This window comes from Mustela putorius, unplaced genomic scaffold (genome assembly GCF_011764305.1).
Source record: "Mustela putorius furo isolate JIRA1106 unplaced genomic scaffold, ASM1176430v1.1 tig00000450_pilon_pilon_pilon, whole genome shotgun sequence".
Lineage (NCBI taxonomy): Eukaryota > Metazoa > Chordata > Mammalia > Carnivora > Mustelidae > Mustela > Mustela putorius.
Window position 1 is genome coordinate 23,794,983 of NW_025421385.1, and position 124,606 is coordinate 23,919,588.

The window sequence follows — 124,606 nt, forward strand, 5'->3', positions numbered from 1 at the left end:
CCCACTGTGCTACCCAGGTGTCGGAGGCAGGCCCCTGGCCAGTTGCCATTAAAAGATGGTGCCTGGCTAGTTGCCAGGTTAGGATTGCCTCGTGAGACTAAGCGGAACGCACAAAGAGGAAGTAAACAGCATTGGTTGCTAGCGAAGTTGTTCGTTTAGGTGCACAGCCTGATTTGCTCCCTCCTGTACCCTGCTCACTGATTGGTCATGTAAGCTTATATAAGTGTGTAGACTTGCGGAAATAAAGAGAGAGAAGAGAGAGAAGATGCATCCGAACCAGGGCGTCTTGTCGTCCTTGCGGGGCGAGGGCAATACCCAGGCACCCCAGTAGATAAACACTTCTTAAAGGCCCGTTCCACTCTTAGTTGAGTTTATCCTATATTATTCACAAATTTTCTATTAAAAGGAAGCAAGAGAGGTGGGAAAACATTTGGCGTGAAATGAAGAATAAATACATAGGTAATCTATTGTCTTTTGACGTTTAAGAAGGAAAAATTCTACAATTTTTAGTTTTCTTTCAGAGCATATTTTCTAGTCATTGGCTAAGGAAAAAATTGGTATTGCAAAGAGAAGGAAAAGGTAAATTCTGATCACAAAAGCCTCCAGGAAGCACAGGTGATTGATTCAGTGACACTACCCACCTGGGGTACAATCTAGTTTTCTTGAGAAAATGTCTGGAAAAAAGTCAGCAGCCTGCACTTTCTGGTCAAGGCTTTTATAAGCACTTATTACCACCTTTGGGGCCACTAGGACATAAAATCAAATCATCAGGCAAATTATAAAATGGTACTCTTAGGGATTATGAAGATAATGAGTAATTCTACTTTCAGATGTATGATGAAACCACATTATAGCTCAGCTTTTTGTGATTGTCTTATTTTAAAAGCACTTTTAAAGTTATATTTTTGTAAATTGTGTTTCTAACTTGGTGCTCTTTCCCCAAACAGTTTTGTCACATTTTTCTGTTTATGATGGTCCCTAAAGGGCTAGTTTATTCATAAAAAAGGAGTAACACCAATCCTGGCTCTAATAGGCAGAACACCAAAACTTAGGAGGAAAACTCTTTCTTTCTTACTGAAAAATATGTATTTCAGGTCTTTAAGCTTTCATTCGGGCTTTTGCCATGCTGCACAAAAAGTAAATGAAGATCTCCAAAGAGAAAAGTGTTGACATTGATGGGGAATTTCTTCTAGCAGAAGAGTGTTTAACAGGAAGGTGGGATTACTCACCAAATCAGTATTTTCCAAGAGCACCCTGCAGAATTCTAATCTTAAGAGATTAGTTTTAAGATTAGTCTCTCTTTTGGAGACTTCTAATGTATATTAACACATTAAAGGCTCTGAGAGTTGCGACAAAAAAGATATCTGCTTAACATTTGTTTTACTCGCCCTTTTTTCCCCTTCCACAAAACCTTATTAGCACCCCCATGTAAGTTTTTAAGAAAAATTTAAAACGATATTTTGGGGAATGCAGTCTTGAGCTAAGGTGTCTCTAACTACCTGTAAAGATTTTTGTTATCAAATTATTTTGAAAATTTTAAGCCAGCCCAGGTTTATGCTCATCCCAGGAAAAGTCTTGTTTCAAGAAAATTTCTTTGGGGACAAGGCTAATCTTTAAGCTGGGGGACCTGCCCATATAGCTTAGCACATGACTGGCCAGCACCACCAAGAAGGACTGCTTTTTTCTTTGCCCTGTTCACAACCCGAGTTTCTGAGAAATTCCTGATCTCCCTGGCTTGAACTTTCCTTTTATCTCTTGTTTTTGGCCTCATAAAAATCCGTCCAGGGAAAACCAAAACAAAGTACATTCGATACTCCTCTGATGTTAGCTTCCTTCCCTCTGCTTTGATTCACATTTACTCCTTAAATTCTATCTCCTTCCAGCACTTCAGAAATAATCCAGCCAGATCCAGTTTATCCTAAAGGCCTGGTGCTGGATTTTGTCCATGCATTTATTCACTGAAGAGATATTTCTGGTTCCATAAGAGAGACAGGCAATGCGCCAGGAACTGGGGCTCCACCAGTGATGCAGAGGGATATGGGCCTGACCTCACAGACTTTCTGATCTAATGACAATGTCAGTGAGGTGGTCTAGTGCCCAGGCCAGGAACTAGGCGGTCCCAGGTGAGAAAACCAGGAATTACTAACTTAAAGATAGTGGAGACTTGACCTTAACTGAAAATAGGCAATTGCAATTTTTTAAGATTTAAAATTGTATAACCTGGGGCGCCTGGGTGGCTCAGTGGGTTAAAGCCTCTGCCTTGGGCTCAGGTCATGATCCCAGGGTCCTGGGATCGAGCCCCGCATTGGACTCTCTGCTCAGTGGGGCGCCTGCTTCCTCCTCTCTCTCTGCCTGCCTCTCTGCCTACTTGTGATCTGTCAAATAAATAAATAAAAATCTTTTAAAAAATTGTATAACCTTTTTAATAGGTTGGTTATTGTTTCTTTGGCTGGCTTAATTTTATATGAAAAGCAAAATTCACTATAAGAGCATGATGATTTCCCTCTGGACTAACTGATCTTGTAGATAATATAGCCATAACCAAGTTTGCTTGGTAGCTGCATATTCTAACTTCAGTAAAAGAAAGTGGAGACCAATAAAAGTCTTCTTCAGAACTGGTGGTGTAACTCAAACCATTCTTTTTTTTTTTTTTTTAAGTTTTGAGTCATTTTATTTGTTTGTGTAAGTAATCTCTATGCCCGAATTGGGGCTCAAACTCACAGCCCCAAGGTCAAGAGTCGCATGGTCTGCCAACCCAGACAGCCAGGAGCCCCACTCAAAAGTTTTAAATGCTAAGGGGATGAACCCCGAAAGACTGTGGACTCTGAGAAATCAACTGAAGGTTTTGGAGGGGAGGAGCGTGAGGGGTTGAGAGGGCCTGATGGTGGGGACTGAGCAGGGCATGTATTGCATGGAGCACTGGGTGTGGTGCATAAACAGTGAATCTTGAAACACTGAAAAAATAATTAAATTTTAAAAATGCTAAGTGAATGGAGGGTATTCATTTGTGCAGAAAAAAATTATGAGAAACTTTTTAATGTCCAAATTCTTTTGAACTGAAGATGGTGAGTTTCTTGCAAGGTGCTCCTCAGGATGGGTTTGGAACCACTGGGCTTGGATAACTGGAGGAGAGCGAGGTTTTGAGACTCGGATCAGAAAACGGTGGCTTCAAACACAGTACAGGCTCTTTCTCTTCCTTGTTCTCCTTTGTGAATATGAAATGCTACCAATCCCTGCTTCTCTTTCTTCTCCCTGGTTTTGAGATGAATTGATTTCCTTTTCCAGCTCCTTTTCCAGAGCTGCTTTTTGGAAGCTTGAGCTGTTCCCGGCCTCCAGGTGGATGGGTTCAGAGCTGAGGCGGCCCTTTGGGAAGGGAGTGGTGGTCGCTTTCTCATCAGCCATTGTGGGTGACAAGGACTTTTGGATCAAGATGTACTCAGGAGTAACTCAGGGGAAATTCTCTACCAAATCTCATGTTCCTGGCACCAGAACCAAAAGAAAAATATTTTTAAGAACCCTTTCTCCTGGATCCTGTGCTTCTTCTCCAAAAATGTGGTTATTATGCCCCAACTAGCCTTATCCATAGGCAGAGCAGGTAATTCTTCATTAAAAAATGACAACCCATACATAAGTCCTGGGGATGGAATGTACAGCATGATGATTATAGTTAATAATATGGCATTGTATGTTAAGAAGGTGCTAAGAGTAGATCTTCAAAGTTGTCATCACAAGAAAAATAATTTTGTAACTGTTTGTGGGGACAGATGTTAACTAGATTTATTGTGGTAAGTTTCGCAATAATACAAATGTTGAATCATGTTGCACACCTGAAAAACTGGAATGTTATGTATGTGCCGGTTATATTTCAATTAAAAACTAATGCACAACAACAACTGCCATGTGAGGGGGGAAAAGCTACCTTCACATCTGGGTGGGCTGTGGGCTAATTATGCTAATGATCATTCCTGTTCGTCCAGCTCCTGCCCTTCTCCAATGTACTGTAGTACTTATTTGTAGTTATATCAGCAGATGCGCTAGAGAAAAGAAAAAAAAAACCAGAAAATTAATTCAGTCTTGCTGATGTTTAACGAGGATGACTACAGAACTTCATGACTACAGAACATGTCTAGATTCTTGTTTTTTTGAACCTTAGTTTTCCCTACAGTCTGTCTCTTCTTGCTTTTCTCATCTTTTAAATATTTCCTTCATCTTTTCTCAAAAACATTTCCTTGCTTTCTAAAATCACAGACTCATAGAGCTAGAAGGTCAGGAGACTCCCCAGTATCTGGCTTAATAACCCCTGGAGGGAAAACTGAGGCTCAGAGAGTTGAAATGGTTTGCCCACAGCAGCTGGAAAGTAGGTCTTTGACCCAGGGCCCTAAATTCTTCCTCCTGCGTAATGCTGCCTTGCCTCTCTCAGAGAATAACAAGGAGAAAGAAGACTCCAGTGCTTGCAGAAGAAAAATAAAAGTCTCTTATTTGGAAAAAACCAATAACAATATCACATATGTATTTGTGGTTTCAAAAATATTAATTTTCTGAGTTAAAGAGCTACACCCATGTAAAAGAATAAAAGAGAAATCTCAATTAAACTAGAAAATAAAAATACTTCAGATATAAATTTATCATTAGATTTCTGACTTGTTTACGGGCACCTGGGTGGCTCAGTGGGTTAAAGCCTCTGCCTTCGGCTTAGGTCATGATCCCAGGGTCCTGGGATAGAGCCCCACATTGGGCTCTCTGCTTGGCAGGGAGCCTGCTTTCCTTCCTCTCTCTCTGCCTGCCTCTCTGCCTACTTGTGATCTCTGTCTGTCAAATAAATAATTTAAAAAATCTTAAAAAAAAAAAAAGATTTCTGACTTGTTTCTCCAGTTAACTAATTAGCTGCCCCATATTTCTTAAGGACAAGACTCTAATAATGTCCTTCTAATCACACTCTATTGAGCAGTAGGCACCCTCAGCCCTGGATGAATTAATTCAAGAGGCTTAGAACTCTCTTTCATGCCTACTTGTTTCTTCACTTTCTTTCCATGGATTTGGTTCACTCTTTTTCTTCGTCTACATTCTCAGGTCTTTGAAAGGTACCCATTCCAGTGTCTCTTTGTTTAGGTATGCTATAAAAATTAAAGTTGACACAAAAATGAAAGATCAAATAGATTATACTCAATAGAAATATTCCTAGGGAGGGCTACTTCCAATTCGGTCTTATTTAAGTATAACTGGAGAACATAGGACCTTTGGCTCAAAGAGGTTGACAGAGACTGGCTGGAGAGTCATTGCTCACAGTTATAATGGGGTTTGTAGAGACCCATAGCGCCCTCTTAGTACCCTGCAGAAGAGTCAGCATGTATACAAATGGGAAGTATCCCCCAAACATTCTACGAGAGAATCCTGAGAACCACGTGGTCAGCCTAAACCCCTCCCTTTGTTTAGCCTGCATGGCCCTCATGCCTTGACCTCCTCTGCTTCTCCTAGGCTCCTGGCGGAGCACCGTCCTCTCGTTCACCATGCTCTGGCCCAGCTGTTTTTCCATTCTACTCCTTGAATTCCACCTGCTCTTCTCTGCTTGGAGGCCCTGGTGCTGCCCTCCCCCCCGTGCCCTTGACCTGGGATGCTCTCCCTTCCCAGGACTGGCTCCTCATCCCCAGAGGAAGCCTTTCTGAAGCCCTTGACCTGCAGGCGGCACCGTCTCTATCCAGTCCATTTCCAGCCCCTTGTCCTATCTGTTTCCCTCATCGCACCTACCTGAAATTGATTTCATGATCTGAAATTATTGACTTAATTTTAAACTGTTTGTTGTCTGTGCCATTCCCCTCTCCCAAGAAGGTAAGCTCCATAAGAATCTGCTTGTCTCGTTCACCCCGAGTGTCCCCAGCATCTCGGACAGCACCTGGCATGTTGTAGACACTTGACGAGTATTTGCTGAATATCTGAATTAATGAATCCAACGAGCTGGAGGATTGTGGAGTATTGTTCAGATAACAATGGGCGGCGCAATTACAATGTCAGCCAGACTCAGAATTGCCTGCCAGCATCCAAACCTCCAAGGACATTCATATGGGAAGTAAGACACGTAGACTCCTCAGCCTAAGCCTGCTTCTAATTAGAACTTTGTCTAAACCTGGGCTGTACCCTGATGGCTCTTTGTACTGTTTCCTATCACATATCAGTTTAAATTCCTCAATTAGAAAAAGCCCAAGCTGTATTGGGAGGTGTGATGCACCTATTCATGATAGGTTCTGAGGACACAGAGATGAGGAAGGCTCCATCCCTTTCCTGAAAGATCTTGTAGTCTAACAGGGGGAAGACATGAGGGGCTTTATTGTTTGTAAATGGCCTAGACCACGGGAGTTTCATTAGCACATGAAGCAGTCTTAGCAGGGCTGTACTATGATACAAGATGTTGACAAGTTTCCTGAATCCGTCACCTTTTCAAGACTAGGACACTTTAGAGTCCACTAATGTGTCCCGTGTTTCAAAACCAATTATGATTTTTTTTTTAAACCTACCCATTACTGAGCTCCTATTATATGCTAGACCTTGCCCTGGGCATTTTTTTTTTTTTACACCTTTTCTCCCAAGTAATTCCAATGTTATTATACTCATTTTTACCTATGATGACAATGGAACTCAGGAAAATTCAGTATCTTGTTCAAGGTCATGAATCACATCCAGGTGTTTCTAATGCCAGAGCCCAGGTTCCCTGTGCTTCGCTAGAGGCTCTGGTTTCAAATATTGCAGGATGCAGTTCCCCGACTTTTCACTGACCCTGGACCTCTTTCCAATTTCTCTCCTCTGCTCATGTCAAAGAACATCTTAATACATACCAGGTCACAATCTCATAGACCCAGTCCGTCTTTTCACAAAAAGGGTGCAGTCCAGTGGTGCATTGTACTGATAGAACCATTAGAGAAGGCTGTAGGAGTCCTAAGGCTACCTAGAAGACATGGGGTAAAATGACACTAAACAATCTATTGCAGATGTGACTGACACAAGACCCGTGATGGGCTCAGCTTCTGCCTCCCCTTTTGTAACCACAGAGCCTTTCAGAATGTCACCGTATATCCCCTAGGTCTGTCCGGAGTCTTCTCATCTCTTGCCTTAGCATAGGTATTTTTGGTTCTTAACAGCTACCCAGAAAGTATTCACTGATGAAAAGTAGCCATATCTTCCAAGGGGTGTGACTTCCCCCAATGACTGGGCAAGTACCGAGTGCTTCTTTCTCGGTGAAGCCAAACTCTTCTCCACTTCAGGGATGTGATTCCACTCCTCCCAGCCCCCGTGGATACGATTTTCATAATTTACTTGGAAAAATTGTGTTTTTACTCCTGCTCATTAAGTCTTATAAATATTATGATTTGCATGTCACATCCCCCAGCGAGTTTCCCCTTTGTAAACTCTGAGCTGTTTGGACAGGTGCAGAAATACGCAGGGAGGTTGGAGTTGGTGGGAATGAAGACAGACACTCCCCACGCCAGTACCATCGGGCCACGGGCAGGGCACTGCTGAGAACGTATAAGCACAGGGAGGAAAACGTGTAAGAGTAATTACTATTCTGCGGAGGAAATAAAATTGAATTTCCTTAAAACCCCCATTGGAGCATCTGGCAAACACTAAATTGTCTTTCAGCCTCTTGAGTCTGAACTAGTTTTGCAGGTATATATGTGACAACAGACTTCAAAACAAGGGCTTTTAGAGGAAACAGGTCTCTCACAAGCCGCTCTCCTCTCTAAACATGCTTCTAAAGAGGCATATGCCAACAGAAGAAGTGGGTAGGGGTGCGGATGAGGAACTGGGAAACAGTGGAAGAGAAAAGGAGAGGAGATAGGGAGAGTCAGAAACAAAGGGCACATTGGGCTTAAGGGTTCGGCTTCCTTCTCTCTTTCATTAGCACAAGTAATGGGGCGACCCATGGGTTTCAAATCCACTTGAGCTCTTCTTGGGAGCTGGTGGTGGCCCGAGGCACAGGCTGACTCTCAGAGGAGAGCCTGGCAGGGATGGAGGCAGAAGTCAGACAGAGAGGTGGTGACACGTGAGCTGTCGGGTGATGTCAACAACAGCGGATCTGTCATAAGACCTTAGGAAGAAAACCAACGAGAACCTTGTTTCAGAGCAGCTAGGGCCCCGCCAGCTCCCTGCTCGGTGCTTAGAAACAGATTGACTGGCATAATGGAGTGGTTTTGTAATCTGTCATAATACCATAAGCCACAGACCCACAGACTTTGACCCCTCACAGGTATAATAAGCTCCTTTATTCAGCCGCACATGTTCTTCCTATGGGGAGGGAGGAAGGGGGCCCTTCTTCTAATTACATATCCACAGCAGATGTTTTGGTAGAAAACAAAGCATTGTATTCATTAGCAACAATCTTATAAACCAGGTTCTTTTTACTGGCCCATCAACTAATTGACAGCTAAGAATTCGTATTAATAACATGCTGCGGCCAGGCATAGCTTAAGCTGACAGTTTTATTAAAGATGCAGGCAAGGTGTACAAGCCGCCATGACCGTCAGTCCTCATGGAGGAATCCCGTTTTCAAAGGGTTTTAACGTGCCTGTGAAACCATGTCACCCCGGCTAAAAATTGTTCTTCTTGGGTCCAAGCCTCGGAGTCAGCAGGGTTCCTCGCTTGGGTGACTTTTTTTGTTGTTCTTCCCTTTGCAACACTTCTGAACAGGGAAGTGATTTTGTCTATGTTTTTTAAAAATCTTGTTGGTATGGTTCACTTGTTCTGGACCAAGGTACCTGGGTGGTGAATTATTCTCAGTCTTCCTTCCTTCTTTTCTGTGTCCTCTTGTTGAAAATGTTACCTTGGGTTTAAAAAGAACTATTTTTCAAGTCATTAGCAACTCCATCCAGTTAGCTACATGGTGGTAGAAACAGAGAAATCCCACACTTACCCTATCACTGCCTTTGAGCCTCCACCAATTTTCCAAGACCCAATTTAAATACTCCCTCCTCTGTGACATCTCCAATATCCTTCACTGACGGAAACCAAATATTTTCCTCTTCTGCGTTCCCAGCACGTGCACCCAACTTATCTCATGCCCTTGACTCACTGACCGTCACCCCCTTGGCACACAGTCCGTCCCATGTATGCCCTTATCCTTACCCTTATCCTCCCTCCGGTGATCTCTTGCCTAAAGCAAATACTTACTATTTGCTGGGTCTGTTTGAATTGATTCTTTACTGCTTGCTCTCATCTCAGTCTGTCCGTCTGTACACGCTCTTTTGGTCTCTGTTGTTTTTATAACTGCCTCTAGAATCTAGTCCTTTTCCGTGGCAAGACTCACATACCTCTTCTCGTCTCCCTGCTTCGGTCTCAGCCTCCTTGAGATGAAGCTTTCTTTCTTTTTTTAAAGATTTATTTACTTATTTGACAGAAAGAGAAAGATCACGAGTAAGCAGAAAGAGAGGGGGAAGCAGGCTCCCCGTAGAGCAGAGAGCCCGATGCGGGGCTTGATCCCAGGACTCTGAGATCATGACCTGAGCCGAAGGCAGAGGCTTTAACCCACTGAACCACCCAGACGCCCCAAGATGGAGCTTTCTAAGACATGCATACCGTCACTCCTCTGATCTCAGTGCTTCCACTGGTCTTCCTTCAGTCTTTCATCCCCCCTGACACTTACAGAGCGTGCACCATGTGCCATGCACTGCGCTGGGAGCTGGGAGTTCAGCAGTGAGCAAACCCTCCAAAAGCCTGCACTTGGGGAGCTCACACTCTGGGGGGAAGAATCACAATACCGAACAAGAATACCGTATGTCAGATGTGCTATATGTATGTATGTATGTATGTCAGATGTACCATAGGACAAGTGCTACGGGAGAAGGAGAAAGAGGGACAGACAGGAATGAGAGATGGGAAGGTGCTATCCTGCGTCAGTCAGGAAAGGCTTCTGCAGGAAGGTGACTCGGAGAGGGGTACTGGCGAAGGGAGGGAGCAAGCCAAGTGGGAACCTCAGGGGAGAGCTGTCTGGGCCTGGGGAGCACAGGGAAGGAGATCATCTGGTGGGAAGGGGCACACCAGTGCGGTTGAACCGAACAGGCTCAAGTAGGAGGGCAGGTAGATAACGTTGGACCTTGGGGGCATTTGGGGGACTTTGGGTTTTACTCTGAGTGAGAAGGAGAGCTTTGAAAGGTTTTCAGCAGAGGGCTTTGATTTAACTTGTGTTGTGGGGTTTTTTTTTTTTTTTTTTTTTTAAGATTTTATTTATTTGAGAGAGAGAGATAACCAAAGAGAGAGCATGAGCAGGAGGGGGGGGGAGAAGTGGGCTCCCCGTGGAGCAGGGAGTCGGATTTGGGGCTTGAGCCCAGGAGCCTGAGACATCATGTCCTGAGCAGAAGCCAGGTGCTTAACCAACTGAGCCATCCACACACCCACTGATTTAACTTCAGTTTGTACAAGCTCCTCCAGGCTGCTCTGTTGTGTGGAATACTGGGGAGTGGTGGGTAGAGACAGAGGTAGGGACAGCTGGTCAGAGGCTTACGCCACCATCTTACCGAGAGATGGCGGCTACTTGGACCAAGGTGGATCCGGCAGGTGGTGGGAAGAGGCTGCACTGGATGTTTCTAAAGGTAGAGCCAAAAGGAGGATTTGCTGGTGGTGTGCATGGATGGAGAGAGAGAGGGACAGGGGGAGAGGAATCAAAGGGGACTGCAAGTTTTAAAAGGTTATTATTTATTTTTAGTTACTGGAAGCATGGCTTAAGATGAAGACAATGGGCTTTCCATTCTAGGACTCTCTTTGGCCCACCTCTACGTGGTGTCCCCTGCCTCCCTCTTTCTGTGTTCTGTGCTCTATTCCCACTCGGCCCTCACATTCTTTCAGATGCCTGGGTCTTTTTTCATGCTAATCCCTCCTACTAGGCAGCCAAAGTGTGGACATCTGTCCACCAGACAAACTCCTACTCCTTCTTTAAGACTTCTAAAATGAAGCATCTTTTGTGAGGTCTGCTTGCACACAGGTACACGCACGCACACACTCACATAACCCTGAGCAGGTGCATCCACGCCCAGCTGTCTTTCCCATGGCTCTTTATTATTACTTCTGTGGCACTTGGCTTGCTTATTCAGATTTCCTGCATCTGCGGCCTCCTGGAGAAAGCATGCTCCCGGAGGAGGGACCCTACCATGTTTATCCCTCCAACGTACTGCATGCAGTAAGTGAAAAGAGGTGGGGCTTCATTAATTGTTTACTAACCCAGTGAATGAACAAGAATCATGGAGGGATGTGCCTCTCCCTTAAATCTCTCCATCTCCACCCCTGCCCTTGCACAAAATGTTTGGGTTCCTCCCCCCAGCCTATAACCGCATGATCATTCGTGCTACCTGGCAGGGCTGGGATGAAGGGACTTGATGAATAAGCACTGATTTGGTTGGGAAAGGCAGGAATAAAATTTCGTTTGCACTTAAGTATGCACTTAGGACTGCTTTAACTGTCCCCCAAATTAGGCTGCATTGCAAGGAATGACAGCTTTCAAGTTCACTCCCAGGGAACTCTCACAGGTCTTGGAACAGAAAGACTCATGGACCCAATTAAATAAAAAGATGTATTAAATCTATTTAAAACACAAGATGGGAAGCAGGTGGACAGAGATGGGGTGAGTTAACACCCTTTTGGTAGGGGACAAGCAGCATGGAAGGAAGATTATCTTTCTCTCTCTGTTTACGTTGTCCTTAGGAGGACCAGGGTTGGGGTTGCACAAGGTGGGGTGGGGCAGCAGAAAGAAGGTGCCTGGAACTGCCACATGCTTGCCTTATGGGAAAGACCCATGGCAAGCAGATCTGCACAGACTCTTAGTTTGCCAATTAGCGTGCTGAATAGCTATGTTTTGTTTGTTTGTTTGTTTTTTCTTTTCAGCATAACAGAATTCATTGTTTATGCACCACACCCAGGGCTCCAGGCAATACATGCCCTCCATCATACCCAACACCTGGCTCCCCCAACCTCCCACCCCCTGCCCCTTCAAAACCTTCAGATTGTTTTTCAGAGTCCATAGTCTCTCATGGTTCATCTCCCCTTCCAATTTCCCTCAACTCCCTTTTCCTCTCCATCTCCCCATGTCCTCCATGCTATTTGTTATGCTCCACAAATAAGTGAAACCATATGATAATTGACTCTCTCTGCTTAACTTATTTCACTCAGCATAATCTCTTCCAGTCTCGTCCATATTGATACAAAAGTTGGGTATTCATCCTTTCTGATGGAGGCATAATACTCCATAGTGTATATGGATCACATCTTCCTTATCCATTCGTCCATTGAAGGGCATCTTGGTTCTTTCCACAGTTTGGCGACCATGGCCATTGCTGCTATAAACATTGGGGTATAGATGACCCTTCTTTTCACTGTATCTGTATCTTTGGGGTAAATACCCAGTAGTGCAATTGCGGGGTCATAGGGAAGCTCTATTTTTAATTCCTTAAGGAAACTCCACACTATTCTCCAAAGTAGCTGCACCAACTTGCATTCCCACCAATGGTGTAAGAGGGTTCCCCTTTATCCACAGCCTCTCCAACACACATTGTTTCCTGTCTTGCTAATTTTGGCCATTCTAACTGGTGAAAGGTGGTATCTCAATGTAGTTTTAATTTGAATCTCCCTGAAGGCTAGTGATGATGAACATTTTTTCATGTGTCTGATAGCCACAATATCATTGAACAGAAATATATGGAGACAATCTACAGAAAGAAAGACTTCAAAGGTAACACAATGTCAATAAAAACATATCTATCAATAATCACTCTCAATGTGAATGGCCTAAATGTGCCCATCAAATGACACAGGGTTGCAGATTGGATAAAACAACAGGAACTATCCATATGTTGTCCACAAGAGACCCATTTCAAACCTAAGGATACACCCAGACTGAAAGTGAAGGGATGGAGAAGCATCTTTCACGCTAATGGGCCTCAAAAGAAGGCCGGTGCAGCGATTCTCATATCAGATAAATTAGATTTTATTTATTTTTTATTTTTTTTAAAGATTTTATTTATTTATTTGACAGACAGAGATCACAAGTAGGCAGAGAGGCAGGCAGAGAGAGAGAGAGAGAGGGAAGCAGGCTTCCTGCGGAGCAGGGAGCCCGATGCGGGGCTCGATCCCAGGACCCTGAGATCATGACCCGAGCCGAAGGCAGCAGCCCAAACCACTGAGCCACCCAGGCGCCCCAATTTTAAACTAAAGACTGTAGTAAGAGGTACAGACAGACACTACATAACTCTTAAAGGGACTATCCACCAAGAAGATCTAACAATATCTATGCCCCCAATATGGGAGCAGCCAATTACATAAGAAAACTATTAATCAAGATAAAGAGTCATACTGATATGAATACATTAATAGTAGGAGATCTTAACATGCCTCTCTCAGTAATAGACAGATCATCCAAGCAGAAAATCAATAAAGAAGCAAGAGCATTGAATGACACATTAGACCAGATGGACCTCATAGATATATACAGAACATTCCACCCTAAAACAACAGAATACTCATTCTTCTCAAGTGCACATGGAACCTTCTCCAGAATAGACCACATACTGGGTCACAAATCAGGGCTCAACCGATACCAAAAGACTGAGATTATTCCCTCCATATTCTCAGATCACAATGCTTTGAAACTGGAGCTCAATCACAAGGAAAAGTTTGGAAGGAACTCAAACACCTGGAAACTAAAAACCACCTTGCTTAAGAATGCTTGGATCAACCAGGAGATCAAAGAAGAACTTAAACAATTCATGGAAACCAATGAGAATGAAGACACTTCAGCCCAAAACCTATGGGATACAGCAAAGGCGGTCCTAAGGTCCTAAGGTCCTACATAGCCATCCAAGCTTCTCTCAAAAAAATTGAAAAATCCAGAATACACCAGCTGTCTCTACACCTTAAAGAACTGGAGAATCAACAACAAATTAAGCAAACTCCACACACAAGAAGGGAAATAATCAAGATTAGAGCAGAGATCAATGAGATAGAAACCAGAGATACAGTAGAACGTATCAATGAAACTAGAAGCTTGTTTTTTGAAAGAATCAATAAGATCAATAAACCATTGGCCACACTAATCCAAAAGAAAAAAGAGAAAGCTCAAATTAATAAAATTATGATGAAAAGGGAGAGATCACAACTAACATCAAGGAAATAGAAACAATCATCAGAAGTTATTATCAACAGTTATATGCCAATAAGTGAAGCAACCTAGATGAAATGGATGCATTCCTGGAAATATAAACTCCCCAAATTGAACCAGGAAGAAATTGACAACCTGAATAGACTGATATCTAGTAACAAGATTGAAGCAGTGATCAAAAACCTCCCAAAAAACAAGAGCCCAGGATCTGACAGATTCCCTGGGAAATTCTACCAAACTTTCAAAGAAGAAATAACACCTATTCTCCTGAAGCTTTTTCAAAAAATTGAAGCAGAAGGAAAACTTCCAGACTCTTTTTATGAAACCAGCATTACCCTGATCCCCAAACCAGGCAAAGACCCCACCAAAAAGGAGAATTTCAGACCAATATCTCTGATGAATATGGATGCCAAGATTCTCAACAAGATCCTAGCAAATAGGATCTTTAATAGCAAAACAGCACATTAAAAAGACTATCCACCAGGACCAGGTGGGATTCATTCCTGGGTTACAAGGATGGTTCAACATTCACAAATCAATCAATGTGATAGAACAAATCAATAAGAGAAGAGAGAAGAACCACATGGTCCTCTCAATTGATGCAGAAAAAGCATTTGACAAAATCCAGCATCCGTTCCTGATTAAAACGCTTCAAAGTATAGGGATAGAGGGAACATTCCTGAACTTCATAAAATCTATCTTTGAAAATCCCACAGCAAATATCATCCTCAATGGGAAAAAGTTCTCAGCCTTCCCGTTGAGATCAGGAACACGACAAGGATGCCCACTCTCACCACTCTTGTTCAACATAGTATTAGAAGTCCTAACAACAGTTATCAGAAAACAAAGAGAAATAAAAGGTATCCAAATTGGCAATGAAGAAGTCAAACTCTCTCTCTTCGCAGATGACATGATACTTTATATGGAAAACCCAAAAGATTCCACTGCCAAACTACTAGAACTCATACAGCAATTCAGTAATGTGGCAGGATACAAAGTCAATGTACAGAAATCAGTTTCTTTCTTATACACTAACAATGAAAACACAGAAAGGGAAATTAGAGAATCGATTCCATTTACTATAGCAAGAACCATAAGACACCTGGGAATAAACCTAACCAAAGAGGTAAAGGATCTGTGCTCGAGGAACTACAGAACACTCATGAAAGAAATTGAAGAAGACACAAAGAGATGGAAGACCATTCCATGCTCTTGGATCGGAAGAATAAACATTGTTAAAATGTCTATACTGCCTAGAGCAATCTATGCTTTTAATGCCACTCTGATCAAAATTCCACTGGTATTTCTCAAAGAGCTGGAGCAAATAATCCTAAAATTTGTATGGAATCAGAAGAGACCCCGAATTGTTAAGGAACTGTTGAAAAAGAAAAACAAAACTGGGGGCATCACGTTACCTGATTTCAAGCTTTACTACAAAGTTGTGATCACCAAGACAGCATGGTACTGGCATAAAAAGAGACACATAGACCAGTGGAATGGAGTAGAGAGCCCAGATATGGACCCTCAAATCTATGGCCAAATAATCTTCGACAAAACAGGAAAAAATATACAGTGGAAAAAAGACAGTCTCTTCAATAAACGGTGCTGGGAAAATTGGACAGCTATATGTAGAAGAATGAAACTCGACCGTTCTCTTACACCGTACACAAAGATAAACTCAAAATGGATAAAGGACCTCACTGTGAGACAGGAATCCATCAGAATCCTAGAGGAGAACATAGGCAGTAACCTCTTCGATATCAGCCACAGCAACTTCTTTCAAGATATGTCTCCAAAGGCAAAGGAAACAAAGGTGAAAATGAACTTTTGGTACTTCATCAAGATCAAAAGCTTCTGTTTTTTGTTTTTTGGGGGTTTTTTTGAGATTTTTTTATTTATTTGACTGAGAGAGACACAGCAAGAGAGGGAACACAAGAGTGGGAGAGGGAGAAGCAGGCTTCCCGCTGAGCAGGGAGGCCCGATGTGGGGCTTGATCCCAGGACTCTGGGATCATGACCTGAGCCGAAGGCAGATGCTTAAAGATTGAGCCACCCGGGTGCGCCACAGCTCTGGATTTTATTTGCATTTCTGGGGCAGAGCATCCATGATGCCATAAAGAATAAAACCAAGATCGCTGGCAGGTGGTTGATTTTGTAACTGTCAGGCTTCATGTAGCATAACCCATACTCTGTGACATGTCTTTCCGTCCTTTCCTGTCTATAACACTCTTGTCGTTCTGTCCTTTTAAACATATAGCATATCTTCCAGGTTACCAATTCACTTACTACCTAACACTGAGCACATCTTACAAATTCTAGCTATGTTTCATAGTCTCTTCGCTCATTCATCTACATTTAACAGATGCTGGGAGTTCTAGCTCTCATAAGCTACTCATTTACTTTCTATCTATGTGGATCCATTCTCATGAGTTTTATCTGTCTTAGCCATTTTGCTTTCTTTTATAGCAGAATTGGATATTCTTTTTTTAAAGATATTATTTATTTATTTGAGAGAAAGCGAGAATGTAAGAGAGAGAGAGAGCAAGTGTGGGTGGGGTGTTGAGGGGAGTGGCAGAGAGAGAGAGGGGGAGAAGCAGACTCTCTGTAAGGCACAGGATTCCATTCCAGAATTCTGGAATCATGACATGAGCAGATGCTTAATGGACTGAGCCACCCAGGAGTCCCAGAATTGGATATTCTTTTTTTTTTTCTTTTTAAGATTTTACTTCTTTATTTGACAGAGAGAGACACAGTGAGAGAGGGAACACAAGCAGGGGGAGTAAAAGAAGGAGAAGCAGGCTTCCCCCTGAGCAGAAGGCCCAAGGTGGAGCTCAATCCCAATACCCTGGGATCAAGACCTGAGCCAAAGGCAGATGTCTAACAACTGAGCCACACAGGCCCCAGATATTCTTAAATAATACAGCAAACACATGCACTTACAGGCTGGAAAAGAGAGATTCTAAAATGTCAGTTTTAGTGTATCTGTGCCCCTAATACAACACCTAGGGAGGTAATTATACCCAGTAAGTTATGCCTCTCACTCCCTACGGCGCATTCCCATGATTGGCTTCCAGAAGAACATGTTTAAGGGCAAGAGAAAAATGAAAGTCATAAAAACCTCTGGGATCATTAATTACGGAAACCCATGCTGGCTGGTCAATAACCATAATAGTTAATTGGAAAATTTTGTTTCCACTCACTTTGTAACTCAAAATCTTTTTTTTCTTTTCCAGCTTACTTCCTGATGGCCCTAAACTGTTTCCAAAATGGTATTGCTTAGCTGAAAGGAAGGGAGCCCAAAGGCAGTGATGAATATTTGCATGTACGGATTATATGTATGTCTGTGTTTATAGATTCACTCTGATGTGTTTTTATTGTGCAATGTGCTTTTTAAAAATATTTTTTTGAGGTATACTTCACACACAATAAAACACACCCATTTAAGGGTGCAATTCAATGGGTTTGGACAAATGTTTTCTCCTATATAAACACCACAATCAAGACAGAAAGCACTTCTGTCATTCCCCCCAAATTTTTCATCCTAGCGGCAATTTGACACAAAAAGTAAAAGGCTCTAAAATGTCCATTTTTAAAAGATTTCATTTTCCCTAAGCCCCAACTCTTGCCTCCGTGAGCAAATTGAGATAAATTTAGAAAAACCTCCCCTACTGGTTTCTTTCCAATAAGCGCTGGAAAACACTTATCCAATTCATGCTTTTTTTGCTATTGGTGTCAGGAGAATAGGGCTTTTAGTCACTGATGTCAGCCTGGCCTTCTGCATCATCTTGAGAAATGGCCCAACCATGGTTCCAGCCTGACTTCTTCCCACTTCTGGACCCTCAGCCATGGTCTGACAGGATGCAGGGCTGCCTTTTAAATGCACCGCATTTAACACAAAACAGAATGCAAACTCTATGCATTTGTTTATATGAATTCCCGGTCTGTAAAGCCCTTTCCAGGGACCAGTTCAAGCCCTGCCTCTCTGAGAAGACTTTCCCAACCCACCAACGTTCTTCAAGATTCTCTTCCATCCAGAACGTCCATACTATGTGCTCTTCAGCACCCATGGTTACGGTCATCAATTTAGTGTTTTGAGGGTGTCTGTCTCCTCCATACCTGGGCTGTGGACTCCTCAAGGACAGGAACTTTCTTCTCAATAGCAGTGTCCAGTGCCCACTGAATGATCAGTGAATGACTGAGCTCATGAGACTTCCTTTGGCAGAATACATTACATGCGAACAGGTCTCAGAACACTTCCTGACTCACAACAGATGACTAGATTTTTATCCCATGTCCAACCTAGCCAACAATCTCAAAAGGACACCATGGGAGTGCTGGGTCCTGCACTTGAATGTAGAAGCCATTCTGCCTCAAGGAAACCTGATGTGTAACCATCCAAACTTATAGAGTATATAAAGCATGCACATTTTTTAGAAAGTAGGAAAAGCGTTGCAGAAAAAAGAGGGAAGGGAAAACATCCATGATTACTCTCCTTACAAAATATTGTTTCACTGTATGGGAAGCAGTCATCACTGGGCTCCTTGAGTGCTTGATTCCTTCCTCCTTTGGTCTCCTAGGAGACTTCCCTTCATCATCTTCCTCTCCAATTCCTTCAAACTTTTCCCTCATGCCATGAACAACTCCAGTTTTCTTTAATTAAAAAGAAAAAAGAAAAACTATGTTTATATCTCTGAGATCCTCCATCTCCCACAGCTGTGATGATACCTTCTTCCTTCCCTTCTCACCCAGTTTTCAGAATCACCTACCCTCATTGTCTTCACTTTCTCTGTCTTTTCACTCCTAAGCTTGCTCTAGCCTGACATACTCTATTGACATTTCTCTTGCAAAGTCTGCTGAACTCATAACTGCCAGGACAAAAGATCAATTTTCAGTACTATCTTTGTTTCATTCACAGGCCTGATCATTCTTTTTTCTCTCTCTTTCAAATTTTCCTCCAATTCTCCCTAAGTTTTTCAGTCTCTTTCCTGTGAGCCTCTTTGTTTTTATCTTATGTTCCAAAATATTGTCATTACTCACAATTCTCCCCCTGGCCTCTTTATCTTTTCCTTTAGACAATCTCTTTTCCCAATTGCATGTATTTCCAAGCTTGAACTGTTTCCTGTATGATGATAACAGTGGAATGTGGTTTTCCAGCCCAGCCCAGATTTTTCATCCAAGATTTAAGCATTGTCTATCAAATCTTCAAAAAGTCAACATGCCCCAATTCTACTCATGCTGTTTAAACGGCAGTACTATCTCTTCAACACCCAAGTCAGAAACCTGGGTAAGTAACATCTTGACTTAGCTCTCCTCTTTCCTCCCGCCCTTCATTCATGCAGGTCCCACTCCTGGTAGAGTAAATATCTTTTCTCTCAAATTTCCCATATAATGTATCTTGGAGTTGCATTTTACTTGGCAAGGACTGGGTCCCAAAGGCAATGGGCACAGTGACAATTGGGAGAGTTAAAATCAAACTGAAAGATTTTTGTTTCAGTCTCTATAGGAATGTCCCTTCTACCATAAACTACTAGAAAACCAGATAACATATTTGACACAACAGTGTCAGAAATTGGGCAACAGGTCATGCGAGATTATAATCCCAGAGAAAAGGTAAAGAAACAAGGGAAGACTTACCAGTACTAGAGCTCATTGTCTGGAGGCAAATTCTAGGCTGTAGGGCAAGAAGAAAAAACTAAACAGAGCCTGTTGATCTTGCTGAGTTGAAAGGCAGAGATCCGAGTTTGGAGAATTTGAGGTGTAGAATACAAAAGTCAAGGGAGGTGAACTCCAGAGAGCTACACAGGAGTTTCTTTGAGTCTTTGGCTGAGTACTGATCTGAGAGAAAACTCCCCAAGGCCTGGAAATAAACCACTCTAAAAACAGTAGGATAATAAAATGCTCAAAGTTCATGCAGGATGAGAGTAGTTTGCATTTCTGCCAGCCAGAATAGAGGCCTCATATTAGATAAAGCACTTGCTCTTGTATCAGGCTTAACTTAGTTCTAGAGTAAAGGGTCCTCTACCATGCAGTCCTTCTGGTGATGAATTCTTTCAGCTTTTCTCGATCTAAAAGCATTTTATTTTGTTTTGTTTTCTGAAAGATTTTTTGCTGGGTATAGAATTGTGGGCTGACAGGTTTTTGCTTTTTTAAAGTGTTGTTCCACCAATGAAAAGTCTGTTCTCATTTTAATTGTTCCTCTCTATATATAATGTGTATTTTTTTCTTTCCTGCTTCTAAGGTATTGAAAGCAATTTGATTATGATGTGCCTTAGAGTAGTTTTTTTCATGTTTCCTGTGCTTGGGGTTTATAAATTCCTTGGACCTGAGTTCATAGTTTTCAACAAATTTTTGAAAAGTTTTCAGCCATTATTTCTCCACATGTTTTTCTGTTCCCCTTCCCTTTTTTTGGAGGCTCAAATTGTTATATGTTAATCATCATATCAATATGTAATATAAATATAATATATTCATATTATGTAAATATGTCTATATTATATTATTATATTAATGTAATAATAATATATGTATACAAAGCTGCTTTGAGTTGTCCCACAGATCACTGAGGCACTGTTTAATTTTACATTTCTTTTTTCTCTGTATTTCATTTTGAATATTTTCTTCAAGCTCACTAATTTGCAAAGTTGAATTTGCTATTATCTCATCCAGCATATATTTTAGCTCAGACAGTATAGGTTTAATCTCTAGATATGTGTTTTAAAAAATATTTTCTGGCAGTGCACCCAGCAGTCCCGGGGATCTGTCTCTTGCTTCAACAGTATTTGGATGGAACAGATCCAGGAATGCTCCTTCCACCAGCCTCCAGACACCCTCCAAACTTTTTTCGAGTTGCAACTTTTGGAGCCATCTTTTCAGCCACCGTCTGCCTCCAGGTCCAGCCAATATTCCTATATTGAGCTTAGCTTCTTATTACAGATCAACCATGAGCTCCCAGATTTGTCAGAATTATTCCACTGAGGTGGAGGCTGCTGTCAGCCACCTGGTCAATGTGCATGTGTGTACCTCCTATACTTACCTCTCTCTGGGCTTCTATTTCAACTGTGAAGATGTGGCTCTGGAGGGCACAGGCCCCTTCTTCTACAAGTTGGCTGAGGAGAAGCAAGAGGACACTGAGCATCTCTTGAAGATGCAAAATGGTGGTGGTGGCAGTGCCCTCTTCCAGGATGTACAGAAGCTATCCTAAGATGAGTTGGGTAAAACCCTGGATGTCATGGAAGCTGCCCCGGTTCTGGAGAAGAACCTGAACCAGGCCCTTTTAGAGCTGCATGCTCTGGGCTCTGCCAACACAGAACCCCATCTCTCTGACCTCTTAGAAAACGACTTCCTGGGTGAGGAAGTGAAATTCGACAAGAAGATGGACAACCTCCTGTCTAACCTTTGCTGTGTGGCTGTCCCCCAGGCTGGGCTGGATGAGTATCTTTTTGAAAGGCTCTCCCTCAAGCACAACTAAGAGCCTCTGGAGCACAGCAGCCTTTGAGGGAACACTCAGGCATCTCCCTGGTGCCAGCGCTTCTGCCTGAGCCTCTCTGCAGCTACCAGGCATTTTTAACCACCCTGGAGCCCTCTCCCAAGCCATGGGCCAAATGGAAACAACAAAGCCTTTTGCAGCAGCTGGTGAAAAAAAAAATCTTCCTTGTTTCTACTTAACATTTTGAACATATGGAAAATACCATTTTAATACTGTCTGCTAATTCCAACATCTATACCAGGTCTGGATAGGTTTCAATTAGTTGATTGTTGTCTCTGCACAATGATACCTATTTTCTTGCTTCTTTGTGTACGTGGTCATGTTTGGATGGCCGACATTATGAACTTTATCTTGTTGGGTGATGGATATTTTTAAATTTTTGTAAATATTCAACGTTGTTCTGAATACACTGAAATCATTTGATCTTTTTGGGCCTTGCTTTTAAGAAGTTATGGAATAAACTAGAATAGTGTTTAGTTCAGGGGTAATAATCATTCTCCATGGTTGAGGCAATACTTTTTTGAGGATTCTACAGATGCTGTGAGAAGGAAGAACAGAAGGAGAGGGAAAAAAGGAATCTCCAGTAGGCTCCATGCCTAGGGCGGAGCCCTACATTGGGCTCATGATCCCGAGATGATGACCTGAGCTGAAATCAAGAGTTGGAGACTTAACTGACTGGGCCACCCAGGCACCCTACATCCCATAAGTTCTACATCCTAAATATTTACCTGTCTCATCACTACTTCCTAATCATCTCTCCCTTTAGATTACGACAAGTCTCTCCTCCTAACTACCACCATAACTAGTTCTTTTCTCCCACAACATAGCCAGAGAGATTTTTCTAAAACAAAAAACAAACCATGTCTCTCTTCTGGCCTCTCGCTACCCTTAGGATAAAGATCACAATCCATATTGAAGACTCAAGGCCTTTCTTGGTCTGGTCCCACCCTGTTTGCTCTCTTGAATCTTTCGGGAAACCATTCTTACCTTTCCCTCTGGCTCCACTCCTACTCTTTCATCCTGGGGCTTCCTGCCTGGATGATTTTTCACTTCTCCCAGGGATTTTTCACTCTGTTAATGCCTAATTCTTCATTAAGCTCCCAGTTTAAACGCTGCTTCTTCAGGGAAGGCTTTCCTGACCACCTACGTCCCTTTCCCACAACTCCGGTGCTGTTCCTGCCAGGCACTCTCATATTTCTTTGCTTCAGTGATCATAGGATTTATCTCACCATATTATTAACCGTCTCTCCCCATCCCAACTGTTGTGCCTATTCCCCATGGTGTCCCAGCACCAACCCCAGTGTTTGGTTCTAAAAAGAACAAATATTTATCCCGCATAACATATTGCACGTCTGCTCCCTCCATCCCATGCCCAGAGTCCTGTTCTGGGCCATGACCCTATAACCCTGGCTTCCTGAAAAAGCCTCAGATCAGCCTCCCTGCCCGAGGGTCTCCTTCATCTAATCCACCCTGCTCACAGCAGCAAGAACCATTGTCCTCAAGCATCATTTTGATCATATCACTCCCCTTCTTAGAAGCCTACAATAGCTCCAATTGCCTCTTGAATTAAATTAAAACTCCTAATCATGGGTCTCAAGGGTCTCTACCAATTAGCTGCCTCCCTTCCCCCACACCTAGCTGCTGTCATCTATCCACAGTCCCTCCAGCATGGCTTCCCCTGCTGCCCTGGAAATCTGCGCCATGCCCAACTCCCCCCTCTCTCTGTGGCACTCTCTCCTCTTTTCTTAGCTGCTCTCTCTCGCTCGGCCATGTCATATCCCTTCCCGCACTGAAAAAACATACGGCTTAATAATCATTTTCTTTATGGCTGTTTCCTAAATCAACCCCAAGTGGCTTTGTCCTTTCTGGCATAACCCGTTTTCAGGTGTGTAAAATATTTGCGCTTAGGGGTATGTTTTCAGTGTCTCATGCCTTATGGCTCCTGCTAACTTATTTTGGGTCATGTCTTCCCTATTAGTGTCCAGTAACTCCAAGGACGGGGATGATGTCTTTTCATCCCTTGCGAGCGCCTGTGACCCTCAGGCAGGTTCGTGCCTGAAGCCCTTGTTTACCTTCGCAACAGAGATGGAGGGGAGACTGGAAAGTGGGAATTCCTAAAGGAAACTGGTTTTCCTTCTGGTTTGCCCGACCAGACTCTAATCAACCTGATGGATGCAGCCCCAGGTAAGCAGCACATAGTTTGTGCTCAACATCCTTGTTCAAGGGAGTGGGAGGTTGGTGGATCTTAGTGTGGTGGTAAGGAAGAGGAACAAAGACAAACCTGTGGGCTTTGTGTATATTATTTCACGCCTGTCTCCCAATAGCCTGGCAAATCACAAGTGATCATCCCTGACTTACAAATCCATTAGGAGTCAGAGAGGTGAGTATAATTTGCTTGGTCACTGATGTAGGTCTTCCTGATCCAAAACACCTGCTCCTGGCTTCATATCAAGGACGACATGTTTCTGGATGAGTAGACCTTCTAGCAGGGGGCCTCAAATCTAAACCATAATTAAAATATACATCCCGACACATTTGTGTCCACATGACATATATCCAACATATGCCACAATGTTGTCTATCCCTTTATGTCTAAATAAGATTCTTACCAAGGCTGAGCCACAGGGCTCTGCTCACCCTGTTTACATGTCCAGCCCTTGCAAAATAAGGTTCTTCCATAAGTGACAGCTTTTTCAATTTTAGTCAAAGATTTCTTTAAGAATTTGATGAAAGACAGGGACTCTCTCCCCAGAAAAAATACACAAGCATGATGGCTCCATAAGTCTTGACGTATTCAAAGATGCAAAGGCTAGGGCGCCTGGGTGGCTCAGTGGGTTAAGCCACTGCCTTCGACTCAGGTCATGATCTCAGGGCCTAGGATCAAGTCCCACATCGGGCTCTCTGCTCGGCAGGGAGCCTGCTTCCTCCTCTCTCTCTCTGCCTGCCTCTCTGCTTACTTGTGATCTCTCTCTGTCAAATAAATAAATAAATAAATCTTTAAAAAAAAAAAAAAAAAGATGCAAAGGCTAGCTTCAACATGGAGACCTATGAGAAAACCTGGGGATTGAGAAGAATTTAGAGAAGGGGCTTTTGGGAAAATATATTACATGACCCTTCATGTAATAGGCACAAAACTGGTTGTGCCTATATTAATCCATGGTCCCTACTGGTAGGTTTTAGTCACACCTATATTTCCAGATCGGCTTTTGTTGTGATTGTAGACAATGCTAACCTGCTATTTTAGCAGGTTTGTTTGGTGCTCGCACCAGTCTGCTCTATTTTCAAGGGGGAAGCTCCTTCCCAAACAGCAAACTCCTTTTCCTGGGAAACTCTTCCCTTTGTAGTTGAGGAGAAAGGAAAAAGGAAAAAACTGGAGGTTTGGGGGTTGCTGTTTGAGGCTGAAGGGTGACATCTCTTGGTGGAGAGAAGGAAGGGGCTTTTAATTAGACCGCTTTTCACTGGGACATGTTGGAAAATGAGTGTTCATGGCCTCAGAGTGTCCGCGAACCCCTTAGAATCGTATGAGAAATTTGGGGTGTATACAGAAATGTGTATTTGTCTGAAAAAACAATGGTTCAGGGCTTTCATCAGATTCTCAAAGGGTTCTTTGCTCATGAAAGTTAAAGCATACTGGGTTGGCCCTGTATTTTCTGTTTTTGAAGTCAGATCACCTGCAGCAGAAACACTGTGGGGTGTCCGTTAAAAAGTCAAATTCCAGGGCCTCTACCCTTCATCTTCTGAATTAGAGTCTCTTGGGGGTATGGCCTGGACTCTGAATCTTTAATAAATTCTCTAGGTGATTTGGTTAAATTTCTGAATATGATAGGAGGGTTCAATGTATAATATCACCTTTTAGAATATGGCCAACAATTACTGTGTAGGGAAATGCTTACATTTACCCAGAGGCCTGGGTTCAAATCCCAGCTCGTCTACTCACTAGATGTGTTAGCTTGGCAAATGATGAGAGCCTCTGAACTTTAGTTCCACCACCTGTAAATATGAAGCTAATTTATCTGTCTTGAAATAATATTGCTTAGTATATACTAAGAGTCCAAAAAGTATTATTTCCTGCTCATAGTGTCTTCTTAAACATCGAGTATTTTCCCCAAACTCCCTAGGTCTAATGTTTCTTTTTTTATATGCTCGGTGAGGATTTTTCATGGACGTATTGTCAATAAACAAAACGAAACAGGTTAATCATTTTCTACAATGTATAGCCACGTATAAAAGGGTTTTGTTATGCCATCCAATAAGCCTGAACTGTAAACTACAAACTTTTCTTTGCCTTAACAGACGAATAAACAACATTCATATTTTGTAGGCTCTATGGACTCTCTCTGTGGACTCATGGTGATTTTAGAAAATGAAAAGCATACATGTCAGAATTTACCACAAGGACAAAGTGATCTGTGCTTGATAGTCACATTATTGAGAATGTTTGGTTTTATTGAGAATCCATTCACTAGTACATCCCCAGAAGCAAATAGCAAAAAGGAGGAAAGAAGAAATTCCTGTTGCTGTACAACCAGTCCTACAATCCTCTGGTAAGAACACTTCCGCCCCCAGGCTCATTCCACTTCCTTCCACCACTTCCTGACTCACACCCCCAGGGACATTGGATTGTTTCAAGCGAATTCCTTCTGATTTTGTAGTTCTGTCCTACTACAGCTGGATGTCTTTTATCATTGGAAAATTTTTTACACAAATTGCCATTTTTACATACCAGTGAGCAGTTATCCCTGATCATGATGTAAGCAGAAAATATAAAGGAGATATAATGTCAAAATAAAAACAACAAATTCTTTGAATTCATTTCACAAAGAGTAACTGAAGTTCTCATTGGATCAACTAAAGAATTTCAGAATTTGTCCCTGGTGCTTTTTTTTTTTTTTTTTTTTGAGGCTAGACAGCTAGACATTTATTTCATTCAACGGTGGAAGAAGACTTGTTCATTTGGAACACAGGAAATGCTGACTCTGTGGAGAACTGGTATCCAAGAGGTCTGCTTACCTTAGACTTACCATTTTCTCAGTCTTAAATTTATCAAGGCCTTCTTGAAGATTAGCTTGGGTTTTGTATTCTTTGATTGCCATCTGCTGGTGGTCTTCCATATTGGAAAATAAAAATGTCCGGGAAGATTCGAACATCTCGGTTGTTGCTTGATTTTAGCAGTTCTTGCCATGTTACAGAGAACAAAACTTTTAATGTCCCACAAAGACCATGATGACACCAGAGAACCACGCCGAAGTTGCAGAAAACATGTCTCTCAGAAACATTCCGGGTGTAGTTGTTTGCTGGGAAGATGCTTGAACAGAGACTAGGAATCACTCTGTAGGGCCAGTTGCTCACTTGTTTTTTTTTTTTTTAATACATTTTATTTTTTAGAGAAGTTTTAGGTTCACAGCAAATTGAATAGGAGTACGGAGATTTCCAGGATATCCTGGCACCCACACATGCACAGGTCCCCCAACAAACATCTGGCACCAGAATGGCCCATTTGTTAGGGTTGATGAACCTGCGCTCTCACTTCATTATCGCCCAGAGACCATAATTTACATCAGGGTTCACTCTTTGTGTTGTCTATCCCATGATTTTTGACAAATGTTATAGTGTCATACAGAATAGTTTCACCGCCCTAAAAATCCTCTGTGCTCTGCCTATTCACCCTTCCCTAACCTCTGGCAACCAGATCTTTTTACGGTCTCCATAGTTTCATCTTTTCTAGAATGTCATATAGTTGGAATAATATGGAATATAGCCTTTTCAGATTGACTTCCTGCAGTTAGTAACATGCATGTAAATTTCTAACTTGTCTTTTCATGGCTTGGTAGCTCATTTCCTTTCAGCATTAAATAATATTTTATTGTCTGGGTGTAGCAGAGTTCACCTGTCCACCTGCCCGAAAGACATCTTGGTGGCTTCCAAGTTTTGACACTTATGAATAAAGCTGCTTTAGGCATTCGTGTACAGATTTTTGTGCGGACATAAGTTTTCAACTTATGTTGTGCAATTGCTGGCTGGTATGGTAAAACATGTTCGTTTTTAAAGGACTAAGTGGGCAGAGTTGGTCATGAATATCTACAACAAGAATGCTTTTTTTTTAACCTTTAGTCCCTGAGCCCGCAGTGGGGTTTAGGTGTTCAGGAATCCTGCCAACCTCACACACAAGCAATCGGGTAATTAATGTGAGTTTTCTGGGGAGATGCTTCACTATTTTTATGAGATGCTCAAAAATGGCTCTGGTTCAAGAAACACAGATCCCTGGAAACTTTGAAAGGAGTATAATCGAGTTGGAATTAGAAAATAAGAAAACTAACATTCCTGGAGAACTTAACACGAGCACATGTTAAGTTCTCGGTAAGTAATAAGTAAACAGCTCCCACATTTAAAAAAAAGAAAGAAAGAGGAAGGAAAGAAAGAAAGAAAGAAAACCCAAAACAAAAAAACCATAATGCTGAAAACAACAGCTGGATTTATTGAGAATCCAGCAAGTTAAATAGTTTATCTTTATTACTATATCTTTAAACTTATAACAACCATACGTTTCCAAATAATTTCCATTTTGTAAAAATGACCAGGGATCAGAAATATTGCATTGCTCATGTTTGTGCAGCTAAATATGAGGCTGAAACTCAAATGCAAACCAGTTTAGACTCTGTTCGCCAATAACAAAGACAATAAAACAAAACTTCTGCTTCCAGAGGCTTCCATGAGAACACAGGAGCTGCCTCCATCTGTGATGAAGAGTAGTTACTCCCAAAGAGGAGGAGGAAATATTTGAGCAAAGTTTTGAAGGACAATAAAGACTTGGCTAAGCAGTGGAGATGGGGCAGAGATGGAATTCCGAGAAGGAAAAAGCACACGATTCTGTGGCATAGAACATGAGACAGAGGCTGATTGAAAGTTCCAGAGCTGGTGCCATGATCCTTAGGAAGAATGAGCCCTTGCCAGCTCTTGAAGCAACAGGGCAAAGACTAATCATCTCTGGTCTTAAAAAGAAGAAATTCCAAAAGTGAATTTAAAATAGATAAATTGAACGTCATCAGAGTTATAAGTATTTGTACTTCCTAGGACACCAATAAAAAAATGAAAAGACAACCCACGGAATGGGAGAAAATACTTTTAACTCTCCTATCTAATATTGGACTTTCGTTAGAGTGTATAAAGAACTTTTACGACTCAACAATAAAGACAAATAACTCGACTTTTGAAAAAGATTTAATTTATTTATTCGACAGAGAGATAGAGGGAGCCAGAGAGCACAACGGGTGGAGAGGAGAGGGAAACAGCAGAGGGTGAGGGAGAAGCAGGTTCCCCGCTGAGCAGGGACTCCAGGACTCCATCCCAGAACCTTGGGATCATGATCTGAGCTGAAGACAGATGCTTAACTCACTGAGCCACCCAGGGGCCCCATAACCTGATTTTTAAAAGGACAAAGGTTTTGGATAGGCACCTCTCTAAAGAGGACAGACAAATGGCCAATAAGCCTATGACGAGATGACTCACATCATCAGTCATCAGGGACATGCAAGTCAAAACTACAGTTTCATACCACTCAAGTCCACTAGAATGGCTAAAACAAAAAAGACGATAGGAGCGCCTGGGTGGCTCAGTGGGTTAAGCCTCTGCCTTCAGCGCAAGTCATGATCTCAGGGTCCTGGGATCAAGCCCCTCATCGGGTTCTCTGCTCAGCAGGGAGCCTATGTGATCTCTTTCTCTCTCTGTGTCAAATAAATTAATAAAATCTTAAAAAAAATAACAAATATTGGTGAGGATGTGAAGAGATTGTAACCCTCATACCAGATCACCAGCGTCCAATGCTGGTGGGATTTTTAATGGGGCAGCCACTTTGGAAAAGTTTGGCAGTTCCTCAAAATGTTAAACATAGTTACTCATGACCTAGCTCAGCTAGGTAGGTTCAGCTCCTAGGTACATACTCAAGGAAATGGAACGCACGCCTCTTCACAGACAACCTGTCCCTGACTGCTCATAACCATATTATTCATAACGACCCAAATGTCCGTCAGCCAATGACGGGATAAACAAAATGTGGAATGGCCATATTCTGGAATATGATTCAGCCATAAAAAGAAATGAAGCCCTGATGCAGTCCACAATGTGGATGAACCTTGAAAACACTGTACAATTCGATAGAAGCCAGTCATAAAAGACCACATTAGGCAATTGTATTTATTTGCAGTATTCAGGGTAGGCAAATTCACAGAGACAGAAAGGAGGTTATAGTGGTTGCCACAGGCTGGGGGAGATGGAGGGGATATCAGTGGCTGTTCTTGGATACAGGATTTCTTTTGGGGGTGACGGCGAGTTCTGAAATTAGATAGTGATGATGGTTGCACAGCTCCATGATTATGTGAAAACCTCTAAAATTGTATACTTTAGTAGGATGAATTTTATGGTATAAGAATTGTATTTCAAGAAAGCTGTTGATCCAAAAGGGTCCATTTTGTTCTGGACCTCTTTTCTGAACCTTTGGATAAATTATTGCTTAAGCCTTCTGTAGGGATCGAAGATAAGGCTGTATCTAAAACCGAGGACTCAGACCCCTTCCGAGTGGGCCTAGGAATGTCATGGCTGACCAGGAGGGGTGAGGGGTGGGAATCATATTTGTGAAGCAGAGTTGTCCTATCCATGAAACTGTATCAGAAAGGGCGACGTGAGGGGGGCCTTAGGGAATGACTACAATAACAATTATAACCCCTCACTTCATTCACTTAACAAGTAGTTGTTGAGGACCTATCATGGTCTGGATGCTAGGGATACAGAGAAACAGACAAAATCTCTGTCTTTGTGGAGGTTCTATTCTAATGGGGAGATAGGCAGTAAGCAAATAAGTCAATGTGATCTCAGATGGTGCTAAGTGTTACTCAGGAAAAGAAAGAGGGGCAGGAGCTAGAAAGGGATGAGAGAGGGAGATGCTATTGTAGATGAGAGGCCTGGGAAGAGGTCTTTAGGGAGTGACACATGCACAAAGATCTGAATAATGAATTTTGTCTTCTCCTATGCGGCACTGAGCTTAGATGTACATGTTATTTGATCCTCTTAACAACCTATAGGGTAGGGGTACATGGCGGCTCAGTTGGTTGGGCAGCTGCTTTTGGCTCAGGTCATGATCCCAGCATCCTGGGATGGAGTCCCGCATCAGGTCCCTTGCTCATCAGAGAGCCTGCTACTCCCTCTGCCTGTTCTGCCTGCCATTCCCCCTGCTTGTGCGCTCTCTCTTTGATAAATAAATAAATAAAATCTTAAAAAAAAAACCACTCTCTAGGTTAGATACTACTGTATTCCCATTTTACTGATTGAAGTAGAGCAAGATGGAGCTGGTATTCATACCCAGGTTTGTCCTTTTATAAGCACTTTATAACTCTTCAAAGCTCTTTCATGCAAATGGAATAATGTATGCAGAAGTGCTTTGTGGATGATAAAGCACTATGCAAATGCAAGTAATTATAACTATTTTAATGTAATCTGGTTTGACCTCCATGGCATCCCTGCGAGGGAGATAAGGTTTATAATGTTAGATCACTCTTAGACAAAAACAAACACACACAGCTGTGAAGTGCAAAGTAAAGTGACTTGCCCAAGGTCACCAAGTTAGTTAATGGTATCATCAGAACTGTTTTTAAAGTTTTGTATTTTTGTCTCTGGGGTAAAAAATTCCCTGCATTTTTCTTGCCAAGCCTATTTATAAAACGATACTAATTATTAGAGTGAAAAACAGTTTAGCAGTCCTAAGTAAGTCTTCACATGATCTTTTCCTCTGTATCTTTGGCTCCACTCCCTCTACACGTTCCTTCTTTTTCCCTATCTTTTCCCCTTCCCTAACTTTTCCAGACACTGACATGCTCACATACAGACTCCAGGAATTAGAAAGAAGCCATCACATGCCTGCTAATTACTGCAGGGAAGAGGCACTTTCTGTCTCAACTGAATGAGACCCAGTCATGAGCTCTCAAGATAGAGAATCAGAGTGCACTTAGCAAGAGAAATATGGATTTCTTAAGGTGACTACATGGGGTTTGAAAATCACTCTTCAAAGTGATCATATTTGCTTGATTTTAGATGCTCTAGGCCAGAGGGAATTGACAACATCCTTGAATGTTAGGTCTGTTGAGAACGGTTAGTAGCATTTTTTCTTTGCTTCATCCAAGGGACCAGAGAGGAGCCCTTCCCCTGGCTATTGAGGACCAAAACCAGAGGCTTTGAGACTGTAGGATTTCAGAAACCCCACCCAGGGGATTTTTTTCTGTGAATGGTGCCTTGAAGCTAAGTGTCTGGTTAGGGGCCTGACGATACTCACCTTGACCAACTTCCTCCCCATCTCCCATTCTCTGTAACATTTTGTTCTGGACCTCTTTTCTGAACCTTTGGATAAATTATTGCTTAAGCCTTCTGTAGGGATCGAAGATAAGGCTGTATCTAAAACCGAGGACTCAGACCCCTTCCGAGTGGGCCTAGGAATGTCATGGCTGACCAGGAGGGGCCCTGCCCCAGAGGAGGCAGCAGGAGTAATTTCTATTATCTTTCACCTTTAAAAGCAGCTAGGTGCATCCTATGAGGGAAAGAAAATAGAAGGGCTGAGAGCATGTTATATGAACATGGCAAAGTCATCTTATCTTTAGAAAGAAAGGAAAAAATGCAACCATCACTTCTCTCTTGACACTGCACACACCTCCCTCCTGTGCCCCTTCTTCCAGCTCTCATTCCTGTTCCTTCTCTTCCTGACAGAATATTCCAGCTGCAGAGCACCTACACTCATCCCTATCTCTCCTTTCCCTTCTAATTCCTACACCCTGGCTTCCCCCACCCCAACTATTCCATAAAATCGCTCTTCCTAAAGGCATCCAGCAGGGGCAGCCATCTTGCAGTACCTACTAAATCAACATTTCCCAGAATGCATTTCCACAGACCCTTGTTATGCCCCTTTTTTAAAAGGGGGGAAATGGCCAAATACTTTGGGAAACCTCACCTCTTATCCTTCATCTTAGAGATTTACATTCCAGTTAACATATCAAGAGTTTGGGGGTATGCTTCAATCCCTTCTCTTCTCTTTGTTCTCTCTTCCTGCCTGATTCCAGTTCAGCACACCTTCGTCTGATACCTGCAGGTAAGGGGTGGGTCACCGCAGCTATAGTGCGGGATGTATGACTGGTAATAAGGCAGTCCGACAGCTATTCATTTATTGGAGATGGAACTTTCCATCTGAAGCACTGGGGCTGCCCTCATCCTAGTTTTGGAACCCAAATCTGAGTCATTGACAACCTGAACAAATGAAACTGAGATTAATTTTTTTCTTCCTTTTGCCCTTTCTAAAGATCCTCTATACCCCCTGACATTATATTAATGATATAGCCTTAGAATTTAACTATGAAGTCCAGATTCCTTATTCTGATCTTCCAAGCCCTTTACCAGCTGGCTCCACCAGTATCATCTTAATCCCATAACCAGGTGACTTTGCCGGAATATATCTAAGATTCAGACGCCCTAGGAGAGTGGAGACTGATGAACTTCTTTACTTTATAACTATATGCATCAGAACTGAGGAGACCTCGACAAAACACTCGAACCCCATCCACAACTGGGGTGAAGACATGTATAGAGAAGTCTGATTGACTGGGGGTCCCAGGTGGAAGCTGAGAGAGCACATTGGTAAGTAAGGGGAATCTTGGTGCCAGGAGTGGGATAGGGAGCAGAAGCACAGAGGAACATCTCTGTCCTGGATTCCGACTGCCTGGATTCCAAACTCACCTCCACTGCTTCCCACATATGTGTCCCTGGGCACATTTCTCTATCTCTCTAAGCCTCCTGTTCCTTGTGTTAAAAGTGGGTGCTGTTCCAGTACCTACTTTACAGAGTTGTTTGGGAATGAAATGAACTAATGTATGTAAAGTATTCAGCAAATATCCCTGTTTCCATCAATAAGGTTTTAGCATCAAGGAGTCTATGGTATCAGTTCTGGAAAGAGTGGAGACTGACCTTGGAACTGCTCTTCATTTGTATGCTCTGGGGAGAAAATGTCTTTGTCTATGAACTGAAGGTTCTGTGATTTCTTGGCACTCAAGAATCCTTCCTGTGGACTTCTCCGTTGGGTCTTCTATTCCTCATCCCCAACTTCAAAGAACACTCTGCTGCCATCACCAAGCAACATAGTGATACTGGGGCATATTCTTTTTGCAAGGGCAATGACATGGACTTCAACAATCAGATGCAAAGGCTCTAGCACTTAAGCAGTGACAACAATGATGGTGAAGGCTGAGCAATGGCCTCTCTGGATTCCACTGTAGTCTGAGCCTCTAGGGTTGTAACCTACTTGGCCATGGCGGAGAGCAATTTGCAAGTTCAAAATAGGCACATGAGAGAGCTCCCCTGGTCATTTGTGCAACTTCTGTATGAGGCTGGATTTCCCACAGCCTGCCAAGCAGGGATGGAGACCCATCAAAACTGGGAGAATGAACCTAAATCTGGGGAAGCTCTAGACCCTTAGGCTACATTTATACACTAGTAGCAATCATTTATTGAGGACCTACTGTTGCCAAGCCCTTTCATTTTCCAAGCATACATGAAAAAGTTATTCCCATTTTACAGATGAAGTTAAGCCATTTGCCTACGATCACATGGGTAGAAAGTAGTAGAGCTGGGTTTTGAACTGTAAGCTGATTCTGAAGCCGAAACCCTTCCCTTCTATGCTAGTCTGCTTTTCTCTATCTATACTTCCAGCCATATCTTCCAGTATTGCTCACACACTCTGTGTCTCAAATCTATCTCATCAGTTTGGTTTACAGTTCTTCCTACTTTTGTTTCCTAAAGTACTGCTTTTTTGAGGTTCAGTAGGTATATAGTGCCTTGCCTATATGGGAGTCATAGTCACCAGTCCCTTTTCTTCTAGCAATCACTATATACTTCTGCAGCTTTTATCTATTGACAATAGATTTGGGGGAAAATCTACAGCTTTGCTACTCAAAGTGTAGTTCATGGTCCAGCCACATAAGCATGGCCAGAGTTTGTTAGAAATGAAGAATCACAGGGATGCCTAGGTGGTTTAGTCAGTTAAGTGTCTGACTTTGGCTCAGGTCATGATTTCAGGGTCTTGGGATTGAGCCCCACTGTGTTCCTGCTCAATGGGAAGTCCATTTCTCCTTCTCCCTCTACTCTTCCCCCACTTGTTCTCTCTCCTTTTCTCTCTCAAATAAATAAATAACATTTTTTTAAAAATTAAAAAAAAAAAGAAATGAAGAATCATAGATCCCACCCCAAACTTACTGAATTAGAACGTCATTTTAATAAAGTCCCCAGGGGATTCATATGCACACCAGATTTTGAAATGCACTAGTCTATAGCTTTGAGCAGAATCCCTGAAGCCACCTAGCTTTGGGAGTAGCTCCTAATTCAGTACAGAGCTTTCTAAAGCAGATCAAGAACCCTCAAAATCATTTGATGGGGTATCACCTACTCCAACACTTAAGCAAGCTGTAGGTTTTCACGGTGATTGAAGGCAATTCCCACGGTAAAAGATTGTGAAAGATGCTTCAACATGAAGAGGAGCTTACCTTTTATAAAGGACAGTAGTCATTCTAAAATATGGCTGCCAACTGGAATTAGAGTGGGAGGTCAGGAGAGCAATTCTGATGTAACTGATATAGAGAATGGCCTGGGCATTGGAAATTTCTTAAGTTCCCCAAGTGGTTCTTATATGCAGCAAAGTTTGAGACCACTGACCTACTGTGAATACCTTCTTCCAGTTAACATAATTCTGGGGTCTGTGTTATATTCAAAGGGTTTCCCATATTTAATTTTAAGACTCACCTGGAGAAATTGCTGAAAATATAATAATCAGGCCTTATTCCCACCTCACTGAGTCAGAATCACCAGGAGCCTGGGAGCTGTAGTTTTAGCCAGCCCTTAGGTGCCGTTCTCCCCCTCACAGAGGAGATTTGGAGGATACCGTTTCCAAAGACCAGTGGATTAGAAGCTCTAAAACCTGTAGCAGTTCCCTGCTTCTATCGTTTTCTTATTTCTGGAAGAGCACCTGCTCTTTGCCCATCAGGAGCTCCTTGAGTTTAAAAGTGTAGAAAAATGGTCTTGGCATCATTCTACAGCTGTCTAAACGGGAAATGTTTTCTTATAAAATGCTCAGGCTGACTGTAGTCTAGAGCTTAGCACAGGTCTTGGCACAGGGTCTCAAATATTTGTTAAATAAATTTATGAGTGGTAAAATAACTCTACAAAGGAACACCCGAGTGGCCAGGACAAGGAGCCAATAAGCAGACTAACTCCCTTAATTCCTGACTTTTGAGTCGGGAAGTTTACTTCCATAAACTTGACATATGACAAATGGATAAATTACGAAGTGGTTATTCACTGCACAAAAGGGTGATTTGATTTACAGATAATTCATTAGAGCAGTATGGTTCCCAGACTAAGCAGAATCAGCATCACCTGGGAATGCACGAGAAATGCAAGTTTTCAGGCCACACTGTACAGCCTGAATCAGAGACTCTGAGTGATAGTCATATCACTCAGTAAAATGATAGTAAAATCCGTATTTTAACAAGCCTCCCAGGGGATTCTCTTGCAACTAAAGTTTAAGAACTACTACACCAGAGTTCTTTATAGGACACATTCCCCACCACAACGAGACAAAGGATGTCCAAGGACACACTTGCTGTCAAAGGGGACTTTAGCTGTATTCTGGGATCAAGTATCCCTACGCATCTTCAGGAAGCTTCCACACTGTAGTTGAGAATATCTTTAAGAAAGCACTTTATAAACAAATTATGCACAATTTGCATAATTTGCTTACATTTATGCATAATTTGCTTATATTTAATCTGAATAGTTTTATAGGATAAGACAGAAAAATATCACAGCTCTACTGCTCAGGATGAGCTCTTTTTTTGACCTTTTTTCCCGGTAATACGCTGAGCTGTAATGTAAAATATATTTCTTGCTATGAATAATGGTCAAAAGCAGTTTGAAAAGCACAGCTGTATACGGTACAAGGTTTGGCAGTTCTCATGCATGTGAATGGAGAGTGTCATGTAAAATAAGTAGGCAGAAGGGCTCATTATAAGGATCAAATCAGTAATCCCTGCAAAGAAAGAACATTCCTCACGTTCTAAAAAGGCTTTTTATTTCTGTGGTCCTGCCTCCAATTTCAAGCAGCAAGCTGCCTTCCCAGGTTGGTCAATTGTTTTTCCCAGAGTGTCTGGGTGTTGGTGAGAGGAGATGTAGGCACTGACAGATGATTAAGACATGTGCTAGGCTACTAGTTTGTGCGCACTGCTGAAACTAACAACTGTTAAAAGCAATTCATTTAGCATTTACCTGATGTGGAAATGAATGAAGATCATCCAACTGAGAACAAACGGAGGCTGTTTATTCAGAGTTTGCCATAGCAAGGGACTCTGCCACCATCACTTGGGTTTGGCAGAGACTTAAAGCCAGGGGAATCGGGGAGCTTTATAGTGCAAGAAGGGAAGGCTTCCTGTATGCTCTGATTAGAGGTTGTGGGTTTGGAGAAGCTGGAGACAGGCCAACTCAGAGCGGGTCATCCTGTGTGATTGGCTTAGGCAGCGTATTTGGCTGGTTGATCCTGATTCGAAAATGGGAGGGAAAAAAAAAACTGGGAAGCTGGCAGTTTTTGCCCTACTCCTGATGTTCTGGGCTGGTTTCTGAAGAGACTGTGTTTTGATTTTCTGAACTGGTTGCTGTAAAGCTTATGTGTTAGAGTTCTACTGTCACAGAGGTCTCCTTACCTATCAAAACAAGACAAAGACTTAACCTGTAGGGCAAGTTTATTCATTGATTCAACACTTAGGATCTCTTGCCAACTTGTCCAGTGAATCGGAAGTGAAAATGAGGGTTGAATCTAGGCAGCCTCTAAGTCCAAGTTTCCCTCCCTCTATCTGAGTAGTTAGTAGTTGCCAGGGATGACTCAGGGAAATGTGCTTTCGGTGGACTGAAAACGCCCACTGATGTGGAAATATCTTGGTTCATGGTCATTCAGCTCAAGGGTGGCTACTCTGAGTCTGTGCTAATCTGAGTGAGCCATGAGAGCTGCGGACCCCAGAGTGACCATAACCTTCACCCCTCCGTAACCCAACAACAGAGCAGGCTCCCAATCTAACTGCTTGCCCTGGTCTTAGGCTGCCAGGCAAAGGTTGCCAACCTTATCAACCTTATCAACCCAGGCAAGTTGAACTTCCAGTATCTTCAGTTAAGGGTCTCAGCCAGATGCCAACTGAAGCCCAGGAAGTAATGGCTAGAGGATCTTACCATTTAACTGCCCACTTTCCGCAGCCCTCCCAAAGGTTGAGAATCTCCCATCTCATGAGACAGAACCTCCATCTCACCAAAGATACTCACTTTCTCATCTCACCAAATGCTCACTTTCCCAGTCTCCCTGGCAACTACAGCATGGCTGTGACCCAGACCCACCCAGACCCACCCATTACGCACTGCTGTACGGCCTAAGTCTCCACTCTCTACAAATGCAAAAATCCCACAACACACTCCTTCCTATTTCTGCTGTTCCACAGTGTGAACCAGATAAAGTGGGGGAGAAACAGGAAAAGACAAAAAGGGAAAAAAGAGTCAGTGAAGCTTGCTTTATTTATTTTTTAAAAATTATTTATTTGTCAGAGAGAGTATAAGGAGGGGCAGCAGCAGAGGGAGAGGGAGAAACAGGCCCCCACAACTGAGCAAGGAGCCTGATGTGGGGCTCCATCCCAGGACTGTGGGATCATGACCTGAGTTGAAGGCAGACACTTAACCCACTGAGCTACACAGCCATCCCAGTGAAGCTTATTTAATTATTATTACTTTTATTACTTTATTACTTTTTAGATTTTATTTATTTTTTTGACAGAGAGAGAGAGATCACAAGCAGGGGGAGTGGCAGAGGGAGAGGGAGAAGCAGGTTCCCAGCTGAGTGGGGAAGCCCTGTGTGGGGCTCAATCCCAGATCTCGGGATCTGAGCCAAAGGCAAACATTTAACTGACTAAGCCACCACGCATCCCTGAAGCTTGTTATAAATGAAAGATTTTGATCAGCTTTTGCTCAAGTTTAAGCAGAAAAGTTGATATTGTAACATTTAACATGAATTTACATAACAGGTAAGAGATAGAACATATAGAATATAACAAAAACAATTTTAGGGGCACCTGGCTGGCTCAGGTGCCTCAGACCAAGAAGCAAGTGACTCTTGGTCTCAAGGTTGTGGGTTTGCACTCCACTGTGGGTGAGGAGATTACTTAAAAATAAAATCTAAAATAAAAAATAAAAATAAAAATAAAAATAATTTTGTCAAATAGCAGGGGAAGAAATTTAACAAACAAACAAATCAATATAGATATATTACTTAGTGAGAAATGCCCTAAAGAAAAATAAAGCAAATAAGGAGGTAGAAAATAAAGGAGAATGTTACTTTATTTATTTATTAAGTAGGCTCCACACCCAATGTGGAGCACAACTCAGGGCTTGACCTCATGACCAGAGCTGAAGTCAAGAGTCAGTTGCCTAACCAACTGAGCCCCTCAGGCACCTCAGATACTATTTTATAAGGAGATCAGGAAAGGCTTCTTTGAAGAAGCAATATTTGATCAGAGACCTGAATGATGAGGACTTCAAAGGGGACCGCTTGTGTAGCTGGGGGAAGAATATGCCAGGCAGAAAAACTCACTATGAGCAAAGGCCCTGAGGACAACAAAGAGGCTGGAGTTAGTTGATGAGGAGGCAGTGGTAGTCATGGACCCAGAGAGCTGGGGCACAGGGCAGATGACTTAGGACCTTGCAGACCCAAACCTTGGGTTTTCATTCTAGTGAGATAGGAAGACTGTAGAGGATTTTGAGGACAGGAGGATTTTAAGTGATCTTACAGGGCTTTGAAGAATCTTATATGTACACACACCTAGATGTGTGTATATAAACCTGGGGAAATCTGAGTAAGATTTATAGATGGTACCAATGTCAATTTTCTGATTCTGATATTGTATTTTAGTTACATAAGATGTTGCCGTTGGAGGAGGCTTAGTGAAAGGTACATGGACCGCTCTCTACTATTTTTGCAACTTCTTGTGAATCTATGATTATTTCAAAATCGAAAGTTGAAAGGAGGGAAAAAAGGGATCCCTGACTGCTATGTAGAGAACAGATGTGAGGCCTAAGAGAGGTGGGCAGCAAGACTGGAAGGAGAGGGGGAACAGGATGTGAAACAGAAGAGCCCGCCAAGTGAGGTAAGGTATGTCAAAGAAGTCTTTTTGGGGACACAACTTTTGTATTCGATCTTAAGAAGATTTGATTGATATCAAAGAGTACAAACTATATTCCGGGTAGAGAAGAAAGAGGAAAATAATAGAAATGGTGACCTAGTTCACCCTCTTGTTTCCTGCAGGACTGTCCTTAAACCATGCTAGGTCAAACCATTCCTTTTTTTCTCTTTCTTTAAGGTAGCCCAAGGGGACCGCAATGTCTCCCACTCATTCACTCCTTTAACAAAGTTCATTTTAAAAGCAAAATTGCTAATATGTAGCTTGGACTTAGACCTGGAATGGACTTAAAAAGCATTTTTTAACTGTTAGTCCCATTCACAGACAGACTGGACTTTATGTTATTCTCCAAATGTTCTTTGAGCTGACTCCCATCTGGATTTTTTTTTTTTAAAGATTTTTTTTTTTTTTTTGACAGACAGAGATCACAAGTAGGCAGAGAGGCAGGCAGAGAGAGAGAGGAGGAAGCAGGCTCCCCGCAGAGCAGAGAGCCCGATGTGGGGCTCGATCCCAGGACCCTGAGATCATGACCCGAGCCGAAGGCAGCGGCTTAACCCACTGGGCCACCCAGGCGCCCCCCCCCCACTGGATTTTTAAATTCAATTTCTATTTAAGTTTTTTTCTTTTTTAAGATTTTATTTATTTATTTGACAGACAGAGATCACAAGTAGGCAGAGAGGCAGGCAGAGAGAGAGAGAGAGGAGGAAGCAGGCTCCCCGCCAAGCAGAGAGCCCGATGTGGGGCTCGATCCCAGGACCCTGAGACCATGACCCGAGCCGAAAGCAGAGGCTTTAACCCACTGAGCCACCCAGGCGCCCCTCTATTTACGTTTTGAGGCCTAACTCAATGTCATCTCTTCCTTGAAGCCCTCTGATGTTTTCTGACAAGAGAAATGCTTCTTTCCTGTAAACTCAGCAAATATTTTTATCAGTATACTTCTTGCAGTGTTTTGTCAGTTCCTTCCTTGGGGTGTTGCTACTTATTGAGATAGTATGTCCTCTTCATTAAATTGTAGGTGAATTTCCGGAGGTCATAGACTGTCTTAAACTCCCAACACTTATATTCCCTGCACTGGCTAACAGTCCAGCTCTCTGGACGTTAAACGTTGAATGACTGAATTTCTTTTTTTTTTCCATGTTAATTAATTGCATTTATTATTATACTATATATATTAGATAAGTAAAAATAAAATAAATGATTTTTTTTGTTAGTCCAGTGAATGAAACTGGTTTTATTTTTTCGTATCTTCTTTCAATCTTATCTTTCATCACAGTTAGTTTTTTTTTAAGGTTTTGTTTATTTATTTACTTGAGTGAGAGAGAGAGAGAGAGAGAGGAAAGTGAGCATGAGCAGGGCGGAGGGGGCAGAAGTAGACTCCTCACTGATCCCAGGACCCTGAGATCATGACCTGAGCAGAAGGCTTAACCAACTGAGCCAACTGAGCCACCTAGGCGCCTCCCTGAATTTCTTCTTTATAAGAATCTGCATATTTGAAGGTTAGAGGGTACATTCATTTTGGATTTAAAGAGATATTTTTGCGTAGTGTATAGTTACTTCTGTGTATAATTGTTACCACCTTCAGGAATATCCCTCCTACCTCACCCTCTGGGCAAAGTCATGCCCTATTGTAACATGAAAGAGTGATACATCTTGATTAGAGATATCAGTTTATTCCAGGAGGCCTGGCACCTGAAGTGCATAGGTAATAGTGGGGAAACATAGTTTGAAATATACAGAGCCAGAAACAACTCTATGGAAAATTCTTCCACTCAGTAGGTGTTAAAATTGTAGGCAGAGGATTTGGTTCTCATTAAGCCTTATCAAAAAGGAAAATCTGTCTTGGTAGGAATATATTCAATATGCAATGTATACAATTATAAATGTACCATATAGTTTTAGAAAATCCTGATGGAAATCATGCAAATAGAGTTTATCATAATTCTTCCATTTGTAGTACAAAAACCTATAGCAATTATAATTATTATAAATATTAACTATTTTTAGTAGACTTCATTATTTTATTTTAGATCAGATTTAGGTTCACAATATAATGGGATGGAAGATACAGAGATTTCTCATATAATTTCTGCCCCACTCATGCATAGCCTCTCACATTATCAGTGTTCCCCATAGAGTGGTACCTTTGTCACAACGGATGACCCTACATTGACACATCGTTATCGCCCAAAGTCCATAGCAAATATTAACTTTTGAACCTAATTTTATAATCATAATTTTATATTCTTTTTCCTAATCAGGGTCTCCCCATTTTATATGCTTTAAGACCCACAAATATTTGCTTTTCAACCAGATGATTTAAGTTTTTCCTGAAGTTCTAATCTCTACTGAGAATTTTTTTCCTTCTTAATCAAATACATACATTTGAAATTTGCCCAAAGTGAACTCTTCTGTTTATGTATGGCCATTCTTCCAAGCTGTATTTCCATCTCGGTGGGAAATCTCATCAAGAACTGTTGTACGCCTTAGAGGGCAATGTCAATCATTATTATTATTTTTTAAATCAAACAAATTTGAGTATGTTGGTAATTAATTCACAAAAGAATGACCTGAGTTTCTTGAGACATCATTGACAACTGGTTTTAGTAAAATAAATTCTCAGTTTTGTAATCACAAAAGTAGGGATGGAATAAGGACAATGTTGACAAGTCCAACATACTCATGAAAAAAGAACCGGAATACAGACCTACTCCCAATACTTATGAAAGGCCACTGCCCTTAATTCCTCTTTTAAAATTGTTTTCATGGGGCACCTGGGTGGCTCAGTGGGTTAAGCATCTGCCTTCTGCTCAGGTCATGGTCCTGGAGTCCTGGGATCAAGCCCCAGGTCTGGCTCCCTGCTCAGTGGGGAGTGTGCTTCTCCCTCTGCCCCTCTCCATTGCTCATGCTCTCTCTTACTCATGCTTTCTCTCCCTCGAATAAATAAATAAAATCTTTTTCAAAATTTGTTTTCATGGTTCTGGAGTTGAGAATAATCAAGTCCCAACATCTTTCCAACCCATACCTCCCTTCATATTCTCTCCAAGTGTAAGACTGGGGTTTCATTGCATACTGAGGTCCTTATAGGGGTAGGGAATGAAAGAATTAAAATGGTTTGATGCCTTTTATCTAGTCAAAGCTCCAACATGTAGGTCATGATCTGAAATTTTAACTGTAATAATGTCGTGGAAGCTTTTTGTAAATCATAAGTCTTGTACAGATTTTACTTTGTTGATTACAAAGTTTAATATAATGTTTAATGATTTGTCATTACTATGGGGGGAATTCTTCATCTCTGTTAAGGACAAATAAAAAAGAATTAGTTAATTTTTTTTAGAAGAGATTTAGCTCTTTTAAAAATTTTTATTTGTTTTAGAGAGAGAGCATGTATGCAGGGGGAGGGGCAGAGGGAGAGAATCTGAAGCAGACTCTCCACTGAGCATCGAGCCCCATTTGGGGCTCAATCTCATGACCCTGAGATCCATTATGAAATCATGAGCTGAAATCGAGTCTGACACTTAACAGACTGAGCCACTTAGGCACCTGAGATTTAGCTCTTAATGAAGGAAAATCTTAAGTCTGAAATGAAGTAATAAGGGGTTTAATATTAAGGATATTTTCGAGGCTTTGACAGTGAAGGTCATTGTAGGGTAAGGGGAGGGATAAAAGACTAGAAATAATTGCATGTCCCTGCCTAATTAATTCGGGTCTTTCCAGTCTCTTTGAGGCTAATTTCATTAACCAGGAAATTAAATAATATTGATTATGGCCACACAAATGTATTTTGCTACATATAAATGTAAGTCAACATCCGCAGTATGGGGATGATTTGGAATGAAGGACAGATTCGCTCTAAGAAAAGAGTAAATTATTAAGAAGAACCTAAAAACAGTCAGGCTTTCTATACTTAACAGGAATGATCTACCTAGCAACTGTAATGAAGATGATTAAAACCTTAAAGACACATAGACAATACAAAAATGCCCTTTAAGACATGCTGTTAGATTAAGAACAAAATGTGTTTGTAAATCTAGTTCTACTATATTCACTTACTATTACTAAGTATTTCATTAAAAGGATCTCTTGAAAGAAACTATTGTGTTAGTTTAAAAATATCGCTGAATCAGAAATTGTGATTAATTAAAGGTATGGTTCAGATTTGCTTTGAGAATATTTGGGTGATTTGAGTTTATTTATGTACAGTAACATTAAGTTCTAGGATAAAATGTCTTTCTATCCTTAAAAATAGAAGATACCTATGAAAAGAGAGGAGCCAAAATACAGACCTGCTCCCAATATGAAAGGACAAACTATAGCCCTCAATCCCTCTTTAAATTTGTTTTCATAATTTCGGAATTGAGCCTAATCAAGCCCTAATATCTTTCCGACAGCTCCTTTCACATTCTTTTTTTTAAAATTTTTTTTCCTTTCACATTCTTTAATCTGCTTAAAAAATCATATTTTAGATTGCTCTAGAATTTAGCAAGTAAATATGATTTGTTCAAAATATTTCATGGTTCATAAGCCCCTCTTATGCATGATCCCAAAGCTGCAGTGAAAAGATTATTCCTGCAGGAAAAAGTCAGAAGAATAATTATCAATAATTTATATTGTCACAAGGTTATAAAACTGATGTATTATCTTTGCACAAATGCTGAGTAAATGTATAATCAGAGTAATAAAAAATAACCTGTTCAGCATTGTTAAAACCTGGGACAACTTAATAACAAATTCAACATAAACAAAAGAAACTTCAGGAACCGACCCACTTCAGCTGAGCCAATTTTATGGCTAATTTGTTTCTGGAACAAGGCAAATTGTTCTCTGCATATCTGCCTTTGGGTAATCAGACTGCCATGCTGACTTCATAGTTCAAGCCTCTTCCCCTCACTTCTCTTTTATTTTTTCACCTCTAATACAGTTTTTGAAAACTTCACATTAGAAAAAAGTAGGGAGGGAAATGCAGAGAACACGATTTTTAAAAATGTTCTTTCAAAATGGGTAGGACACTTGAAAGTGAAGAGACAATACATGTGAAAATAATCCATTATGAAGAAAAGCTTTACCCATTAAGATCAATGCTAGTTTTGAGGACACAAAATAAATGACACGTGACCAGATTTCTCTTCCAACAACGGAAGGCATATTGAAAGGAAGTTAGTAAATAGACTGTAGTCTTAAAACACGTTTAAAAAAATAGTGTAATGTGTGGTATTGGCTTATTACATTTTTCTAAGCATTTTCACTATAATTCCCTTTAATCTTCACAACCACTCTGTGAGTTAGGTCGGGTGGGTCTTTCCTTTTGATCCAGAGAGGGGAGATGGAGACACGGGGATAGACGTCAGACAGGGCTGCAGTGGACCATGCGGGTCATTCCCAGATTAGGGCACCAGTTCTCTCTCTCCCAATTCACCTGACTCTGGCCCTTGGGACCTCAGACGCAGCCAAGTGAGAGGTTCCTGCTTCCCAAGCCCATCCCTTTCAGAACACAGATCATGCCCACACCTTGCAAGGAGAGCCAGCTGCTCTGAGGGAAATGTTAAGGTCCATGACGAGGTGGTGGCTAAGGGCACTGGCTTTATGGCGTCGAAGTGATCTGAGTTGGAATCCCCAGACCTTTCTTCACTGTGCATGACTTTAGCCAACCTGAGCCTCAATTTCCTCATCTGGAGAGAGAGCATGCTTTGATTTATTCCAAGGGGTTTACTGACGATTAAATGATAATAAAGCAATAAAGGTCTTAGCCTACGGCCTGGGTTGAAGAAAACGCTGGTGATCTGGGACGGGGTAGATCACCATCTCTATCCGATTGCCAAATCTGCATCTGCAAAATGGGCGCATCGTAGATCGCAGTCTTTTGGTAGCAAACACTACTTTGCAAATAAACCACAACAACCCCCCCTCCCCCAAACTCCCTGTGCCGCCCAATTCTGAATGAACCTTGTTTTCAAAATGTGGGGACTGGAAGACCGGATCTGGAACCTAAAGAAATGTTATTATCAACCAGGGAATTTATATATAAGCGAGAGGGCGGAAAGGGTGAGGTAAGGATGAGAAGGGAAAGACAACGCAGCCTCAGCTCTGCTCAGAAAAGCTGCGGTTCCAGGAGCATCCAGGTAAACCACGCACACCCACTCTCCCACGGGTCTTTGCTGGGACCCCCTAAAATGAAGCTCCGAAATCCCTGTTGGAACTCTGGGAAAGGAGGGGGAGGAGAAAAGGCGGGGAGAAGCCGAGAACGCTATGGCTGGGGGCGGGGCTCTAGGGGGAGGATCTATAGGAGTGCGAGGGGGAGGGACTATAGCTTGGGGGCGGGATCAAGGGCGGGACCTCGCCGAGTTCCACGGCTGCGCGCGCCACGTCTGCCTTAGCGAGAGTGTTGGGGAGAGGCAGAGGGAGGGAAAAACCGAGCGGGGCGGGAACTGTCTCTTCTCGCGAGAGCTGGCGACGGCAGCGGCGGTGGCGGCGGCGTGTCCGTGAGAGTGGCGTGGGGGCGGGGAGGAGAGGCGGCGGCAGCGTCCGAGCTACGCCACACAGGGCCGGGGTGCTGGGTGCTGGAGCGCAGAGCGGGGTCGTGGCGGCGGTGTTAAGAGGAGAGAGGCGGAGGGGGGGGTGCCATGGCGGGACAGCAGTTCCAGTACGATGACAGCGGGAACACCTTCTTCTACTTCCTCACCTCCTTCGTGGGGCTCATCGTGATCCCGGCCACATACTACCTCTGGCCCCGAGACCAGAATGCCGGTGAGTGCTGCCGGCAGCTGCCCGCGGACCAGTGCAGGCCCCGCCAGCCCCTCCGGGCCGCGCCGCCCCCGCCCAGCCCAACCCAGCCCCCCAGCGTCGGGGTGATCCAGCCAGCCAGCCGGCCGAGCTTCGCGTTCGAGGCGTCCGCCGCTGGCGGGGCCCGGGCTCGGCGGTGTTTCCCTCGGTTCCTCTCGGGGCCCCTCTCCATCCCCGTTTCATTGTCTTTTCAGGAGTTTCGCTTCGCTCCCTCTCACCCATTGTTCTGGGCGCTCCTTGCAGCCTCCTCCTGCCTCTTTGTCTTCTCTGCCTCTGATTTTATTGGTTATTTTTCTATATGGAGGGAGCAGGATGGGATGGGGAGGATGGGGATTGGGAGGTGAGAGAAGAGTTGGCGAAGGAGGAAGCCGAACGTGCAGGCGCTACTGCGAGCCCCTTAGCCACGGTCCTCTTCCCTCACACCCCCGTTTCCCTGTTGCAGCTGTCGTTACAGATGTTTTGGGCACCGTCTGAGCCGGGTGGCATGCTTCGGACTCCCAGCTGAGCTCACCAGCCGCCCCTCCCCCGTCCCCGTCCCCTGTTGCTTTTTCATTTGTTCACGAACACTGTGGGGTTGGAAGCAGTGCCGTTATTCCCCTTAGCAAAAATAGGCTGTTCTCTATTTCCTTTTCTTTGGAGTTTCCTGTTTATGGCGGAAAAAGTGCAAGTATGAAGGATTAAGTCGAGTAGGTAGTTGTGAGGTAGCTGGTCCATTCGCTTTTAGTTCTAAATCTTTTCACATTAAACACATGGGATTAGAGCACCAAATAACATACATTCTGTTCGAGGCATTTTATGTTGCGCTGTCCGGGGATATATGACAAGTGGTAATCTTAAAGCTAAGGGAACTGCCAGGCCCTAATAGCTTATTTAACAGTAACCAGGAGGTTTTGAGTGTTAACATTTAGGGAAAGCTTTCTGTTTCACAGGAGGTATGCTAACTTGATTAAACATCATCTTTGAAGTTGGGTGTGGTGGGAAGTCTAGGTTGTCCAGGTTAGATACTCTGGGGAGATTGTTAACAGGGAGGCATTGAATCAGCTCAGAACTTGTTATGCTTTAAGACTGGCTCAAAAATTCTGTAAAATTCTCGAGTTATATAATGGAATTAAATTGAATTTAGGATAAGTAACAAAGGATTCCTTTTTTTTTTTTTTTTTAAAGTATACGATTGTAAGTTTAAATATCCAGTAGGTGCAGAAATCTGCCCAAAGTTGCCAGTTTTCTTATTCAGTGGATAGTTTGTGAAAATTGGATTTTGGACTCTTGTGCCTTCTTTTCCTAAGTGCATTTAAATTGGTTTCTCTGGACAGTGGTTGTAGATAGATGATTAAGTCTTAATATTGTAAAGGTTTCTCTTATCTGCAAAACCTAGGCCATTCTAATAATTTTGAGTTAAAAATGCACTTTTTAGTAAAGTAGTTTATTTGCACTTAACCCTTTGTGTGTGCATTTGGTTGTGTGGAAGACTAAAGGGTATTGGGGGAGCAGGTGGATTTTGTTAGAATGTGTTTCTAGAAGCCATTTCAGAAATTAGTCATTTTAACCTACACTGGGATTTTGAACTTTGAAAGTTCTATTTTTGTGGTGGGTTTTGTATTATAAAATTTGCCTGATAACTTATCAGCAAGTTATACTTGAGCTCCTTCGGCATATAGTCCATCTTTGGAAAAGTTGTAGGGAATTAATAGTGACTGTAAGTTATGGCCTTCAAATATCACTTTATTTAATCCTCTTAAAACACACTGAAGTGTAGGTACTATTATTATTATCTCTAGCCTTATGTGAAGAAACTCGAGTTCAGAGAGCATTCTCTAACTTTCTCCTTCGTGGGGGAGCCTGATCTGCTTAGCTTTAAGGTCTTGCATTGTCTCCTTATTGCTAGATAGAAAGGTGCTGATTTGCCCCTACTTTACATCTGGCTTCAGGCTTGCCTTAGTAAATGTGTACGTGTTAATGTATTTGTTTGGTCTTGCTCACAATTGCGCTGTGAAAATTAAGGTGAACACTTAAATGCTATTCTAATCATGAAATTGGTGGACACCACTTGGACTATTTTTGCGTATCTATCATAAATGAGTTGTTTTTTTTAGGATTACAGTGCTATTAAAAGGATTTTTTGTCATAATGACTTCTTTCTGAAGCTGAGTTTGCAATGTCTTAAATATCAGAGAGAAATCTTAAAATTAATAGGTTCACCCAAAGCTCTGAAAAAGAATTTTTTTCAGGTGTTTGCAGCAAAATCGTATAGTGACTTGTATCAACAGAGGGTACTTAAAATCTTGATTCTTCTCACTTAGAAAATAGTTATTAATATGGCTGTTAATTTGGAATATTAATTTGTTTGATTATTGGTGCTGTTTTAGACCCTCAAGGGCTTATAAAGGTGGAGACACTGTAATGTCTTTCTGAAATCTTAAAAATTCTGTAATATTTCCTCAAGGGTATTGAATAAAGGATGTGGACCTATAGTAGTGTTTTTGATTAACACAATGGGGTATTTTAATATTTGATTTGAAACTTATTTTATTTCATTTTCCTATGAAACTGTAACCAAATGCAAAAATGTAGGCTAAGGAGTTTGAATTTCAGAGTTCTTATGGCAGTCTTGACTTTTTAGAGATACTCTCTGCAGGAAAGCACGAAAAGGGTTTTTTGCTAGTAAGTATACATTTTTGAAGTTCAGTGTAAGCAATCTTTGTGTAGTTTTTAAAATGGTGCTATATGTGGTTTTTTTTTCTTCTTTTTAGATTTTATTTATTTATTTGACAAAGACACAGCAAGAGAGGGAACACAAGCAGGGGGAATGAGAGAGAGAAGCAGGCTTCTCACTGAGCAGGAAGCCCAATGCGGGGCTTGATGTGGGGCTCTATGTAGGGCTCCATGGGGTGCTCAGTCCCAGGGCCCTGGAATTATGACCTGAGCCCAAGGTAGACACTTAATGATTCAGCCACCCAGGTAGGTGCTCCTTATGTGGGTCTTTTAGTTTCAAGGTTTAGTTATTTCAGTGTTGTTCTTCTAGAATTATTGGGCTCTTGAGTCCGCTAGAAAGCATGGAACCATTTCACAGATGGTAAAATCTAGGGTTTGAGAAAGAGAAGTAGCTTGGTCATTGGCATATTTGATATGATATGTTAATTGAAGTTACTCTATTATCCCGAACACTAATGGAATCATTTTGCCTAGATTTTTGTCTAATCTACCTGGCCAAGTGCACTTAAAATTAATACCCCTTTTAGTAGTTGAGGGGCCCTATTTATCTTACTCTCCTGGTTGTTTGCAAATTGGCTGAATAAGTTGACTGAATACTTTTTCAGACCATTATGGACAAAAGCTCTGGATGAGGTAATAACAGAGGGTTTAGATTTCTTTAAAACTGTGGTTCTCAACCCTGGCTCCACATTAGAATCACTTGGGGAGCTTTTAGAAACGCTTTTACCCACCCCCCCAGATATTCTGAGTTATTTGGTCTGGAGTGGGTGCCATGTTTTTTTTTTTTTTTTTTTTTTTTTTTTTAAGATTATTTATTTATTTATTTGATAGAGAAAGCACAAGTAGGAAGAGAGGCAGGCAGATAGAGAGGGAGAAGCAGGCTCCCTGCTGAGCAGAGAGCCTGATGTGGGGCTTGATCCCAGGACCCTGGGATCATGACCTGAGCCGAAGGCAGGGGCTTAACCCACGGAGCCACCCAGGTGCTCCCATGTATTGGTTTTTTAAAAGGTACCTATGTGACTATAGATTGTAGCTAGCAAAGAGAACTCCCTTGGTAGTGGTCTTTTGCTGGAGTTGTCATTTTGGGAGATGGTGAATTTTTATATGTGCTCTTTCCTAAAAACAAAAATCACTAATGCCTTAGCCTTTTTGTTTAATATAGTTAAGAAGCACTTACTGTAGAACAGTTCTCTAAAGTTCTTGTAGTTGAAAGCCGAATATATTTGTTAAAACAACGTTAATAATGTAAGTTTACAATGGTATTGGACAAGAGAAAACTGCTTGTAATTATTAGAATTTCAAATAATCAAGAACATGCTTTTATTTGTTCCATAGGTGAAGGTCTATTGATCCTTTGAATTGAGATAAATTATATCATTACTTTTTCCAACTTTTTGTTTTTTTAACTCCTTAACCTTATTTTTTTTAAACTTCTTTGACCTTACCCCTTATTTTACTTTTTTTTCAAAACTGCCTGGTTTTGAAACCTGTCTAGATGTGCTGCTTTACTAACAGTGTGATCTTAGGTGGGTTATTTAACTTCTGTGTTTTTGGTTTACTCATATATAAAATAGAGACAATGGGTTATTTGTTTAATAGAATTAAAATGAGGATTAAACAAATAGTTATACTATACTCAGGTTTTTTTCCCCATGGTTTGAAAGAATTTATGAAACTTTAAAAAAAAATTTACATTTCTTTATTCTTTGCTTGTTCCCCTCTCAAACATTGATTCAGCTGTCCCCCCTCTCAGTGATTCAGCTCCTTGACTGGGGAAAGTGAGTAGGAGTCCACTTTTAGTGCTCAGTAGTGTGGTAAGAAAACTCTGAATTTGGGAGTCAGAAGTTTTGGTTTTAAGTTCCAGCCTAGTCCCTATTTTGTTATTTCTGAATTCAGTCTCATTTTCAACAAATAATAATAATAATGATATGGCCTGTAAGAAGTGATTATGGATAAATGTTATCTAAACGTGCTTGCAAGGGTGCCTGCTGGCTCAGTGGGTTAAAGCCTCTGCCTTTGGCTCAGGTCATGGTCCCAGGGTCCTGGGATCGAGCCCCGCATCAGGCTCTGCTCAGCAGGGAGCCTGCTTCCCCCTCTCTCTCTGCCTGCTTCTCTGCCTACCTGTGATCTCTGTCAAATAAATAAATAAAATCTTAAAAAAAAAAAAACCTTGCAAAATCAAACACACTGTAGAAATTCCTTCATTTAGTAGATGTTTACAGAGCATGAATTTTGTGCTAGATGCTGCTTCTAGGTGATGGATCAGACTTTTTAGTGCATATAACATTTTTCCTAATAAGTTGTGTATACATAGTACAGAAAAGCACACACACACACACACACACACAAAACAGAACAAACATTACTTGTAATCCCATCACTCAAAGGTAATGAAACATTTTAGTTTCATTACCTCTCTTTTTTTCTTCCGGTGGGGATGACTTTAGACATGGTCCTTCCTCTTGGTAGGTAAGGCCCTACACCCCACCTCCAGTTTGAGACAGATAATTATGATTCTCCTCATCTCAGCTCTATTGCTGTCCGTTTGGATATTTGCTAGCCCCAAGGTGGGTATGCTGAAAGCACTCAAAATAGCACTTTGAGCTAGACCCAGGTATTACCCAGTTTTATTAATAGAAGACTTAAGTCCTAGAGAAGGTAACCAATTTACCTAAAGCCATATAGCCTTTAATTGGAAGATTGGGTGTTGGATCCAAACCTGTTTTAATGCTAGAGTTTTTCTTCTTAACTATCACTCTTATACAGCCTCCTATAATTAATATAACACATTATAGTAAGTATTAAAATGGTAAGTGGAAAGTGCTATGGCAAGGAATGAATAATTTTGTTTGGGGATTTGGTGTTTCATGCAGAGAAGATGATTTGCGATAGGTCATAAAAGGTAAGTGGGGAAGTATATTCCTTATGTAGGAGAAAGTAGATGGAAAAGCATGGAGATGTTCAATAATACATGGTAAAGATTGAATATGCACTTAGAAGTAAACCAGCCAATTTAGGAAATTTATACTTTGTTTTGTAAGTTATTGGGTAAACAGTGGAAGGTTCTAAGTAGTTAATGACATGGTCAGATTTGCCATTTTAGGAAGCTTATATTTTATCTTGTAAGATATTAGGTAAACAGTGGAGTTTTTAAAGTAGGGTAATGACTTGGTTAGTTTTGCTTTTGTGGAACATTATGTGGAGAGTGATTTGTGGGAGGTGGTGGTTGCTGGGTAGGGAAAAACTGGATGGAGAAGAAGGACTCCTTTTCAGAGGCTTATTAGTCTGTTGAAATGCGGGGAATGTGCAGATTAGAAAATTCTAAGACAGTTTGGACTATTTATATAGAATATAAAAGTACCTTGGAGGCAATGAGAGAGTGGAGTACAGATTTAAAATTTTCGCTTACTTCTGTCTTTGCTTATTTCTGTCTCTCTTAAAAGCTGTTTGGTGATTGGCCCAATAATAACCTACTTTTATCAGTTTTGGGATTGAGTGCATGGAAAAGGATGGGGATGATCATTTTTATTTAAAATAAAATATTGACCTTATCTATTGATTTATCTAGGTTTCTAATTACAATAGAGTTGATTATCTCAAGCTCTTATTGAGTGTATTTGAATAGAAAAGAACTGGCTAGTATCAGCGTTGTGTTCACAGGAGTATACTTTATGAATGTCCATATTTTATTTAGAGCATATAGTCTTCATAAGACTAGATCATAAGACTAGATCTTCGTAAGACTAGATACTAGAGATCTGAGAAGTTTGAGTAATTTTTTAAAAAATTTTTAAGATTTTTTTTTTAATTTGAGAGAGAGAGATAGCAAGAGAGAGTACGAATGGGAGTGGGGGTTGAGGGGTGGGAGAGGGAGACGTAGGGGCTCCATCCCATGACCCTGGGATCATGACTTAAGAGGAAGGCAGACACTTAACCAACTGAGCCACCCGGGTGCCCCAGTTGAGTCATTTTAAAATAAAGTCATTCTCCTCTGTGTTCTACCCTGACAGAAAGGGGTATCAGACATGTACTACATATGCGCTTAAGTCCTACACAGTAGAGGGGACCAGAAGGCACCTTGGCAGTATGAATTATGGTATATTTAGGCTTTGTAGATGTGGTGACAAACACTGGATTAGTAAATGCATTGTGTAAAATAGTTTTTATTTAAGTCTTTTTTTTTTTTAAGATTTTATTTATTTATTGACAGAGATCACCAGTAGAGGGTGGGGGGAAGAAGGCTCCCTGCTGAGCAGAGAGCCTGATGAGGGGCTCCATCCCAGGACCTTGAGATCATGACCTGAGCACTGCAGGCACCCCTTGAAGGTCATTTTGCATACTTGCTTGGCTTTGGAAGAACCTGAAAAAACAAAGATAGGCTTATTTTCATTTTCTCAGATGTTTGTTCCCTTAGTCATACTTTTTATTTAGACATAGAGGAGGTCACAACAAATATATCTATATTGGACTTCCTTTTAAAGAATGTTTGCTATCATGAGATTATTGGTAAGAAATGTTGCACCATCTCACCATCACATTGTTTTCTTTGAAAAGTGTTGTTGGTTATTAATTCTCTTAAAAAGATGTTCCTTACATTTTGAGAATTGCATTTGAGAATTGATTTTTGAGAATTGGATTTTCTCATAGATTCCAGATTTTTTTGGCTTTAGGTTTTTTGCTTGTTTAGTTAAATCTAATAGTTGTTGATTGAGCCTTCATTGTTTGCCTATACTAGGAGGGCAGAAGATAGGAATATGAATGCAGTGTAAATCTTGTTTACAAGACTTTTTTTTTTTAAGATTTTATTTATTTATTTGACAGAGAGAGATCACAAGTAGGCCGAGAGGCAGGCAGAGAGAGGAAGTAGGTTCCCTGCTGAGCGGAAAGCCCGATGTGGGACCCTGAGGTCACGACCTGAGCTGAAGGCAGAGGCTCAACCCCCTGAGCCACCCAGGCACCCAAGACTTTGTTTTGATAGAGTTTGTAATCTAGGTAGGGTGGGAGGATTAGGATTAGATAAATACATGAATTATTTTATCCAGAGCACAACAAAAGAAATGTAAGAAAAGTGAAAACAAGTGCTATTCAAATTAGCTAGATAAAGTATTTGTGTCTAATTGGGAATGATATTGGCGATCAAGAGGTATTTTGTCTAAATAGTTCAAGGATAAGAAAGATTTAATGGGTGGAATGGTGGGGCTGGGTAGAGTGAAGAAGAAATCACCTGAGGGGGGCACCAGCCTGGCTTAGCTGGTGGAGCTATGACTCTTGATCTCTGGGTCATGAGTTTGCAGCCCACATTAGGTGTACAGATTACTTAAAAATAAAATCTTTAATTAAAAAAAGTCACATGAAGAAAAGTACAGAGACTGGAAAGCATGGAATATATTCAAAGTACAGATCCACTGAAGCAGAATTCATTCAGTGAGTAAGTGAGAAAAGGCTAGAAAAGTTAATTGAAGTCAGGTGGTAGAGAATCTTATATACCTAGCTGAAGAGTGTGTGATTTGGTTGACAGTATGTCATTTTTGGACGTTTTAGAACATATTTTAAAAGTTGTGCCGTATATGAATTAATGTAATAGCATCTCATAGAATGAGAAAGAACAGAGGTCATGATCCTGGGGTCCCAGGATGGAGTCCCTTGTCGGGCTCCCTGCTCAGCAGGGGGTCTGCTTCTCCTTCTGATCTTCCCCTCTTGTGGTCACTCTCTCTCTCAAGTAAATAAATAAAATCTTAAAAAAAAGGTGATAATGAGGGTTTGAACAGTGGTGGTGGCAATAGGAAGATAAGTGACATACTTGAGATATTACTGATGTGGAATCTTTTTTTTTTTTAATTATGTTGGTAAAGTATATATAATGTAAAGTTTATAGTTTTAGCCATTTTAGATGAACAATTCAATAACAATTGCATTTACAATGTTGTTCAGCCATCACTGCTATTTACAATGTTTTTCATCACCCCAAACAAACTCTACCTATTGAGCAATAACTCCCCCCTTTTTTTTTAAATCTAAAAAAAATTTTTTTTAAAGATTTTGTTTATTTGACAGATGGATAGTGAGAGGGAGCTGAGCAGGGAGCTTGACACCGGGCTCGATCCCAGGACTCTGGGATCATGACCTGAGTGGAAGGCATATGCTTAACAACTGAGCCACTCAGGCGCCCTGTAACTCCCCATTCTTTCTTTCCTCCAGCCCCTGAAAAACTCTTATTCTTTATACATTTGCCTATTCTAGGTATTTTGTATAAGTGGAATCATACAATACTTGACCTTTTGTGTCTAGCTTATTGCATTTGGCATAATTTTTTCAGGAGTCATCCATGTTGTAGTATGTATCTGAACTTCATTTTTATGGCTGAATAATACTCCATTGTATGACTGTGCCACATTTTATTCACCTGTTGATGAACACTTGGATTGTTTCCCCTCTTTGTCTATTGTGAATGATGCTGTAGTGAACATTGCCATAGTATCTGTTTAAGTCCTTGTTTTCAGTTCTTTTGGGTATATTCCTAGGAGCAGAATTGGCAGGTCATATGGTCCTTAGCTTTTTGAACTGTTTGCCACAGTAGCGGCAACATTTACATTTCTACCAGCAGTATACATGGGTTCCAATTTCTGCATATCCTCTTCAACACTTATTTTTCATTTTTAAAGAATTATAGCCATTGTAATAGATATGATGAAGTGGTATTTCACTATGGTTTTGATTTGCATTTCCTAGAGGATAATGATGTTGAGTAATCATTACTTTTCTCTGTTGGCCATTTGTGTATGTTCTTTGGAGAAATATCCATTCAAATCCTTTGCCCATTTTTAAATAGAGTTGTTAATCTATTTTTGTTGACTTGTAGGTGTTCTTCATATATTCTGGATATGATCCCTTATTAGATACATGGTTTGCAAATATTTTCTTCCATTCTGTAGATTGTCTTTTCACTTTCTTTTTTTTTAAATTTAATTTTAGTTATTATTATTTTTTATTAGCATATAATGTATTATTAGCCCCAGGGGTACAGGTCTGTGAATCACCAGGTTTACACACTTCACAGCATTCACCATAGCACATACCTTCTCAATGTCTATAACCCCCCCACCCTCTCCCTCCTCACCTCCCCCTGGCAACCCTCAGTTTGTTTTGTGAGATTAAGAGTCTCTTATGGTTTTTCTCCCTCCTGATCCCATCTTGTTTCATTTATTCTTTTTCCACTCCCCAAATCTTATGATTTGTCTCCCTCCTGATCCCATCTTGTTTCATTTATTCTTTTTCCACTCCCCAAATCCCCAACGTTGCATCTCCACTTCCTCATATCAGGGAGATCATATGATAGTTCTTTCTCCAATTGACTTATTTCACTAAGCATAATACCCTCTAGTTACATTCACGTCATCGCAAATGGCAATATTTCATTTCTTTTGATGGCTGCATAGTGTTTCATTGTATATATATACACCACATCTTCTATCTTTTCATTTTCTTGATTATGTCCTTTGATGCACAAAAGTTTTTAACTTTGATGAAGTCCAAGTTATTTTATCTTTTATTGCTTTTGTTTTTGTTGTCATATCTAAGAATCTATTGGTGAATCCAAGGTCATAAAAATTTATCCCTATATTTTTTTGTAAGAGAATTACAGTTTAAGTGTTGTTATGTAAGTTCTTTATATTTTGGATAATAACCCCGTGTTGGATATATCATTTGCAGATGTCTCTTCCATTCAATAGGTTGCATTTCCTTTTTTTGGTTTTCTTTTGCTTTTTATTTTGGTGTAATCCCAATAGTTTATTTTCAGTTTTGTTTTTCTTGTCTTCTATCTCTTAATGATTATTAGTTATTCCTTTGTACCCTTTTTAACTGTAGGCAAGTTACTTAACCTCTCTGAGCCTCAATTTTTTTTTAAAGTATACGTGCATACATATTCCCAGGACTATTAGAATGTCTAAATGAGAAAATTCATGTGTTTAACAAATATTTATTAGGCACCTGCTATTTGCCAGTGTTAGGTAGTGGAATGTGGGGTAAACAATATAGATGGGATCTCTATTCTCTTGAAGCTTACATCCTAGTATGGGGGCGATGATCGACATGCTACATATAAATAATAAAATACTACATAGTGCTATATACTGGGTAGAGAAGTAGGATCCTGAGAATGTTCCTTCAAGCCAAGTGACGTAAGGAAGCCAGTCATTCAGAAGTCTGAATTGTTCTTTTGGCCTATTACTGTGGATGAACAGTTGTGTGTGTACAAGAGCCTTCAAGGCAAAAACAAGTTGGGCATATTCCATGAACAGAGAAGACCCAGAGTGGTGGGAGTTTGCCAGGTCAGGAGAATAATCTGGGATAAAGTCAGAGAGGGAGCTGGGATGCAAAGCATGTCTGTAAGCCAGGGTGAGAAGCTTGGAGTTTATTTAAAGTTCATTGGGGAGCTATTGAAGGTTTTTAAGCAGAGAAGTGACAGGATCTTGACTCAATATGCTCCTATTTCTTAATGAGATGAAAATAGTTTTTTGGTCACTTTGCTTATGTATCCTTTTACAGATGATGTCTTTTCTACTTAAAATGTTTAATTAAAAATTTTTGTTTGCATATTTGAAAAGTCACATACTATAAAATAGCATATAGATTGTCCCAGGTTATAATGGTTCAACTTAAAATTTTTGGACTATAAAGTGTGAAATTGATACACACAAGTGGATACTGTGCTTTGAATTTTGAATTTTGTCTTTTTCTGGGCTGATGATAATGTGGTACAGTACTCTTATGATGTGTGGCAGCAGTGAACCAGAGCCCTGCCTTGGCCCTGTGATTGTAAGGGTAAACAACCATTCTGTACTATACACACATTCTTTTTTTTTTTTTTTTCTCCTTTCAGTACAGCATTTGATAAATTATCTAGGTTTCTTTGGTGTAGGTGGCAGATGAACCCAAGTTTCTGAAACCTTTCAATTTAGGTAACCTGTGATTGGGTGTGCTGGCAGTGGTGAGTCGTGTTTAGTCAATCCCCCTCTCTGTCCCAAATCCAGATGGTTGGTTCTGACCTCGCCTTGAGAATGACACATTTTGGCTACCTGTTCAGATTCAAGTTAAGATCATAACAGCAGCTTTAGTTTCTTTTAGTGTACTTTGAGATTAGGATGATTTAGGGAAGCTATGGTTTTGGTGGTCTAGAGCAGTGATTACCAGTTTTTCACTAACAAATTATCATTTTTATGCCTTTCCTCTTTTGCAACATTCTGGGAACCAAGCCACACTATTATAGTAAAATGTGTTTTCCTATTTTTTAAAATTAATAAAAAAAATTGTCCCAATGGTGAGTGAGCCAGCGTCATCATGGTGAGGTAATATATTCTCAACCAACTGCAGAAAGACTTTGGGCAGCTAGAAAACTGATGTATAATGTCTTTTAGACTTTTTGGATTATTGAATATAACCTTTTGACTCTTGGTACTATTTTCTTGGACCCCTGAGGGATTTAGGAATAGTTTTAATAGCCACTGAATTTTGGAAAGAGAAATACGGTACTTTTTTCTTTTAAATACATGATGTCCTCTCTGTATCATTTAGCTTTATTAATTTAAGTCATCTATATTACTAGGTATGTTCTAAAATTTATTTCTCAGTGTTTTTTAAAATTTTCAAAATATCAATGTATTTGTATATTTATTTGAACTGAAAAAATGGAGTCATACTTTTTTTTTTTTTAACCAAGTTTGATTTGTCTAATTGATTTAACAGGGAGGGCTGCCTTTGCCAATTTAGTTATGTAGGGGATATTTTCTGTAAATTGAATATTCAAGGTAATCTACAGCTTCAAGTTTTAACAAAATTTACTTAAATTAGAAGATAAAGCTATTTTGTCTAATATTGGCAAAATGTACTTTTCACTTTTAAAAATAAATTTTGGTATTTATGGGATATTTATAAGCTTATAAGTGACAACATAGCAGATATTTTAATCTAATTTTAATAATTTATCAACTTATAATATTTATGCTGTCTTGGTAGCACCAAAAAAAGTAGCATCAAATTAACATCTAAAAGTTTATAGATGTCAAACCTGAGTATGATAAACTTAACTATGTTCTTTGGCACTATGTGCTAAAGCATTTAGAGGCGAAGCATATTGATGTTTTGCAGTTTACAGGAAGATAGTTCAGATAAAAAGGAGTGGGAAGAGAAAAAGGAAACTAGAGGTAAGGCCGAGAGTTGCAAAATGTTAACATTTGGTGAATTTAGGTGAAGGGTATTGTTCATTGTAATATTCTTTCAACTGTTCTGAAGGTTTGAAGATTTGTTAGGAAAAAATAGTCACGGGGAAGAAAAAATTAATTTTAAGAGGTATTTGTCAGTATTATAAGAAATGACTTATCAGGATAAAAATACGCTACATTAGGATAGAATTATGTGGGGGAAGTAGAATAAAGGGTTGATTTGTGCATGAAATTTTGTAAATGTATGATGATGGCTATGAAATTGCTGAGGTATTTAGATTGCATTGGTATGTTTAAAAGTTATGGAACTATTCTATTTTAAAATGTTAACTCCATGTCAAAAATGACATCTTTTGCAGCTCTTCAGACTTCTTATAAAAAATTTGAGATGCCAAATTGGAAGTCTACAAGTAGATAATATGATTTTTAAAAATTCTTTTTGATAATCAGGCAAACAGGATTGAAAACTTCAGTTCTGGCTAGCATTCTTTCAGCTTTTTGGGTTCTAGGAATATGGTGCTAAGAGTTCACTGAGATATACTACACCCTGTCAGATCATTCTGGCATGGACAGATGGCTGTGACTATTTTAGCTAAGACATTGTATAGCTTATGAAGCACAACCATAATAACCTTCCCCCAAACCTGTACTGTTTCCACAGACATAAAAACTTTATGTTCAGCTGCTGAGAGCAATTATAATACGTTGTTACATTGTTTTTTAAACCACAGAGTTATGACTTTGTAGTTTCCCTTTTCTATAAGTGTGGATGATTTCTTTAAAAACTACTAGTTAATGGTGTTATTAATATAATTTTTACGAGCTGTGACAACTAGAAGTTTATAAATGAACTTTTTTTTTTTTTAACATTCTAAATATCTTGTAAAAAACATACTGGAAGGACTTCACTTGTGGTATTTACTTTGACTTGAGGTCATTCATGTAGAGATTTGGAATGTGTGCCTTGAATATTCAGTTGTGCTGGAAATCTAAATGTCAGTGTGTTACTGTGTAAACCATAGCTTGTAGTACTTATTGATTGATTTCAGTGTTATCCTAAAAGATTATGATCTTCTACATTTTGGACTGGAAGAGCGAGGCATAGAATGTACATGTACACGTTGTGAAAAACTATGGGGCTGAAAACCATGTGTACTTTTTTTGGGTCAGAGACATTGGGAGAATATCATCCCTTTGAATCGATCAAGCCATCTGGTTGATGAAAATTCAGCATTGTTTTTATAACCTTTTCAAACATTTCCTTCGTTTTAATAGTTGAAATGGGAGACTGTGGAGGCTTAATTGAATGAAATACAGATTTAAAAGTCACCAGTGATATTTTCAAAAGTGTCCATAATTTAACCATGAAAATAAAAATATTAACATTACCACTTCATTCTCAGACCCTCTTTGAGTTTTGTCTCAGTGAAGTTCTTTATAGCAGAATATCCAGTTCAGAATCACACATGACATTTAATTAACATCTTTCTTTAATCTCCTTCAGTTTGGAACAGTTCTTCAGCTTTTTGACTTTGAAGATTATAGGCCAATTATTTTGTAGAATGAACCTGAATTTGGGTTGTCTGGTATTTTTTCATGATTAGATTCAGGTTATATATCTTAGGCAGGAATTTTACAAAACTGATTCTGTGTGTCTCTTACTACATTCTATCAGATGGTATATGATTGCATTTTGCTCCAATGCTATTGATGTTCGCTGATCATCTGATTAAGGTAACATCTGCCAGGCTTTCTGTATTAGTTTCCTATTGTGTCTGTAACAAATTTCTACAACCTTAATGACTTATTGCAACACAAATTTATTCTCTTACAGTTCAGGAGGCTGGAAGTCCCCAAATCGCTTTCACTGTGCTAGTCATGGGGTTGGTAGAACTGGTTCTTCCTGGAGGCTCTTGAGTTGAGTCTGTTTTCTTGCCTTTTCTAGCTTCTAGAGACAGCCTGTGTTAATTGGCTTATGACTCCTTCCATCGTCAGAGGACATCACTCCAACATCTGCTCCCATTGTCGTATCATCTTTGTCTTTAACTCTCCTGCCTCCTCCTTATAAGGACCCCTGTGATTATATTGTGCCCATCCAGTTAATGTAGAATACATCTCCCCATGTCATCTTAATTTAGTTGGCTTTGTAAAGTCTTTTTTGCTATGTAAGATAATGTATTCACCAATTCAAGGTATTAGGATGTGGACGTTTTGGGTGACAGTTGTTCAGCCTACTCTATTTTCCCACTGTAAAGTTTTTCCTTTCCCTTTTATAGTATTTTGTGGAAAGACACTTGGACCCCTTGTTCCTATTTGTGGAGAATAGTATTTAGAAACTAGATCTGGATGTTAATATGCTCACTGCTCTTGATCTTACCACTGCTCCTAGGCTCCCTTAATAGTGTTAGGGAATATATATTTATAGAATACATCTGTATTTCTGTATTGAAAGATATTTGTTCATACTGATATCTTTAGTTCCTATTCAGTACCCCATGATTTGTTCTTATTTTCAATTTTTTCATATGTGTAACTGCCTTCTCTGACGGTGAAAAACTTGACTCCAGTTATCTTTTATGTGTTAATTTATTTGATCAGTCCCCCTGTGTAATACCAGTCTCCTTTGCTGTTGCCACCCCTTCCCATTTGTGGATCCTGCTTCACAGCTGCTTCTGATACCTCCTACCACATACCTCTCCTGTGTGGATGTTTTCCTCAAAGCATGGTGGTAAGAGGGTATTTGGACTTCTTGCATGGTGGCTTTGGAGCCTTCTGTTATATGCAAAGTTCTTTTACTTTGTGGAACTAGTATTGTGGAAAAATTTCCATTTAGTATTAGCCAGCTGGATTTAGTGTAGGTGATCTCAGTTTTGTTGGCAACAACCAAAGCATTATAGTCAGGAGCCAGTGGACCACATGTCTTCTCCCATCAGGCCTGATCAGGGTATTGACCTTGGCCTTGACAGTGTCATAGAGGTTCTTCATAATCTGTTTGATCTGGTGCTTGTTGGCCTTGCCATCCATAGGGACCACAACAATTATTGTTGTCTTCTATCATCTTCATGGCTGACTCATTGCTCAGGGGGAACTTGATGGCATAGTGGTCAAGCTTCTTGGAAAATATTTGGGCTGCCTTTGGAGTGTCTTGGGCTACCAGAAGGTGGGTGACACACAGATTTCTTTCTTTTTTCTTACTTTTTTTTTTTGGTGGCTGTGGTTGTCTTTCAGCATTGCCTTCTTGGCCTTCCAAGCCTTTATTTTGGCTTCATCTTTGGGAGGGGGAGTGTTTTTTCCTTTGCTTTTCTGTATGCCATCTTCATGAAAAGGTACATTTTTATTTTAAAACTTAATTTTTTTAAACTTGGGAAAGTTATTCGAGTGACGATAGTGAGTTTAGTAAAATAATACATGGTATTTTGGCTTTGGTTTAATGTCTCTTTAATTGAATTGAAGATTTTTCCTCACTACTAAAATAATACAGTTTCTTTAACTCCTATATGAACCTAATTTAACTTCTTATGGGTTTGGGTGACTTCTAATTTAACATAATTATTCTCATAATTGAACAATACTATTTCTCTTTGGCTTCCTTAATAAGCTGCATGTTTCAACTATTTTATACTTTTTGTGTCTTCTGTAGTAAAAGGGAAAGGAAGGGAGCATTTCTCAGAAATTGCTGATTAAGTGACTAAATATTTTGGGTTCAATTCAGTTTTTGCATTTTTTAACTAGAAATTATTTAAGTCACGCATGAAAACGATTGCCTGGTAGTTGAACAACATTATCCAGATTGATCATTTGTTCCGAGTGGCAGAAAAATTAACCAATATTGTCAGTTTTTCTTAAAGATTATTTGAGTAGGTAGTATTTTATACTTCAGTAAAATTTTAGCATGGTTAATAAAAGTTAGTATGGTATTAATTGGTTTTGCCTTCTGTGTGACAAATGCTTTAACTTACCACCTCTTTTTTTTTTTTTTTTTTTTTGACAGAGCAAATTCGATTAAAGAATATCAGAAAAGTGTATGGAAGATGTATGTGGTATCGTTTACGGTTATTAAAACCTCAGCCAAATATTATTCCTACAGTAAAGTAAGTAATTGGTTTCAATTAAAAAAAGTACATAGTGCTTATTCTTTGCTGGGTAACATATAAAATATGGGTATAGTGATGAATAAAACATATGTTTAAAGAAATTGTAGCATTAGGTGGGGGTAAGATGTGAATTTGGGAGCTTTCTAAACAGAGTGATTTAGAAGTTTAAAGGAGAGAGAATGTACTGACTTGGGAAGGAAGGGAGAAGGGGAAGTCAAACCTTGAAGGAAGACCTGTGCATCTTGTCAGGATTTGGATTTTGCTTTAAAGACTATGGGGGAATCTTTAAAAGATTATCAAAAGCAGGGAGGTGACATAATCAAGTTTGCATTTTTTGTAGTGATATTTAAAGTTTATTGAGCACATACTGTATGCTAGATGCTGTGCTGGGGCTTTGTGTGTTATCTCATAATTTTATTATTAACTTCAGAGTAGATGTTTTTGCTGTTTTGTCAGATGAATAAATTAAAAGGAAGATGAGGTAACTTGACCAGGGTCCTGGAGCTAGAAGTGGTAGAGCAGCACCTTTTATTTTGGCAGGTCAGTTTGATTAAACAGGCCAGTAGCATGTTTAATTAGAGCAGGCCTGTTTGATTTTATAAGGCTATGGGGTATGCTGGTTTAGAGCCTAGGCTTTGGGTTTTCACTCTGAGACATCAATTTTGCAGTAACAGGTGAATCTGATAGGTGAAAGAGTTACCATTTTTGGAGGATTATATCTTATGAATTACTTATATCTGTCCATCCAGTAGATAGGGGAATTAGGGGAAGAACTAGCAGAGGAAATTAGTAAAAATAGAACCATTTATTTTTTAATCTGGGCTTAAATGATGATAGTTTCAACTTATCTGTGTAACTTCAAGGGGTTTAAATGGTTTTTCTTTGTAAGGTTTTACTTTGCTTAGTTTAGTTCCTCTGCAGACGGAGGGAAATTTTAGCTTTGGTGTTAAGAGTTCTTCATTGGTGTGAAACTAAAAGGCAAAATTAGTTTTTAGAAGAGTATTTTATGTTCACTGTTTATTCTTTGCTTTTGCTTCTCATTTTAAATTATAGTTTCAGGAGGTAGCAAGGCAAATATTTTTGGCCTCCCAATCTCTTCCTTTTTAGGTTTTGATCAATACTTTGTGGGTATCTGAACCCCAGTTTTCAAGGAAAAAACCCAACTCTGAAGTTCTGTTCAGTGATTAGTAAATTGCTTTACTTAAATGGGAGCACAGATTAAGGGATGTTTGTAAGTGAGGAAGAATTAAACAGATAACTGGGTAACAATTTAGATAAGGTCGGAAACATCAAAACCTTTGTGCTACTTAACCTTAAAGCATTGTTTCACAATTAAGCAGTCATGGTGTAATGCTCTAATTTCTGGAAGTTGACTTTTAAAGAAAAAGCGCAAGACTTCACAAAGTTGATCAGTGACGCTTTATGTAGGGGAAAATGTTTATCTTTTCACAGGACCTAAATATGTTTTTAAAAAATTGGGTGTAGATCATGATGAAATCCATTCTGTTTCCACATTTGCTTTAGCTTTCAGGAAATTAAAGTGTGATTTTATTGGTGGTTAGTTTTCATCAGCCTGGGGGCTTCTGGTACGAGCTTCTCTAATCCTCTCTTCCTTCCTTCTTCTCAGAGAGCCAGGTACAACATGTGGAGCATCTCTCATGGGGTATAGTTCATCCTAGGTGTTTTGATTTCCTCTCCCTTCTACCCTTGTTTGCTTTTAAGTCTTGTTTTAGTGATTTTCAGTTTTACTTTTATCTTTGTTTTCTGAGCTTTCTTAGCCTTTGGGGCACTGGCAAAACAAAATGTGGAATTATTAACTTCTAGATATTCACATGTTCTGTAGCATATCGAAGGTATGGCAGACTTTCGGGTTTGAGTTAAAAATTACCATGTATATTATTTTCATTTTCATTCAATAAGTAGTCATTGTGTGCCTATTATACCAGGAACTGATATATTGTGATTAACAAATAGATGTGGTTCAGCAACCTAACAGTTGTGGGAGAAACCAGCAAGTGAACAAGTAATGATAATAGAGTTTAGTAAGGGCTCTGGCAGGGGGGCCAGGGGTGCCATGACAGAGCAGAGGAAGGGCTTTCTGTCTTGGGACAGGAGGCTTCTCTGAGTGAGGTTTGGGTCAGACATACTGAGAACAGCTAACAGGAATCGATTGTTTACTATCTGTGAGGTACCTTCTAGGTGCTTTACATACCTAGTCTCTGTTAATTCTTAAACCCATCCTAAAAATTAGAAACTGAGTTGTAAAGCAACTTCAGAAGATCTCTAAGTTAAGTGATAAAGCTGGGATTTGACCTCAGGTAGATTTGTTCCAGAGCCTATGTTCTTAATTACCTCTCCCTAGATAGCTAAGTAAAAGCGGGAGTGTTCTAGGTAGAGATTCTTTTCCCTTTGGGGATATAGGTAGTATGGGAAGCAGTTTGCAGTATTAGGTACTTAATAAGGATTAGAACGTTATTTTGGCCAGGTGGAAAGAAATTTGTATCTGAATGCCAACTTTGTTTTGCAAACTTTGTTTAAGCAGTTAGTCAAAATCTCAGTAAGTTAGTCAAAATCTCAGTAATTTAGTCAAAAATTCAGTAAGATCCTGTCCACGTGCTCAAGGAGCTTGCAGTGAGTTGGAGGAGAAAAGTCATGGTTTTTGCTTCTTTGTGAGTAACTCTGGTTTCCCCATTGATCACTTTGACAAGGGTAAGGATTGGTTTGAGGTGAGTCTTGAAGGATGAATAGTTTGGGTAAGTAGAAATGGGGAATGGGAATTCTAGGTGGAAAGATTGAAGAGTAAAAGCATGTTAGTAGGAAAAGCTTAGGGAACTTTGGGAGTGGGTTTTTCGGTTTTTGTTTTTTTAATTTGGGTGATAAAGGTCAGTAGGTGGATTGGAACTTGATCCTGAAGGCTCATTCCAAATAAACATATTTAAACTAGGTTTTGACCAAATGAGCTTAAACACATGTAACATTTTCTTTCTTTGAAAAAAAGGTCTCTCCAATTCTGTTTGATTAGGCTCATAGGATTCATTTTATGTGTTTGTTTAACAATTCGTCCTTAGCATAACAAATTGTGATATAAAGAGTATAAAAAAATAAAAATTACTCAATTTCATCACTGAAATATAGCCACTATTAAGATCATTTTCCTTTAATATTTTTAATAAACTTTTATTTATTAAAAATAGCATATTATACATATATCTTTGAAAGCTGATTTTCTTGTTTTAATTTAATAAGGTAGATAGTCTTCCACAGCAGATATTGTTTTTATTGGTTAGGTGGTATTTCACTTTATTAATATACCATTAATTTATTTGCTTACTACTCTATTGATGGGCATCTCTGGTGTGTTTTCTGTTATTATTTCTGTGTATTCAGTGTATTTCTGTTCTATATCTGTAATCAGCTTTTTATACTTTATATGCTTAATTCTAGTTTATTTCCTTCTAAATTCTTAAAATAGTTAAAAGTGTTTGCATACTTCTTTAGGGTTTTGATACCTTATTGCCAGATAGTCCTTCAGAGTGTAAAGGGTATTAGTGTTCCTTTTTTTCAGCCTCTCCAACATTAATAATGTCAGTCTTTTAAATATTTTTACTAAACAGCACATATTGGAGAGAAGGAGTTAGGTTTTTTTTTCCAACTTCTGTATTCCTTTATATCCCTTTTTATCCTACTATTTACATCTTTTTATATCTGTATTGGCTAATTATTTGGCTGTGTCTTGGTTTATTAGTCTCCTATAAATGGTTTATTTAATTGGTTCCATATAAATGGATATTTAATTTGTTTCTTAAGTTTTACTGTTATAAACAAGGCTATTCATTCTTCATTGCACAATTGACCCATTATTTTTTGTAGTTTATCTTACTTAAAGTCTAATTATTAGGTTAAGAACAGCTCTTGTGTTTTTTTTTATTACATAAATGGTTTACTGAATACTTAGTATATTTTGATCTAATATGAGACCAATAATTTAATAAATTGAATTAAGTTCTATACATAAAATTCTGCAAATAGTAATGAAGGAATATTACATGCAAGATTCTAGATGCAGACTGCTAGATTCTAGAGAATTCAGAGTAAAAAGTCAGAGGTTGTGACAGGAATTTACAACTCAGAGATTATGGAACTGAATCAATATCATAGTGATGTAAGACACTTTAGGTTGTTTTATAGCCTTGTTTGGTCATAATGTCTTTATAGACTCTTAAGGAAAACCATACAGGTATATTTATTTATACTTTACCTATCTTTTTCCCAAACAGGAAAATAGTTCTGCTTGCAGGCTGGGCATTGTTCTTATTCCTTGCATACAAAGTTTCCAAAACAGACCGAGAATATCAAGAATATAATCCTTATGAAGTATTAAATTTGGATCCTGTAAGTAGTATACAATGCACAGTAGTTTATTGACCCTGTGAAAATACTGTAAGCCCATATCCTAAAAGGAATTGGGTTATGCCTAAAGAAATTAGACTTTGGATATGTAATCCATTGTTACTCTAATGTATGTATGTTTTTTAAGCTACAGATGTTAATTTCCATCCTATAAGGCTTGGTTTGAAATTGCTAAATAAAGAATATTGAAAAATGAGATGAGAAGTTAGGATATTTTTTAAAGACTTTTGTAAGATTGGTTTAATGCAAAGTTAAAACCAGGAGGTTCATTTATGTTACTTGGAGGGTAAAAATCTCATGATCCTGTGTTAGTTGACACTAAAGCAGTGTGTTAAGTCTTTAGGTCTTACAAAGAACTGGTTTCATTGTTAGTGGAAATTGAGGTTAACCTTGGCTATACTCCCTAGGTAATCTCTTGATTGAACTTGATTGAGATGGGTCCCAATAGAAAATTAGTCTTTTATCAGTGGAAAGTTAGGACTGAAATGAATGCTGGAGACCATCTAGCCTTTTTTTCCAGTGGAGAAAATGAGGCCTGGAAAATTTGTGTCTTGTCTGGAGTCAAACTGAATCTAGTGCTCATTCCATTTTTTCCCCAAACCACTTTCTTTACTTCTCGTATTTGCTCAGTAGATGGCTTTATCCAGGTATTCATGTAATACTAATACAAAACATGTCTTCTAGTTTTCTGTTTTGGAAAAGCTGAATTTGCATCATATCTTCTGATTTTTCTTTTTGTGATGATTATGGTCATCAAGAGAGTTTTTTTAAGATTAAAAGATTTGGGGGGGCAATTTAATGCCATAAAAATCAATATGAAAATTTTTAATAGAAATTGAGTCTAATTAGGAAACAGTTAAGGTAAACTTCTTGAGTGTTTAATATTAAAATATTGGTAAACAAATGAAACCAGATATTCTTCTGATTATTTCTTAGAAAAGAAGTTAACCTTTGATTTGAGAATTTCTTGACAGACTTAATTTACTATGATCATTTAAATGTTACTATCCTTTTATTTTATTTTAATATGACATTGTGTGGTTTCATTCTTAAATCATTGGTGCCTAGTATACCACACAATATCAAGTGGGTGCTCAATAAAATAAACATTAGACAAAATAAGTATATTTTTATTTAAAAAATACATGGTATGAAACTTATGGGACAGCATATATATAGGAAGAAAACATTTTCTCTTTCTGAAAATGTTGAGTAATTTATGTTTAAAGTTCAAAATGGGATGAATTATGTTTTTACAGCATTGTGCTTATTTTTACTGAAACAAAGCTTTCTTTTTAGGGGGCAACAGTAGCAGAGATTAAGAAACAGTATCGTTTGCTGTCACTTAAATATCATCCAGATAAAGGAGGTGATGAAGTTATGTTCATGAGGATAGCAAAAGCTTATGCAGCGTAAGTATCATAGGACCCATTACACATTTTTAGGAGTGGTAAAGATAGTTTTTTATTTGAATAAAATAGTTATCATATGCTTTTAAATACTGACCTTATATGTTGAGTCTGTTATTTATGGAACTGCCTGACCAACCCTAAACTGCTAATTTAACTAAACTTGAATTCTAAGTATCTTAGAGTAGTACTTTTGCCCTGTGAAGTTGGTTAAATTAAGTATATGCTTAGAAAATTAATTAACATTATTACCTAAGTATTAGGTACAATGAGAGTACCTAAGTAGTACATGATAATGTTAATTAATTTTCTAAGCATTCTGATTAGAAGAGGATATATTTATACCTTGTTTTCATTTCTAGCCTTTTTTTAGACAAGCTCTATTTCTCTTATTTTGGAAAAGTAGCTTGTCTCATTAAGTTATCTGAAGATTAGTTTAATTTCTGGGAAACAGGGTAGAGTATATAAAATTAGAGGTAGTTTTTCCTTGAGTGTTAATATGACAAGAGATAAATGTTAGCTAGATTCTTCAAGACTTATAGGCATGTCCTCATTCAGCTCTTATGTTAAATTAAAGAGTAAAATACAGACAAGATGTTGTCTATTTTTAGAGGACTCAGTGATGTATAATTTTGTGCTGATTTTAAAAATAAAAGTAAATAATAGGAAGGGCGCCTGGGTGGCTCAGTAGGTTAAGCATCTGCCTTTGACTCAGATCATGATTGCATGGTCCTGGGATCAAGAGGGAGCCTGCTTCACCCTCTTCCTTTGCCTGTCACTTCCCCTGCTTCTGTACGGTCTCTGTCTCTATGTCACATCAATAAATAAAATCTTAAAAGAAAAAAGAAGAAGTAAATAGGATACTCAGATGTGATAGCAAGTGCAAGTGGTATATGACTTATAGAAGTTTGGAAAATGCTCATTTTGTGCTTAATGAAAGTGTATTGACTGTGTCTCCTTTCCTTTCTTTTGTGAGTTGCTTGTTTTTTTATATATATATATATATATGTATATATATATATATGATTCTGTGATAAAGCAGTGTCTTCAGGAACTTCCTAAAGCATGTGCTACATTTTGTTTTCTGCATAGCAGATGTTCTCCAGATTGTGTCTTTCAGTTGGTGTCTCCCCGTTTTTTCATTGTGTCTTCTCCAAGCATTTACTTTCATTGCACAAGTGTTTCAGTGCTTTAGTCGCTGTCTTCAGGTAATTTGAGAAAAACTGAAGATAGCTAAGATTGTTTTATTGGTAGTTTTAATTTTAGTGCCTTTGATTTTTTTCCCCCCTCTCAGTTTTCAGGTATTGTAACATTCTTAAGTTCATGATTTTGTTCTCAGGTTACTGGAAATCTGACTCTTTATCTTGTATGATCTCTATCCTAAAAAGTACAAAAGAATAATATTTGGCCTTTGGTTTTAACTTAATTGTATGATCAAGCTTTAGAATGTTTTTTTAAGTTGGGGTGCCTAGGTGGCTCAGTCATTAAGCGTCTGCCTTCAGCTCAGGTCATGATTCGAGGGTCCTGGGTTGGAGCCCGCATCGGGCTTCTTGCTCTGTGGGAAGTCTGCTTCTCCCTCTCCCACTCCTCCTGCTTGTGTTCCCTTTCTCGCTGTGTCTCTCTCCATCAAATAAATAAAATCTTTTTAAAAAATGTTTTTTAAGTAAAATGTATTAAATAGTTGATGGTCCATCAGACACATGAAGGAGTAAAATGATTATGGGACCCAGAACTTTGAGATCTTGTAACTTGTGGAAGTATAAATGGATTAGATAAATATAAGTTCTGGCTGATTGAAGTTCCCATTTTATGCATAGTCCTAGCAGCCTAAGTATAACTCAGACAGCCTTTGGAATGCATTTACAGGCTTTGAACTGCAGAGTTTTTTTAGAATTTGCTTTGGCTATTCAGGATATTTTCTCTTCTCTTATTTGCCCATTATATTAACAAGCTGGGTCATTCCTATTGCTTCATACCGGTTTCTAACTTAAAGGAAAGGAAGTCTGGTTATTTTTGAAGAGTTAGACCAACTGTTGGATTTTCTGGTTCATAGTTTCTGGTTTCTTTTGGATATAGTTGGGATTTGGTATTGGGTAAAAACCCATGTTTAAGCTACTTTATAACAAGTGGAAAATGTAGATGTTACTTTAAAGCTCAATTTTTTTAAACATGTTTTCATGTGTTCCTATGCATGAATACGTAACTTAGCTTTATGTAGTGAACTCGGGGTCATTCACCTATAATTTAGTGAAAACATTCTCTAGATCAGGATATAAAATCTGGGGCCCCTGAAACTATATACAGAATTTATGTGTATTTGTAACTATGCAATTTTCCAGGGCCAGAAGGGTTAGAGACTTTTGTCAGATTTCTAATAGAATCTATGACACAACCTCCTACCTGCAAAGTTAAGGGATATAATCATGTTTAGGAAACTTTATACTCAATTGAATTTTTAAAAATTTTGTTAACATCATTGGTCTTGTTTAAGCTTATTATAAATGAATTATACTAAAATGACATGACTTTTTTAAAAGATTTTTTATTTATTCATTTGAGGGAGAGGGAGCAAGAGAGCCAGCACAAACAAGGAGAGAGGCAGAGGGAGAGGCAGACTCCCCACTGAGCAGGGAGCCCTACAGGGGGCTTGATGCCAGGATCTAGAGATCATGACCTGAGCGAAGGCAGATGCTTAACCATCTGAGCTGCGCAGGCACCCCTAGAATTACATGACTTCTAAGTGCTTTAGGTTTTAGGAATGGTGTTATACTGAAGCACTAATGAGTAGCCAAAAATGTTGCTTTCTTTAAAAAGTTTATGATGTAGTTCCTTTAATTTGATTGAGTATGGAGCATGGAGCCTGTCACACACCAGTTGTGCAAAGTTAGCTTAATGAGTGAATTATTGGAATGGTAATTAGCTGTGTGTGCAGTTTGAAAAAAATCAAGTGCTTTTATGATGTGAGCTATACTTTATTTTGCAAAATCTGAGGGCCTTGTATGAAGAATAGAGCAGTTTATTATGCTGCCATCATCAGAAAGAGCAGATAATTATTTTGGGGAAAAGAATCTGATTAGAAGAAAAATAATAGCAAAAGCCCTGGGTAAGTGGACAGTTGTACAGGGAAACCGAGGCAAAATTTTTTGAGAAATATCCCTTCCTTAGCAAAAAAGAGCCACTATAGGCACCCCTTCTTACAAACTTGCAACCTCTCTACAGTGCTTTTTGTTGGCTTCTGTATTTTTCTGTGGACTTAGATCAAATGGTATAAGTGGAGTTAAAGTTAAAAGGGGATTGAAGATGTCAATGTACTTGTTTTCATAAATGACCAAATTGTAAGTTTAAAATATTTTCAATCCCTGATGAACATAGGTACAGAAATCCTCAACAAGATATTACCAAGTCACATTCAACAATGCATTAAAAGGATCATTCACCACAATCAAGTAGGATTTATTCTGGAGATGCAAGGATGTCTCAGTATTTGCAAAATCAGTGAGGGTGATACACCACATTAATAGAAGGAGGAATAAAAATCAGGTGATCATCTCAATAGGTTCAGAAAAAACATTTTGTAAAATTCAACATCTGTTTTTTGATAACACTCTCCCTAAACTTTTAGAGGGAATATACCTCAACATGATAAAGGCCATATATGAAAAACCCACAGCTGACATCATATTCAGTGGTGAAAAACTGAGCTAAGACAAGGATGTCCACTCTGACCACTTCTATTCAACATAGTACTAGAAGTGTTAGCCAAAGCAGTCAGACAAGAAAAAATAAATAAGTAAAAGACTTCCATGGTGGTAAGGAAAGAGTTAGACTGTGACCTTTTGCAGATGGCATGATACTATACACAGAAAACCCTAAAGACCACCAAAAGACTTCTAAAAGTAATAAATAGATTCACTAAAGTTGTAGAATACAATATTAATACCTAGAAATTGGTTGCATTTTTATGCACTAATAATGAAATAGCAGAAAGAGAATTTAAGAAAAAACAATTTCATTTATAATTGCATTAAAAAGAATAAAATACCTAGAAATAAACTTAAGGAGGTGAAAGACCTCTGTACTCTGTATAAAACACTTATGAAAGAAATTAAAGATGATACAAATAAATGGAAAGATATTCAGTGTTCATGGATTGAAGAATTAATATTCTTAAAATGTCTGTATTACCCAGAGCAATCTGCGAATCCCATATAACCCCTATCAAAATACCAATAGCATTTTTCACAGAACTAGAATAATTCTAAAATTAGATGGAACCACAAGAGACATCAAATAGCCAAAGCAATCTTGAAGAAAAAGCTGGAAGTATAACAGTTCCAGGTTTTAAGATATACTACAAAGTTAAAGTAACTAAACTGTATAAAATAGAACAAAAATAGAACACAGATCAAGGGAACAGAATAGAGAGCCCAGAAATAAATCTGCATTTATACGGTCAATTAATCTATTACAAAGGAGGCAAAAATATATAATGGGGAAAGTCAGTCTCTTCAAAAATGATGCTGGGAAAACTGGACAGTTACATGTGAAAGAATTGAACTGGACCACTTTCTTACATCATACACAAAAATAAACTCAAAATAGATTATAAAGACCTAGTTATGAGACCTGAAACCATAAAGCACCTAGAAGAACATAGGCAGTAATTTCTTTGAGATCCGCCATAGCGGCATTTTTCTAGATAAAAATCACAAGGCAGGGATGCCTGGTGGGTTCAGTCAGTCAATAGAGCATGCAGCTCTTGATATCAGGGTTGTGAGTTAAAGCCCCACATTGGGCATGGAGCCTACTTAAAAAGATTTAAAAAAAGATTGTAAGGCAAGGGAAACAAAAGCAAAAATTAACTTTTGGGACTACACCAAAATAAAAAGCTTTTGCACGGTGGAGGAAGCCAGTAAAACAAAAAGGCAACCTGCTGAATAGGAGAAGATGTTTGCAAAGATATATTCAATAAGGGGTTAATGTACAAAATTATATATAAAGAATTTACATAATGCAACACCAGAAAACCAACAATACAATTAAAAGAAGGGCAGAAGACCTTAGTAGACATTTTTCCAAAGAAGACATATAGATGGTCAATAAACATGAAAAGATGCTCAACAGCACTAATCAGGGAAAAGCAAATCAAAATCACAATGAGTTATCACCTTTCGTCTGTCAAAATGGCTATAATCAAAAAGAAAAATAAGTGTTGGCAAGGATGTGGCAGTTTCCATGCACTGTTGGTGGGAATGTAAATTGGTATAGCCACCATGGAAAATAGTGTGGAGGTTCCTCAAAATATTAAAAATAGAAATACCATATGAGCCACTCAATTGAGTGGCACTCAATGCCACTATTGAGTTTTTACCTAAAGAAAGCAAAGACACTGATTCAAAAAGATACATGCACCCCTATGTTTATTTCAGTATATAATAGCCAAGATATGGAAACAACCCAAGTGTCCATTGATGGATGAGTGGATAAGGAAGATGTGGTACACACACACACACACACACACACACACACACACACAGTTATTCATCCATAAAAAATGATGTGATCGTGCCATTTGTAACAACATGGATGGACCTAGAGGGTATTATGCTAAATGAAATAAGGCAGAGAAAGACCGTATGATTTCACTTATATGTGGAACTTAGAAAACAAATAACCGAAGAGCAGAAACAGACCCATTAAAACAGAGAACAAACTGAGGTTGCCAGAAGGGGCAGGGATGGGGGGATAGGTAAATTGGGTAAAGGGGAGTAGGAGATACAGATTTACAGAAAAAATAAGTCATGGGAATAAAAGGGGATTTTAAAAAATAAGTCAGGGGCACCTGGGTGGCTCAGTGGGTTAGGCCTCTGCCTTTGGCTCAGGTCATGATCTCAGGTCCCTGGGATCGAGTCCCACGTCTGGCTCTCTGCTCAGCAGGGAGCCTGCTTCCCTCTCTCTCTCTCTCTCTCTCTCTGCCTGCCTCTCTGTCTACTTGTGATCTCTCTCTGTCAAATAAATAAATTAAATCAAAAAAAAAAAAAAATAAGTCATAGGGAACATAGTCAATGGTATCATAATGGCATTGTGTAGCAAAAGATGGTAGCCACACTTGTAAACATAGCATAACTCTTAAATTTGTCAATCTCTATTTTGTATGTCTGAAACTAATGGCAGTATTGTGTGTTAATTCTACTTCAATTAAAAAAAAAATTAGGGGGCGCTTGGGTGGCTCAGTGGGTTAAAGCCTCTGCCTTTGGCTTAGGTCATGATCCCAGGGTCCTGGGATTGAGCTCCACATCGGGTTCTCTGCTCAGCAGGGAGCCTGCTTCCCTTCCTCTCTCTGCCTGCCTCTCTGCCTACTTGTAATCTCTGTCTGTCAAATAAATAAATAAAATCTTTAAAAAAAAAAAAAAATTAGGGGCACCTGGCTGGCTGAGACGGTAGAGTGTGCAAGCCCCACGTTGGGTATAGAGCTTACTTAAAAAAATAATAACAAATAGAAATTATGGTTTAGAGAATAAAAATTGAAATCACTGAAAATTTTTGCTATACTTTTAAAGGAACTTCTGTATTTTCTCTCTTGTTGAATAGAAAACTACATTCTATCCTATGTGTGTATGTTCTGGAAAGGTTAAAATTTGATTTGGACATAAACATAATCTTTTGCCACTTGGTCTTCAAAAAATGCCTTTCTTATGATGTTACTCATCATTTTGTGTGTGTCTGCCTTGTCTGCTTAATAACATTGTAAAGTTTTTGAAGGAATTGAATTTTCTTTTAGTGTGTTTTTAACATCTATTTTGGGACCTGGAATAAAACCACTTTCATTCTGTGCCTTGCCATGGCCCAGATCAAGAGTTATATTTCTTATTACGTGTTCGAAAAATCACTCTGTCATTTTTATATTGCTGGGTTAGGAAACTCTTGCTTTAGCAGGTATTTTCCAAGTCCTTCTGGCATTTGTTTTAGGAGAAAATTGTGACCTCAGCATAATGCAAATGACCTTTTCTATAGCAATGGAATTTTAAAGGTCTTGATTTTTTCCTTTGAGAATGTGGTACCAGTTTTGGAGGGATTATTATCAATTTCTATTAAGTTTATAAGTAGGTACATATTATTAAAGTATAAATAAGGGTCACTGAAGAAATTTTGGAAAATATATAAGGATATAAGAAAAAAGTCACCTATAATCCTCCCTGCCTTCTCAGGAAAATGTAGTAACTTTTAAAGTTTTATCTTCCAGCTTGAACTGGCAAAACTTGAGAACCCATGGGCCAACTAGGAATTTCTATGAAGGCTCAGTAGTTCTCATTTACTTAAATGTAGAACTCCTTGCTTTCCTCTTTTTTTTTGTTGATTTCAGAGAGGCTTTTCTTGATTTTCTAAAATTAATATCTATAAAAACGAGTTGGTTAGCTAATAGAGTTTGTATATATGAGTACTTTTCAGATATGGTTTTCTAATTTTGCAATTTTATTCTTTTAATGATAGTTTAACTGATGAAGAGTCGCGGAAAAATTGGGAAGAGTTTGGAAATCCAGATGGCCCTCAAGGTGTGGTAAATAATAATTAAAAATTACTGGTGATATGGCGTGTGTGTGTGTGTATTTATGTGTGTGTATGTGTGTATATATATGTATAAAATGAAAATATTAATAGATTGAAAGGAATTTTTTGATCTTTTTAGTTTGTGGATAAGAAAATTATAACTCAAGGAATTAAATAGATATGTAAATGAGTTCTCTTTAGCTAATTTTTACTTTATTTTTCTTTCTAGCAACCAGTTTGAAAGGTAGAACTTAGGTTGGATTGATGAGATGAGTAATCACTGTAATTATTCAGAATTTCCAGCTAGCAGTTGATAAAAGTTGTATGAAAACAATCTGTTTTTCTTTATTGACTTTAGACATTTTCTTGTATATTCATGGTGTTTGCATACCCAGGAATTTAGATTTACTAAGGAGAAATTCATGTACTTTGGTTGATTCTCTCTCCCCCTCCCTGAAAAATCCATTAACTTTTATGCAATGGGAACACATATTATATAATCATTCTCAAAGCTTTTTTGGGGGTGGGGGAAGTTGGGAGGCAGAATTTCAGGATATAACTAAATAATAAAACTGAAAGTGGAGATTCTTCTGAAATAACTCTTTCTATTTTAGCCACAAGCTTTGGAATTGCCTTGCCAGCTTGGATTGTCGACCAGAAAAACTCAATTTTGGTGAGTGCATGTAAATAAGACACATTATAATGTGTTAAATATATCTTAGTAATATAAAGAGAGCTATAACAAAATACTGATGTGCTGTTTTTAATGTAACTGTACTGTGAAAACTTTTTACGTGATAGAAAAAAGAATTGGTTCTCATTCGGTTGCTGTTTGGGCAGTGTGTTTTAAATGTAGTTTTAAAACCTTAAAGTTGTGATTTTTTTTTTGGAGCAGTTTCAGGTCAGATCTTATCCTTGGTTTGGAGAACTATGGTTTTATATGGTATCTTAAATAGTACTCAAAATTTAAATTATCCTTCATTTTGCATTTATCCAAGCTAAATTATAATGTTAACGTATACTAAATGCTGTATATATTCCCTGTGGTACTTAGGGAGGCAGTAGGATATCAGATTTTCTTTTTTTTTAAGATTTTATTTACGTGGGAGAGAGAGGAGGGGCCGAGAGGGAGGGACAAAGAATCTGAAGCAGACTCAACCAGCTGAGCCACCCAGGCACCCCAGGCTATCAGACTTTAATCAGTGGTAATGCTACAACTCTAAAACCTCTTAACTAAGATAAACTAAGAATAGATGTTTCCCTATTTCACATTTCTTAAAAACAATTAGGGGCTATCTTTGAAGCAATAAAAAACAAAATTCATATAGTCTGTAATTTGTTTAGAAAAATGGCTGTTTAATGTTATTTCATGGCTGACAAGCATTCATCATCTTCAGGGGTAAATGGTTTTATATATAAAAGTCTGTCATGCTTAGAATTACTGTGGGAATACTGGAGAAGAGAAAGGTAGTTAGCTAACTGATTTGGGATCAAGTAGTAGTAGGAAAACCTAAGACCAATAGATAGAAATTACTTGTCAACAAAACATTATGAAGTTGCTCCTTGATTGGGAACTAGGCTTCTATTATTTATTTCTAAGACACTAACTACTTGCTAAGGTGTGCATCTGTAAGTATCTGACTGGATGGAAAATATCATTTATAAAGCTGGTTTGATGGTGTTACCTACTCAGCAGATTAAAAGGTATTATAGTGGATAAAAGCATACATTTTTAGAGTCAAAATGCCTAGATTCCGCTCCTGGATCCACCGCTTAGTGGCTGTGTAACCTGTGTGTGCTGCAAGTTCTCTGTTTGCAAAAGAGAGATAATAATGGAACCTTTCTCACTAAGTTTGAAAATAAGGATTAAATGAAATAGTATGTGAGGAGTGTTTCTGAGAGTGCCTCCCCCATGTAGGCCTAAAATATAAGTGTTCTTAAATGTTATAATTGACATGTGAAAACCATAATTATTTTCTTTTCAATTCTAGGTTTTACTTGTATATGGATTAGCATTCATGGTTATCCTTCCCGTTGTTGTAGTAAGTTCTAACTCTTTATTAACAATTTTTGGAAAGGGAATTGATGGCATGCTTTGGAGTCTCCCTATAAGATTGCAATTTGTATTAGAATAGAATACATGGATCCTTGAATTTTAAGAATCTTATATTCAGCTAAACTTTAAAGGTCTTCTAAAGGTGATACCATTTGAGTATATTAAAGTATGTATCTCCTCCTGATACAAAAGTTAAACACAACTGAAATAATACAGGTGTATTTAGAGTTTAGAATGTCTTCCTTTATCACCTTCATCAACTTCATTTCTTTGTTAGGATAATCACCGATAAGTTTGGTATTATCCCTTTGAGATTTAAAAAATTTTTTTTATTTATTTTTGAGGGGGGAGGGGTAGGGGGAGAGGGAGAGAGAGAATCTCAAGCAGACTCCCTGCTGAGCATGGAGCCCAGTGCAGGGCCGGTTCCCAGGACCCTGAGATCATGACCTGAACAGAAATTAAGAGTTGGATGCTTAACCAGCTGAGGCACCCAGACACCCCTTTCAGATAGTTTTCTATAGATTGTATATACAGACACACTTTAAAAAAAAATGTCATCTTACTGTATGTATTGTTCTGTGACTTTTTTGTTTTCTATATTGGAGCTATAACATACAGAGCAACTTCATTTTTAAAAACTATTTCATAATACTCAATATGGAGATGACATAAAGTTTATGATTTTACTGTTTCTTTTGTGACTGGTGATTTTCTGTCTGGGCTTATAGTTCCTCTGAGTCCCTGTAGTAAGCTTGATAATTAACTCATCTTGCCTTCTTCATAGGTTTGTTGTGTGAGGATCCAGCTATATGGAATCATGTGAATGAAATAGCGTATCAACTATAAAATTGCTCCTGTACTCTAACTTACCAAATATTTATTAAATACAAACTGTGTCAGGAACCAGCTTGTCGCTTTTATGCAGTGGGTTGTTTTGTTTCTGTTTTGTCTTCAAATGAACCATAAATGTTTTAATGCTATGTATGTAGTGAGGTAGGTTGATGTTTAGGTGTTGGGCAGTATAAGTACTAGCTGAATAATTTGAAATATGTAACAAAGCATTTGTTCTTAAGTTCAGGTATTGTTACTTGTTTTATGAACAGTTAGAAAATTTGACCAGAAACATACTCTGCATCAAACCTAATATTTATTGTGATTTTGATGCTTTATTTTGATGCTTTATTTATTGTTTAATTTTATTTGCATTTTAGGGCTCTTGGTGGTATCGCTCAATACGCTATAGTGGAGACCAGATCCTAATACGCACAACACAGATTTATACATATTTTGTTTATAAAACCCGAAATATGGATATGAAACGTAAGTAAATTTAAGTAGCTATGATTTTATTTTCTGAATCATTTATATGACACATAGTCAATTGGAGACATTTCATTTCAGTTTTGTATTCTGTTCATATAACTAAAGCTGGAGGAGAATGCTAACACTCTTTGTTCACATGTACTGTATTTCTGTTATTACCACTTACTCAGCTATACATATATATTTTTTTTTCCCCCTAGAAATTTTATGGTAAAGCTTCATGTGGTTAATTTTGTAAAAATACTAGCTAATATTTCTTGAGTATTTTGTTGTATACCAGGCATTGCTAGGGAATATGTATGTGTTAACTCATTTAATCTTTATTTTGCTCCTATAAGTAAGTTACTGTTTTTAAGCACATTTTATAGTTGGGGAAACTGAGCTTAAGGATGCATATAGTAAGTGGTAGAATTAGGATTGAACTCAAGCAGTCTGGTTTCCAGGCCCTAAATCAGTGCAAAATACTGTATTAGTTTCAATAAAATAAGTAGAGGTCTTGGATATGTTGAAAGAAAATTGCCAGAGTGTTTCATTCCCAGAGTTTTATTTCAGAATTTCTTTATGGAAAAAAAAAGTTCCATCTAAAATACTTTATTTGATTCCATAAAGCTAACATTATAAATTTCATCCTTGGAGCATATAGTATTGCCTTTCAGAATCACTGCTCCGTAGAACTTATAGACATAGACAAGCCCTCCTTCCCCTCCTTAGGGAAAAAAAAAAAAGGAAGATACAAATTTTAAAAAATTTTTGTTCCAAAACCTAAATGGAGTTTTCTGTAGTTTTGATTTGCCAGTTTTATTAATTTTTTTTGATAGAAAAAGACTTCTCAGAATCTTATGACTATGTGAACAGATCTTTTATTTTTGGAATGAGCAAATCTTTTACTTCTGAGGAGCAAGTGGCTGTTACTTTCCATTTTGCACACATATATCACTTTTCCTTATGTTGAATTGAAGTATTAATATAGAAACCCTCTTATGGAAAGTGCTTCATGTTTATAATGTGTTTTAATGTGTTTTTTGCATCAGTGATCATGATTTCTATTTCTGATGGTGACACTTTTCCTTACACAGTTCTGCCTGAAAAGCATTGTTTAGCTGCTGGTAGGCTTGGTTATGTATCCTTGATTACTTTAGTGTTGGCATCATATATTGTATAGCTGTTTTAGGAATAGTTGTTTCATGAAACATTTGAGGGTAGTGATGGCATACACATATACTGTGCCTACTGTGTGTCAGGCATGTTCTTAGAAAGTGAGGCCCATAGAGAGGTGAAGAACATTGTCCTAGGTCATTTAGTTAGGGAGTGAAACTCTAGGGTCTATGCTGTTAACCTCTGTACTGTCCTGCTTTTTGTGAATACATTGTATGTATTTTCTGCGAGAAGGTAAGATTGATGACTGTAGTGCCAGTCTTTAAAGAGCGTGTATGGGCTAACAAGTAATGCTAATAGTATATGTGGCTGCGAATCATGTGTACATCAAAGAACACTTCCCATAAACCCTCCAGAATTCCATAATAAAAATTTCTGTAAATTAGAGTATTTCAGTTTACTTAAGACTCTGAGAAGTCATGAAGTAAAGGCACCTAAAACTCTTTTTAACTCATTGTTTCTCAGCCTTGCTTAACTATGGAGTCCCCTCTTTTTCATATAATAGTTATCAATAATTACTTAATAATTACTTATTAGTAGTAATTTAATAATTACTCTGTAATTAGCTAATAATTACTTAATAATTACTCTATAGAAAGTTTCAGTGGAATATATACTTAAGTCTAGAAACAAATGCTGTTTGAACTGATTTTCATGCATCCAGTGCTTCAGGGCCCTTAATTTGATGTGTATTTCTATTTACTTGTGATAGGTAATATTGTACGTGTTTTTAAAAGTGAAATGTTTTTTATGGGAAAAATGAATACTTGTTAGTGGAGTTCAGATGATTTTTAGCTTTACAAACAAGTGGAAAATTGCCTTAGTGTAGCATTAATGAAATATCATAGGAGAGGAAATTATTAGGTGAGCAAATGTATTTATTTACCTTCATATTACTTTTGTTTTCTCAGGTCTTATCATGGTTTTGGCTGGAGCCTCTGAATTTGATCCTCAGTATAATAAAGATGCCACAAGCAGACCAACAGATAATATTTTAATACCTCAGGTTAGGCCTATTGCCCAGATTCCTTGGTACAAGCATTTAGGTATTAAGGTTAATGCTTTTTTAGGTATCTTTTTTAATAATTATTTTATTTACTCTAGCTAATCAGAGAAATTGGCAGCATTAATTTAAAGAAGAATGAACCTCCACTTACCTGCCCATATAGCCTGAAAGCCAGAGTTCTTTTACTATCTCATCTTGCTAGAATGAAAATTCCTGAGACCCTTGAAGAAGGTATGATTCTAATATCTGCAGGGGTTTTTTTTTTTTAAGACTTCATTTATTTTAGAGAGCACACATGAGCCTGGGGTAGGGAGAAGGAGGGGGAAAGGCTCTCAAGCCAACTTGAAGCTGAGGATGGAGCCTGGGGTGGGGATCCATCTCACGAACCTGAGATCATGACCTGAGTTGGGTGCTTAACTGACTGAGCCACCCAGGTGTCCCTCTGCAGGGTTTAATGGTACAGAAGCAGTGCATTTAATTAGACCTCGTGGTGCAGTGTTTTGGTCCTGTTTTTTTTTCCTCAAATAATTGCTCAAGGACCTTTTAAAAAGAAATCTTTATGCTGCATAATTCACAAATATTTTGAAGGTCTAAAGTAAGATATTTTGATAAATGTTAAAATTTAGTATTTCAAGGTGAGAAAATACTTTGAGAAATGTTTATTCAGTTGCAGATTATATAGTAATTTCTAGTGACTTTTTCAAAAAGATTTTATAAGCTTTTCAAGCTGTTCGGGGGAAGAAAAATGGATTTCACAACAAATATTTCAGTCAACCGCCACTTCTACCATCACCTCCAGCAGTGATTCCTGATTAGGGTTTAATCTTTATTGAAAGCTTCCTAAATAGCTTGGAGCTTCATCTCTATGTAAAAGAAAAGCAGTGGCTAGGACAGTGCTTTTTCCAGGGGTGTTATGAATTTGTCATTTCTTCTTTACTTGGTATTACTTCATTTGAAGTTTCAAAAGAAAATTATTATTCCTAGGGAATAAATATTCTTTCTGAATAAAGCTCCTCTTCATCTGTCCCTTTTTGAAGCCAATAATGTAATCAGATGCTTCTGAAAACAAGGCTTGTTGATGTTCAGTAATTGGTGATAAGATAGGATACTTGTGATGGAATGAAGGATTGCTATTTAGGCATTGTTGGAATTGCAAATTAATCAGTAATTCTGATTTTCCTAATATTCTCTGCAGATGTGAATCCATCTCCATTTCTTACCAATTATCTAAGAAACAGGGAACAAATACTTTTTTAGGTTGAGTACTAACCACAATGGATGATCTTAATAGTTAACTGTTACATGCAGTAAAAATGAGTCTGTCGCTTTCCCCTTCCTCCCCCTTCTCTTTCTGCATTGAGTTAACTTTTATTCTCAGGTATTATTCTTAGGTACACAAGAAGATTCTTAAGATTCTTAAATATAGTAAGATTAGAATTAAGTTTAAAACTGTTCTTCTAGAAAAGGGAGGTAACTTACAAAGCACGCCACCATAATACTAAAAATTGCCTTCAAAACATCTAATCTGAGCTAGGGTTCTCTGACTGATTTTTGCCATTGCTGCTGAGGGGAAACTGTTGTGTTCAACCTGTAAAATTCTGAGGTCATGTGAAATATTTTTGGGACAGCTTAAATTTAGTATTAGTCTAGGACTATAGGTGATAAAGATGTTTTAACTATAAAAGTGGAATGATTTGTTTCAGGTTTTCTATTGCTTTGCAGATCAGCAATTTATGTTGAAAAAATGCCCTGCCCTGCTTCAAGAAATGGTTAATGTTATCTGCCAGCTAATAATAATGGCTCGGAGCCGTGAAGGTGAGGTGGGAATGTAATTAATTATGTTGTCCTTTTTCTTGCAAGCTTCTGCAGAGTATACTTCATAGTTTCAGCATTTATGAGCACCAACAGTAATTCTGCCTATAGAGAAGTTGAATCGGCTTTCCAACTTCTGGTTCATGGTTTTTCTTACTTCTTTCCTATATTTTCCATTATGCAAAGTCTTTATCACACTCATGTTTTTGAATTTATTTATTGTCTTATTGTTTTGTCACTTACTGTTTGTAAAGATTTAAGATACCTTTTCATTCCTTTGAATATTTTTAGAGTTAGGTTTTTCTGTATTTTAACAATGAGTTTGAAATAATTTAAGTGATGATGACTCATCTGACATGTAGTATTTTTCGCATGAAGGGAAAAAAGATTGAGGGGAAAGAAAAAAGAATGACGAAGTTTGTGGTCAGTAATGGAAAGGGAGACCCTTAAGAAAGGAGATAATGGTTGTGGTTTGTTGTTATGGCCGATGTCAGTTCTTGGCATGGTATCAGTATGTTATTGATACTGATAATTTACTGTTTTGGGAGGAGATGCAGAGAATTATTCTGTTAAACCAATGCTTGTTGGATAATTATTGTTGCATTTGAACATGTTTATATATTTTTGGTATCTTACGACTTTTTTTTTTTAATTTTAGGAAGTAACATACAGTGCAACATTGGTTTCTGGAGTAGAATTCAGTGATTATCACTTACATACAACACCCAGTGCAGATCACAACAAGTGCCTTCTTTAATACCCATCACCATTTAGCCCATCCCTCACCCACCTTGTTCCATCAACCCTCAGTTTATTCTCTATCATTAAGAGTGTCTTAGGGCTTCTCTCTCCTCCCCTCTCCCACTTCCTATATGTTCATCTTTTCTTTCCTAAGATTCCACATATGAATGAGATCATGTGGTATTTAATCTTTATCTGACTTTTATCACTTAGCATAATACACTCTGGCTCTGTCCACATTGTTGCAAATGGCAAGATTTCATGCTTTTTGATAACTGAGTAATATTCCATTTTGTATATATGCACACCACATCTTTACCCATTCGTTGATTGTTGGACATTTGGGCTCTCTCTATAGTTTGGCTATTGTTGATAATACCACCATAAACATTAGGGTGCATTCTCCCTTCAAATCTCTATTTTGTATCCTTTGGGTAAATACTTAGTAGTGCAGTTGCTGGGTCATAGAGTAGTTGTAGTTTTAACTTTCTGAGGAACCTCCATACTGGATCTTACAACTTCTAAAGGAAAATCAACACTATGATCTTAAAATTTGGGGTGTTAATGATATTCATATGAGTCATGTTTTTGTAATGAGTTATATACTCTGGAACATATAAAAAGTCCAGCCTTGTTTTTTCTTTTTCTCCTATTCTTTCTAAGAAAGGGAGTTTCGTGCTCCAACTTTGGCATCCCTAGAAAACTGCATGAAGCTTTCCCAGATGGCTGTGCAGGGCCTTCAGCAGTTTAAGTCTCCCCTTCTACAGCTCCCTCACATTGAAGAGGACAATCTTAGGAGAGTTTCTAATCATAAAAAGGTAATTCTTTGCCACTTTAAAATCTGCTTTAAACAGTTTGTCATGTTACTTAAAGGCAACACAAATGAAAAGTGTTCTAGAAGGGTTTACTGTGAATTTCTTAGATTTAGAATGTCTTAAACACCCTACAGTTATCCCTAAAGTGGTTCTGTTAGCATTTTCTTAATTAGGTGTTTTATACTATTTACCTGCTATAAGTGATTTTACTACTTTGGGAAGGTCAGTGCATTTTAGCAATTAAGACTTTATATTATGGTATCAGAAATAAATATACAAAGTAAAAATGCACTGTGTGCTTTCCAGTCATTTCATGCCTGGCTCTAATGGTTTATTGGTTGAATAGGACCAAAAAAAATCAAGTTCTCAAAACACAAGTAGATCAAATAAAGATACTTCTAGTTTAGGTAATATAATCTATAGTAAAGATCTGATAATCTTAAGATATGGCAAAAATATGTATAAATGAAAAAACTTGAGGAAATATAAGAAGAAGCAAATAATAATTCTGATAGGCGATTTTGAACATTACTTTGTATACATTAGACAAAGTGGGTGGAAGATAGACATTGGATTTGGTAGCATATTAAGGTAGAACTAATGTGTATTAGAGATTCACATATGGGTTCTCTGTCCTTTCAGTTAATTGTATTGCCCTTATAAATTTATTCACATTTTTAATTGAAAACTGTGTAATCAAAAAGTGGGCATTGTCCATTCCTCATGATCTAAGCCCTGTCTGTGAAAGTAAAATATTAATAACTAGTATCAAATGCCTGGAAATTAACACTTTCTAAGTATCCCTTAAGCCTCCATGGGTATTACTGCGGTAACAAACAGCTGTATTTAGAAAATAACAAAAATGAGAATATTGTATAGTAAAACTTTAAGGGTGTAGTTGTACTTGGAGATAAGTTCATACTCTTACAGGTTTTTATCATTAAAATTGAAAATATGGGTCAGCAAACTGAACATATCAAATGACAGTTGTTCTTGGTTGGGTCAAGATTCTATGAATATTACTGTTTTTTTCCCCTAACTTTATTTTTTCTAAATGAAAAAAATTATCCTGTATTAACTTTGTAATTAAAGAAAAATCCTAAATTTGAATTTCTTTGGATAAAAGGCCATGAAATGCTATAAAGTTGTATTTTTTGCTTTGAAATGTGTATGCAGATCTTCCTCAGCTTACAGTGGGGTTACATCCTCATAAAGCCATCGATCGTAAGTTGAAAATATCCTAAGTCGAAAATGCATTTAATACACCTAGCCTACCAAACATCATAGCTTAGCTTAGCCTACCTTAAACATGCGCAGAACACTTACATTAACCTACAGTTGGGCAAAATCATCTAACACAAAGCCTGTTTTTTAATAAAGTGTTGAATATCTGTCTCATGTAATTTATTGAATACTGTACTGAAAGTGAAAAACCGAATGATTGTATGGGTACGGAATGGTTGTATGGATCACGTGGCTGACTGGAAGCTGCAGTTCGCTGCTGCTCCCCAGCGTAACAATAGTGTGGTGTCAAATATCATTAGAACTGGAAAAGATCAAAATTCAGAGTACAGTTTCTACTGAGCACATTGCTTTCTCAGCATTGTAAAGTTGAAAGATTGTAAGTAGAACCATTGCAAGTTTGGGACCCAGTATAATCTTAGCATTTTTCTAAAAGTTTCTGGATTTTGTTTTAGTGAAACATGCTAATTTTCTTTTTGTGAAAAATTCTATGACTTTGGAATTTATTTTCTCTCTCTCTCTCTCTCTCTCTCTTTTGAAATTCAGTACAAAATTAAGACTATTCAGGATTTGGTGAGTTTAAAAGAATCAGATCGTCACAATCTACTGCACTTCCTCGAAGATGAAAAATATGAAGAGGTTATGGCTGTCCTTGGTAGTTTCCCATATGTGACCATGGATATAAAATCACAAGGTAAGTGGGAGGTTTCGCTGTTGACCATTTTCCCCCTTTTGATAGATTGGCTTTTGTTTATGTGGGTTAAAGTTCTCAAAGCGTTTGATATCATAATGTGTAATTAGACTTCCCAGAACTGTAGTTTACCTGTCAGATTGGCTGTAATGGAATATGATATATGCTTAATAGTTCTGAGACCACTGATAGAATCCCAAAGAATCTTACTTTTATCTTCCTCAGAATGAGATTAAGCCTGAGGACTCTGTTTTGTAGTTCACATTTTAGGAATATCTTAACTTTTCAAAGAATGAAAGATTTTCAGGTGCACTGAAAAAATACTTGAAGTGTACATTGTTAGTATAAAAGAAATAGCTGCTTACTTCTAAAATTAATTTTTAAAAGTCCAGTTTACTTTAGTAAGCCTTGGAAATTGCCATGTTCTGTGCCACATTTCATGTGTTTTTCTCAACATGTCTCTGTGTCTGCTGGGGTGAAAAATTGATTTTTCTACCTTCACAATTGTCCTATGAGTGCCCGTTTTAATAGCTGAATAATAGTATCTTATGGTGGTGACAGAATTAGAGATTGTTGCTCCCTGCCTTCATTGTAACTTTATCCTGCATTTTGACATTTATTAAGTTCCTGTTGTGAGAACAATTTTGTGGGACCAAGAATACAAGGATGTATTAGAAATGGTATCTGTCTTTAAACAGTTTATAGTGTAGTTGAGAAATTAGGATGTAGACCTAGGATTAAAAACAAAGAAACATAGGCCAAGTGTTAAGTGAATGACACAGACTTTACGCTGTCTGTTCATTCAACAACTATTGAGTGCCACTCATTTTTCTCGGTTTTGGGGAAATACTAGTAAGGCAAACTTCTTCCTTACTGAGTTTGCATTCTAATGGAATTGAAAAGAGAAAAATGGCTTTCAAAGACTGGGGTGTTTGAGAGGTAAAGTAAATTGCGATCTGGTTTCGTTTTGGCTGGAGTGTAGGATACATGTAATGAAAACTGGGACTGTGGGGAGTTTGGATTTCCTTGTGATCTTACCGGGAAACTTCATGATGTATTTCATTCCATAGCATCTTGCATAGACATTTACTATATTTTCACAGTGCTACCCAAATGTGTTAATATGAGTAGAAGGGAGAGTAGAAGAATTTTAGAAGCAGGAAAGGAGCATCTTCAAGATCAAGTGCTAGAGATGGTGGATCACTTTCCCACATTGTTTAGAGGTTGTCTAGAATCTCCTGTAGGCTTTTTTCCACTTGAAAGCCTCAAATGGCAGGTAGATATTGTTAGAGTTGTTAATTCGCATGCGGTGTTCACGCAACTCTGAGTTGTTGTGCAGTGTTGACAGATGTGTAGCCCAGGTTTGATATGAGATAATGGAGATTTCCACATTGAAGAAAGGATATTTTATCCTTCTTTTTAAATAATAATTATTATTTTTTCTTTTTTAGAGCACGAGGCAGGGGCTGGTTGGTTACGGGGAGATGGCAGAGAGGGAGTTGGGGAGGAGCAGAGGGAGAGGGAGAGAGAATCTTAAGCAGGCTCCATACTCAGCTTGGAACTGACTCAGGGCTTGATCTCCATACCCTGAGATTGTGGCCTGAGTCAAGATCAAGAGATGGATGCTTTATAGACTGAGCCACCCAGGATACTGTATTGTATTGTTCTTGATGCCCACCTGTTGCACTTCACAGCCAGTAATGGAGAAGAAAGCAGTTTCAGTTTCTTGGAGGCTGTTCTTTTCCAACTGGCGGCGTGTTAATGTAGGCCAGAACAGAGTTTGCTAATCTAAATCTGTGTAAAATAAACATAACCAACTTAGAAAAATCTGTAAGGAGAAATACAAAGTGAAGAAAACTCTTAGAGATAAAATTTGGAGGAAAAATGGAGGATAAAATGGAGGAAAATAAGATAGGATAATTTATTTTATTTTTTAATCTTAACATTTATGTTTATTTTAATGTTTATTAATTTTAATGTTAAGTTTACTTCAATAGCTTTTAGCAATATGTGTAGCAAATGTGATTTCAAAAAAATTAAATTGCAAGAGCTTTTTAAGCTTTTGTTTTTACTGTAAACAAAACTCTTAAGTTCTTGCCTTAAGAAATAAATTTTTTTTTAAAGATTTTGTTTATTTGACAGAGATCACAAATAGGCAGAGAAACAGGCAGAGAGAAGAGGAAGCAGGCTCTCGAGCCTGATGCGGGGCTTGATCCCAGGACCCTGGGATCACGACCTGAGCCGAAGGCAGAGGCTTAACCCACTGAGCCACCCAGGCACCCCAAGAAATAAATTTAATGTGACTTGGAATACTAGTTCTAATTATTTTATTTTTGACAGGCAGACCGGCATTGATCATATAGGTAAAATCTTGTGAATACAAGGTTTGCACAATTTAATAGAGTGACAGATTTTATATCACTAAGAAAGAAAGCTGTGGTACAGTCGTCCTCACATTATACTTTGTTTTAAAAGACCAGGGTTTGAAGCTTGGCAGTGCCAGTATAGCCATGATGTGATCTCAGGCATTTCACTTTAGTTTTGAACCTCCCTTTCTTTAAAGTGGAAATAATCTTCAGAGAGCTATTTTAAAAATTATAAATGAGTGCATTGTTGAAGGCATCTAGTGGAGTGTTTTATATAGAGTAGACAGTCAAAATATTTGTTACTAAGTTTAAAATATATTTGAAATACTGAAATACCAAATTGAATTTTATTGTTTACTGTGATTTTTTACTCTCGTCTTGTAGTATTGGATGATGAAGATAGCAACAACATCACAGTAGGATCCCTAGTTACAGTGTTGGTTAAGTTGACAAGGCAAACAATGGCAGTAAGTGATCTCTTTTTATTTTTATGCTTTAACAGTTATGTGTTAAAAAAAGTTACATGTTGAGAGGTGAAGGGGAAAGGAGGTACAGACTTCTGATTATTGAATAAGTAAGTCATGGGATTCAGAGTATAGCACAAGGGTATTATAATACCCTTGGTTACATAGTGTAACATACGGTTACATAGTGTACGGTTACACAGTGTAACATACGGAGTTCTTGAATCACTATGTTGTACTCCTGAAACTAATGTTTAACATTGTGTGTCAACTATACTTAAATTAAAAAAAGGGAAAAAAGTTTTGTGTTAAAGTTCTAATATGTATTTTCACATTAATTCATAGTTTTTCACATTAATTTTTACATACAAAAAACCCTTGAAAATAGATTAATTCTTCATGCGATGATTTGTTAATTCCCTATAAAACATTGTAATAATAAGGTAATGTGAGTATAGTATTTAAAGTACTGTATAAAGATTAATTATTGATTATTGTTGGAAATTTCTTTACCTATTCCTTCTTGGGTCGACTCTGAATTTACTCTTAATTTTTTAAATTGTATTGAAAATTTTTCTTTTTCTAATTATCTGAAAAAGTCATGCTGGCTGGGGAAAAAACTTCAAGTAATGCAGAAAAGTATAGGAAGAGATTAAAATTATCTAAAGTCCTGCCACTCAGATGATTGAACCTAATGCATGAGTACCTGTGGGGTTAAATGATGCTTTCCCTATCATGGATTCCTTCTCTCACCCACCTCCCTCAGGAAACCCCTTGTCAGTCTGAGAGGACCAGAATTGAGTCTTGTGTGTATCCTTTCATCTCTTTCTCTGAGCTCATATTTACTGCCTCGGCCTTTACACTTTATGTATATATATATATACCCTGGTACTTTTCTGATTTCCTTTCATTAAATTCAATCACATTGTATATGTTTCCTGTACATCTTGTTTTTCTTAGTTTCTGTTACATATTTATATTACCTCCCAAGTTAGAACTATAGTTGTAACTCATTTTTAATTGACTGTACTATTTTTAACTTTGCATATTCAACTAGTGGGAGATTTTAGCCTGTTCTACTCTGGAGCCTGTGCATATCTGCAGGAAACATACTCTGCCTTTAAACCCCATCTCTAAGACATCTGGTCGGAAAAGCATACTTGGTAGTAGGATATATCAAATCAAAGATGTTGATTTTATGGTAACAAGTGGTAAGGAAGCATTTGTGTTATGGACACTGGATGAGAAGTGGGAGAAGAGGAAACCTCAAAGCCAGTGGCTAGAATTGGACATAGAATCCAAATTTATATTACCTACATGCTTTGGAATTCCCAGTCTGAAAATGAGTAAAAATTGGTCTTGGGCTGTTGACACTTCTGGGGTGATTGGTAGGGAAAAAAAAACAATTGCCCTGTAGAAGGGAAAGAATCAAATATTTATCTTTAATTTCTTGTATGAACCGAACCTCAGAGTAATTAAGTATTAGAACCCAGCTAAGAAATGAAGCAGAAGATGGTAGAATTAGACTAGGGATTGGCACACTTTTTCTGTAGAGGTTCAATTAATAAATTTTTAGGTTTTATGGGCCACTTGGTTTCTGTAGCAACTACCGAATTCACAAATAGGCATGGTTGAGTTCTAGTAAAACTTTTATTTGAAAACCAGGCAATGGGCCATAGTTTGTAGACCCCTGAATTAGGCTAACAGTTTAAAGCCTAAGTTATCATTATTTCTATTTGTTAGCTTTAGTAAGTCCAGGACATTTATTAAACACAACCAACATCATTTATGATCTTCGAATATAGATTCTCACTGAAATGTTACTGGAATTTAAATCCTAAATTTATGCCTTTTATTCTGATCCTAAGTGGATTATATAGTGGATATGTTTTTAGATTATATGGGTTTTCTCAGTATTTCACCCTTTATGTATTTTATTTATATATGTAACTAATTTTAAAAAGATTTTTAAAATTTTGTTTTTCTTAAGTAAACTCTACCCCCAGTAAGGGGCTTGAACTCAGAACTCAGAGATCAAGAGTCTCACACTCTACCAACTGAGCCAGCCATGCGCACTTCCATAGTTATTTTAAACAATGAAATATTCTTGAATTTATAGTGAGTTTATGTATCTTAAGTCATTGCATTTGTAAATTCAAATAGAATGTACTTTTCAAAATGTATTCAAGACCGATGTGAGATATTTCCGAAGGTTAACTTTTGAAGTGTCATTTAGTAATTGCTGAATTTGCACACATCGTTTAGTAATTGCTAAAAATCTGATCTTCTCCCTACCCCCCCAGTTGTCACAAGTTAAAAAACTTATTGGTCATCTATTTTGAAAGATTACTTTATCTGAAAGATAAATATAGGTTGATAAACTTCATATTTTTCTTCCCTAGGAAGTATTTGAAAAGGAGCAGTCTATTTGTGCTGCAGAGGAACAGCCAGCAGAAGATGGGGTAAAGCTTGATTTTTCTTATTTTTCTTTCCTGGTGAAGGAAGTCTTTTGTTAGGTTCTCTGATTGATTTTTATTGTTATGGGAGAGTAATTCAGTTTGTGAAAGCATTTAGTTTAGCCATTTTTATCTAAAACTTACTCTGACTCCCAAATGAAACTATCGCTGTAACTTCTGAGTGTGTACGTGTGTTGTGATTTATAGCAGGGTGATACCAATAAGAACAGGACAAAAGGAGGATGGCAACAGAAGAGCAAAGGACCCAAGAAAACTGCTAAATCAAAAAAAAAGAAACCATTAAAAAAAAAACCTACACCTGTGTCCTTACCACAGTTGAAGCAACAGAAACAAAAACAGGCAAATGGAGTTGTTGGGAGTGTAAGTTTATTATTGTTATCATCATTGTCTTTGAGTTATACACTAAAATGCTCAAATTCTGTGTGTTTAGCTCCTCAAATTTTACATATGTATGTACCTGTGATACCCAGGTTAAGACAGAAAACCTTAGCACCCTAGAAAGCTCACGTGTGTCCCTTCTCAGTCAGTGACCTCCCATCTACCTCCATGCCTTCCAGTTCTGGCTGTTATTACCATAGATTACTTTTGCTTATTCTTAAACTTCATTTAAGTAGAAATCTGTTCGTCTTGCTTTCATTCAGCATTATGTCCGTGACACTCATGTGTGTTTTATGTAGAAGCTGTCCATTCTTTGTGTGTATGTGATACTCCATCTTCTGAATATACTGGTTTTTCTTTTCTTTTTTAAGATTTTATTTATTTGACAGAGATCACAAGTAGGCAGAGAGACAGGCAGAGAGAGGGGGAAAGCAGGCTCCCTGCTCAGCAGAGAGCCCAATGCGGGGCTTGATCCCAGAACCCTGGGATCATGACCTGAGCTGAAGGCAGAGGCTTTAACCCACTGAGCCACCCAGGCACCCCTACACTAGTTTTTCTATCTGTTCTGTAGGTAGTGGACATTTGGGTTGTTTCTAGATTTTGCCTGTTATTGGGTAAAAATGCTGTGCTTCATGTACATGTTGTTTTGTGGACATTTCATTGTCTTGGGTATGTACCTAGCGGTGGAATAGCTGGGTCATAAAGTAAGTCAGTGGTAACACACTGAAAGAGCCTGTTTTTCAAAGTTGTGCTATTCTATATTCCTACCAGCAAAACATGAGTTCAGTTGTTCCATATCCTCACTAGTGCTTGGTTTTATCATTCTTTTTTATTATAACCACTACAGTGGGATCTGTAGTGGTATCTCTGTGTGTGGTTTTTATTTACCTGATAACTAATGATATTGAGCATCTTTTCATACACTTAACCAGTCATTTGAATATCCTCTATCTGTTGGGTTGTCTTATGGATTTACAGGATTCCTTTATATATTCTGGATATGAGTCCCTTTTTACCCTCTTAATGGAAACTTTTGATGGTACTTAATTTTAAGAAAGTCTTTCATTGACTTTATGGTTAGTGCTTTTGAGTCCTGTTGACATTTCTGCCTATCAACGATTTTAATATTTTATTTATTTATTTGAGAGAGAGAGAGGGTGAGCACAAGCAGAGAGAGTGGGAGAGGGAGAAGCCATCAAGCTCCCTGCTGAGCAGGGAGCCCAGTATATGGGGCTCTATCCTACAACCCTCAGGTCATGACCTGACCCAAGGCAGATGCTTAATCGACTGAGCCACCGAGGTGCCCCACAGTATTGAGTCTTTTTATTCATAATCATGCTTTATCTTTATTAACTTGGATCTTCCTTAATTTTTTCTCAGCAGTGTTTTGTAATTCCCAGTGACAGAGGTATGACACTTCTTTCATAAGATTTACACTTTTGTATTTGATACTTTCTGGTGCTGTTGCAAAAAACATTAAAAGAAACCCATTCTTCAGTGTTTATTGCTGATGCATAAAGTTACAGTTGTCTTCTAAATATTGACCTTGTATCAAGGAGTCTTGAACTGACAATATGGGTGTACCCTGTTTTATTGTGCGTCAGTTTCTTGCACTTGGCAGATACTGCATTTTTTACATATTGAAGGTTCATGGCAACCCTGTGTTGAGCAAATCTGTCAGCATCATTTTTCCAGCAACATTTGCTCACTTTGTGTTTCTGTCACATTTTGGTAATTCCCTCAATAATTTCAAACTTTGTATTATTGTATTTGCTATGGTGATCTGTAATCAGAGACCACAGCTCACTGAAAGCTCATATGATGGTTAGCATTTTTTTAGCAGTAAAGTATTTTTTAATTATTTTTTTTAGATAGAATACTGTTTGCATACTTAACATACTATAGTATAGTGTGAATATAACTTTTATACGTAGTAGGAAACAAAAAAAGTCATTTTGACTTTATTGCGATAATCTCTCTACCGCAATGGTCTGGAACCGAACCTGGAATATATCCAGGGTATGCTTGTGATTCTGACCATTAGTAGGTACTTTTAGATTTTCTGTGTACACAGTCATGCCGTCTGGGAATAAAGACAGTTTTTCTTTTTTCTTTTTACTTTTTTCTTTACTTTTTACTTTTTTCTTTAATCTTTTTGCTTTTTCTTCCTTTCTTACTGTATTGGCTAAAACTTTCAGTGTAATGTTGGTTAGGCGTAAGGACGGTGGTCACCCTTGTCTTCTTGTTTATCTCCAGGAGAAAGGAAACAAAGTACTAAGCGTGATGTTGGCTGCAGGGTTTTTGTAGATATTCTTTATCAGGTTTGCTGAGAATTTTTATCTTGAGCAATACTGAATTTTATTAAATGCCATCTCTCCATTCATTGAAGTGATGGTGCGATTTTTCTCCTTTCTGTAATATAGTGAATTATGTTAAAAACATTTAGAAATTTTAAACTGTCCTTGCATTCCTGGAACAAATACAACGTATCATCCTTTTTCATATTTATCTAGATTTCATTATATTTGTTTAGGATTCCTACATTTATTTTATTTTTTTCCTACATCTATTTTTATGAGAGAATATTGTTTTCCTTTCTTGTAAATACCCTTGCCAGGTTTTGTATCAGGTTTATACTTACCTCATTAAACAAGTTAGGAAATATTCTTTCTTTCTCTTTTTCCTGGAAGAGTCTGTTTAAGATTGCGTTTGTTTCATATTTGGAAGAATATCTAGAGAAGCCATCTGGGCTTAGAGTTTTTAAAAAGGGATTTTAGTTTTTTTTTTTTTTTTAAATATTTTATTTATTTATTTGACAGAGATCACAAGTAGGCAGAGAGGCAGGCAGAGAGAGAGGAAGGGAAGCAGGCTCCCTGCTGAGCAGAGAGCCCGATGCAGGGCTTGATCCCAGAACCCTGAGATCATGACCTGAGCCGAAGGCAGCGGCTTAACCCACTGAACCACCCAGGCGCCCAGGGATTTTAGTTTTAGAGTACACTTCTTTTTCTTCTTATTCTTTTTTTAAAGATTTTATTCATCTACTTGACAGAGAGAGACACAGGGAGAGAGGGAACACAAGCAGGAGTAGCAGAGGGAGAGGGAGAAGCAGGCTTCCCGCCAAGCAGGGAACCCAGTATGGGGCTTGATCTTAGGACCCTGGGATCATGACCTGAGCTGAAGGCAGACACTTAATGACCGAGCCACCCTGGCACCCCTAGAGTCCATTTCTTTAACAAATTCTACTTTTTTTCCTTATATCAATTTTAGTAAATTATACTTCCCAAGGAATTTGTCCATTTCTTCTAAGTTATCAAGTTTATTGACAGAGTAATTGATAACGTCCTCTCTTTGTAATTTCTTTTGGATCTGTAGTAATGTCTCTTTTATTCCTATTATTATATACTCTTTTCCTTTGATCAGTCTTGCCTAATAAGTCTTCTCTCAGTTTTATTAATCTTTTCAAAGAACCAACTTTTGGTTTTGTTTAGATTTCCCTTTGCATATCTGCCTTCTCTTAAATTGATTTCAGGTCTGTTTTATTTACTTTGAGTTTTTTTGTATTTAATTTGCTGTTCTTTTTTCTTCTTGAAATGGATTAGTAAATATTTTGTTTGGGATATTGGCTTTCCTTACTACATTATGCTGTATAAGCTATAGAAGATAATAAATTCTCAAAGCAGTACTTTTCTATGAGCTTTCCAGTTCCCCATTTCAAATAAAATACATTGTATAAGTGGGGTGCCTGGGTGGCTCAGTTGGTTTGGTATCTGACTCTTGTTTCTGCTCAGATCGTGATCTCAGGGTCATGAGATGGAGCCCTGTATCCTTAGGCTCCGTGCTCAACAGGGAGTCTGCTTGAGATTCTCTTTACCTTTGCCCCTCCCCCTTGCTTGTGCCACATGTGCGTGCTCACTCTCTGAAATGAATAAATAAATATTTAATTAAAAAATATATGTATTATATGTTTTATATATTTGATGAGCCATGTTGCCATTGTGGTAGTAGTGTACTTTATGCTTTAAAGATAAAATATTTTTTATTTTACGAACATGAAAAATAAGTAAAATAACTAACAATAGACAAATAGGCCAAATGTTAAAGTCTTTAGTCTGATTACCACATATTTATAAGTACGTGTGTCTATAATTCTTTAAAATTCTGTATGAATAGTGAAATTAGAATCTTGAACTCATTTAATTATAATGACATTAAGTTAGCTTCAGGGACTCACAATTCGCTGAGATATTCAGAACTTCTGTGGTTGCTTTTTTCTTTCAGGAAGCTGCAGTAAAGGAAGACGAAGAAGAAGTTTCTGACAAAGGCAGTGATTCTGAAGAAGAAGAAACCAATAGAGAATCCCAAAGTGAAAAAGATGATGGTAGTGACAGAGACTCTGATAGAGAGCAAGATGAAAAACAGAACAAAGATGATGAAGCAGTAAGACTTATAGGTTTAAATAATTAGAATTATATACCTCTGATAGTTATGTTTTTTGTTTTTCATTTGTGTACTTGTTTGTATGTTTGTCTTAAACAATACCAGTATATTTTATTATAATCTCTTATTTTGCAAGCATGTGTTCATGGGATGGTGGCCAGAATTATAAAGAAGAATAGTTTCTAACAAGGATTGGCTTTCTTAATTTTCTTAAATCTTAAATTGCTGTTAGTATAGGATGCAGATCTGAGGGGAAGTCAGTTTTGTGTCTTACAGTAATTTTCACCATTGGAGCTGAGTCTGCAAATCAGTTAGGAAAGGTGGGTTATGGTCTAAGCAGTTACTTAGAAGAGTCTTTCAAAAGTTCCAGGTAGTGTTTAAAAGTAAAGAAACATTATTGTGGACTCTAATGTCAAGAGGTTGGTTAAGGGGAAGACTAACATTTACAGAATGCCACCTTGTTTCAAGAGGTATATAAGACATTAAGGAAAGGAGGAGTCTCTGAGGGACTTATTAAGATTGTGAGGATAGAGAGAATAGAAAAAAAAAAAAGAAACTCATGGTGTGGCATTAAGTTGCACCTGGTTTTTAGATGGGCTGTAGAAAAGAGGGTTTGGTGGACAAATAATGGGTCCTTAGAGACTTACTGCAGATTATCTATAAACTGATCAACCATTCCTTTGTTTGTGTTCTGTTGTTGTCTGACTGGGCTAAAAGTTACCTTTGTGGATTAGGAGAGAAAAGGGGATTCCCTGACTAGCCTGGGAGGCACAGGTAGAGGCGAAAAAGAGGATAAAAAAGTAAAGGGCAAAGGATAAAAGTATAAGGAATTGCAGGCATGCCTTGGAGATATTACAGGCTTAGTTCCAGACCACCACAATGGCACCAACATTGCAGTAAAGAAAATCAAATGAATTTTTTGGTTTCCTATTGGATATAAAAGTTATGTTTATACTATTTTGTAGTGTAGTCTAACACATGCCTTAACAACATACATGCTTTAATTAAAGCATTCTTTATTGTTAAAAAATGCTAACCATCATCTGAGCTTTCAGCAAGTTGTAAACTTTTTGCTGGTGGAAACTCTTGCCTAAGTGTTGATAGCTGCTAACTCTTCAGTGGTGCTTGCTGAAGGTTGGGGTGACTGGGGCAGTTTTTTGTTGTTGTTGTTTTAAGATTTTATTTATTTATTTGACAGACAGAGATCATAAGTAGGCAGAGAGGCAGGCAGAGAGAGAGAGAGGAGGAAGCAGGCTCCCTGCTGAGCAGAGAGTCTGATGTGGGGCTCGATCCCAGGACCCTGAGCCGAAGGCAGAGGCTTAAACCCACTGAACCACCCAGGCGCCCCTGAGGCAGTTTTTTAAATAAGATGACAATAAAGTTTGCTGCGTTGACTATTCCTTTTAAAAATGATTTCTCTGTAGCATGACATGCTGTTGGATAGCATTTTACCCACAGTAGAACTTCCAGAATTGGAGTCTGACCTCTCAGATCCTGATGCTGCTTTATCAGCTAAGTTTCTATCATATTCTGAATCTTTTGTTGGCATTGCAGCAGTCTTGACAGCGTCTTCACCAGGAGTAGATTCCATCTCAGGAAGCCACTGTCTTTGCTCAGCCATCAGAAGCAGCTCCTCATGAGAGTAGCCTTTTCTCATGAGATGGCAGCAGTTCAGGCCCAGCTGCAGGCACCACTTCTAATTCTTTACCTCTTGCTGTTTCTACCACATCTGTAGTTACTTCTCCCACTGGAGTCTTGAACCCCTCCAGGTCATCCGTGAGGGTTGGAGTCAGCTTCTTCCAAACTCCTGTGAGGACTGATATTTTGACCTTTTCCCATGAGTCATAAATGTTTTTGATGGCATGTAAAAGGCTGAATGAGAAGATTTTCATTATACTTTGCCCAGATCCACCAGAGGAGTCACTCACTGTGTGTGGCAGCTATCACCTTAAAAAAAGTATTTCTAAACTAGTAAGACCTGAAAGTGGTAGTTATTCTATGATCCATTTGCTGCAGAATGGGTGTTGTGTTAGCAGGCATGAACACAGCATTAATCTTACCGTGTGTCTCCATCAGAGCTCTTGGATGACCAGATGCATTGTCAATGAGCAGTAATACTTTGAAATTTTTAGTAGTTGATCTCAACAGTGGGCTTAAAATATTCAGTAAACCATGTTGTAGACAAATGTGCTGTCCTTCAGGCTAGGTTGTTCCATTTAGAGAGCACTTGCAGAGGAGATTCTGCATATTTCTTAAGGGCCCTAGGATTTTCAGGAAGGTCGGTGAGTAGTGGCCTTCACTGAACATCACCGGCTGCATTAGCTCCTAACAGGAGAGTCAGCCTGTCTTTTGAAGCCAGGCATTGACTTCTCTCTAGCTCTGAAAGTCCTAGATGGGATCTTCTTCCCATGTAAGGCTGTTCTTCAGTATTGAAAGTCCTGTAGTGTAGCCACCTTGGATTCTCCGAGCAGGATCCTGTGCAGAGCTTGCTGCAGCTTCTGCACCCACGCTCGCTGCCTCGCCTTGCCCTTTCCTGTTACGGAGACGCCTTCTTTCCTTAAACCTCATGAACCAACATTTGCTAGCTGCAAATTTTTCTTCTGCAGCTTCCTCACCTCTCTTAGTCTTGATAGACTCGAAGGGACAGGTCCTTGCTTTAGATTAAGATTTGGCTTAAAAGAAATACTGTGGCTAGTTTGATCTGTCCAGACCCCTAAAACTTTCTCCATACGTGCACTAAGGTTGTTTCTCTTTCTTACCTCTCGTGTCTTCCCTGGAGAGGCACTTTTAATTCCCTTCAAGAATTTTCCCTGTGCATTCACAACTTGGCTAACTGCTTGGCACAAGAGGCTTAGCTTTCAGCCTATCTCGGCTTTCAACTTGCCTTCTTCACTTCACGAAGCTTAATCATTTCTAGCTTTTGATTTAAAGTGAGAGACTCTCAGCTCTTCCTTTCACTTGAACACTCAGAGGCTATTGTAGGGTTATTAATGGGCCTAATTTCAATATTGTTGTGTCTCAGGGAGGCCCAAGGAGAAGGGGGAGAGATGGGGGACAACCCACTGTTGTTGCAGTCAGAACACACGCATTTATTGACCAAGTTTGCCATCTTATGTAAACATGGTTCGTGTTGTCTCAGACAGTAACTGTAGTACATCAGAGATCAGTGATCACAGATTACCATAGCAAATATAATAAACAGGCTTAAAATACTGCAAGAATTACCAAAATGTAACATAGAAACTCAAAGTGAGCAAATGAATGTTGTTGGAGAAATGGTAGCAATAGACTTGCTCAACACAGGGTTGCCACAAAACTTCACCTTGTGAAAACCACAGTATCTGCAAAGCACGCAATGTGCAGAGTACAGTTAAGTGAGGTATGTGGTGGGGAGTTTGCCGTTGGGAATGGTGGGGGAGAAAGGGATGACGTGTTAGCAGTTGCTGGCCCTTGACTGTTTTTGTACTTTGGGAATTAAATTGATTGCCAAGAAATTAAAGCCCATCAAGGGAATTATTTCTCCAGGCGTGCTTTGAGAAACAGTTGACATACTCCTTTCTGAGTATAGTATTAGGATTAGAGGTGACAGACTAGTTTCTTTAGATACCAAAAAATACATTCATTCAGTTGTCAACTAATTATACAAACAGTTATTCATTATCTGTCACACGGCAAGCACTGTGTTTGATGAGAGAGGAATGCAAGCCAAATGTAAAACAGTTTCTGCCCTTGACTGATAGGAGGCTAGTGCGGAAGGCAGACATGTAAGTAAACATTAGGGTACAAAAGAGATTATGCACAGTTTGTGCAAGGTACAGTGATAGCACAAAGGAAGGAATGATCGACTCAGTTGAGGGAAATTTCTGGTATTCAGGAGCTCCTGGTTTAGGTTTTAGCAGCTCCTGAAGAAATAATAGTAGGAATTTGCCAGGTTAGAGAAAGAGAAAACAAAAATCCAAACATGGTTTAGGAGGAGTGAAACAGCTTGGTGAGAAGTCAAGGTAGTTTGAAGTGACAAGAATAGAAAGTGCAAAATAAATAATAATAATGATGATGATAATTAAAAAAAAAAGAATAGAAAGTGCAAAGAGACAGGCAGTGACAGGAGACTGAAGAGATTGGCCCAGGTCAGATCATGACTGTGTAGTTCATGCTAAAGGGCTTAGATTTGACTTGTGAAATGATACGGTGTAACAGTTTTGAGCAGGGAAATGATCAGGTCTGTGGGACTGAACTCCATGGTAGGTAGCATTCATTGTCAGGAATAATAGCTGGAAGAAGGATGGAAACTCTTAGTGAGAATAATTGAAAACAATCTTGATTTCAAGTGTTTGATTTTTACTTTACTAGGAGTGGCAAGAATTACAACAAAGTATACAGCGAAAGGAGAGAGCTCTGCTGGAGACCAAATCAAAGATAACGCATCCTGTTTATAGTCTTTACTTTCCTGAGGTGAGTTATTCATGTTTTCCTTACTCCATTTACTTTCTCTTCAGGTATTTTTCAGTTGTTTGCTATCCCTCTGTGGTGTATACTGGCTCACATGTGCTAAAGATGATCCGTTCTTGATAGGCCACATTTTGAAGGATGCCTTTCAGTGCGAATCAGATTTAGTGAACGTGTTGTTTAATGGGGGGATTGTTAACTCTGTAAGTACTTCTGCGGTTTCCTGGGCTTCTGTCTTTTCTGTGCCTGGATGACTGGAGGTTGTGCTGATGATTTCTCTTCAGCAGTTCAGGCAGTCTTTCCGACAAGTGTGTATTTTTTCCTCATCGTAGGACTACATGGGTTTTGTGAATCCCTCACGCCTATCAAGTTTTGGGTAGGAAGAAAAAAGTTCTTAAATATTTTTCTCATGGGTATTCTCTGATGGTCCTATACTGGCCACCTGGAGCCATTATAGTTGCTCTGGCCCTCGTAATTGCCCCAGTCCGTGGGAATAGCCAATGGCTGTGGGACCAGCTAAGTTTGGTAAGAGTTGAAAGTGGCTGAGCCCCAACTTAGGACAGATTGATCAGTGCTCTTTGTTCTCTTGTCCTTATTTGGTTTGTGCTTTTGGCCTGCTCAACTGTGGATGTTGAGTTTTTTGTCTTTCCAGTGAATTTGGGAATTCCCTGAGGTTTTGCTTTTGCCACGGTTCTGTCTATGGCCAGAGGTCAAGAACTGGTTGTCTCTTAGTTCAGGGAAGCTGTTCCACAGACTGCTTCACAGCTTTGCCATAGAACCTTCTGCTCAGCACTCATGTTTGGCAGGTGATTTCATGTATAAATCTGCTTTCTGCTTTAGAATGTCAATCCAGAGTTGCTGGGGGCTGCCGAAGGCAAAATTCCCAAGTAATTTGGCTTTCCTAATAATAAATGAATGGCTCTGCACAGACTGTTGTTTTGACTTGGAAAGAAGTCAGCCCAGGATTCCACATTAACGCGCTTGCTGATCTTCTGGCGTGTCCTGAGCTTTAGCCCATCTGTTAAAGGCATTTTGCCCATTGCAGTAGTAGCCTGCCAACCCCAAGGCTCCCGAAGTCAAGCGAGTGAATTCCACTCATTGATTGGCTTTAAAAGTGCCACGGGATGTTATAAGCTGCATAATTTGTACCCTTATAACAGTTAGTTCATTTTAGACTGTGCTTAGTTAATAAGCAAAACGTTCATTCACTGCCTTAGAACATTTAGCCTTGAAAATGCCTTTTTCTAATTTAAGCTACAACTGCACTGTAAACATCTTAAAGTACCATTTATCAGATAAAATTTATTTAGGATTTTCCTAACATCTACCTGTCTACCTTCCATGTACCTACCAGACTGTCCTAACAGCCTCACTACCCACTTAAATTGCTTTAAGTTTTATGATTATAATTGACTTACATGTTACTGAAACTCATTCAATGGCGAGGAATCTCACCCAGCAGAAAAACTGTTTCATCGAAGGTGCAAATAACTCATGCTACAACGTATTTTCCACTTTTGCTATGTGCATCAAAGAGTCTGTGCACAAGTACAATGTCATGGATTGATATTCACTTAATAAATATTCTTGAATGAATCTCATTTTAATCAAGTAACCTGGGAGATCAGAGGGAAAGGCATGCTCTTAGTGAAGAGGTAAAGAAGAATTGCTCATTCTTGAGTGCTGCTTATATTACATATACGTTCTGGTAATGAGATTTCAGGCAGTGAAATGTCAGAACTAAAATGATTGCGGTGTCTACCTCATTTCATTACTAATCATGATTATCATTTTCTTAGAAGATTTTTTAATTTAATTGACAGAGCGGGCTTGTGCATACAAGCTGCGGGAGGGGCAGAGAACCAGGCTCCAGGCTGAGCAGGGAGCCCACGAAAGGATGATGTGGGGCTCCATCCCAGGACCCTGGGATCATGACCTGAGCCAAAGGCAGATGCTTAAGGACTGAGCTGCCCAGGCGCCCCCATGAAGTTGCCCCCATGATTATTATTTATCATGATCGGTGTTCTAGACATTCTAACATTGCTTGTATTATCTCAGTTCATCCACATAACACGTCCCGAGTTAGGCACTCATCATTTAACAGAGAAGAAAAGTGACATTCAGCGAAGTGAAATAGTCCAGGTCTGTGTGGCTTTGAAACAGGCATTGGCTAAACAACAGCCTGCAGACAAGTCAGCCTCCCTGCCTGTTTTATGAATGATGTTTTATTGGAGCCCAGTCACACTCATTGTGTTCGTGTTACTGTGGCCGAGTTGAGTACTTGTGACTCAGACTCTGGCCTGCTTTGAGTCCATGTGTGTGCAACTTTGTGTTGCACTTTGTGCAACACATGGAGACAAACACACATATATACACATATATCTATTGTGGTAGTCCCCCTCGGGTTAAGCAGAAGTTAAACATGTACTTCTGACTTACTTATTCTGCTTATTAATGTTGTTGTAGTGCTTTGAAGTTTACAAGAGCTTTTAGTTGACCTTAGTGTAGCATTTTTAGAAAGGTAATCAAATTTTAATGTCTTGTGGATAAAGTAAAATAGAAAGTGCGAGTGATTTTGGCTTAAAAAGACATTTTCCCTATGATACTGTTTTCAGTAAAGAGTTATTTTTTTTTTAACTTTATTTTGGATAGTTGAAAATTTAGAACTATCTAGTGTTGTTTTGGTTGAGTGTTTACAATAGAATAGAGTTTGTTTATTCTTTAGCTCCAAAACATTTTCTTTAAGCCATTTTAGAAAGCTGTCTTCCCTGACCAATTCTTAAGCAGCAGATACCAAGAGATGACTAAACAGTTACCCATGTGTCCCGTGTAGCAGTACTCACTGAGCACATTAAAGCTTGGTGCTTCCAGACTGTGTGGACTTCTGTGGCAATTTCTTTACTGACCTCTTTTTCTATTCCTAATCTTTTATGAGGTTCTACTAAAGATGCTGTACTTATTAAAATCATGTGCAGTGAAGAGTATAGATAGACTTTTAAATCTGAGATGCTCTATTATGAGGGATGTATTTTAATGATTTCTGATTTGGTTGCCCAAGTCCCTTCCACTCCTACTTTCTGGCTTTTGCTTCTTACTAGGTAAGATTACCAAAATTATTTGCTAGATGATATTGTAGTGTGGTTTATAATGCTTTATTTTTAGGCTGTCTTGTGTCATTTAAGGCTAGTATAGGGCTTAATACAGAGGGCCATCATTAGGGCTTTTTAAGGGGCCATTTGAAACCCCGAAATTACATGCAGAATTCTTTTGGACAGCAGATCTACAAATGGTTAAGAATGATTATTCATTCAGTAAATATTAAATATTTATTTTGTACCAGGCACTGTATCTCTGCTGGAAATACTGCAGTGATAAAACCAGAACAATATGTCTAAGAGGAGACGAGGCAGAACAGTTATTTCTCTAGTTCTTTCTGATAACATAAACTTTTTTTTTCTTTGCAGGAAAAACAAGAATGGTGGTGGCTTTATATTGCAGATAGGAAGGAACAGACGTTAATATCTATGCCATATCATGTGTGTACACTAAAAGATACAGAAGAGGTAATTATCCAACAACATTATTTCAGTTTTTACAAACATGGCATCTCAACATCATGCTTCTTCATAAAGTCTTTCTTAGAAGTCAGCTTATCATATTTGGCTTATTGTATTTTATTTGTTAAGGCACATTTTATAACTGTTCTCTAGTGTCTTTTGGGAGTAGCCGATTAGAAATTTATACAGTGTTGTTAAAGGTAGGCAACTTGATCAGTGTTCAAAACTCGTTTTTAACTTATTTTTGGGAGTTTTCACTGTTAGTGTCTGAGAATATACGCCTTTTGTTCTCCTGTTCAGAACTTAATTGTATTTTACAAAAACTTATGATTTTTATCCTCATTGGATTAGTGCTAAGATAAATATCTTTGGTCTTAAAAACAAATTTAAGAACTGGTAATTAGATTTTTAGAATGGAATTTTTGATTATGTGGCTTTATTCATTGTTAATATCATCACTACTGTCTCATTGTGATGAGTATGTTTTATCTGTTTATCTTGTTTTTCTTGATTGTTTCATGCTGCTTCTCTAGAAAGAGCAAGGTTTTTTAGAATTTCAAGATAGTTCTGTGATACTGATTTTTAATCCAAAAATATTTTTCCCCTTTTATAACCAAGTAGTAAATGTATGAAGTAGTTTGTTGTTTGTTTATTTGACACTTAGAGTTAGTGTTAATGTAAAGGATATTTCTTGGATATAGCAGTTTTATTACTATTTTTAAAATTTAAGTTTCACCTATTTTTGAGCAGATAATAAATTCACCTAGTTAATATTTCATAAGATACACAAAAGTGCATCCATTGAAACATCCCTCTCAGTCACCCATTTTCCTTCCTGGAGGCCAATGATGTTAAACAAAATTTTTGTGTATTCTTCATATAATACTGTATATAAATTACAAGGGAATACACATATGTATTTTCTCCAATATTGCATACAAAATAGCATACACCTTACCTTTTTCTCTCTGATCTTTTATTTTAAAAAGTTTCAAACCTGTAGAAATGTTGCAAGCATACTATTGTGAACTCCCATATCCTTCATCTATACTGATCAGTTAACATTTTGCCTTATATTTAAGATAGTTTAGTATCTTCCTCTTCATGTGTGCCTGTAGACATCATGACATTGTAACCCTAAATACTTAAACATGTATCTCCTAAAAACAAAGGCCATCTCCTATATAAAGCCCAATAAAATTACTATATTCAGGATATTTAACATTAATATGGTATTTATCTAATGTGCAGTCCATATTCAGATTTCCTTAATTATTTCACTAATTTCTGTTATAGTTTTTGTTTTGTTTTCAAAATTCAGGATCCATTCAAGGATTATGCATTGCATTTCGTTGTCAGTCTTCTTTATTCTAAAACTCTTGGTGTTTTGTTTTTAAATTTTTCATGCCATCACAATTTTTGAGGAGTCCAGGCAAAATATTTTGTAGAATATCCATCAGTTTAACTTGTCTCATTGGTTACTCATGACTATATTCATCTTAAATATTTTTGGCAAAAATGCTACATAAGTGATATAACCTTATGGGGCACATTATATCATTTTGCCCCACACTGGTAATACAATGGTTAGACATTTAATTAAGGCTTTTCTCTACTATAAAAGGTATTTTTTTCCTCTAATCTTTCAGGTGATACTTGGGCACTATGTTAATATTCTCTACTAGTCTCTTATCTGCTCATTTTAATACACATTGATGATTCTTGCCTTAATCACTTTTTACTATGCTACTTATACTCAGTGTAAGTATAAATTTTGTATCTCAGGAGTGAAACTGAATGTCTTCCAGTGTATTTGAATTGTACTTATTTTTATGTCTGTTTTTGACCATTGTTCATTTTTGTTGCATTATTGCTCTTTAATTGGTTTGGGGAATTGTTTTAAGTGTTACATCCCTTTGTGATAGTTGTTGCAAATACCTCTCCATAGTTTGTTTTACTATTGCAGTTGTCTTTACCAAGCAAAAGTACAAACATTATTTATTTGGGTTTTTTTTGGTAGTGTGATTTAGTAATTTTTTCTTTTACGATTTCTGGGTTTTGTGGTATATTTAGAAAGTCAAATTGTGAGATTAATGTTAAAAAATAATATTCCCATGAATTTTTAGTTCATTTTTCCTAGTTGGTTTTTTTAATATATAACCTTGCCTACAAAATCTGGATTTTGGAGATTGGAGACAGATCACCAGAACATCCAAATGCCATCTTAATAATTTATTCTTCCTTTGTATGAGTGGAAACGAAATTTTTTCCTTAAGTTTTTATTTTAATCACCTGGTGCTCATCACAAGTGCACTTCTTAATCCCCATCACCTTTTCACCCATTCCCTGCCCACCTCCTCTCTGATAACCATTGCTTCTCTGTAGTGAGAGTCTGTTTCCTGGTTTGTCTTTCTCTCTTTTTTACTCCCTTTGCTCATTTATTTTGCTTCTTAAATTTCACATATGAGTGAAGTCTTATGGTGTTATCTCTCTCTCTGACTTATTTCACTTAGCATTCTACACTCTAGCTCTATCCATGTCATTGCAAATGGCAAGATTTCATTCTTTTTTTGTGGCTGAGTAATAGTGCATTGTATGTATGTGTATACCCCATCTTAATCCATTCATCAGTTGATGGGTGTTTGGTCTGCTTCCATAATTTGGCTATCGTAAATGCTGCTGTAAATACAGGGGTGCATGTATCTCCTTGAGTTAGTGGGTTTTGTTTTATTTTGGTTTTTTGTTTGTTTTTTTAAGATTTATTTATTTTACAGAGAGAGAGAGATAGTGTGAGCAAGGGGAGGGGCATTGGGAGAGGGAGAGAGAATCCCAGGCAGACTCTTTGCTGATCACAGAGCCCAACATGGGGCTTGTTCCATGACCCTGAGACCATGACCTGAGCTGAAAATAAGTCAGATGCTCAACTGACTAGCCACCCAGGTGCCCCTGAATTAGTGTTTTTGTACTTTTTGGGTAAATACCCAGTAATATGATTGCTAGATTGTAGGGTGCTTATGTTTTTAACTTTTGAAGAACCTCAGTGGTGTTTTTCACAGTGGCTGCACCCGTTTGTAGCCCACCAACAGTGCAAGAGCGTTCTGCTTTCTTCATATCCTTGACAATACCAGTTGTTTCTTATGTTTTTGATTTTAGCCATTCTCACAGGTGTGAAGTGATATCTCATTGTAGTTTTGACCAGTGTGTCCCGATAATTCATGTTGAGCATCTGTTCATATGTCTGTTGGCCATCTGTATGGCTTTTTTGAAGCAATGTTCATTACTGCATCACGGTCGACACATCCAGCTACATCCGTTCAGCCATCTCTCACCAAAATGACTAGGAGGAGGAATGCCCAACAGAAGAAAAATTCAGAGGCTGGGCCTTCTGTAACAGAGCTAATGGCTATCGACATAGACAATATGTCAAAAAGGGAATTTAGGCTAACAATTATCCAGGCAATAGCTAGGTTGGAGAAAGCCATGGATGACAAAATGGAATTGATTAGGGCAGAACTTAAAGCCGCCAGGGATGATGTTCACAATGTTCTCAATGAGTTCCAATCTAATCTAAATTCTCTAAAAGCTAGGGTAACTGAGACAGAAGATAGAATTAGTGATATGGAGGACAAACAGATAGAGAGAAAGGATCAGGAGGAAGCCTGGAGCAAACAGCTTAGAAGCCACGAAAACAGAATTAGGGAAATAAATGACGCCATGAAACGTTCCAGTGTCAGAATTATTGGAATCCCTGAAGGGGAGGAGAAAGAAAGAAGTCTAGAAGATATAGTGGAACAAATTCTCCATGAAAATTTTCCCAATCTCGCAAATGGAACCAGTGTTCATGTACTAGAGGCAGAACGGTCTCCCCCCAAGATTATAGAATCTTGAAAGTCCTCGAGACACCTGATAGTAAAAATGAGGAATCATAATTGTAGACAGGCTCTCTTGAAGGCAGCAAGGACAAAGAAGCTCCTTACGTACAGAGGAAAACCCATCTGAATAACGTCAGACCTGTCCACAGAAACCTGTGCAAGCCAGAAAGGGCTGGCAAGATATATTCAGGGCACTAAATGAGAAGAACATGCAGCCAAGAATACTTTATCCAGCAAGACTGACATTCAAAATGGATGGAGAGATAAAGAGTTTCCAAGACCGGCAAGGCTTAAAAGAGTATGCGACCGCCAAGTCGGCACTGCAGGAAATATTAAGGGGGGTTCTATAAAAGAGAAAAAATCCTAAGAATATCATTGAACAGAAATATGGAGACAATCTACAGAAAGAAAGACTTCAAAGGTAACACAATGTCAATAAAAACATATCTATCAATAATTACTCTCAATGTGAATGGCCTAAATGCGCCCATAAAACGACACAGGGTAGCAGATTGGATAAAATGACAGGACCCATCCATATGTTGTCTAGGAGACCCATTTTGAACCCAAGGATACACCCAGACTGAAAGTGAAGGGATGGAGAAGCATCTTTCATGCTAGTGGGCCTCAAAAGAAGGCCAGGGTAGCGATTCTCATATCAGATAAATTAGATTTTAAACTAAAAAGACTGTAGTCAAAGATACAGAAGGACACTACATAATTCTTAAAGGGACTACCCACCAAGAAGAACTAACAATTGTAAATATCTATGCCCCCATTATGGGAGCAGCCAATTACATAAGAAAACTATTAATCAAGATAAAGAGTCATATTGATATGAATACATTAATAGTAGGAGATCTTAACACCCCTCTCTCAGTAATAGATCATCGAAGCAGAAAATCAATAAAGAAACAAGAGCATTGAATGACATATTGGACCAGATGGACCTCATAGATAGATACAGAACATTGACCCCTAAAGCAACAGAATACTCATTCCTCTCAAGTGCACATGGAACCTTCTCTTTTGTCCATTTTAATTGGAATACTTGTTTTTTGTGTATTGAGTTTTATAAGTTCTTTATATATTTGGATACTAGTCCTCCCCTCCCTTTTTTTAATATTTACTTATTTGAGAGAAGAGGGAGAGAGAGCAGGAGGAGGAGCAGAGGGAGAAGGGAGAGAAGCAGACTGCTGACTGAGTGAGGAGCCTGACACAGAGCTCCGTCCCATGACCCTGAGATCATGACCTGAGCCAAAATCAAGAGTTGGACACTTAATCAGTTGAACCATCCAGGTGCCCCACTGGTTACTAACTCTTTATCAGCTAAATCATTTGCAACTATTTTCTCCCATTCCGTAGGTTTTTGTTGATTATTTACTATACAGAAGCTTTTTATGTGATGATGTCCCAATAGTTTATTTTTGCTTTTGTTTTCCTTGACTCAGGAGACCTATCTAGAAAAGAGTTGCGATGGCCGATGTCAAAGAAGATACTGCCTGTCTTCTCTTCTAGGATTCTTGTGGTTTCAAGTGTCACATTTAGGTCTTTAATCCATTTGAATTTATTTTTATATGTAGGGTAAGAAAGTGGTCCAGGTTCATGGCCACGTTGCTGTCCAAAACCATTTGTTGAAGAGACTTTTTCCCACTAGATACTCTTTCCTGCTTAGTTGAAGATGAATTGACCATATAATTGTGGGTTTAGAGATTTTCTGTTCTGTTCCATTGATCTTTGTGTCTGTTTTTGTGCCAGTACCATACTGTTTTGATCATTTCAGCTTTGTAATATAACTTGAACTCTGGAATTGTGATGCCTCCAGCTTTGCTTTTCTTTTTCAGTATTACTTTGGCTATTCGGGGTCTTTGTGGTTCCATATAAATTTTAGGATTATTTGTTCTGGTTCTGGAAAAATGCTGTTGGTATTTTGGTAGGGATTGCATTGAATGTGTAGATTGCTTTAGGTAGTATAGACATTGTAACAATATTTGTTCTTCCAGTCCAGGAGCCTAGAATGTCTTTCCATTTCTTTGTGTCTTCAATTTCTTTCATCAGTGTTTTATAGTTTTCAGAGTATAGGAATAAACATCCTTGGTTAGATTTATTCCTGGGTATTCTACTGCTTTTGATACAATTGTAAATGGGATTGATTCCTTAATTTCTCTTTCTGCTGCTTCATTTTTGGTGTATAGAAATGCAGCAGATATCTATACATTGGTTTTTTATCAGTTCTAGAAGTTTTTTGATGGAGTCTTTTGGGTTTTCTGTGTATAGTATGATGTCATCGGCATATACTGAAAGATTTCTTTCTTTCTTACCAATTTGGATGCCTTTTATTTCTTTCTGTTGTCTGATTGCTGTAGCTAGGACTTCTGGTACTATGTTGAATAAAAGTGATGAGAGTAGACATCCTTGTCTTCTTCACATTAGGAGCAAGGCTCTCAGTTTTACTCCATTGAGGGTGGTGCTAGCATTGGGGTTTTGCATATATGGCTGGCCTTTATTATGTTGAGGTATGTTCTGCATACCTACTTTATTGAGGGTGTTTTTGGTTTTGTGTTGTTTTGTTTTTAAGTAGGCTCCCCACCCAGCACAGAGCCCAATGCAGGGCTTGAACTCATGACCCTGAACTGAGATCAAGAGTCAGACATTTAACTGACTGAGCCACTCGGGTGCCCCTTGTTGAGGGTTTTTATCATGAATGGATGTTTTACTTTGTCAGATGCTATTTCTGTGTTTATTGGAATGATCCTATGGCTTTTATCCTTTCTCTTATTAATGTGATGTATCACATTGGCTTGAGAATATTGAACCAACCTTGCAACCCAAGGAAAAAATCCCACTTCTTCATGGTGAATGATTTTTTAGTGTATTGTTGGATTCATTTTGCTAGTATTTTATTGAGGGTTTTTGCTTGTTTTCATTAGAAGTATTGGCCTGTGGTTCTCTTTTTTTTGTGTTATTTTCATTTGGTTTTGGTAGGAGGGTAATGCTGTCCTAGAATGAATTTGGAAGTTTCCCGTCCTTTTCTGTTTTTTGGAATTGTTTGAGAATAGGTAGTAACTCTTCTTTATGTTTAGTAGAGATCTGGTCCTGGACTTGTTTTTTGATTACTGATTCAATTTCTTTGCTGGTTGTCATTCTGTTCAAGTTTTCATATTTCTTCCTGTTTTAGTTTTGGTGGGCTGTATGGCTCTAGGAATTCATCCATTTTTTCTAGGTTGTCCAATTTGTTGGTATATAGTTTTTCATAATAATCTCTTACAATTGTATTTCTGTGGTGGTGGTTGTTAATTTCTCCTTCTTCATTTGCAACTTTATGTATTTGGGTCTTTTTCTTGATAACTGGGTAGAGGTTTATCAGTTTTATTGTTTGTTTGTTTGTTTGTTTTTTAAGGACCAACTGTTCATTTCATTGATCTGTTTATTGTTTTCTTTAGTCTTCGGGGTCATTAATTTGTTCCTCTGCTGCTTCCACCCTGCCATTCATTCCATCAAGTGTGTCTAATTTTTTTATTGAGCTCCTTATCTCTGCTATGTTATTCCTTATCTCTGTGTTAATGGTCTCACTGATGTTTTCCACTATTCGCTTAAGCCCAGTGAGTATCCTTAGGATCATTGCTTTAGGTTCTCTACCAGGCATGTTCCTTACATCTGTTTTGCTTAGATCTTCTGCCATGGCCTCGTCCTTTTCTTTCTTTTAGGAGAGATTCCTCTCTCTTCTCATTTTGTCTGTGTCTCTGTGCCTGTTTCTCTTTGTAGGAAAGTCAGCTATGTCTCCTGTTCTTGAGAATAATGGCTTTACTTAGAGGAAGTCCTATATAGTGCTCTACAGTGTAGTGTCTCTTGTTCCCTAGGGCCTGGTGTCTCCAATGTGTGCTGTGTGGGCTTTGCTTTTGTGTTCTGGCTGCTTTATTTTTCAGGCCAGTTGTCTGCAGAGGGTCCCTTTGCCTCTTGGTGGGCAATGTTTGGTCCCTGGCCTGAATGTGGCAAGTTTTAACTAGGTGTGTTCTGGTCTGCTTGTGAAAGTCCTGTTGCCACCACCGTGGGAACTGAGGACCTGTCAAACTTGGCGCCCACTGTGCTGGGACTGGGAGGGATGGTTCCACTGGAGTACAGGTGTTGGGGGCTTGGTGTAAGCAAGTTAGGCAGTGAGTATCAGCCCATCACTGCTTCCTGCACGTGGCCCTCTCTTGTGCTGAGGGGTGAGGTGGGGGTAATGGCCCCAGAGGGGGGTCTCTGGTGCCCTCTGAGATGAGCAAATACCCTCCCCACTGTGTGCCCCTTGCGCTTTTCAGGTCGCTGTTTCCATGCTGTATGTCCATGGACCGTTTGCCCTGCCTTTTCTCTGAGAGCAGCCCCAGTGCCCTCTGAGCTCTCCCATAACCAAGCATGCTGACCATTAAAACGCCAGGCTTGGGGTGCCGGGATGGCTCAGTTGGTTAACTGTCTGCCTTTGGCTCAGGTCGTGATCCCAGAGTCCTGGGATTGAGCCCCACATCTTGCTTTCTGCCCAGCAGGAGCCTGCTTCCCGTCTCCCTGTTGCTCCCCCTGCTTGTACTCTCTCTCTCTATCAAATAAATAAATAAACATTTTTATTAAAGGAATAAATAAAGCTCCAGGCTTTAAGCCCTGCTGGTTGCAAGAATTCACGAAATTTGGGCTCTCTTGCTTTCTAAGCCCATTGCCGTGGGAATTCCTTCCCCCCCCCCCCCCCGTGCACTCCCCTGTGTGCTGGGTTGTCTCATGCCCTTCCCTCCAACTGCCACTCGCTTCCTACTGCAGTGGCCATGATCCATTTCTCTTCCAAACTGTGTCTCTACACTTCCTACCTAATCTTCGACATGGCCTCTTCTCTCTCTCTCTCACAGCCCTTAGCTGTTTGATTGCTGCGGTATTTAGAATGATTAGATGGTATCTAGTTGTGTACATGGGATGTTGTGAGCCTACCTACTTCCCTGCCATCTTTCCCTGGAATTGAAATTTTTAAGAGTTTGTAACTCTTTGTGTATGAAGCTTATGATTTAAAAGGAGATAAGTATCTTCTTGACATTTTAAGGCACTAGGCACATTTTAAAAAAATTTCTTTCATTTGAGTATAGTTGACATACAATGTTACATTAATTTCAGGTATATAACAGTGATTCAGCTTCTCTATTTATTATACTATGTTCACAATGACTCTGTTTTCTATGCTGTACCTTTTGGTTACATGACTTATTCATTCCATAACTGGAAGCCTGTCTCTCCCACTCCCCTTCACCCATTTCGCTCAACCCCTCATCCCCCTAATATTCCCTCAGTCAACCGTCAGTTTCTTCTCTGTATTTATAGATCAGATTCTGTTTTTTGTTTGTTTATTCATTTGTTTTTAGATTCCACATAGGAGTGAAATCATGTGGTTATTTCCAGCACTGGGCATTTGTAAAGAAAAACTCATTTCTGTGTGTTTCTCATTTACTCACATTACTGTCACACAAGATTTTTGACACCAGGTGTGTGGGTTTTTCCCCATACCAAGCAGTTGTCTCTCACACCAGCTGAGTGTCCTGCATCTTAGCTCAATGCTGGCACTATATATCTGGAGTTAGCATCGGATCCCACAGGGTGAGGGCTCAGTTCCTTAAGACTCCACCGCCCAACCCCTCACCACGTGCTTCAGAATGCCAGTTGCAAGTCTCAACCAGCTGGCTATGAATTAGGGTTTCTGTGACCCCCCTCCTTGAGTCTGATAATTTGCTAGAATGTCTCATAGAACTCAGGGAAACACCTTTACTAGTTTATTATTAAAGAATATAATAAAAGACCTAGATGATGTTCTTTCTTCCATTTCTCAAAATACGGATTTTAAGTGCTGTTTTTTTTCTTCTAGGTAGAACTGAAGTTTCCTGCACCAGGCAAGCCTGGAAATTATCAGTATACAGTGTTTCTGAGATCAGACTCCTATATGGGTTTGGATCAGATTAAACCCTTGAAGGTAAGAATAAGTGACTCTTCAATAAATATGGTTGCCTATTTGAATGTATGCTTAATATACTAGGAAAGCATTTCTGGATCTGAAATGTAGAATAAGAGAGGGAAAAAGATGTCCTCTCATACTTTGTATATGATACACTCAGTGGTCTACTCTTTAAATAATAATCTAAACTTGTTGAGCTAAAGGAACATAATGCTTTAGAGCCTTGAGTATAAATTATTAGACTTATTTAGAATATTAAATATAGATTACTTAATTGATACTCCTAATATCCTCTAGTATGCTGTGACTTTACAGGGCCTCATCAACTGGGTTCTGGATTTTTGTTGTTGGGGTTTTTTGTATGTTTGCTTTTTAGAAAAGTACACATATTTTCCCACAGATTCTGTTGGAGTGTTCATTAGTTTCTGAGATTAGTTTGTTTTTAATCATCCTATACACTTTGTTTAAGTATTATCTGAAGCACGTTCCTGTCAGTGTTTACCACTTTCACTTGAAACCATAAAAGGCCTTCTGTTGTGTAAACACTGTGTTGGAGTATTATTGTGTGGTGCACTGGAGTCCCAAAGTAAAGGGAGCTGGTAGAGGCAGGCCTGTGTTTTCCCGCAAGGGTACTGTATTTCTTTCCATTGCTTATAGAATTTTACTTTGAGTATGGAGGCTGGAAAATACCTTTTTGAAAGTCACACTTGACATTTTCTTCTCTCAGCAGACTTACTAAGACACCAGACGCACTAAGACATAACTCAGTGTTCTTGCTCAAGAAGCACAATTAATCTTTCATTGTACAGAATTAATAGTATAGCTTCTATAGAATTAAAATGTCAAACCATATTAGAAATTTGACTATATTCGTATGTGAGTAGATTACCTTTTTATTTCTGGGACGAATATCTATTTTAAATAAGTATGTTAAATTTGGAGTTAACAACCATTTATGGTCTATTTCTTTATAATTGCCGTGGTCAAAGAAAACCTTTTCTTTATCAGCTATTTCCCCAAATTTCTGATGTCTGCAATTAATTCTTCTTTGTAGTTGGAAGTTCATGAGGCTAAACCTGTACCAGAAAATCACCCGCAGTGGGATACAGCAATAGAGGGGGATGAAGACCAGGAGGACAGCGAGGGCTTTGAAGATAGCTTTGAGGAGGAGGAAGAGGAGGAGGAAGATGATGACTAAGCCATGCTCTGAATGGACCACAGTATTTGCAACTCTTTGCTGTTTCGGAAGTGTATAATAAACCAGAAACAGTACAGAACTGATGTTGAGGGAGGTATTAGTTCTTTACTAGAAATGGGTGCATAATATAACTAGGCCTTGGGGAAGCCTTGGTACAGTCTGAAAAATGCTTCAGGCTTGTTAAAGCCTTTCAGGTATGGGATGGTGCATTTATTTCATCGGCAAACGATAATAAACCCTTTGTTATAACTGTCCAGAGTGTGGGCTATGTATTATCTGATCAATTTATGGTCCCAGTAAAAGTAAAGGTACATGAAAACCAGTCTATAAGTGAGCAGTTTTTCTTTGTTTAGCTTTAGTTTTCAGCAAACATTAAAGGGTGATAAACACCACACAAATATTTTAAGTAACATCTGCTCAAGTTTTAATCTTTTGATAAGCTCTGTCATTCATTTATTGACATTTTGCAGTGATACAAGACTATTTATAACAGCTCCATTCATAGCTTTAAACTTTTTATTTTTACCTGTCTTGGTCATAAGTTGGCATTCTGTCACATTCCACATAATATAGAGGGCTACATTGGGGATTTTCCTTTTCTTAATTGCCCAGAGTTATCAGATTAATAAACATGGCTTTTAATGGCTTAAAACATTTTTAAGCCTCTATTTTAGCAGATCAGTGCAGGATCTAATTCTTTTTATAAGCTATAGGTCTAAAAACGATTGTGGGACCATATGTTCTCTGATGTTGGTGACTCATTTATTAAACCTTTTTTAAAAGGTTCACTATAAAAGCTGAAATACATTCTTAGCTTTTAATCTACCTGACTCAGAAGACTTTTAAGGAAAAAAAATAATAACATGCAAAGGAGGCATCTTTTTGTATTCATTTTGGACTCCTGTCAATAAAATAGAAGTTTGACTCATTTTACGTTTGTAATGGTGTTTGTCTTTTTACTTACAGGGAAAGGATATAATAGAATAATTCACTCTTTAATTTTCAACTAAAAATTTAATAATGTACATTACTGCAGAAGTGATCGCTATTTCTGTATGGTATAGAGAAACCCACGTGCGGGAGGGATTTCCCCCTGACCCATTGCAGCCCAGAAGATAAGTGCTTATAAAGAGTAGAAATGTATACATGATGAAACATTGAGGTAAGATGAATATTTTTATCACTAGACACTGAAGAAGCATGTGTCTGTAATATTACAGGACTGATTGTAATAATCCTCCCCTATCAAAATCTCCATAGGCCAAAGTGCTGTTGGAATACTAATTTGTGACCTTATTGATTTAAAAGGTTGCCACATTCCATGCAGAATTATCACTGGTATTTTGTTACTGCAGTAGTTGGAAATAAAATTTGAAAACTACCAAAAACATGAATGGTTTTAGGATACGATTTCTACAGTATTCTCAAAGCAGTTTCTTCACTGGAAATTCCATCACTTTTTTTTGTTGTTGTTGTTTTGTTTTGTTTTTAAAGGTGTTTAGGGAGACCCTTCCTTTTTAGGGTAGTGCCACTGAGTGTTTGTTTCATTTTACAAGTAGAGGGTGGGTTCACTTGTTGAGTCCAGTGTTTCTGGGGAGCTGCAGTGTCCGGCCAGACGGGAGGCCAGCCTGTAGCAACAAGCGAAAGGGGGTGCTGGGAATTGTGAGCGAACAATGTGTAATGTGCACACGTTCTGGTTTTCCTGAAAGATAATACTCAAGAAAAATATTTCCATTCTAGTGGCTATTTTGTCTGAGGTTTTATTCTTCCAAACAGCTGGCTTTCTGTGTTCAAGACTCCAAAGGGTGATTTCACAACCTAGTCACTCAGCACAGTACTTAGAAAAAACCAGCATCACCTTGACCTTAGAAGATCCCACCAGTCTGGTTTCCTTTCCCTTTGGGTGGTACATACGTACTTCCCAACCACACAAGTACATTACCCTCTAATTGGTACTTTAGGTTAAAAAAAACTCTTTCCACACTGCAATAGTGAAAGAACTGAGCCTTCAGTTTATGGCTCCCATCTCTCCAGCAAATCTCTGAACTCCATATCCCTTCTTCTTTTGATCAAGATTTGATAAACCAACCCTGGTTTGCATTTAATCTAATGGAAATTCAGTGTAGTTTTAGTTTTGTTTTCATCAAGAAACCGACATTTTTGTCAACAGAATAAATGAACACGTAGGTGAAAACATTCAGTGTGTATACAAAGTGAAACTGGTTATTAATGAAATCAAGTTACTTAAATTGTATAATAATCTAATCTCTTTAAATTGGAGAAGAACCTATTAAAAGATAACTCTTCCATGAGGAGGCCACGGTGGAAGTTCTAGCAGTTGTTGGTTATGTGTGTATCTCAGTATCAGAAGTCAGATGTTCGTGTCCTATCTAAAAGTTGTTAGGTTTTCATGAATATTTTTAAAAAACTAAACACTTCGAGCAAGGTTCTCTGTAGAAGACAATACTCTCCTAGTTCTCCCAGCTTGCACTGAGGGGTGGAGAAGGACGAAACTGCCCACGGCCCTCCACTGCCTGGCAGGAAGCTCAGAGCTCGGTGCAAGCATCAGGGATAGGGGTTGCCAGAGGACTGATTGGGGGCAGGGGGCGGTGCGGAAGGATGTTGAGGAATGTAATGAAGCTCTCTGAGTGCATCACCGACCATGACGTTTATCTAGTTATTTGCTTTAACAAATCAAAACCAGATGCTGGAGTGTTCTTTAGCAACAATTATTTCAAAATGTGATTTAGCACTCTACATATTTTTTGAGCAGTTGTTCAACATTCATCATATATTCAATGAGGTTGTAAGAGCCTGGGTCTGTGATTGGATCCTGGGGCTATAAACACAAGAGAATCCAAGTTCTCAAGGACTCACTGGTATTAGGACAGGCAGAAGTGTGGCAAGCCATTCTAATCCATATGCATTAACTAAAGGCCATTGTTTGGAATGCTTTTTTCTTTTTTTTTTTTTTTTTTAAGTCTTTCCCACTGTAGGTGAGGATTTTTTTTTTTTTTTTTTAGAAGCTAGCTATTGGCTCTTTATTTTTTTAATAAGCAACCCTCCTCCTTTAAGTATTTCTTTAAAGCATTTTTCTCTCCAACTCTTCCTACTCAACTCCATGAAATCCCCTATTTAGTTTGCCTTAAAATGGAACGGCTATCAGTGAACCATAAACTAACATTTCACTAGCTGTGCTGTGATTAGTCCAAATAGGTCTGAAGTTAGCATCAAACATCTTCACACATTTAGCTAGATACTGGGGCTATTTTGCAAAACTTTAAAAAGCTGTACATTTTTCTGTAAACTGAGCTAAAAATCCAAATACAGCGATCATTGGCGTGCTTTAGGACTGTGGTTTCAGGTGGGAGTGTGTTCTGTCCCTGCGGTACGCAGATAATCAGTGCGTGGGGGAAAATGGGAAAATGGTTATTTGTATTTACTCTCATCCTTTTAAATTTCTATTTTTGTGTGTTTTATAATGTACATAATATATTGTACAATTGTACACTTCTACAATTCGTAAATAAATAAATACATTTATTGGTGCATTATTTTTTTTTCCGATTTCAGTGCATGATCGAAACATTTGGATACATTGCTTTTACATATAAATAGGGTGGCACTTAAGCTAAAATGAAGGTTTGCACCTTTGGCACTCACTACTTGAATTCACAATGTGATGTTACTCTGCTGGGAGCTGGCATTCACTCTGTCTAGCCCAACTGTAGTCCCTGGGAGCAAATGACACTAAGCTGAACTGAGTAGGTTTCATGATGGGGTTAAGAAATGAGGGAGGAGTTCTAAGCAGATGTCCATGGAGTGGAAGTGGGGCAGGTAGAGGTTGAAGTGCTAGGGACTGCTTGCTAGGACGTCCAGCAGAGGCGACAGCTGTTAGAGGTTTGTAATCTGGCTGCCACAAATTAAAGGTGAGTATGGGAAGGACTGTCCACTCTCTTCTGCACCAGGTGTTTCAGCATTAACCTGTCAGGCTGCATGTGCAAAGGGAGCTGTGTTCCTTTATCTTTCTGAACACCCGAGGTTTACACTTTAAAATCTGGAAAATGGTAGCAATAGATAACAGACCTGGGAGCAGTTTCCCTAAGAGCAGCTTCAGACTATTTCCCTGTAGTTTCCAGCCTGGTTCCGGTAGAGGGCGATAGGGCTACAATTTTCATTAGCAAAGACTGGCTTAGCTTGTGGGACTAAACCAAAATTTAAAGACATGCTTTGTGATTTATTCCTATTTCCACCTTCTAGGATTACTTCCTTCCCCTTTACTCTTTTAGCCCTACCTAACCTTTGTCTTTCTTACATGTATCCTTTCATAGATTATATTTACGTCTCAGGTTTCTAGCTGGAAATGCTAGGTCCCTTCGCAAAAAAATCCAGAAGGCAATCTGTATTTATTCATTGTGCTGGAATTGTATTAGATCATTTGCGAGAGAGGTGGAAAATTAGGTCGGACTAAAAAATCCTGTTCTATTAAATTTAAATTTGGGGGGGTCGTTGGTATGAAGAACCTAATGAGTTAACCTGCCACAGTTAGGCTCCTCTCTCAGGAGAGTCCCGGATCAGGGGCACCGCAGGCTGTGGGAGCTTCACACTCCCCATCTGCTCCTCTTGTCTCCCCACTTCCGCGGGGCTACAGGAGCCGCCAGCTCAGGCAGACACTGCACATAAATATGCTTGAGTCACAGCTGAGGAATTTCTAGCATAGGAAGCCTAGTCTTTTAAAGAGTATATAAGCAGAGCTGTCCAAGAGGAAGATATTCTGTCCTCCAAGCTAGTTTCCTATATAAACATAAAAAGTCTGGAACAGGGGTGCCTGGGTGGCTCAGTGGGTTAAAGCCTCTGCCTTCGACTCCGGTCATGATCCCGGAGTTCTGGAATCAAGCCCCACATTGGGCTCTCTGCTCAGCAGGGAGTCTGCTTCCTCCTCTCTGCCTGCCTCTCTGCCTACTTGTGATCTCTGTCAAATAAATAAATATTAAAAAAAAAAAAGTCCGGAACAAAAGCTCAGTGCCTCTGCTCACAAGTTGTGCAGAAATACAAGACCCTTGTGGAAAACTCTCAAAAGTTGGAATTCAAAATACACAGTACCTCTACCTACGGGGAGTCTATACATCGTACATCTACCTACGGGGAATCTTTGGACCTTTGGTTAAAATTGAGGAACCTCTGAGATATTCTGGACAGTCGTGCTGGCACCTATGATCATCCTTTGAAGGAAGACTAATTTTTGGTTTTGACTGTGAAAAGTTGCCCAGAGATGATGCAGATGAATGGCGAGGGTAATCAAATTTGGTGATAGCCAATTTGATCAAGAATTAGGCACGTGACTAAAATTCAATGAGAGACTTAAAAATCTTGATCCCTAAACTGCCTTTGAGGCATCCAGTATTACCAAGATAACTAAAGCTTCCCCTCATGTATATGCATTAGTCTGCATCAATAGCTTTGTAAAATTAGTCTACTTCATAATCACATCCAAAGTTTCTCCAGCTTTTTCAAAAAATTCCAGTGTAATTAACATACAGTGTTATGTTAGTTTCTCTCCAGCTTTTAGATTTCTTGATTCTCTGCCACATTTTTAGGATTTCAGTCACTGGCTGTGCCCTATGTCACTTTCCAAATTTCTCCAAAAGCCTACAGTTCCTCTTGATGTGACAATATACACAGAAAGAGGGGGGAGCACCAGGAGGGGCGCCCTAGCTGAAGGGAGGCAAGGAGCCCCTTCCAAGGGTCTTGGAGCTCCAGCTCGCCCCACAATCCTCTCCTGGTTTGGAACTCTGCAGCTACACTTCTTCCCACCATCCCAAGGAGCTCTTGCCCCACTACCCCAACACTTGATCTGGGCCTATTATCATGGAAGTTAAAAGGATTAATGCGATTTTCATCAAAGTGCTTTTGAGAATTGGAGATCAAGCTATAGTGTTATGATTCACAGCATTATTTCTTTATACACCGAAAGCCCCCACATCTTTCAAGTCTGCTGACTTAATGACAGGGTATCTCAGTAAATGTCAGGAGTGACACATCAGGCGCAGCACATTTCATATGAAAACAGAGTTTTGAGTAAAATTTTGAATGTGTGTTAAAAAGAAAAATTTTCAGAGCAAGGAAAAAAATCTTTAAGAAGCCTTCCTCCATCTCAGTAGTATTTGTCAAGTTTACTTTGCATTGGGTACCAGGGTTGTGCTCCCAAGCCCTCCATGGAAGCCAGAGCTGGAATGTAGGGCTGGGAGTGAAATCCCTGGGGTGCTGTGTTGGGAGCCCCCCACCACCCCATAGTCGTGGGGCCTCATGGGCATGGGAAGTTAGGGATGGTCTGCGCGGAGGTGCTGGGACCTGGTGAGATGCTCTGTCTGCAGGCGGAGGAAATGGCCCTCTCGGTTTGACCCACGCTGCTTCCTAGGGCAGAGCTGGCCGCGGGAGCCCCATCGTGAAGCTCCTTGCAGGCGCCAGCTCTAGGGGGGCTAGGGCTGGAGAAAGGGGCTATTGCTTCTTGGCCCAGGTGCTTGGAACCCAGAGAGAACAGGAACAGCGGAAAAAGATCCCTGCCCTACATTCTACAAGGGAGAAAAGAATGAACAAGAAACACGATCGATAAGTGGTGTGAATAGTACATTCGAGCGTGGTAGCTGGAATGGAAAAAGGAGTAGAGAAAGGTAAAGAAGGTAGCCAGAGGGCAGGTTTCAGTCTTCGGGGTCAAGATGGAGACTCCTCTTAAAGCTGACGCTGGGGTCAAGGCTGGAAGGGATGAAGAAGTTAGTGGTGCAGGTACTTGGGGGCGAGTGTTCCAGACACGGGCTGTCAGGAGCTGTCTGGCCTGTTGGCAGATCACCAGCGGCCGCATCAGAGTGAATCAGGGGAGAGAGAATGAAGCCGCAGCAGGCTGGGCCTTGCAGGTCCTTGTAAGGACATCCGCTTCTACTCTGAGGGAAGTGGGAGCCATTGCCGGTTTTTGAGCAGGGGAGCGATGGGATCTCTTCCTGTCTCAAAAGGATCCCTCCTGCTGTTGTGTTTAAAACAAAGACAGAGCGCCTGGGTTTCTCCGTTGGTTAGGCCACCGCCTTCAGCTCAGGTCATGATCGTGGAGTCCTGGGGTAGAGTCCTGCATGGGGCTCCCTGCTCAGTGGGGAACCTGCTTCTCCCTCTGACCTTTCCCCTTCTGGAGCTTTCTCTCTCTCACACATAAATGCAATCTTAAAAAAAAAAAAAAAAAGACCGAACCCAAAAACTAGACTAAAGAGAGAGGGGCTGAAGCAGGAAGACCCGGTAAGAAGGTTATTGCAGAAATCTTCTGGGAGTTTTTACCTACGTTCAAGGCAGCAGGTGCTGTGCGTTTGTCCATATGGGGGCTCCGAGAGGACGGCAGCTGGGGAGGTGGGGTGCGGTGTTTGGATTTGGGCCGCGCAGATTTGAAGGTAAAGCTGGCAGGATTTCCTAACGAATTGGATGTGGTTAAGAGAGAAAAGGAAGAGTAAGGATGCTGCTAAGAATGTTCCTGAGCAAGTGGAAGGATGGAATTTGCCAGC

General features: G+C 38.8%; 1 protein-coding gene and 1 pseudogene across 2 annotated transcripts; both read left to right on the plus strand.

Moving 5' to 3' along the window:
• The first annotated feature begins 21,067 nt into the window (after positions 1–21,067).
• Positions 21,068–21,665, plus strand: LOC101681606 (annotated as a pseudogene).
• A 24,666-nt stretch (positions 21,666–46,331) lies between these two features.
• Positions 46,332–117,993, plus strand: SEC63 (SEC63 homolog, protein translocation regulator). 2 transcript variants are annotated; one of them, XM_045080236.1, is made up of 22 exons: positions 46,332–46,638; positions 63,598–63,697; positions 67,978–68,092; positions 69,410–69,522; positions 77,011–77,072; positions 77,682–77,740; positions 79,059–79,109; positions 80,335–80,443; positions 82,513–82,607; positions 82,706–82,838; positions 84,330–84,422; positions 85,824–85,978; positions 87,152–87,199; positions 87,764–87,911; positions 90,659–90,741; positions 93,141–93,200; positions 93,402–93,575; positions 97,872–98,030; positions 102,381–102,482; positions 105,941–106,039; positions 115,781–115,885; positions 116,922–117,993. In XM_045080236.1, exons 1-22 carry the CDS (start codon positions 46,515–46,517, stop codon positions 117,063–117,065), a joined length of 2,331 nt encoding a protein of 776 aa, XP_044936171.1. In that variant the 5' UTR covers positions 46,332–46,514; the 3' UTR covers positions 117,066–117,993. The 2 variants fall into 2 exon arrangements, with proteins under 2 accessions (XP_044936171.1, XP_004753510.1); XM_004753453.3 differs by lacking the exon at positions 87,152–87,199 and having other exon boundaries at positions 46,333–46,638.
• Positions 117,994–124,606: the final 6,613 nt, after the last annotated feature.

What these genes read in the sequence shown, in the direction of transcription:
- SEC63 (XM_045080236.1), top strand. Translation starts at nt 46,515, where the DNA reads ATGGCGGGACAGCAGTTCCAGTACGATGACAGCGGGAACACCTTCTTC. An exon ending in ATAGCAAAAGCTTATGCAGC is followed by an intron (nt 69,523 to 77,010) that starts GTAAGTATCATA and finishes TTTTAATGATAG; the next exon opens with TTTAACTGATGAAGAGTCGC. An exon ending in GAGTTTCTAATCATAAAAAG is followed by an intron (nt 85,979 to 87,151) that starts GTAATTCTTTGC and finishes ATGTGTATGCAG; the next exon opens with ATCTTCCTCAGCTTACAGTG.